Here is a 143,751-nt window from a genome sequence, read left to right as displayed (position 1 = left end):
ACTTGTGTTGGTTTCAAATGGTGAGGTCTTCTTACTTTGTTGATCTGACTGCCACCACATACTGTGTCATGGAAATGGAGATATTTCTCTAACAAAACTGCATTTGACTTACTGGTTTATGTTTAATTTGACCCGGAGCTGTTCAGACTTTGAGTCTTTTTTTAACTTAATACAGAAATATACAGTACCTAATGGGCATGTACATATTGTATGATGTCTTGTATTGTACCTCTTTGCATACATGTTGGATGGACCCTGGAGTATCATAAAGTAGTTTATCGGATTCTCTTTGAAGTAGGATTACACCCAATCATTTCTTTCTCTTTTGGCAACGCTGTTAACCCCAAAGTTCAGATCTAACGCTGCCGGATATTGTATTATGAATGGACAAGCCTATTAATATGAATACTGAACTAATTTACATCATATTTACAGCTTTTTTTCTTTTTTGATCATTAGTGCTAAGTCTCTGTAATTTAGTGCAAGGGCCTCTTGGCCTGAGATAAAAGGCACTATGAGTTGAATATTGATATGTTTGATCAAACCCTGAGAACTGCTCAGTTAGGACTGAAGACGTAGACAGAAATAGGATTTGTTGTCATGAGTCCTGTTTAGTTATTCATGCATTGTCCCCTCCATGATGTGAAAGTATATACGCACACACCACACACATACAGTATAGCACAGTAGATACAGAGCTCTCATGATATATATTGATATCATGAGAGGTTGATAAAAATACAAAGATATTTAGATTCCGTTCACAACGTGAGCAGTGCACAGTTGTGTAACTGAATATATTGTTTTATTTGATTATACTGCATGGTTTCTCTCTTTTTGTTTACACAATTGATTATACATTTTCGCTAATCTAATGAGAAATACAGAAGTGACCTGATAAGACATTTTAGACATGAAATGGATTGCGCCAACAGGTGACAGTATTCCTTTCTACACTAATTAACAACTTAAACCCTACTTATTCGACCAGGGTCCCCCAAGGATGTATACTTGGCCCCCCTCCTCTTTCTTCTCATTACACTAAACTAACTTAGTCGAAAATAGCTCATCGACAAGATTACAATGTTTCACAATGTCGATTTGCTATTTTCACGGAATGTTTGCCCCCAGAATAGGGGCACCACCGTTCATATGGTTAAAATATGCAGTATTCATTCGATGGGATTCATTAAGAGATGGTGGTTTGGCAAGCTGCCAGACATGTGCATCTTTCTTTTCTTTTTTCTTTTTATTTATTTTTTTGCTACAGAAGGTGTTCTACTGCAATGGTGGACCCCCAAAATAATCATATTTGAACTGGGGAGCACTAAGGGTTGAGGCATTACATTTCGTATAACACGGTTCTACATGCTGGACTGGGTTCTACATGCTGGGCTCACAACGCCTCGTGTTGCGAGGCGTTGTGAGCATGTAGATCTGCTATTTTCACAATTTCTGCCTATTTATTAACATTTAACAATTTGACCAATGTTTAATTTGTCATTTTAGAGGCAATAAAAAAAAGTCCTTAAATTGTCACTTTAGAAATGTGCAGATACCCTCCGTACTAGTATACACTTAAACTTTATGTTGGTTTGTTTACTGTTGATTGAGAAAACAGTGTTGCACATTAAGTTAAACATCTGGGGACCCCCCAAAATAATTTGGGGACCCCCCCTGGGTCCCGACCCACAGGTTGAGAACCACTGTTCTACTGTCTACATAATTAGACAGCTTAAGCATTGCTTCTCAACCTTTCCAGTGCAGTTGCACCATGGGACATCAAAGTGTTTGTAAATGTCATCCCTAAAGCTAGGTGTGAGTGGGCAAAAAGCTCTGCATTTTTAGACGCAGGCTTGTTCTTTGATGAGTTTAGCTGAACTTTAACCAAATGGCAAAATTGTAACGGCATGGGGCTGAAGTGCAGTGATTCTCAAACTTTTTAATTTCTTGGTCCACTCCACTGTTACTACTCTTGACTAGGGATGGGTATCGTTCACCTTTTAATCGATACGATACCTTTTTCGATACCTGGGAATCGATACGATACCTTTTTCGATACCACTTTCGATACTTTTTATTTATTATTATTATTATAATTATTATTTGCCTTTTTCTATGGGCTATTTTATAGACGTTGGATCATTATCATAATAATATACATTATAGGCTATTCTCGGCTATTTTCACAGTAACGAGTGTAGCCTAAAGCAGTCATTAAACTCTCAGTAGCCCAACTGTTACAGATGCGACCGGCAAGGGGTGCATTCAAAAGTATCGAAACAAGGTATCGTTCGTTTTTACGTGAACCGATACCGATAGTATCGTCATCATTGAATCGATACCTTTAAAAGTATCGCTGACGATACCCAACCCTACTCTTGACAGTGTAAAAACGGAACCAAGTGGATCCTTAATCAGATCAGCCAACACAGGGATGCTGACAGAACCCTCGCTAAAAACCTCCCAATTAGAAAAACAGACTCACTCCCTAAACCCATAGCACTACTGTAACACTCAATGACGATACATGAAGCTAGTTAGCATTTTTCTTTTTTCTTTTAGGTTTTTAGAAACTTTTTTTTTACTGATTAGCTGCATGGTCCACCTATGTTATTGTTTTCTAGATTGATATTCCTATGCATTTGTTATATTGTTGTTGATGTTCTGACATTATCTTGCTTATTATAGTGATAGTGTATTTTCTGCTTATTGTAAGTCGCTTTGGATTAAAAGCGTCTGCTAAATGCCTTGACTGTAAACTTATGGGCCCATTTGTTACAGACCCGCAAGAGTCCATTTGGAACCCCCTCAAGAAATCCCAAGGGTCTCTGGACCACACTTTGAGAACCACTGGTCTAGAGCAAGGTATGTCTGTATCTCTGTCCCCACAAAAGTAGACCAATCACAGCTCAGCTCACACTGCCACATGCACACAGTGAACCTGCAAGCTCATGTTGACACATCATTAGTGATGTGTAAGCTATTAGCCTATGCATTTCACTTCAGCTCAAAGGATGAAGTGAGAAGACTGAAAATTGTTTCCAATTCACATTTGCTTTTATAAGTAGGGAAGCCAGTTATCAGGCCTATAACTTTTATTTCAATTAGCTAACTGAATGGATGAGCAATGGATTAAATAGCAAGGGCTTACATGGCTGACATTTTCTGCAATAAGAGTACAATTAATGATCATTTCATTTTTAAAAGTAAATTCACTTGGCACAAGTAGCATAGTAACATGCATAGCAAGCATAGCCTACTATGTGACAATCAAACTGCTCATCCGTTATGAGGATTTTGTGACATTGTGCATTAGGAGTCTTGGATCCTCTGTAGTATATACAGTAGTATCTTCAACTCAATGGAGCTACTGTATATAGCCATGAGCGCATTTGAACTCGACGTGACCTAAATGTTTCACCACTTCCTCTCGTGCCCATCGTGGCGCTTGCCTCAGCAGTGGCAGACTAGTTGCTACCGTTTCATGGTAATTGGTCTCTCCTCCACTGGATCTGCTGAGATGCTTCCCAGACCAAAGGCACTTCCTTCCTTCACCACCACTGAATCCTGCTTGCGTTGTCTCTTCTTTTGGTCTGAATAGCCTGCAGTATAAGTATACACCTTACTATTGAGTGCTACAGTGGGAGTAGAGGGTGGAAGGTGAGGAATCGGAGTTGAACAGCAATTCTTTTCATTAGTGACAAGCCTTCTGTGGCCATTTATAGTTCGAGCGTTTCCCCCCGCGATTGATCCAAAAGAAAGAAATCAATTTTTATGTGATCGCTGGACCTTTTAAACAAACTGACTGCATGCGCTCGCTCCATGAGGTCAAGGATTGAGTGAGTGAAGTATGTTTTTTTCCTTGCTAGTCCTGCTATCAGATTGCCTATCTATCACTGGGGCATCATGTAATTGATACTGACTCAGGTGGAATGAAATGTGGAGCAGGTCAGTTTTTTTCCCCCCCTTTTAACTAAGGAGGCCTTAAAGGTTAATATAACGTTGCTGTCAAACAGAAATCTTGTATCTCTTGTATGTTTTTCCTTAATCACACTATTTTATACTTTGCTGTAAGACAGTGTCGTTCTCTTCCTTTCCTGAACGGCTTTGGACATACAAGGTTTCTGCCCTACAGTGATAATCTCACCAGAGAGAGAGAGAGGGCAGGGCTTGCCATTAGATCCATATTGAAACCAAAGAGGGAAACGTCTTTGTGTCAAGGACCCTGAATATTTGACTGCAGACCCCCATCTGAAAATGTTTTGTGCCAGGGAGAAGAGAAAACTATTCAACATTTTTCATACACTCTCTTCAAAGATTATTCAAAATTGCAGATGTACAAACTCACAGCGTGGCACAAAGTGCCTGTAATGGAATGGACCTGTAAGGGTCCATTCCGTTTGGACCTATGGTGGTCCCCAGACCTGACGTTGAGAAACAGTGGGTTAAGGCAAGGGCACTTCTCTAGAAGATTCCACATTTTTAACATATTGATTTAGAATAATTTGAAGGAAAAACAACACATTATCTCATATTGCAGAATAAATAAATACAACTCACAGTTATGTTTGTTTTTTGCAGATGCTTGAGAAAATGTTGCTGAATGAGCAGATCTATATTTTGCATGTGGGAACATAAATTACCTTCATTAGAGTAAACCTGTACATCTTGAATTGTTTGGAACAGTTGCTGTTCCGGTTGTGCTGACCATTTATTATTGCACGAATTGGTCATCAACATTCACATTTAAGAGTTAATTGCAAATTTAACCAGACGTTATGATTCTCAATGTCACTCATTTAGCCGGCCAAATGCATATGGGTTTTTAATTTTCCAGTATATGGGCTGAATTGATTAGCTTTCCAGTATTTACCTATTTGGAACAGGATGCACCTCTTCGGGCCTTTAATTGCACACGTGTTGCTCCTTCTACCCATCAACACCATCTGGTCCTGGTCCACACAAGACCCATCATCATTCCACAAACAGAAAAATAGATTCTCCTCCTTGGCAGGGATTTCAAAGTGCCATAAGCAGACTTTTTTTTTTTTTAACAGAAGGAATATGATTTTCAGCTATTAAGAAATGTATTAAAAGTACATTTATTAGAGTTTCATGAAGGGGCTACGCTGGGTCACGGCGAAGGGCCATGAGGGAGATTCCGCAGTAAAATCCTGAGGGTTTGTTTAACTCTGTGAGCAAACAAATGGAACCAAAGGTACCCTCGTGGATCCATTTTGTATACTTTAAGAGTTAAATGAATACTTAGGATTTTACAGTGTTGGGTGTGCAGATGTTGGCGCTGTATGTTGTACGATGCTGTGATCCTGTATGTTGGTCATGTTGCCACATCAGGCAGATGTTTCTCTGTGGTTTGAAAGGTGCCACGGACAGCTGTCTCGCTCACATTTCAAAGGAGGACGCATCATTTTCAGGATATGATTAGATCCCAACACATGGCAAGTAGTTGTTGATTTGGGGGAAGAGCAACAACAACAAAAGTTCAGTGAATACATTGGTGAGTGTCAACTTCCATACGTTTGATTGATTGAAGACTTTATTAGAAGTTTGCATAGGAAAAGGTACAGTTTCATGACGGTACAGTTCACTGGTACAAGGTCTACTAAAAGGAGATCCATGAAAAGACTAAGCTTATTTCCACTGGAAACCATTGAAGTATCTCATATATAAAACGTGAGCCGACTCTAACCCTCACACTAACCTTAACCTCCGTGGAGTGAGTCGCTAACCCTCCGGTCGAAATGATGGGCGTTCGCAAAAGCGAGATTTCCCCCAGCGATGTAATAATATGGAGAAGATGATGTCCTCTGTAAATGGCTCAAGTGGATGATGAGCCAGAGATGGGCCATGGGCCAGCCACGTACAGCTGGTTGAGTGTGTGTGTGTGTGTGTGTGTGTGTGTGTGTGTGTGTGTGTGTGTGTGTGTGTACTCGCTGTTAGAGCCAAAAGTAACCATTGACCATACTGTAGCAGAATCTGAGAAATAGACATTGTGAGGGCAATATTTCTGGTCCTTACATCAGAAATGGTTGTTTATTGTTAAAAATATGTATAATATATAAGAGTTGGGTTTGGGTTTAAGGTTAGGGTTAGGCATTTAGAGGTTAGTGTTGGGGTTGGAGTTATGCCTGATTCTACATATTTGCACAATGGTATCAATGTCATGCACCGCAGAAATCACATCTACAAGATCACTGTGTATGAATATAATGCGCACAGCGATGTGTTGTCAGCACACATCGGCACGCAACGAAGTATAACTTACCTAACCCTAACCATTATTAGGGTTAGGGTTAAAATGGTATGGCATTTATAAAATTGAAATGTGTATGTCTTCACACGTGTAGTAATACAAACGTGTGTGTGTGTGTGTGTGTGTGTGTGTGTGTGTGTGTGTGTGTGTGTGTGTGTGTGTGTGTGTGTGTGTCCATCCTGGAGCAGAGAGCTGTCTGTGTGAGTCCAGTGCTTATCAGAGTGGTCGTTGGCAGAGTGGACCCCCAGGCTGTCTGCTTGCACAGTGCTCGTTATGGAGCTGTCACTGTGAGGGTGGCAGCGGACCATGCCACCGTCCCCCAGTGCACTTCATACGTGTGTGTGCGTGTGCATGGGGTGTAGGGGGGAATGTAAAGGAATGCAAAGTCTATAGTTCAGTCTTATACTCATAGAAAACAATCTAATCTATAAACTCTCAATGCGTACACAAATAAAATAGCCTTGCCTTGAATTGTATTACCCCTAAGGCTTCAGTCATACAGTTGAGGCACCTCTCCCTATGGAAGTCAAATGGTTTTTTTTGCCTCTCGCATGCCTCGGCTTGGCTTAATGCAAGCTTGCCTTAAGCCAAGAGGCATGCTAGAGGCAAACAAAAAACAAAAAACATGTGACTTCCATAGGGAATAAATTGGACGCTGCCCTCCCCCCTCATCCCCCAATGAGAAGCACAGGAGAGGTGCCTCAACTTTGTGTCTGCGGCCTATGGATGCTCTTTAGACTAACGTATGTATATAATGTAATACAGTAGCTTGAATGAGGGCTATGATTCAGACTGTTATTTGCCACTTAGGCCGCATCATGGACGGTACGATCGGCGTTTCCCTGGTTCAAAACGTACCCCCTGCCGTGCCTCCCCGCTGAATATTAATCGTCTCTCCTCTGTGAAAGCCCTCCAGTCGTATAGCAGAGACATCTCCTTTAATCAAAACATAAATGAGACATGTAAAAATGATTGCACGAAGTGTCCCGTAAACTCTGGGGGATTGATGACTTCTAATTGAGATGAGAAATGCATAGATAGAGCCTTTTATCTTTTGCACTCCCAACATCTTATTCCTGTGATCAAGTACTTAATTTGTCATTACATGGAGACATGGGTGTTCCTCACTGAGGAATAGAACTGATTTGGTGTCAGAGACTTGGGAAACATTAACACGGTGTACGTAAGAGCAGGATCTTCAGTGTCTGACAGCAAATCCAATTCCAAAGTCTGCTTGCAGTGTTTAGTCTTTTTGCTGAATAATCAGTGTTTACACTCATTTTAGAAAATAGTGATAATCGTATCAGAGGTTCCGGGTAATTATACAATGCCGGCCAGTATTTAGACAGGTTTGAGACTTTATAAAGCACTTTGTGAAATCTGAATGTTTGTGTAGTTTATATAGGCTGCCGAATTCGCCTCCGCCAACGCAGGTAAATCCTCGGCTCATCCATGACGGTCGTACGTCATGTTATCTGCGACCGTCATGTTTCAGGTCTTGTCATGTTATCAGCGACCGATCATGTTTCAGTTACAGGGGAATGCTAGCAGTTTAGCAAGGGAATGACCCAAATGAAGATGACAGAGGCAGAGCAGGTGCAGTTTGTGAAGGGGGGGGGGGGGGGTAAACCACCGCTCAGTTCACACGGGTGTGATTTTTTTAAGATGTATGTACGTTTTAGTTTTTTTTTGGGGGGGGGGGTTCCTTCATTAATAGTTTTATTATCTAGTCTGACAGGAAATGGGGAGAGAGAGAAAACATAAAAGGTCGTCTAGATCGGCAGTCAAACCGGCGACACGCTGTCAGGCTGTATCAGTAACCTTCGTGCCCGGACCGCTACCCTTGCCGTCCGGGCCAAGAGAATCATTATTTGACCTAACATGCAACGGGAACTATCTGAGGTGTGCATGAATCGATCAAATATATTGGGACTTCCTTTTTCGCCACGTCACAGAATGGTGAGGGCAGGCAAGGTTCAAAACCAGGAAAGCAGTCCATCATACAAATCCAAATTGGGTGCATGCAGGCAGGTATCCACTTGTCAAAACCAGAGTCAAAACCACAGTTCAGAAACTGGCCAAACTGTAAAATACAGTGAGTATGAGTGCGAGTGATTTCAGACACAGCCAAAGCAGACAAGAAACGACTGACCATCACAACACCCAGCAAGCTAAAACCGCAAGGAAATGACATGGCAGGAGCAGAGGGCCAGATGCAGATTGTGACACAGCTCATGGGACCTCAAAGTGCTATATGGTCTCTGTCTCGCTGTTGAGTAATTGTAAAACACGAAGACGACGCCTATTTGTTGTGCCACTCAGAGCTGTCTCGTGGGCTACTTCTCCTGACAAGTTGGCTTTGAAGGGCCATAAAGTCATCCCCCAGGACTGTCCTATATTCCATATGAACCAGTGGATGAAGTGACAGGCTTATTTACACCAGGACACATATCCCCCAGACGCTGCCATCGCTCCTGACGCCACAACCGCGCTGGCACCCAAACGTATTTCACTGACAAACTGCAAAGAGATGGAGAGAAGTTGAGAAGGATAGAACACCAATATCAATTTACCAGTCAGAGTTAAATTAACACTCAAGATTGAACTGTGTACAAATAAGAGGATTATGCCTTTTTTTTTTACCTCCTGCTGTTCAATTATCCCACAACCTCGTAAAAACCTGATGTTCCGTCCCCGAGGAGGGATATCACTGAGCCCCTCGCAGCAGTTAAATCTGATTTAGGACGGACCCCAGCCACTGTGGTGGAGATTCACTCATAGGACCCACTCTGTCACCAGCCAGCCACACTCCCCAGCTGCCTATTAAAGACGGACCCATTACTTTAACAGCTCCTTGCTGCCACACCGTGTGCCACCTTCATCTGCCGTCACCAGGGGCGTCACAAGGGGTGGGGAAGTTGGACTGAGTTACTAGGGCCCAAGGTGGAGGGGCCTGGAATTATTTCATACTTTAGCTATTGAAAAATAGCTAAAAAAGTCGTGAAAATGTGTGCAAATCTTTGAATATTGTGTATTTTTAAGCGAACATTTGTAACTCAAATTTTCCTTCTGGGGGGTCCCTGGAACTAAATATTTTGAGGTGGGGGTCCGTAGCCAAATACATATAATTTTGGGGGTCCTTCACATGAAAAGTTTTGAGCACCACTGACATAAAAACATACTGTAGGTTTAAAAAAAAAAAAAAAACTTTGAAATATATTCAAAGAATTTTTACGATTTTCTAAAAATAGCAGATCTACAAGCTCGCTGTGAGCTTGTATATCTGCTATTTTTCAATAGTTAAAGCACAAAACAATGCATAATAATGAGCTTCCAGTTCCCCCTATGTGAAAATATTCATGGGGGGCCCACAGTGAATCCTTGTACCCAGGGCCCAGAATTTGGTGCCACACCCCTGGCCGTCACAGCCCCCTGGAAGTAAATAAACACAATCCAGCTCCACAATTTTACAGAAAGCAGCCTAGGCTGCAATAGAAAGGGGGAAAAACACACCAAATATTGCTTTCTTACTGCATGGGCCATTGATTTTGTGATGCACCGCTCGTAGATCTCATGATATCTCTGTGTTATAATTACGCTTATTAGGGAGGGAGGTGCCTAGTGGACTGTGCAGGGTAATGTGTGCAGATTAGTCTAATCACCCATGCGATTCCCAGTAGTGGTTTTTGTTTTATTTCTTATTTTTAGAGCTGCAGTCTGGAACTTAGTGTATACATTTTAGTTTTGACCAATCTGTATGTCTGTATGGTAGAGTATGGTAATACTTATATGGACATCTATGCTATAACTATAGGAATATACGTATTACGTAACTAGTACAGCCTGAATCGGTAGAGATGCTGTATTGGAATCAGAAGGTCCCTGCTTCGCCCAGTCTATCGAAGTGTCCCTGAGCGATAGACTTAACACCTAACCACTCCCTGGGTGCTGTATGAATAGCACCCACTGCTCATAATAATACTTAGGACACATACATACTTGGGTGTATGGAACATTACAGCCTCTGGGGGCTCAATAAGAATGGTTTTATTGATTATTACTGGAACTTAAAGGGATAGTTCACCCCAAACATATATTTTTTTCTAACAATTACTCACCCCACGGAGACTTGAATTCAAGGATATGTATTTGTTTTTGTCGCGTTCCTAAGACAATAAATTGATGACCAGCAGTGGTTATGGAGACACAAAGCGCCTCCTTTGTTCCCTATGGAGACACAAGGTCTCCTCAAATTATTGTCTTAGGAATGTGACAAAAGCTAAAAAATATCCATGAATTCAAGTCTGCAGGGGGTAATCGGTAGAAAGAAAGTATTTTGGATTATCCCTTTAAGCAACACTGTGTTAGGAGAACCAGCCATGGTCTGTTCGAACCGCTGCAGCTTCCTCGGCCAGGCAAACGATACAGGAGAATCGGAACTCCTGAACAGTTTCTATCTAGCAGCAATTAGACTGCTGAATAAGGGCTAAGCCTGTGGCCACTGCACAGACTGAACTGAACTGGGTGACAGATGGAACTGATCTGTTTCTTAAATGGACTCTCCTTTTTACATACAGAGACTGAGAGTTCATGATCTTTAAATTATTATGCACGTTGATCACTTACTGTGTTACGCGTATGCTTAATTTCATAAAGCAAGCGTCCGCAAACATGGCCAATGTGACCCTATCTGGGCGAACAGCAAACTTTGAGCGCTTTGTGCCAAGATGTAGGCCACGCTTCTGGATGCTTTGTCCAGGACCCTTTTTACCGGACAAAGCCAGATGTTGGAGCTTAGCTCCTTCTAGGAGCACCACTCAAAAAACCCAGTAGAGTTGACACATTAGACCAGACCTGGGCATTGTGCAGCCCGGGAGCCATATGCGGCCATTTGTTTCACTCTGACCGGTCTGTGTAGGGTTAATGGCAAATCATGCATTGACTAAAGCTGCATTGCTTTTATTTTGAAGTTTTTTATTAACGTACATATGGACGCAATGCGTACATCAGCACTTGATCATTGGAAGTTGTCTCAATAACAAGCAGGGGTCAGACTGGTCACAAGTCAAGACGACCTGCCTTACCTTACCCATAAAAAATGTCTGAAGTGGCTAAAAAAAGAAAAGTCGATGCCGAATGCCGGGTTTTCAACAAAAATTGGACGGCTAAGTATTTATTTACTGAAGTCGGAGGAAAAGCTGTGTGTTTAGTTTGCGGGGAGCACATCTTGCGGTATGAATAGCACCCACTGCTCATAATAATACTTAGGACACATACATACTTGGGTGTATGGAACATTACAGCCTCTGGGGGCTCAATAAGAATGGTTTTATTGATTATTACTGGTCGGAGGAAAAGCTGTGTGTTTAGTTTGCGGGGAGCACATCTTGCGGGGAGCACTGCCTTTTGGCCCGACCCTCCACAATATTTTCTGTTGTTCATGTGGCCTCATGGAAAAAATAATTGCCCACCCCTGCATTAGACTAATGCCTGACACTGCATCATCCGCCATTTCATTTTCCCCTCCTGCTCGGGATCACAGACAACAACCACGTCAACAACGACAAAATATAGGTTCTGTCTCTTCCGTCGATGCACACAGGCCAAGCGATTGAACACGGCGGCGGCGGCCCATCTGTCGGCGGCGCGGGCTTCCTTCTTAATGGATCATTGTAATTGGCCGAGTCAAGGAAGCGAGCACTGCGCCATGGCGTGCGTGGTGTAGTTACTGGGGGGAACTGGAGATTGATGGGAGACACTGGCAGCTGTGGGGGCTTGGTGGTGGCGGATGGCGCTGGATGCTGCCGCTCGCTATGGGCCCACGTCAGTCCCCTTCTCCACCCAGCAATCCTCCACTCCACGGGGACCCACGCTGCTGCTGGGCCAAATGACCACCTGGGAGTTCAGCGCGTAATGAAGCGCAGCCTTTTTACTCCTCTCTTCCAGGCACGTGCACACATAGACATCAAAGGGGGCTCTTGAGCCCCTGCCCTTTTATCCGTCTGTAAAAAGTACCCTTTCCAGACCATAAATGCAGTTTTCACTATGGTGAAAGAAATGCAAATGTCCTCTTTCCATGCCATACCTGAAGGCAGCGTTCAAGAGAATCGCCTTGTCCAAACTCTCCTGAACTTGAACGCAGCATCTTATGTTGAAAGAATTGCCCTCTCTGTGTATAAATCCATGCCATATACATCTCCAGTATTGACTTGATTATGCTTAGTTCAGTGTGGTATCAAGCACCGAAAATAGCCGACCTCCAAGCTCACAACGCGTCGCACTGCGTGCGCGTGAGGTCTGCTATTTTCAATATTTTCACCAAAAGGCCCTTTTAGAAATATCAGCCCCTGCCTCTCTAACATTCTCTGCACGTCCCTGCTCTATTCCTCGGGCCCACCGTGGCTTCCTCGTGCCAACAGCCCCCTCCTCCATCTCACATCTGGCCCATCGTGGCGCTGGGACAGATATCTGTGTGGCAACTCGGGGAGCAAGGGAATTGCCTTTGGTCGTGTGGCCCTATATACCACGGGGCCGTCTCACATGACCAGAGTGACAGAGTCTACATGCGTTGGAAACTCGTGCATTCTTATTTACCCCCAATGACAATCGGGCTATTAGTGGTGCGGTGCCTGTTGTCACTCGTCAGTCACCCATTACGAGATGTCCTTCGGAACTCATGGCCAGTTCACAGTGTCTACTCTACGCCTTTCTGTGATGGGATCTCTCTCTCTCTTCTCTCTCCCTCTCTCCCTCTCTCTCTCTCTTTCTCCTCTCTTTCTCCCTCTCTCTTTCTCTCTGCTGTCACCAGTGATGGAAGAAGTACCCACATTTTGTACTTAAGTAAAAGTATCAGTACCCTATTGTACAAAGCAGAAGGTCCCATTTCACACGTTGTGACGAGTTGTAGATCGGCTATTTTTAAGTACAGCAGCTGAGTAAATGTACTTAGTTACTTTACACCACTGGCTGTCACCTCAGATCCATTCATAACACGACACTTACACAACCACTCTTTGAGCTGCTCTCGTTCTGTGCGCCGTGCAGGCAGCTGAGACTTTGTTACTCCGATCCGAGGAGAACATTTAAATGATTGCCCCCCCCCCACCACATTATTCTTTGGTGGATGGACGATCCTGGTCTTAAGACGATGGCCTGGCACGATCATTTACCTTCCAGGGTCTCAACTCGCATCTCGTCACAAGCTGTCTCTTTCTGGGCCTCTCTCCTTCCTCTGTGTCTTGCCCCCCACCACCCCCGATCTATTAAGTGGATGGGTACAGTACCGCACCGGCAGTCTGCACCCGTGTCTGGAGTGGGCAGGCGTTAAGGGGGTGTTCAGACTGTCCGCATGTTATGAAGAAAAGGTGCTTTTTCTGCTGAGAAAGAAAGACATCGACATCCTCCACCCCTGACACCGTACGGGGCATATCACAACCTACGACTAGTTTGTTTTTTGAGCGGTGGTTACACCGTCTCCTATACGTGGCCGTGTGTGTATGCGTGTGTGTGTGTGTGCGTGCGTGTGTGTGTGTCTGTATGTAGCCTGCAGGCCTGCAGTACCTTTTATGACCACACATGTTAAGGGAGGGGCGCTGTTGTTCAGGCCAGGCCAGACCAGGCACACACACACACACGCACACACACACACACACACACACACACACACACACACACACACAGGGGGGAAGGGGGGGGGGGTAAACCACCGCTCAGTTCACACGGGTGTGATTTTTTCTTTTTAAATAGCAAATCTTCAAGCTCACGATATGTTGCATCGTGCACTTGTAGATCGCCTATTTTCAAAAAGCCAATTCATTATAGGATTCAAGTGGTAAAACCGATAATATTGAAGCTATACATATATTCCTGGGGACTCCCTGGAACCCCCTCAAGGACCTCTGGGTCCCCTTTGAGAACCACTCGTTTGGATGAAGCTAGTTTTGAAGCTTTATTTCAGCCTTAAGGAAGTCTTAATTTGAAGACTGTTGTGGAGGCTCGGGCCAGCTATCTCAAGAAAGACACTATCGTGGTTGGTCGGCTGATAAATAGCAGCCCACGTCATCTCTCAAAAAAGAGAAAGTAGGCCTATTCTCAACTTCTGAAAGCGCTCTGCTCTGCACTTACATACTGATGACAAACAGCATTTCGTGCTATGCAGTCCCCTATTGGTCATTTCTCCAAGGTTTTCGTGTAGAAAGGCAGTGGGTTTCTTTTCTTTAAAGGACAGTGAACATGCCTTGACGAGGGGGAGAGGATAGGAGAGTGTGATACTCCCTTGAGCTACTCAGTCAATGTGGTGATGAGGATGATGATGATGATTATTGCAATGATGAAACTGAGGATTATCGACCCATAAGCCTTTCTCGTTAGAGCCCCCCAGCACTCCCTTGTTTCAGTATAACTCTTAGTCCTAGCTTCCCTTATAGAAGCTCTAACATGGGGAACCACTCAAATTAGCTCAGGCCATTCAATGAGTGTCTCTCAACGCTAACAGCTCACGTCTCAGCAGCCGGGAATAAATCATTCCCATGAGCAGGAGCCATGGCAGTCCGGACTGTACATTCAACCAAGCCAAGATTTACGCCACACATCGAAGCACCGGCCCGGCAATCTGGACCCACTCCCACCTTGTCACCTTCAAATTGGTTATTGATCTTCGGATCGCAAAATGAATCACATGTTGCCAACACTGTTTAGATGCTAGGTTTAGAGTTAGCGCGGCTGGCGTTGCAGCTGATAACGCAGTCTGGAGGATGGATTATTGTTTAGGGATGGTGAGAAAAGAGAAACAGCGGAGGCCACGTGGAGGGTAATGGGAAAAGAAATTAGATTTAAGACTAATAGACTATACCTGGATATGAATAGGTGTCATCCTGTCGTCCGACTCAGCCTCATTACCTCGCGTCAAAACCAGCTGGGGAGAGTGTGGTGACAGTTGCTGGCGTGAAGCGCTTGAAGTTAGCCACTCGGCTGCAAGGAACTCTGGGAAATAGAGCTGCAATCCACAGGAATCTTTGTTTTGATATTGTTTTCATTAGATTGTGCACAAACCTGTTTATTTATGTGCAGAGATTACCTGTGGTGTCTATGATTATTAATATAATATTCGACTGCAAGGCTTTAGATGATAGGCCTATAAACAATTGTGTGCCATAAATGTGTGTTGATTTTCTGTTTGGGGAAAAACAGCCTAAAAATGTCCCAAACTGGTGCCCTGGGTTGAGTTTGCTAGAAATTGAGTTGTCATCATGGAAACAATTGGCCCCCTGAAGCTATTCAGTTACTTTGTGGAATATATATTTAGTATGCCTAAAGAGATTTTAGCAGTGAGAGATATACTGTCATGTCAATATGAGAACTTTTATCTATAGTGTTTTTTTTAAATGGAAGTGGATCAGTGGAAATACCATGTCTCATCTCTTGCCATATGCTCTACTTTATATATCTACTTTATATATAGCTTTTCGTTAATGGGGCTTCAATTCTTGCCCAATTAGGCACCAGTGTGGTGTGTGAAGTGTAGGCTACCTTCTTTCCTTGGAGGGCTTTCCACACAAATGGCAGAAGGGTCATTATCAGAATCTCTTTGTGAGGGAAAGTAGACTGCTGTAATTGAAGGTTTTTAAGAATGACAGTCACATAAGCTGTGGTATTTTTTTTGGAGCGGTGCGCTAGCACAAGCTCCCTGTACGTCGTTTTGTGTGTCCAGGCTAGTCTGAGAAATTGTCTTAGTCAGAACGGGATCTAGCTGCGCATGCGCGACTCACACACACACGCACACACACGCACGCACGCACACACACACACACACACACACACACACACACACACACACACACACACACACACACCACGTCGCGATAAAAACAAAGGTTAACGGCAGCGAGAGGGAGACGGGGGGAGAGGAGGGAGAGAGAGAGAGAATCGTATTTCAGAGAGAGAGAGAGAGAGAGAGAGAGAGCTGCAAGCTCACAACGCCTCGCGCAAGACGCACATCGAGGTGTTGTCTGCGTGAAGATCAGCTGTTGTGTGTGTGTGTGTGTGTAGTCCGTTAATAACAACTAACAAGCATGGTATGTTGGAGTCGACCCCCTCTGCTGTCTGCGTCTGCCCGTGATAGCCGCTAGAGTGGAGGCTCACGAAGCATGCAGCCACCGTAGCGAGCCACGGGCAATCAAGAATTGACACATGTCAATATATAAAATGGGTGAAAAAAGTCAGGGACTTTGAACAGTCTATCCAAAATATCTCTGTTCCATCTATTCAGCATGCAGCCACCGTAGCAAGCCACGGGCAATCAAGAATTGACACATGTCAATATATAAATAGGTGAATATATTTATATATTTTATATATTTACCTGGAACTGCTCAAATTCACTGCTCCACTTCGAACCGAGGTTTGATTTTTAGTTTCTTGTTAAATGTCAGCAAGCGAATACCTGAAATGCAAAACTGTTGGAGCATTGTTTTATTGTTCCATTTTGTAGGGAAAATGTCAAACTCTGTTCCATTCCCAGAAAAGCTGGACTGCCTCGTCACAGGCAGGTTCTGAATGACATAAATACTTTATTAAAGTCGAGAACATAATCGGATGCCAAGCTCCATTTGGCTAATTGGCTTTTGATGGATAACTCATAGTTGTTATTTTTTGATCCATGAGCAAATGCTCAATTATGGAGGCTGATTGCAAACACAAGGTAATTAGTGATTTCTAACTATGAGGCTGCACATATGACAAGGAGTGTGGAGGACTAGTCTGGTTTCCATTTCTCCACGAAACATATGTCTATCCATGGGTTTCAAATGTAGTCCTACACGGCCACGCTGAGGACCAACACAGGTGTGTCTGATTGCCATAGAACTAAATGTTCTACTCCATCAGAACACCTGTGTTTGTTCTCAACATGGCCGGTGTAGGACTACAAATGAAACCCATGAAATACTTGACTATTATCGGTGCTCATGTACCATATTTTTTCTTTAATTAAGATATCTTTGGGGGGCATTTCACAATTTTTTGGTGATGGAGACAGTGATCAGAGAGACAGAAAGGGTAGGAGGGAGAGAGAGTGGGGATGACAGGCATCAAAAACAACAAGCTTCGCCCTCAAGTTGGAATGGATTCAAACCAAGGGCCAGCTGTGGGAAGGACTGCCTTTATGAACTCCAGGTGAGCCACCCCATGCGTCATCAGTTTAAATAGAAAGTGACTGCTGCTGAATTAAGTTTGGGACCTTGGGACCATTGATCAGACAACTGTCCACATTTAGCAGCATTTAGCTGGAGCCAAGTGTACATTTCCCATCCTACTATTCTGACAGCAATTAAGCGTTCCAGAGGTGGTGCCAGAGTTTTGTACTTTTCCTGGTTTTCATGTGTCTAGGAGGTTGACAGTAGGGCTATTTCATTAGACCCCCTGGTGTGGTTGTTATGAGCAATTATATATTCCCTTTGCATTTTGGATTTCTTTCTCGAGGCTGCCACCTTGTGGGTCAAAAGTGCCGATCCAAAAACACAGAGTGACATCACTCTATCTGGAGATAATCATCCCCTCCCCTTTTACCATTCACCCAACACACATGGTTGTGGCTAACTTCAGCTGGGTCACCACCCACCATGACAACCAGGCATACTTAATGAACTGGCGGGTGTGGCCACATAAAAACCTATTTTTAACTCTTTCTGTACACTTTTTTTGGAAAATAATCTTCATCCTAGTATAATCATAATACCTGATAATCATGTTTTAGGGGGGGGGGGGGGGGGGGAAATCATGGCACTTCATTTTTAAGCCCTATTTAATACTTTGTCATACGATGGTAGCCGATCTAAAATGGTATAGGTTCGCCTTTTCCATTTTCATATGTATTCAAATGTGTTTATTTTGCAATTAAGAGCATTAATGGAGCACTGTTGAGAATCAGTGTCTGTTAGTGGTCTGTTGATCCTTTTGACTCCTGGCCCTTCCTCCCCTCCCCCAACAGCAACCTCCCCTCGCTATAGTCGATAGCAGTCAGCAGGTGAGTCTCTCTCCCTTGTCTACTGCGTGGCAGACACTTATTGGTGCTAATGTTCTCATAGCGTCCATTTCCAGGTGGGCTTCCGTAATTGATCTCTGGCGACTTGTTGCTCACCGGTCCTCCCTCAGTGCTCACTAGGGGTGTTGCACCGAATTCTGTGCCCTGGGTACTTTAACTATTGAAAAATAGCAGATATACAAGTTCACAGCGCGGCACGAGTGCTGCACTGCGAGCTTGTGTATCTGCTCATTTCGAAAAATCGTGAAAATTGTGCAAGTCTTTGAATATTTCAAATCCTTTTAAGATTTCTTTGAAAAATCTGTTTCTATGTCAGTGGTGCTCAAACCAAAATGATATGTATTTAGCCACGGACCCCCATCTCAAAATATTTAGTTCCAAGGACCCCCCAGAAGCAGAATTCGAGTTACAAATGTTCGCTTAAATACATATATTCAAAGATTTGCACACATTTTCAATACTTTACAAAAATAGCAGATCTACAAGCTCGCAGCGTGGCACTCGGTGCAGCGCTGTGAGCTAAAGTGTAAAATAATTCCAGGCCCCTCCACCTTGGGCCCTGGTAACTCAGTCTCACTCCCCCCCCCCTTGTAATGCCCCTGGTGCTCACTCACATGCCAGTCGCTGCCGGCCATTGTCAGGCCATGTGACGACCCTGCCTTTCTCGCACTGCATAAAGATGGACGATTATAGCCTTGCATAGCCAAATGAATCTGCCATTGCAAAAAAATTATTAGGTCTGGCCCCACTCAGTTATTCAAATGTTTCACGGCTCACAAGTCGCGGGAAACCAACCAGGGACTGAGTATGCAAAATTAGGGCGGGCTTTAGGTTGTGAGAAACCAACCAACCCAAATAACATGTATTCATTCTAGTAGGGCTGTACATCAATTTCTTATGTTTGTTTTATTTCACAATTGCTTTGGCAATATACATTTACTATACGTTTCCCATGCCAATAAACCCCATTTGAATTTAATTTCTTCTAAATTGAGAGAGAGGCAGAGAGAGAGAATGCATTCTCAACCCACAGCTCTAGTTTCCAAATCAAACCAAACTTGGCACAAACACTGTACTCTTTAACACACTGTAACATTGTACTCTGGGTCTGTACTCTGCCATGACAATAGTCACACCAGGACTCACATTAATTTAACTTTTAGTGGACATCATTTTGTATACTACCAGCAAGACGCCCTAAGAGTGAGAAGCGACCTCGCCCCAAAGGGGCTCTGAAACATCAGAGTTAAGAGCACAGTTAAGAGTTAAACTATTAATCTGGCTGGTCGAGTCATCATTGTGATGTCAGAACGGGTCAGTTATATCCATCCACAGCTCCATATATGGAGATGTCTTGGCTATATTTGGAGCGTGACATGAGGCGTGACGGACGGACCTGATCTGCAGGTTTTCATACTAAATGCGACCTATGGTCGCAATCAGGGTTACGAATGGATGAATTAACACTGTTTCCGGTCGCACAAATAACAGCAAAAAACTATTGTCTTTATTTTCTTTCATCCAGTTTATTTCTGGACTTCTCCATTACATTACAACACATTACTTTTCACACATAAGTTCAAATAGCCAGTATCTTATTGGTCACAGGGACAAAAATACAATGATAGCCTAACAAATAAACATTTGATCTAATTTAAGCATGACAGGCTGATTCACTGAACGTTCTCTGATTATCATATAAGCTTCATACAGAAAAGAATCTCCCCTTACGTTACACTGAAGACAGGAACATTAATTATTATTATCTTTTGACTATTGAAGAGATAGGTGAAACAAACAACTGGCAAGAGAGGAAAAGCCAGTGGTGGAAAGTAACAAAGCACTCAAGTACTGTACTACTTAATTTTTAATTTGGAGGTATTTTTGAGCGGTGGTCACACCGTCTCCATAGCGTGGCCGTGTGTGTAGGTATGTTTGTTTGTTTGTTTGTTTGTTTGTATGTGGGTGGGTGGGTCTGTCTGTCTGTATGTAGCCTCAAGCCTGTGCAGTACCTTTTCTGACCACACATGTTAAGGGAGGGGCGCTGTTTTCAGGCCAGGCCAGGCACACACACACACACGCGCGCACGCACACACACACACACACACACACACACACAGGGGGGAAGGGGGGGGGGGGGGGGGGGGGGGGGGAACCACCGCTCAGTTCACACGGGTGTGATTTTTACTTTACTGGAGTATTTCCAATTTCCAATACTTTTACTTCTACTCCACTACACCTCAGAGGCAAATATTGTACTTTCACTCCACTACAATTATTTGAAATCTTGAGTTACTAGTTACAAAACATGCATTAACCACTTTAGGTATATATTCGTCTATTTGAAAATAGCAGATCTACAAGCTCACAACATGTCACGATGCAACGCATTGTGAGCTTGTAGAGCTGCTATTTTCAAAAGATTTGTATACATATTGAACTTGTGAAATGGAACATTCTGCATAATCAGTACTTTTACTTTTGGAACTGTAAGTCTATTTTGATGGCGAAACGTTTGTACTTTTACTCAAGTACATTTTTAATAATGAACTTTACTTGTAACATAACATTTCTAAATTGTGGTATTAATACTTTTAATTAAGTAAGAAATTAATAAAAACAGTATTTCTTCCACCACTGGGAAAAGCTAATAGAAAACACAGTATCTAATACTTCCCTTGCCACAGAAAGACAGCAAATGGACAACTGACAACAACCTGACTTATGCTTACAAATTCAGGCCAAACTGCATTGGAAACAGTTATAGATTACTATATCTGGAAGCAATAATACGATTTTAATTGCATAAATAATGTTTTAAGGCAGCTTAGTAATTCAATATACCTCCCCTTTTACTATTTAACTTACTCTGTTTGCTTCTCAGCATGTCAATAAATACTATAATAAATAGACTTTTAATGGTATTCTCATAGCTTTTAAGTGCACCAATTTATGTTCATAGCCTACTCTTCATACACTACCGTGTATGTAAAAATAATGAATTCAATAAATACGAGTTAAGTGTGTCTGTGTGTTCATAATGATCTGAACACAGAGCGAATATCCCAACATTGCCACTGCAGTATACAGAGTTTCAACCTCTAGTGTAGACCCATATCACTGTTTGTTAACACAAAGCACCATGGTTTCACACACCACCTACAACACATACATGTGTAATGTAAAGCAAGACATTTGTAAACTCATTTTCACAGTACGCACATTTTGAACATCTGACATCCTTATATCTGAAACAAAGAGCATGCAGGGAACAGTAAAGTCTGATTTATCCTGGTTTAATATGCCGGCGTCTTGCACTGACAACAGCAGAGCTACAAGCAGCTCACAAGCTTGTGAGATGGTAGTCTAGATCTGCTGTATCTTCGACGCCGTGACGCTTAACCAAGAAATCAATCAGGCATAAGTACACAGACCTTCAACCGAGGACATTACATTCTATCGTAACTACAGTATTGCTGTAATATCAAAAATAGCTATTTGATATGACACGAAATGCATGTCTATGAATGCTTTGCATTTGACATGGATTGCACATATACCCAGTACTGTATCAGCTTTATATTATTGCACAAGTACCTACTGTACATAGTATATAGTATATCAGCACCCTTATTCTACCTCTAAGTGGTAATATACAGTAATGCACTAAAACATGTGATTATTACACAGTGGTTTGCCTCACACAGTGCCCAGCTATGTCTTGCTTATAAGGTAGCATGTTTTTTTTACACACAAACTATTGTGTTACAAAGAGAACACTGAAATGCACATTTCCCTTTTTCCTTCTATATAGCTATACTTCTTAATAGCTATATTTTAAAGTGCCTCGTCATTCAAACTTCATACTTGCTGTAAATGAAAACCTCTTTGGCCACCTAATAAAGTCATGGTAGTTCAAAAATATACACATATACTCTAGCGATACAACAAAGATGACAACACATTAATGTAATTACACAGTCCCATAGAGTCTACTCTACTCCACCATTATGGCACACACACAGGGTTATACAGATTGACCGTGATGATCACAGAGCCACTATTACCATCTAATTACATAAGTTTGAATGATAAATCTGACAACTAGATGCTTTATTTTCAGACTTTGTTGTCTAATACATGCTACTCTATGTATGTCCACTAGGGGGCGATGACACCAAGACGCGTTGCACATGCATCAGCAAAAATATTGTTCACCCACAATGTGGTATGGCGCAACTTGAATGCGCAATTTTTTTGGGCCCGGAACGGAAGAAATCTTCACTTGCGCGTGTTTATGGTTGCGCGCGAGGCTTATGCTTGAGCACAAGCATTAAGGCCTTTGCAGACAGGGTCCAATGTTTTGCACGAAAATAGAACGGACGATAGCATTTTAAAAACTAACACATGGTTCTTCTCTATGACCTCATGCACACCAAATCCGATGCGTTTTAATCATGCAGCAAACAAAGAAAATAAAATACAGACAATGATCTCTGTCTGCAAAGGCCTTTACTCTCTTGCGCCACACCACGTTTTTCTAGCGTTTCTTTTTTTTAGAAGTGCATACAAGTTAAAATATCTGGAAATGTTGTGGGCAAGGCACGGAGTCGCAGTGCCGCTGGTCACAGTGCTAAGAGCCAACTACAACGGTACTGCTGGCAGCAAAAAATAAAGAAACGCTTTCTGTGGAGTGGACACACACAACTGCCAAAAACCTTTCTGAAACGTCTGCGCATATAGCCACGTGTCTCGGTGTGATCGCCCCTTTACAGAGGAGTTCTCTGACTGTCACATCAGTACTAAAAAGCAGGCATGGCTTCAGTTTCCTAGTCGTAGTAGCAGGGCAGTCAGTCAGCTACTGTACCGCTTCTAGCAGCACCAGTGCTTGACCACAGATCACCCTGACCTCTACAATACATAACCTCTAACATTGAAAACCTTTGCATTTTTTTTACATTACAGGTACATTGACGACATATAAATAAACAACATTAAGTTCATTTGTTTTATGTACATAGTTGCTTATGATTTTTAAGGCTTCAGATGTGGGCCCATTTAGGCTATGAGTGTTTTAAAACGAGTATTGCACGAACAACACAGAAACATATGGTAATTAATTTCTGCACAGTGAAATCCTGAATATTAATTGAACGCTTTCAGAGTTAACCACTTTAACCTGGTGTGCCTATTTTGAGCATGTCTGATGTGAAAATCTACAAGTTCATGCGATGCGACACATTTGGTATAAAATAGGGCTAAAGTGAATCAATTAACCGCTTAGGCCCTATTTTATATGTAACACGGACGGTGAATATAGCCTTCCTAAAAGCTTGTAGATAGCCTATTTACATCTTTCCGGATATAATGACATGCCCAAAATGAGGACGCGAGAGTGAAAGTGCTTAACAAGACTCGCAGATATCGTGTACGAGTGCACCGTCCTTTCCCTCTCAGAATGACTTACTTCCCTGCTCTGAGAGGCTGGCTGGCTCCCTGCTGGCTGCCACTACCAGCGCCCGGCTTGGCCGCGCCGGCCGCTGCTGCACCGGCGGCGCTCCTATTGCACAGGTCCCTGATTTCCATCAGGCCCTCCTCCAGGGCCTTGACGAACACGGCCGAGCACGTCTCCGTGCTCTCCCGGAAGCTGGACACGCAGAAGAGGATGTGGTCCGCCTGCGGGTTGTAGCACGCCCCGTAGCCGTTGGGCACCACGGGGCCGTAGCAGCAGAACATCTCCACCGAGGTGGGGACCTGCGTGGAGAGGGAGGTGGGCAGGATGCCACATGAGTCATTTGGTTTCGGTTTGATCAGGTGGTTTCAACTGACCAGTTATTAGGGCCCAAGGTGGAGGGGCCTGGAATTATTTTATACTTTAGCTATTGAAAAATAGCAGATATACAAGCTCACAGCGCGGCACCGAGTGCCCGCGCTGCGAGCTTGTAGATCTGCTATTTTTTTAAACGACGTGAAAACGTGTGCAAATCTTTGAATATATGTATGTTTTAACTAAAGTTTTGCTTGTGGGGGGTCCCTGGAACTAAATGTTTTTGAGATGGGGGTCCGTGGCCAAATACATATCATTTTGGGGGTCCTTCACATGAGAAAGTTTGAGCACCACTGACATTTTTTTTTTTTTAACTTAGAAGGATTTGAAATATTCAAAGACTTGCAGAAAATGTTCACAATTTTGAATAGTTAAAGTACCCTGGGCCCAGAATTTGGTGCGACACCCCTGACCACCACCCTGACTAAGATTCAACCTGGGCACAACTTTTGTGTTGGGTGTGGGTATGGCTGTGGTGTGGGGGGAAACTTTAAATAGATTAAATAATGGCTAGTTTGTTGCACGATAATACAAGGATACTAATTTCAGGGTCACAGCCTGAAAAGGTTGAGAACCACTGGTCTAGGAGACTAGGACTCTCCTAGCCTCGGTACCCAGGCTTTTATTTAAATCAGGATTGGTATCGGACCCAAAAATCTGGCATCGTCGGCCTCTATTTTTAGTCCGTGGTGGCAAGGACCGATGTTATAAATGTATGAATGGAACAGAGCTTACTTGACTGGTAGAGAGGATGAACTGGTTGCTGGCCAGATATGTCTCATCACAAAATATATCTGGTTTCTCCATTTTTAATTCCTTGGCGATCTCCCGAAGCCCAAGTAGATGATTGTCAATGGCCATCCCCGTAATAGCCTGAAAAAAAATTGAAATCATTTTATTTTCCTAAGACACCCTTCTTTCTACCGAAGCAATGGAAATGAAGGACGTTGGGCGTTGTAGCCATTGTAGCCATTAACGATTTCCATTCATTTGCATTAATTTCTGCTAGCATTCTGGTTTAGCAAATAGAACATGCGTTCATTGTTAGCCTAATACTTACTGCGATAGTGAAACTTGTCTGGGCATTGATTGCATCCCATAGTTTTTTCATTTTTTCTGAATCCTGCAATAGAGACAGAGAAACAATTAACCACTTAACACCCAAGGAGCCAAACTCGTTCAGTGACGAGTTAAGGCCACTAGGTGTCACCATGCCAAAAGGAGTTATCTCGTCGAGAGACGAGACAACTAAGGGTTAACTGAACGCGCTGCTGCCTGCCCTCTGAATGACCCGAGTTCATTACATCACCCCGTAGCAGAGAGAGAGAGAGAGAGAGAGGGAGAAAATGGCGGAGGCTGGTTACATTGATTTCCATTCTACTCTGAAACATAAAAAGGGCTTTATCCAAAGGGCTTTATCTATGAATGAGGTGAAAAGAACGCCAGGGAAGCAGAGAGATTGTTTTCACGGCGACACTTTACCGCGATGGTCAGCCGCGGTTTGGATTTTAGTTTCGCGAGCTTTTGTAAACAAAGGGATCAATCGTCAGTGGACACCCACGTGCACACGCACAAAGCTTCCGAGGCTCTTCAAAATAAAGCGTGAGTGAACGGCGGCAGCAGCAACAGCTAGAAATGTTATAAACCTGAGCAGCCCATGTGTTAAAGGAGTAGTTCACCCCCAAAATGACTTTTTTCTATTGATTACTCATGCCATGGAGAGTAGAGTTAAATAATATTTTTTGGTTTTTGTCACATTCCTAAGACAAAAATTTGATTAGAGTAAATTTATGGGGACCCCACTTCGAAACGGGTCCCCATCCGGAACGAATGGGGGTACATTTATTGTTATCACATTTTTGTCTTAGGAATGCGACAAAAAACTAAAAATATTATTGAACTCTACTCTCCATGGCGTGACTAATCAATAGGGGTGAACTACTCCTTTAATCCTTAGTCTATAATCTGTCATATAACGGTGTTGTGGGGCGAAAATCGCCGACCTGCAAACTCACAACGCATCACAATAGGACGCTTTGCAAGAAACGTTTCACAACCCCTAAGGCCCTATCCCCAATTGTATTCCCACCCCCCAACTTATCTGATTGTGTCACCTCATCCCTGACCGCCAAAGCACTCACAATCATAAGTGACCCAGACTCACTTCACCAGCACTTTACCCCCCTTCCTTCTGGTAGTGCATAGGTATAGACTACACATACTACACAGAAAGGCCTCTTTTGGCAACCACACAAAAGCTCTAAATAAGTAACCAGTGTGATGTGTAGAGTGTCAATCCATGATTGTCTCTCTTGTGTGACCCTCTGTAGTGTTCCTGTGAATCCAGTAGTTTGGATGATGGATCTCATGTGTTTGTATGTACCTACTGTGGACAATAGTTTCTTCCTCGAGGACAAATAAACGATCGATTTGTCGATTGGTTTGTCTGTCTCATGTCTTTATGTCTGTCTGTCTATGAGCATGCTGTTTGCAGGTGCTTTATCTGCAGAGAGTTCATCAGTTTTTGGAGAGTTTTTTTTTAGCATTGACTTTGTCCGAGGGGAGGAGACCGGTGGCACCTGTTTCGTTTAAGCAGACATGATGAACAGTGATATGCGAGTGGTCCAGTAATTGGGGGACTTTAAGTGTGAAAAATGACTCACGGCGAGAGTGGCTTTCTCATCCGTCATAGCCTTCACAAAGGCCAGGGCCTCGGGAGTCGCAGAGCGGATGTTGTCCACCCGCCCCTGCTGGAAACGCCGGATGGAGGCGCTCTCGTACGTGGACACAAGCCTTCTATTGCATCTGAGAGCACACAGGGAAAAGAGAACACCACAAATCATTTCCAGTGGCATTTCTTTCCTGGATGAGCTATGTCAAAACTTAAAATTGGTGCCTTATGCACCAGTGGCATTTTAACCACTTAAAATCAGTATACTTTGTTGACCGGCATCCCCCAGGAGTTTATTCTCGTTCCCTTCCTTTTTGCTCTGTACACCACATGTACAATTTCAGAGCACAGCCCCAGGCCGTGCGAGGTTTGGTGAGAACATTAGGGGAGAAAGCAGGAGGTACGGTTTACCGGAGAGGAACTTTAATGTCTGAGATATTCATTCCCCTTGTGCTGACAGTCTACAGAGGCTGTGAAGACTGACCTGTAAAATGCAAGTTGTAGGGCAACTTGTATATACGCGTCCGGACTCATCTTCTGCTTTTTGATGAATTCTTTTCCATAGACTTTGAATTTGTGCACATCCATATCAAGATCTCTCACCAGCCTGGAGAAAGAAAAGATGTCGAGACTTTGGTTAGTGTACATGTCTTTCTGCTGGTGACACATCATGCTATGTAGTGGCTGCACATGTTGTCCATGCCTCTGGAGTCTGTCTGCCGAGGCTGCCAGCAACCCTTGGATGTGGGGGTTACACTTCCAGTTCAGTCTTCTTGGCGGAGGAAGCTCTGTCACACTCGACGACCTCGCCAGCTTAGAGGGGCTGCCTGTCCTGTTTTTTTAATGATAATAAACAACATAGAGATGTAATTGTCATACAGTTAATATTTTCAACTACTGTACCCCCTCCACCCTCAGGCTAAACTACAGTACAGCAACATGTCAAAGTAGTGACATGTTGCTACATAGAAGCATTTAAAGTGGTTATGTCATCCCCCGAAAATTATCATTATGATACTGTACATCACGGGGGGTTATGATAAAAAACAGTCTGAAAACGGACCCTTGAGGCTTGAGCCCCTGCCCTTTTATCCGTCTGTAAAAGGTGCCCTCTCCAGAGTAGACCATGAATGCAGTTCATACTAGTGAAAGAAATGCAAATGACCTCTTTCCATGTCATATACCCGAAGGCAGCATTCAAGAGAATTGCTTTGTCCAAACTCTCCTGTCCAAACTTGAATACAGCATCTTATGTTGAAAGAATTTCCCCCTCTGCGTAGAAATCAAGCATCAAAAATAGCCGACCTCCAAGCTCACAATGCATTGCGCTGCGGCACGTTGTGAGCTTGGAGGTCTGCTATTTTCGATATTTCTACCAAAAGGCCCTTTTAGAAATGTCAGCCCCTGCCTCTCTAACATTCTCTGCACGTCCCTGTTCCCCGTTCAGATATTTTAGTTGCATCAACATCGTATATGTGAACTAGTTTGTTTATGCTTATTCATTGTAATTATCAGAATTGCAAAATATCCAATTGCGGTGTTGAAGCATGGACTCTCGCCGTAAAAAAAAAAGTGCCCAAATATGCCACAATTGCTATAAATGCATGTCATTGTTTATTGCAGAAACATATTTATTGCGACCGAAGGTCGCATTATACCCTGAAAAACCTTGTCGCTTGTTTTCTTCCACCAAATTAGATACAAACGATCCTGTGACTCATGTGACAATGACGATCACTGTTTTCCTGTAATGAATTAGCCTCACGTAGCCAGGCTTACTCATCTGCAAAGAGAAAAGCCTGGTGACAATATTAGGCAGAGACCGTTCAACTTCCGCCGTGAGAATTTCACCAGAAGACTGCAACGCATGACGTAACGTCCGTTAAACGCAGCACTTCCGCCACTTCCGCTAGAACCAACCGGAAGTCATATTGTGGCCAGGGTGGTAATGAATAAGTCTTGAATGCAACATTCAATCAACACCAAATTGCTTGTTGAGTGGTTTAATAAATTGCACCTCCAAGTTTATTATTATAGAACATCAACTGCCTCTCTAATTCAGCTGTGCCTCAGTTTACAGTGACATCTGGAAGTGTCTGTTTAATTAGATTAACCATCTGGATTTTGATGAGTGTGACCTTTAAATAATAGTGGGCTTTGTTGCTATGGCATAGACTTAACTTGGAGAGTGTACAAATGGCACCAAATGGAACTTTACAGTGTATTTATCTAAACTGGTACGTAATATATAACTGTTGTGTGTTTGACATAATACTGTTGGTTGTGCTTACATGTACTTCATCAGATACTCTGAGCACTGGACCAGCACTATTCCCTCGAACGCCGAATGCTCGCACACCACCCCACATGTCCCATCCATTCCTACGACAAACTGAGAGAAGGCATCGGGTCATGTAATGGAACAAGGCCTCATACATGCACCGGTTATACCGTTTTATTACATCAGTGGTTCTCACCCCAGAGGGGTCCCCACATGACATCATGGGCCCAGATGACAGTGAACTGACAATATAAGGAGGAATTTAAAGAAGGCAATGTTTTTGACAGTCTAAAAAGCGAGGCGTTGTGAACTCCTACATTCTAACGTGCTTCTCGTTCCAAAGTGCTTCCAATATGATTATTTTGGGGGGTAACTGCCTGAAAGGGTTGAGAACCACTGCAGTATACGTGAACGTGAGGATTGTAATGTCACTGACTTGGCCCTGCAGCACAGTACCTGCATTGGCTTGTCGTACCAGCGGTTTGCCCCGTTCTTCTCGTGGCCCCCTCCATGGAGCATCAGCAGGGCCCGGTTGGTGTCGCCAAGCTCCATCCCACTAGGTTCATCAAGACACACCACGCACAGACAGCTCTCTATCAGCGCCAGAGACTCCTTGTTGATTGGATCTGCATGGACGAATTAGACTTGTTTAGCTCACTTAAAAACTGTCATGCTGGCGACCCTGTTTTGGACACATTACAGGCGAAGATTTAAAAACAATGTTTTCTAGATGGGCTATTTTCGCCATGCAACATTGTATAAGTATACAACTTAAAACATAGTTCACAAAACGTTTTCTTTTTCTATTGATTACTCACTCCATGGAGACTTGAATTCATGGATATATCTTTTGTTTTTGTCGCAATCCTATAAGCCAATAATTTGATGACCAGCAGTGGTACCCTATGGAGACAAAGAGTCTCCTTGAGCAAGTCTCCTCAAATTATTGGCTTAGGAATGTAACAAAAACTAAACAAATCCATGAATTCAAGTCTCCATGGGGTGAGTAATTGATAGAAAATAATACATGTAAAAACAACTAAATGTGGTGCTAGAAGAAATGCCATGGATTCATCTAAATCTGAAGGATTCATCCTTCAGGGAGCATGCAGTTCTGTAGCCCCTTACGTTTCTGAATTTACCTTTTTTTATATTTTGATGTCGGTCATGTCTTTTGGCTAGCTGGTAGTGTCTGTCACTGATAGATCAGAGGCAGGTACATAGCCAACCACACCGCGGGGATGCGGGACATGTGACGTAATGAGGAAGCGAGATACAGTTTGGAAAAAGCTGCTAAATTTTCACAGATAAATTAATGATACTTAACGGCATCGCCGATTAGCGCCGCTTCGCACACGTTTCCGCTCTCCGATTGCAGTTCTGGATATCTTTAAAGAATCTCAACAACATCTGAACGACGCTGTATTCGTCCGAGACCAGACAGTGGTAGTGTTGCGTATCAGAGAGACCCAACCAACAAGCAAGGGACCCTAAATACCGTCTTCCAAATACAAAAAAAGGTAATTTAAGGGTCCCGAGAGGGGCTAGCAGTTCTGTTGCAACATGAATTCCAAAGCAATCCAGCAAGTAGTTTTGGAGATATCGGGTCTGGGCCCAAGGTTTTTGACATACCACTGGCGGTGGGGGTACTGTAAATATAGTGGTGAAAAGCAGTGGGCTGTTTGAGGTCGGACCTTTCATGAGGACGTCTCTGGCTTGTGTCCATTCAGTTCTGCCATCTGAAGTCAGGAGACCGAAAGGAGGAAGTCTTTCCTCTGAGCTGTCTGCCATCTTCAGTATTTTCTCCAGCTGGGATAAGACATCCATCTCGTTGAGAGGCTTATTCTTCGTGGCCACGTCCAATACAAAGAACTATGGAGGAAAGCGGATCACGATAAATATTTTAACTGTTACACAATCATTAAATCATGTGTCATTTGGAAGATACACCACATAGACAATGTCCAGCTGTGTCCTTGTTTGTTAATTAGCTCCCTCGTGCCTTTAGATACGTGTTAATTGCTGCATTAGCACACTGGTTTGTGGCACACTGGCCTAGATATGTCAGCCATTGGCTGGATATCAATGATGAGCTCAAACTTGGCTCTCCTTTTCTGATCAATTAAACATGAAGACTCCAAGGGGCTCTCAGAAAAAGTGACAGATTAATCACTTGAACCCTATAGCGTTGTGTGCTGTCTAAACCTCAATGTGTCGTCATGGCATCAGGCGCAAACAAATCAGTCAGCTCCATGTACATCTAGAACAGGGGTTTTCAACTGATAGTGAACCAGGGACCACCACCCTTTATCCAGAACTTCACAAGGGACTGTGTTTCATACATGCATGTGCCTCTTATCTGTGGACATGGTTGTAGTTGTTAAGCTTTGAAGTACTTTTGGGATTGAAGCAAACGCCTCCTCAAAGGACCACTGAGTGATAATGATGATGATGTCTTTAATTCCTCTGTCCTCAAATACCAACTTACAACGTTTCTCAGACACCAAGTTGGACCTCTGACGTTACACGGAAGAACAAGTTTCTCCCCCAAAAAATAAAAGAATGAAAATATTTAAATGATGAAATCTTCACTTTCCTATAATACTCAGTGCACGACCAAGGGACCATGTACAATACCAGTCCCTTGTACAATACCAGTCCACGGACCATCAGTTGTAAATCCCTGCTCTAATGTACTGATGACACCAGGGATCTCCAAAGGGACAAGGACTGACAGATACAGAGTTCTCAATATCGGTTGGATCGGCGGTGCAACGTAGTTGTCGAACTCTAGATGTGAGGCCCGAACCTCTAGTTTACATACACACGTCCTCGATCCTGTGTCATGCATCTTTAATTTTTTTGGTCCACCATAATGGGTTCCAACTGCAATATTTTTCATTTTCATTTCATTTAATGACTCTCCTACTCACTTAACCCCTATTGATGACCGGCGTCACTCATAGATCTTTACTGGGCCTCTCTAGAAAACAGCCAACGTACAAGTTCACAACTCACACTGTGCAAGAGCTTGTATATCGTCTATTTTCCCAAAATGTTTGCCCCCAGAAATGGAAAGACTGGGGTCATGTGGTTAATAACTAATAGATGTCTCAAACCCTGCTTTATCACACCAAAAGAAAAATTATGATGTCCAGAAAGGGCATGAAAGGGCCATAGAGAATTCACCTTAATATTATATATTTTTTTCTGTCAGGCCGTAATCCTTTGTAATTTTGTATCAATCTCTTATTGAGAGTCATCTCCAACTTTCTCTTATCTGCTGGTCTGACAGCCTCCTGGTAAAACATGGAACCAGTCTGAACAACATGTCAAGATGTGTAAGATAACACAAAAAGGAGCTAATTTCTTCTGGCAGATGAATGAACCTCCAAACAATGTGCTCTTTGGTGCAAGGGTGACGAAATGAATAGCAAGAAAACCAAAAACGCCAAACAAGGCACTCTTGTGGAAATTATGAAAAAGCCTTTATTATAAATTGGCTTCGGCATGACAAGGTTAAAAGCATTGACGCTTTATGAAGCCTTTTGCCGCAACTCGTCTGTGTTTCTTACCTTACTGTGCTGTAGACAATTTATAATGAGGGCTTTTTCATATTTTCCACAAGAGTGCCTTATGGTCGCCTTTTTTTTGTTTGTTGCATTGTCATGATCTGTTCTAAGATTATCAGAGTGAAAGAAAGAGACCTTCAAGCAGGGACGTGCTGGGCCCCTGATTCAGCCCGGGAAAAAGAGTTGAAGAGGCCCTCATTGCACGCTATAGAGAGAGATCTCTCTCTATAGCGCTGCTGCTACTCAAAGATTTGCCATTTCAGATCATGACAAGTGACCAGTGGGCCAATTACATGAGTTATATTTCGTCATTGTCGGGTGGAAACCTTGTATGCCCAAAACCATTTTAAAAATGATTTAAACTAGTGAAAACAGCCGATCTACAAGCACACAACGCCTCGCATCGGCGTTGTGTGTGCTTGTAGATCTGCTGTTTTCACTACTTTTGTGCGACAGCCTTGTACGATGAAGCAGGGCTTTGCTTTGCAAAATAAATTACACATTTGAAACTTGGAGATACAGGGTTTCTGCCCCGACAGTGGCGATTTACTTTGTTGGCCGCCCAGCCCCCAAAATGGAACGACATTTTATTTTTTTCCTAACGGCCGGCCTGGACCGGCCGGGTATGAACCGGCCGTTCGGGAGTTGTCCCACTTTTCCCAATGGCCAGCACGTCCCTGCCTTCAAGCCAGGTTTCTTTATTGTTACATCCTGTGTACAGGCGCATAAGAGTAAAAAGACCTGAGTTCAACTTCTGACCTGACCTGATTTCTTTCTGTGACCAACAAGCATTTTGGTTCCTCCAGGACATGTTTTGGCAGATTAATTTTCTCTGCCGCCAACAGGGAGTCATTAGCGACTTTAAGCTAGATGATTTTCAGGACAGCAACGCCAGGCGGACTACGGCTGCTATGACGTAATCGCCGTAGCGATGAAAATGGTTAAGCAAAGCCTCGGCGGCGACGGGTTCCCACCCCTTTCACTGAACGCTTTGGTTCCCATGGCGACACGTACACGCAGCAGCGGAGTAGGCGCTACGTGGGAAGGGACCTTCTGCCGTAGTAGAGATGGCTGTGGCGACGGCAGGTTTATCTATCGAGCGCGGATCATTTCCGGTTACCGTTGTCATCTGCCGTTGCCGTAGCGTTGCTATCCTTCACCATCTGGGCAGTCACTTTTAAATGCTTCGAAATGCTTTATTCATTTATTTATTTTTATCTTTTTTTTACTTTATTTTACTGTGTTACATGAAAATATTTGAGATGATTATTCCACTTTAGCTCCTTGGAGTACTTGTTTGAATGTACAGTATGTTGTATGTTTCTGTGTTTCTTTGTTACAAACTGCTCGAGACAAATTTCCCCTGGTGGGATTAATCAAGTTGTTTTGAATTGAATCGAATTTGAATAACCAACCCTCAGGCTGCAGATGAAATGAACATAATTGTGCCTTTATATGTTATGGATCCCTGGGTACAAGGATTCACTGCATTATTTTGTGCTTTAACTATTTAAAAATAGCAGATCTACAAGCTCACAGCACGGCACCGAGTGCCGCGCTGCAAGCTTGTAGATCTGCTATGTTTGAAAAATAGTGAAAATATGTGCAAGTCTTTGAAGGTTTTTTGAAAAACCTAAGTTTCTATGTCAGTGGTGCTCAAACCCTTTCATGTCAAGGACCCCCAAAATTACATGTATTTGGCCGCAGACCCCCATCTCATGATATTTAGTTCCAGGGACCCGCCAGAAGCAAAATTTGAGTTACAAATATTCGCTTAAAAAATACACTCGGTGCCGCCCTGTGAGCTGAAAGTATAGAATAATTAAGGCCCTTCCACCTTGGGCCCTAGTAAATCAGTCCCACTTTCCCCACTCCCCTTGTGACGCCCCTGCCAGCCATTCTGTGAATATAGGTTCCTCGTGATCATCACGCAGTGAGCTGACCTGGTTCTTACGTGCCACGATGATGTGTTCTGGTTCAGAGGCTTGGTTCACCCGGACGTTGAGAATGTCCCTCCTCAGGCCTGGGTAGCGGTAGCAGGTGAAGAGGCGCTCGTACTGCTCCATGCACATGGGCGTCCCAGCCAGCTGACCCCGCGCATAGTCCACCGGCAGCTCCCTCCTTGTGGCAGACAATTAGGGACGGGACCATGATCGTTATTATCGTTTATCGCGATAAAGTACACTCGCAATAATCACATTGTGAAATTGTCCCTGTCATGCTTACACTGGGGTGAGGGGTCACACTAACAGAATCCCTTTTATGCCCATATATGGAGTTTCCTGATGTCATCAGTATTAATGATGCCCTGTTAGAGAGATCCCTGTGATGCCAGGGGGAACAAATCCCTTTTATGCCCATATATGGAGATCCCTGATGTCCACAGTCCTGATGTCCACATCACTGTGGCGCGAGGTCCCTTGTCGCCCTGAGGCGTCTTACTAGTTTCACTGATTTACCAGAAATAGTAGGTTTGCTATTTTTGGTGAACGTTGCCCCCAGAATAGGAATGCTGTGGGTTAACGAGAGTGGCATTTATTGTTTTAAGCATATTTTGTGGTCATTGTAGAATGATGGTCCCGTGATTGAGTAGGACCACTATTGGTTGACAAGTGGTATTGCAGAAAGCGTGCAATGGAATATATCCTCTGCCCAAATGAGCTTTCCATGTTAGCTCAGCAGTATCATCCTCGGTAGGACATGAAAGTTACGGAGGATTGCAGCTTTTAATGCTTAATTTATACTTTCTCATATGTTGTAGCACATGCCAAAACAGCTTAAATCAGGCTTAAGGATAATTTATACTTTGTTGAATATTGTTATCTGAGAAAACATCCTTAAGTATAAATAACGGGTAGGCCAAGTATGTACTCTATACAGTATTATCAGTTATGACACTTGACTTTAACAGACTTTATGACAGATGAACTTACGCATCAATGAGAGCCTTGTATTCCAACACTCCTATCACCAGGTGAGCAGCAAATCTGAAATCATTGAAAAGGACAAGGAGAGGAGAAGTCAGACTCCTTGTATAGGAATTGACTCATTTATACTGTACACTTTCTCTTCTTTCAGTGGAGCAGACAAGCAGTGGTAAGCACAGAGGCACAGTGGCATATTACAAGGATGAAAGGTGCGAGTTGTTTTGTGTGCATATGACTTACAGTGTGTGTGTGTGTGTGTGTGTGTGTGTGTGTGCTTGTGTGCGTGCGTGCATGTGTGTGTGCGTGCGCGAGCGAGTGGTGCTTGTGTAGATCGGAAAAAACAACAGAATGTCCTGTCAGATCTCCTGTTGTGTGTCATTTGTCTCGCTGTTATTACGTTCAAACCCCGGATCAATGCAAAGGATGGGGCCTCGCCGCAGCCACGCCCCCCCCTAAACGAGGCCTGCCTAGCGGTCTCAGCGGAGAGCTTGGTCCTGTCACTCTCAATCTAATAAGTGGCTCTGTCAGTATATTTACCAGCTGCTCAGGCTGCTCTGGAAATATTCACTTAGTGCGCCGCGATCTGACAGAAGCTAATGGCGAGTTACAGGCACAGACTGGGCTGCTGCCGTGTCTGGCAGGGCCGCGGCTCATTTAATAACAGGCAGAGATTTAAGCAAATATATGACGTTGACAGTCGCTGATATACGCTGCTTGTTTGTAAAAAATCTGATCTTAATCTGGGCTCATGCTTCCCCAAAGGAACATAAAACTCTCAGCAGCTGCAGAATTTATAGGATATACTGTACGTACAGTATATAGGCAATGTGGTGGTTGCGCAGATTTTCATTGACGGCGGTTAGAGCAGTGTTTCTCAAACCCACACGTACTTACAATACGTGAGCATGTGTCTGTGTTGTTAGCTTGTAGATCTGCTAGTTTCATTATTTTTGACATTTTTGAAAAGGGCAATTGGTAAGAACTGAAGGCCGATTCTACAAATGCCTTCTAAATCAGTAGTTCTCAAACTGATATAAAATGACAGCGTTTTGAATGCCTTATTGATAAATATTTTTTTGTTCTTTATCGCCTTGAGCTGAAACAGTTTGGGAACCCTTGGGTTAGAGGATGGTGTATGCACACAGTTTGGACCTTTCCAAACTGCAGCTTAAAGTGTGACGTTTGGCGGGTGCTTTTCCCCAGACCCACTTCTTACAGTACGGCGTGAGTGTGTAGGCCTGCAGTACGTGTAGCCTGAGTGGCTCCAGTGGGTCTCCTAGAAGCCTTGAACCCGCTCTACCTATGGAGTTGCTATGTAACTCGTCCTAATTGGATTCCAGAAAATGGCCTCCTCCTTATAGCATCCTCATTAGAGTCTCTGGTGCATGGTAGACAACCATCAGTCTCGCGTTTCTCATAAGCACTAAGCAGAGGTTGGTAGAGTAGCCAAAAGCTGTACTCAGGTAAAAGTAACAGAGTAAATGTAACTAATTACTACCCAACTCTGCTCATGAGAGGGGGATGAATGCCCTACACACTTCACCTATTAAATGGTATTGATTGATTGATTGATTGATTGATTGATTGATTGATTGATTGACAATTACGCAAGCAATGCTAAAAGATAACACAAAAAAGCCTTGATGGCTTGTTGCTATTGTGGTCCTATTCACCAAATGCAGGACACATACCTGATTGCGTCTTTCTCGGTTCTGAAGGTTTGTTTGGGAAAGACCATGACAGGACTGGAGTTGACTGGCAGTGCGAGTCTGTTGTTCAAATACATATCCTCAAGCCAGTAGTCATACAACTGAGACAGACAGGGGAAAACACAGTATAATAAGGAACAACAAAGTGGAAATAGCTGATCTACAAGCTCACAACACATCTTGCATCTTGACATATTTTGAGCTTGTAGATGTGCAAAAGTTTCCTTTTGGTACAATTTATGTATATTTTTGACTAAAAGTGACGGCAGGTTGAAAGTGGTTAATTAAGCCGCGAAAGTGGTGTTTGTTGAATGAATGTTCTTGGTTTTAGTGTGTGGTGGCTTTGTTTAACTTTTTTGGGTTGAACTTCTGTCTTTGAAAGATGAGACCCGCTGGACGGGCGATGGGGTGAAAAGTCATTACAGTGTATTGTGGCGTGGCGAAAAGGGTGGTGGGTGAGAGTTGATGGGAGCGTGGGAGAGTGATGGATATCCGTGAGCTATAGGAACTGTGGACTGACTGATCACCCAAGGAATGGAAATAGAATGAAGCAACAAACCTCAAGGACGAGGCTCCAATTGATCTTTTTGGAGCTGTGTGGAACACAAGCTACCCTATACGTGGCCGTGTGTGTAGGTATGTTTGTGGGTGGGTGGGTCTGTATGTAGCCTCAAGAATGTGGTGTAGTACCTTTTATGACCACACATGTTAAGGGAGGGGCGCTGTTTTCAACTGCAATACACACACACACACACACACACACACACACACACACACACACACACACACACAGCTCCACTTCGAACAGAGGTTCGATTTTTTACATTTTTATGGCATAGCTCTGAAAGAGACTCTATAGGAGTGTTTGTGTGTCTGACTCTGAAGCTAATTGCAGAAACTGCTGCATGGACCGATCAAGGACATCATTTCTTGTGCACTCTGTCACTGGGCTACCATGGAATCCCACAAGAGTCAAGAGTCTATAATCTAATCTATAATAACAAGAGGAAGTGACACCAACGTAATTTTCGCTATCTCGCAATTCCAGATTCGTCGCACCATGGGTGCCAAACTGCACCCGGACGTTCAGTAGATTGATTGCACTGGAGTCAGTGAAAGCCTGTGGAGCAACCTGGGAGCAGCTCATGAATAAACACTATTTCTGAACAATTGAGACCATTATAACATACTCAGCTCAGGAAAATAAAAGAAGGCATGTCACACATTTTGTTCTGCTGTGTTGATTTTCGATGTGTGCACTGTGTCATTTTATAGCAGTATCTAAAGAGCACAAAGTATGTTTCTAAAAGTGTCAAGTATCACGAGAATATCCTCCGTTTCCTGTCAGGAACCAAATCTAGACAGAAACGATAATTTTTTACTGTTATTATTATTATTTCATTATGTACTGTGCACATCGAAAAGCAAGTGATTGTAAAAATACCTTTGATATGTTTTCTTTTATATTTCTGAACATTATATGACAAAGGTCTCAGTCGTTCATAAATAGCGTTTCTTCCAGGTTTGTTCATCAGCTGATCTTGCCGGCTCCATTCACTGTCACGTATTTCCGGTGCGAGTTTTGGAACCCATGGGGAGCGTCATGGCCGGTCCCGGCGGTCACGTGGTTTCCCTTCCTTCTATTTTAACTTCCTTGTCTATAATAAGGAAGTGAATGGCGGGCGAATCAGGCTGAAACCTTACCCAAAGATGGAGTAGACTACTGTATAGATACGTCATTGACGTCTGGTGTCATAGACTGGCCACATGAAGTCAGAGATCCACATGAAGCCACACTTGTATTGCACCCAGCCTTGTTTTATAATGTTTAGAAACGGATCTCATGATATGCATAAAAATGTCCCATAGCCATACAAGCCTCTGCATGTGATATATTGTTGTGTTGTGGTATGAGCATAATCTATTATATGGTGAATATGGTTCTTACTTTTGTATGGGATGAAAGTGTTAATTGTAAACATGGACGCCTCCAGCATGTCTGTCTGTCCTCATTTAACATCTGCTGAGGTGCTTCTGTCTCTGGCAGACTCAATACAGATCACAGTTAACCACATGAACCCTAGTGTCCCTGTTCTGGGGGCCGGACATCTCAGAAATATACTGTAGCAGATCTAACAGGTCACAATGCATTGCGCTGCGAGGCGTTGTAGATTGGCTATTTTGGAGCAAAGACATTTGGTGTATAGAGAAGAAAGGAGTGTATAGCGGTTAGAGCATGTGCCTTTCATGCGGAAGGTCGTGCGTTCGAACCCTGCCTGAGGTCGACGTCAGGAGGCGCTGTCTGAAGCCCGTCCTGGTCAGGAGTGTCCGGACGTAGAAACAGAGGGACACTAAGTACACACACTCACAGGCACTACCATCACATCCACTACTAATGAGAACTCTTTTGTTACACAAAGTGGCCTCGAATTCCTAAATTAAACATTGCCCTGAATCCACTTGAAAAAGACTAAATGAATGTCCCATTTGGTATGATGCCGTCTGTTGACTGTTTAAAGCTGCAATACTAATGTAATAAGTAATATATTTGAACCAATCTGTCTGATTGAGTTGGTTAATTGCGACCGTAGGTTGCATTTAAAAACCTTCAGATCCTGTGCGTGCGTGCGTGACCCCTGCATGTGATTGTGCCTTGTGGCACAGCTAGGGGCCCTTGGTAAAAAAGGTTCCTGGGCACTGGTCCCATCGGTGTCACATGAGCGTGACACCTCATCCCAGCTCAGCAGACGGTTATAGCTGACAACAATTTAAATGTTGTAAATACGATGTTTCTGCCCGACAGCAACGACATGAGAGTTAAGCTGCACTATGTTCTACCCTGGATTTGAACCCGGGTTCCTGATGACATTGTTACCATTGAGCTAATAGAGATTCATGCTTGCTCAAAGGATACATTGAATCAGTTCAAAGTCAGAAACCTTTTGCAAGAAAACAAAATACAACCACCCACCCCAATTGTATAACTTAACTTAGTGGATACAATTACATTTTATTCATTAGAACATGTCTAGTTGTAGATTTAAGCTCAATTCAAACTCCCGCTCATAACTGTTCTTCAAGCCAACAATGATGTTATATATCAAGCATTACCCAGTTGGTCGTCTTGTCCCTTTTCTCCAGAAGCCTCTTCTGCAAAGCTTCCCCGACGCCCCCGGGGGCCCCGAACCTCTCCACTATCACCTTGGTTTTGGTGAACTGCTCCTCCTTCACCAGGTGTTGCACACATTTCAGATACGTGTCCAAAGTCTGTTTCAGCGGTGGCACTGGGACCTTGGGCAAGACCTGGGATTATAAAAAATATACACAGGATGTTAAGCAGGGATGGATTTTAAGACTTAAGGAGGCCACTGCGGGACAGTTATCTTTTAGGGCCCCAATCCCACTGCACGCGAGCACGCTACTCTAGTTGTAAGGTAGGTCAAGACATGTCATAGGAGTCTGTAATCTTTACATATTTGTTTGCATGCAAAAAAGATAAAAGGCTACTTGTCAGCTCTTTTAGTCACATAGTTATAGGAGGGAATTTGTACTGTCGGCTGCCTGGGGGTTCATGGGAACGGGCCCCTTCGGCCCGCTCCATAATCCATCCATGATGTGAAGTGTGTTTCCCTGTTTCTTATCGTTTATTCCTTCTATAATGAGTGAATGTCAACCCTTTTCATTTCAAGAACCCCCCAGTTTGATACTCCCATTTGATTAAATGTTTCTCTGTGGGACCTCAATCTACACTTGTGTAGATTGAGGTGTATAAATGGAACGAAATGGACCACATTTATTTAATGCTTGTATTATTAAAAGGAGCATTAATAATGAATCATTCAGAACTGTTTGAGATAGATTTGAGAATAACTCCCACAGTCTTGTGGTAAACCTACTTGAAAATATTCTTCTGTTGAAGGTAAGAAAATATAAATTGTTCAGTTCTGTCTGACAATTAACAAATTACATGCTGTTAGTTTCTCAGGCTGGTTAATTGACCAGTACAGTATGTTGAAATTGTAATAAATAGTTGTGGGATTTGCATATGCAATTCACTCTATGAATATCTCTTTATATAACTGTTCAACTTTATTTAATCAAATTATTACAATTTGCATACATAAAAAAGATATATCGCCTTGTAAAAGTGATTTGACAATGTACATATGCCCATCAAGCATCTCTGTCTGTCGGTCAGTATAACAGACATGTGATGTGCACACAGTATAGTGAGTGAGCAGCAGCCAGCCAACATCAGGCGCTCAACTCCAGCTGTTGCCAAGTTAGCGAGATAGCTATATATATATATATATATATATATATTTTTTTTTTTTTTTTTATACAGTATTTTTTTTTTTGCAGTTTAATTTCTGAACTTGCTACTCTTTTTGCGAAAGAATTATATCCAGCTATTCAGTCACTGTAATAATAGTACAAATGCCCTAATAATAATAACCACGACTCACTGTCTGATGTCCTTTATATGACCCGTCGAGGTAAGCAACTATGGTGTTATTATGTAGGCTACAACAGGCTAAAATTAAAGAAAGTTGAGTTTACATGGCACAGCTTGCTATTCGAAAGATGAGTTCTCAGCAGCTCAAATCAGGTTAAACTTGATTCACGTTTGTGTCACTGAATGTAAGAAGTTGTTGTGGTTTAATTGCGTAATTCCCCGCGTCCAATGTCTGATCAACTAAGCAACTCATCAAACTAGTGAAACACTTTCACTTTCATACTTCACTCTCCCGGCCTCTGGAAGGCTGTCTGTCCAGGATAGGCATTGTGGACCGCAGGTGCACTGAGCGGAAAGTAACGTGGAAGGAAAGCCTCTATAGTTGATTGGAGTTCAGCCTTTTCAACAATATGTTGAAGCCTTTGAAATAGAATCACAATAAAAATAATTAAGAACTATAGGATATCGGAAAATGTAAATCCATGGAATCCATGCCATCTCTACAATACAGATAGATATGCCGTGCAAATAAACGCATGACAGTAGGCTATGCTTTTGCAAGCGTGCACGCTCATGCACAATTTGGAGGGCTGAGCAAGCACGAGGAAAACTTAATTAATTGCTTACCTGAACAGTGGCTGTGCATGGGGCTGTCTTTACAACTCAAGAGGTCAAAGGGATGTTAAAGATCACATCTTGTCAGGGGTCCACGCCGCGATGTCCCATCATATAACTCCTCTAGTACGAGCAAAGGAATGCATAACATCCACACCGGAACATACTGTAAGCCTCGGCTTTAAACGAGCACTTTGGAGAGATGCTGAAGGTGTTCGCCTCATCCCAGCCCCTTGAGGCAACAAACTCCTCCCATCGCCATCCATTCGTGGAACATATTATTTGACAGCTTGTTTTATTTCCCTGCCCACCTCGGAACGCACGGCAAAGCTTTGACAACCAAAGTATAGGCTACAGATCTAATCTGTGTGGGGTTATGTGGCTAGACTGGAAGTCGAGCATTCTTCTTTGGAAGTCGAGCCAATGTTCTTGGAATTATTAATCAGATATTTTTGTTTCGGTGTGAAGACAACTATAAAGAAGAATGACTTTATTTCTCAAGAACTCTGTCGGTGCAATTAGGCTATAGGCCTGCTGCGGAATTCACTTGTGTGCCTTTTACGCACAAAGCGCAGAGCGATAGCGCACGCGAGGAACATCTCTTTTTAGTAGCATATGAGGCAGACAAGTGAGACGACAACAACACACTGGCCCGCCTAACTATCTAATACACCTTTGTTTTAATTGTCGAGAGATCTCTAGAATGTTATGGGCTTGGCTTGTCCGTCTTTTTCAAACTGCCATCATCTTTAAAGGTTTTTAGCCACAGTGTCTGAGAGGAGAGAAGGAGTCCCGCACAATGTCCCGCACACTGTCTTCACTTATAACTTTACTCAGCAACGTTTTCGGTTGAAGACAGTGTGCGGGACTCCTTCTCTCCTCTCAGTATCTATTACACTGTTCCAATGCACCTGTCCTAGTAGGTGTGCAATAGGACCTCTCTTCTTAGCCACAGTGTCTGAAACTCCCTTCACCTATAGGCCTATACATGTTCATCATAACCTGTCAGGCGCGCGCGAGTGCGTGCGTGCGTGCGTGCGTGCGTGTGTGTGTGTGTGTGTGTGTGTGTGTGTGTGTGTGTGTGTGTGTGTGTGTGTGTGTGTGTGTGTGTGTGTGTGTGTGTGTGTGTGTGTTGTAGGTTTCTTCACGGCTGTCGCATCAAAATAGTCAGCCTACTTGTTATACTCAAGTCTACATCTGTAGGTTATGTGTGTGTATATCGTGGTTACATATTGTGGGATTTTTATCGTGTTCAAAAGCCCATGTTTATAAACCTGCTATTAAAACCCTGGCAATTTAGCCTGCACAAACATGCATTTTTAACAATTAGGCCTATGGTAAAGACAAATCCACAACCTTTTTTTTTTTATTGAAAATGTACTCATTTTACTTGTAATTTGTAGGCTATAATTGATCTTGAATTGAGAAGGAAAATATCATCATCATCATCATCACACGGATCAAAACAGGTTTATTCAAACAATTGTTCATGGATAGAGCGACTTCATTACGTTTCACAACAAAATCTTTGAACTGACAAAAGCACCCACGCACGCACGCACGCTCTCACACACATACATATCACGCACACAAATATGCAGAGATCCACGAGTACTTTAATGATTTACAATGTAAATATCCACATATGTACAAAACTCTTTTGATACATTTCATTTCAAACAACAAAAATACAAGATAAAAAATTATCAAACTAAAATAAAATCAAGATCAAGCCGTTAATCTAAGTTATAATTAAACTCATATAGACTATACAAATATAGGCTTTTGTGGAAACTGTGCTGTTGATAGTTGGTCCCGTATTTATATTTTCAATATAATCTTGTAAGTACATTTATCTATTTATAACTTCATACAATACTCTGATACACACGATGATAATAAACCCCTCACAATTTTTTTTTCACGTTTATGACAAACGTTACATACAGACTCAACACAATGAAATTACAATCAATCACACAAACAAACAATCAATCAGACAAACAAACAAACAAACAAACAAACAAACAAACAAACAAACAAACAAGAAAACTTTGGAAAGGGGTCACACACAATCATGATTTGGCGATTGGGTGTTTATATTGCACATACTTACATGTTGTAAACGACTAGACCATTTTGTACTATTTAACCCATTAAAACCAGGAAAGCATATATCTGTGTCATTCTAGATTTGTGCGTTGGCTTCTCAAAACTCGCAGACGTACAAGCTCGCGGCGCGTGACGCGCTGCGAGCTTGTACATCTGCAATTTTTCAATAAGATTTTGGGGGGGAAATCTTTAAAGTGTGAGAACATAGCCTACTGCTTTAGAACTCGTTTGTAGAATCGGCCGCGGGTCTTCTATAGTGGGTCAAAAACGGAATGTGTTGTGCATGGCTGAATGTCAGAGTTCATGTGCACTCCGGACCGGAAGATTCCTCTGACAGGGACCGTTGTGCTCTGAAGGGCTCGACGCCGTTCTCGTCGACCGGGAGGCAGTTTCCCGCGGAGCTTATGAAGCCCTTCTTCTTCCCTCTCCTCTCCTCCATCCTGATGGTGTCGTACAGCCCCTGCGGAGCCTCGTCCAGCAGGTTGTCTCTCTCCGAGTAGGACGGCTTCATTTGGCACACGTTGCGCAGCAGCAGCAGGGCCGGCGCGTAAAGCACGTTGACGAGACCCATGCCCAGGTTGAGCTGCACGAAGCCGAGGTTGTGCACTATCTGGCCGGCGACGATGGGGCCCATGGCGTACGCCACGGAGTAGGAGATGTCGGCGATGGCGTACACGCTGCCGTACACGGAGACGTGGCGCACGTCGACCAGGAAGGCGAGCGTCGGCAGGAGCGCGGTGTCCACGAGCGCGATGCCGAAGCAGATGCCACACAGCGGGGCGATGAGCTGCGCGAACGTCTTGCACGCCGGGACCGTGCAGGAGCTGGCCCCGATTATGACCATGCCCAGGGCCCCGTAGAACCACTGCAAGTCTGGGTGCTTTGCTGCCAGTTTGACGGTTATGTAAACACCTAGGACGTGTGGGAAGAAGGCGGGGAGCCAGGTGAGCCCCATCTCCCACTTGGTGGAGTGCATGGTGCTCTCCATGTAGTTGGCGATGGTGGGCTCCAGAAAGGCCAGGGGGATGTTGCACACTGTCAGAGCCCCGGCCACCACGGCGATATACGGGTCGATCATTAGCCGGTATATCGGGGTCCCCACCGGCATGTTCTCTCTAGTCCTGTTGGAGAACGGCTTGATCACGGTCAGGAACAGAATGCCGTCGACCAGGCATATCAAGGCGAGCACGATGAACGGCACTCGCTTGCCCGCGAACTCGTACAGGATCCCCCCGAAGGGTGGAGCCACCAGGCTGCCGAAGGAGATGAACGCCAGCGCGATGCCCAGGGCTGTGCTTCTCTCCGACTCCTCCGTGTATTTGTCGGCTATCATCGCGATTCCAGACGTGTCCGCGAAAGCCGACCCCAGACCCTGTAAACTTCGGGCGACGAAAAGCGTCCCGTAGTTCTCCGCAAAAGCAAATATGCAGGTGCTCACGAACATGACAGTAAGTCCTATTAAAAGTGGAAGGTCATATCCAACGCGGTCTATAAAAGTTCCCGACAGGGGGTTGACCAAAAGCTGGACGATAGCCTTTGACGCAAAAAGTACTCCTATTTGGACGTCTAAATTGTCCTTGTTGCTTTTAGCTTGGCTTGTGCTGTTGTTGTTGATTGAAGAATTGGGATGAATGACTATGTGGACGTGCTCTGCCTGCTCGCTCTCCAGATCTGCGAGATAATCTGGAATAATTGGCACGATCACCATGTAGAGCATATTGTCCAGGAGAAGAGCCACGCAGACGATCACTAAGATAATGCGTCTTTGCTGGTGAGGGTCCTTCATCGCGGTGCCCAATTGTTTAGTTCTTTCTCCCATCTCGGACAGTTTCACGGCGGCTGACTTGGCCAGCCCGGAGGATCCCCCTGCTGAATTCATCATGTGCTTTTTTATTTTTGGTAAACGTTTGCGATGCAAATCTGGAACTTGTGCTTCCCCCCGTCTACAACTGTTCTTTCAGAACCACAGACTGAAATGCATGTTCTCTACATTCATGTGATGGTTCTCCCTTCCCGTCACCTGGTCAGAGCGAAAGATCAGCCGCGGCGGTGGAACTTTTCCCCCGTTTGAGGGGCTGCTGCTTCATCGGTGGTAGATTCTCTTAAGGCTCGACTTGTCGTCGCTTCATTCCCGTTGTTGTCTCATCATCTGGCTGAGAAGTGAAGTGATGGTGAAATCGTAGACTTTTCGTAGACAATGTGCAGACTGTGGCTTTTTTGGGGGGAGCTGCTAATAATCCTGGACTGAAAAGTTTGTTTTGAGCGATTGTGCGAGCGGCTTGGCGCACTCAGGACACCCCGGGCCTGTGGTTCCAGTGCGCATATCTCCTGTCACCTGCGGTGCGCTTTGCTTTCAGCTCTGAGACCACGGGTGGCTTCGTTGCCATTGGAACGCATTAACGTGCAGGTTTTCGTGGTGTATTTTGTGGTCCTTTTTTCTTTTCCGCCGTGGGACTGAGTCTGTGACGCATCACCAGCTTGCCCCCAAGTGGATCCTTTGCCAGTTGCGTCCCTTATGCTAATTTCCAAACATGGAAAAGCCTGTCAGCCAATGAGAGCGTGTGAGCATCATCACCACAATACAACCCTTCGCCCTCCGCCTATACCAGTGCTGTTCACCGGTTGACTCTTGACTTTAAAAAGGCAAACTTATTATGTTTTGCGCTTGCTTAGGTATCATGCGTGTATACAAGTGCCCTGGTGGTCTGGTGCAGTGGTTCTCAAACTTTAAGATTCCAAGGACCCCTTAACTCTGACAGTGTAAAAATAGAACCAAATGAACCCCATTTTAGGGGTAGCAGTGGCTCCGTAGATGTAGTGGCAGGCTTTGTGTTGAGGTGTCCCTAAAAAGGCTCCGAGTTCCTTTGCGCATATGGAATCACTATAGAGAATCGCAGCAAATATCACTTATTGTAATAGCCTTCATACATTGTTTGAAATTGTGAAGCTGTTTACTTTCTATTGCCAATATCCTTACTAGACCTTTATTTCGTTTATTTGACACCCCGGCGACCCCGCACACAAATTTGTGTGGCGAAAACGATACGGCGAAAACGATACAATTATGTGGATCTCGTGATCCCATTCCACATGTCGTATAACTCAAGTCAAGTGTGGATCTTGACTTAATGGGTCAGGTTTCAGATCCCACTTCTGTGGCCTACAGACAGACAGACAGACAGACAGACAGACAGACAGACAGACAGACAGACAGACAGACAGACAGACAGACAGACAGACAGACAGGGATGCACGAGCAACCGAGTTTGAATTTACATTCAGCACCACGCGGCGGTGGACAGCTCCCGCTGAGAGACCAGAGGTTCATTTATACTCCGCAATATGACGGTGTCGCTTGCAATGCAAAGAACAGATCTACAAGGGAACAACGAGACGCCTTACTAGCTTGTAGATCTGTAACTTTTTCCCAGCAGGCAATAGAGATATACATTAAGCACATTCAACAATGAAACGAAAAGGTGGTGAAAAGAGAAAAGAAAACACAAAAAATTGCATATCAGTAAACTTGTGTTTACTGTTCAATCCTACGCCCAATGCAGTGGTTCTTAAACTTTTTCATGTCAAGGACCCCCCAAATTGACACTTATTAGCCGGCGGACCCCCATTTGAAAAGATATGCCAATGCCAATTAAAGACCCCCATAAGAGAAGATTTATTTTACAGCTATAGCAGTGATTCCCAACCATTTTAATTTCAAGGACCCCCCGTTTGACATGCATTATTAGGCTACGGACCCCATTTAATGGCCTTTCTATCTCTGGGACCCCAATTTATATTGTAAAAATCAATGTTAATTTAACTCAGAGAGAGTTAAAGTCTGACCCATAAGGGTCCATTTGGTTTCTAACTATAATTTAGCTGGGAACCCTATGGAACTCCCTCTAGGACCCCTGGGGGTCCCCGGGCGGACCAGACAGTCCCACTTTGAGAACCACTGACCTAATCTGCAACATGTCCAAACGCAGAACAGACAGCTCGTGAGGCCCCTTTTTATTTAGGCTATAAAACAAGGTTGTGGCGACATCTTGTGTTGAAACCTTGCAAATACACCCCTGCCGTTGAGATCTCTCTAGGGCTTGATGTGACGTGTGTGGGTCGTCAAACTGCAAGCAGTACTTTGACTACAGGCCTACAGCATGTGGTGGAAAAAAATACAAAAATGTTTTACTTGAGTAAAAGTATCAATACTGCAATGTAGAAATACTCAAGTCGGCTAGGCCTAAAAGTCCGGAATTAAAAATGTACAAAAGTATTGACATCAAAATGTAAGTAGGCCTACTCATCATGCAGAATTTAACTTTTCAAATGTATACAAATCTTTTTTTGCTACCCGGACCACCAGGCAGTAACACTATAGGCTACATCAATACGTTCCTTTAATTAGTATTGTCTTGTTGTGTGCCTCATGACATAAGTCGGGAACGGAATCCACAAGCCTATTCTTTTCGTTTGATTTGCAACAACTCGAGTAAAGACCCAAAAGACAAGACCGTGTGCTTGGATTGGATACACGGAACCGAGATGAGTCACATTCAGCACCACGCAACGGTGGACAGCTCCCGCCAAGAGTTGTCCCCTTTGCTTACATTTGAATTCAGTTGTTGTACTACATTATAGTAGACACTAGGGTAAATAAAGTAAGTCATTATACATTTATATATATAATATTCTTTATTGTATTATATATTTTTTCATATTCCCCAAAAAATATATAAAAAAACAAAACAAAAAACAACAACATTATTGACAACTTTTAGTTAGTTACTTTGCAGATTTAGATAATTAATACAACATGCAATATACTATTTGAAATATATCCAATCTACAAGCTCAGGTATTAGATCTCTCTGCTATTTTAGTCTGTCAATTTGTGAAAATGTTTAGTAGCCTATACTTTTAATTTGGTACCAAGTATTTAATTCAAGCTTTATTTCAGACTCAAGGGAGTACAATATCACAATCAAAAACACAACATAATACAAATAAAATAAAAAACAGAAAAGGAAATATAGTATAAGTATATTTTGAAGACAATACTTATGTACTTACAGTCAAGGCAAATTTTGAATACAGGCGCCTTACTTGTAATAACAGAGTATATTTATATTTTGGTGTTGCTACTTAAGTAACAAACATTAAAACTGTATGCCTTTGAAGTTATGAGCTTGATCAAAATAAACCTCTGTGTCTGTGCATCCATGTGGGACTGCAGCGGCAGCACGTGACTTTACATCGTTGAATTGACATGACACAGATGTCTTTATATGACACGTGTTTTGTTTGTGACCAGTGATGGAAGAAGTACTCACGTGTTTTACTTAAAGTAAAAGTATGCAATGTAGCCTAGATATACTCTGTTACAAGAAGAAGCCCCATATTCCAAATGTGCTTGAGTAAAAGTACAAAACTATCAGCATCAAAATATGCTTAAAGTACCAAAAGTTTACTCATGATGCAGAATGTATTTAAACATTTTGCATTATGTATGTAAACCTTGCTATTTTCAAATGGGCAAAAATCAATATAGGGCTGAAGTGTAGTGTGTTTTGTAATAATAATCAAAATCTACAAAGTAACTAGTAAGTAAGTTCTCGTATAATTGTAGTGAGGTATAAGTGCAACAATTTCCTCTAAGATGTCGTGGGGTAGAAGTAAAAAATATTGAAAATTGTAAATACTGAATCAAAATTACTTAAATAGCATATAGTACTTGAGTACATGTACTTAGTTACTTTACACCACTGTTTGTGACCATGTATCAAATGCAGAATGTCATATTTAGCCTATTAATACTACATCTATGTGCATGGGACAGAATAGTACAGTCAGAATCACTTTAACTTCACCTTGTGGTTGGCAGACTAATGTTATCCTTTCTATCAACAGCCGTTGTAATTGAATTAGACCACTAGTCCACACAAACAGTATTCCTTAGATTGCATGAGGACATTCTTAGTCTGAAGTCTGTGTTAATCTGTCAGATTGGACAGAAGTTCAGCATGTCCCTGGGAACGCCGCAGAAACCACAGGGGAGATGCATTAACTACTTCAGTCCTGTTTAACACTACATTGTGTGACAATACACAATTGGTGTTCACCTACTGTAGGTTTATACATCCGCTAATATGAATGCAACATACATGCAACATACAGTATAGAGACAGTGGTTATACAGGTGGGCATGGACGGGTGACCTAAATTTTTTATTTTAAATGTAAATGATAAAACATGCTTTGGGAAATGGTCTGAGATCATGTCAAGTGTGATTTGAACAAGTTACATCATTATCAGACCCACATTTACCCTAAAACTTGTTTATGTCATAATGACTGGGTAGTTTTGTGGCAATTGAAATATTAGGGCTTAAATGTCAAATCTTCAAGCATGTTCAACCCCATTACATTATTTTAAATTCTTAAATTATTCTTCTTTTTGTTAAATTTGGAAAAAGATTGTTACCATATGAGTTGCATTCTTATGGGTGCCCACTCTTCCGATTACCAAATAAACAACATAAAATATTTGAGACTGCGGCAGACTGGTTTTAGATTATGTACAGTTTATCTGTTCCTACTTAACCCTTTCTGCTACCCTCACCACAATTTTCTTCCAAATTAAATCTGTCTTTCGTTTTGTCCTAAACTGATATAAAAGTATGATATGCATATAGTTCTTGTGTCCCTCTTCAACTTAAAGGGGCATTTCACTTTAAAACTAATTTTAACATCTACTGCCGCTTTTGTGCGCACCTCAAAGTTACCATTCAACTTCAAACTTCATGTTAACCATGTTAGAAAACATGTCAAAACACACGTTCCTGCTTCTGGTGACTAATGCGTGATTTCTTCTTTTCTTGTGGGTGTTTTATGGGTGAGTATAGACGTTAAAATGACCCAGAAGTGAAATATCCCATTTAAGTGTAAATGGATGTAAAAAATAAATAAATAACATGAGCACATAATCATTATAGTTTACATTTGGTCGTGATGCTGGAGTTCAAGAGATAACATTGTCAGTGGCGTAACGCGCCCCCGCCAGGCACTAGTGCGAGATTTTGACCAAGACTGGCGACTAATTTCAATGATCCAACTAACAGCCAAAACACATCTATGCGATGCATCACTACATCCAGTGCCGGTACTAGAAATGTTCTGTAGGAAACTGTAGCCAGCATATTACATTTATTACTTAACTCACCTGCTAAACGGTGGGCATTTCAAAACAAGGGTGTTTCTTTATTGGATACAATGCGATCATTCAGTCAATACACCTTTATTTTGAAATCGTAGTCTACTACTGGAAATAGAACAACTGCTTTTGTATATCTGCCGCCCATTGTTTTTTTTTTTCTTCTTCTTCTTCTTCTTCCTTCATTAATGGGGCCCCTGCGTGTCTAGGCCCCGGTACAGCGCACTGGCTGCACATACAGTACCATATTTACGCCTGTGGACATTGTTATGTCATTCCTCTGCAATCAGTAAACAGGTCAATTCTAGGACTAACCCACAATGCAAGTGCTTCTGACTCCCTGATCAGGACAAGCTGATGGAGACAAACAGTCAGAGGATTTCACTGCACTTTGGAGTCATGCCAGAGTGCAGTCACACTGGGGTTACTGTGACACAGACTTAAGAGCCTAGGCGCTCTCTCTCTCTCTCTCTCTCTCTCTCTCTCTCTCTCACACACACACACACAAACACACACGCGCACACGCACAGAGACAGGATTATTAGAGTTCACAGTGTAGTACAGACGTCACAGTGCAGGACCTAATAGGTTTTATTCTGCTTGAGAGAATCATGCAACTGCATGCTATGTATAGCCTAATGCAAACCAGAGCTAAACGTAAAAAAGGAAAACGCTTGCACTTGACTACTGCAGGTAGTTCCTGGAAGAAGGCTACCGAGATTTGTTATGCAATTGATTATTTGATCCGCCAAAGGTCAACTGCTTTAGATTAAAGTTATCTTTAATTAATTAAAGTTATCAAAAAGTAGAGCACTCTCATCCAATATGTTAAACAGGTGTATAGATAATAATAATTGTTCCAATAAATGTTCCAAAAAATAACATTTAAGCAATGTTATATGTGTAGATTGTGTACACTGTCATGCCATTCAAAGGTAAATCAAAGAATGGGAACACAGAGTAATTTATTGCAAGTGGTCAACATAGGCAAAATGAACATAATTCAGGGCACATTCGGGCATTGGAAAGCATGGGGTAATTGCTCTTAAAGCACAATCATGTTGAAGTCAAACTCTGATGCATCTGATTGTAGTTCATCAAACACCTTGTGGTTGAGACACATGCAATATGTTATTATGTAGGCTTGAACAAATTCAAATGCATGACAGCAGCTGTCATGTATGTGTCACACTGTGTCTGAGTCGTCTGGTCTAATGTTCTGAAGTTACATCTTTATACAGGTGATAATGAAACCTATAGTGTCCCTATTCTGGAATGAACATTCAACGGAAAATAGCAGATTTACAAGCTCAACCTGATGCGTTGTGAGCTTGTAGATCGGTTATTTTCGGTTAAGAGAAAGAGGAGAAAAAGGATATATAGCCTTGGGGGACCTCGGTCAACAAGGTTTATGGAGATACTGAATTTTATCGTAGGTATTCCACTGCGCTTTGACCACCTGGTGCGTTGTCCAAGTCATCTATCAGCATTTATACGAGGAAAGGGTCACACTCAGAAAAAGTCCATTTGCTTAGTTGAATAGTTCTTGTCACATATATCACAAAATATTTCTGACCGTCCAGACTTCATCAGTGTGTGTACAAGTGGTAATATTCATTATTTGCACACACTTATCAAGGTCGGCTGGACGAAAATGTTTCGTAAAATGGCATAAACTATAAGCTATTAAACAAAACAAAAAGAAATATTCTGAGTGCGACCCTTTCCTTATTTAAATACAGGTGTTAATGGACCATTCATTCAGGTGGTCTGAATAAGATTTGACTTGATAACACCGTACCAAAAAACTATTCTTCCAATGTGGAACCTATTGCAATATGAGTGCATTGTTATTTTAGCAAGAATGTCATAAAGAAATTCCTTTTATCTTCCTTTTAATTTAATCACTGGTTCAACAATCTTCTCTCCGGTAAGGAAATTCCACAACCCTGGTCGGTAGAACTCGTTTCCAAAGGAGTAGAGAAGAGCATTAAAGATGGGGTTCATCTTTGCAATAACTGGAAGCACCTATAGGGGGAACAGAACAGTAACATGCTTTCAGAATTTCTGCCATAATTTGATCTCAATACCAACTGATAGTAATGCGATTTCCCTTCCTTTCCCACTACATTACAGTTTCTCCAAGCAGAGTATCTCACCATTCTTAGCTTTGGAGATATGAACGTGACGTTGTCAAAGCAAGCGTAGACGCACAGGACGATGTAGGGACCCCAGCACATAAACAAAACCCTCAGAGGCACGCTGGTGTTAAACTGGAATAAAGTTCAAGGTAATAGTTTCACTTTACAGTAGATATTGCAAATGAACAGCATTCATAAACAAATGTAAACCAGTGAAACACTTAATGGTTACCCTGTAGTTGTGCAACTTCTTAAAGTGCCTGTAGATGGCTTCATAAGAGGACTTCAGAGTGATGGTAGGGAACAGCAGGTAGACTACCACCAGACTTGTCAGGTAGTTTGAGTAGTTGCTGTGGATTAGATACAAACAAGTGGCCTCAGTTGTGTTCTGATGAAAAGGACATGTTTTACTCAGTTATCTATATATATTAGCACTGGGATGCATGGCATTTTCATTGAGTAGATATAATACTGCTCAGGATTTGGATCTGAATTTGGCTGTGTGTACCACACCTGTCATTTTTGGTGTAGTCAAGCGTGCAGCAGACCCTCATGGGTTCAAAGTCATAGACGCCATATCCATAGAGAGGAAGCGCAGCCCAGAAGATAGCCAGCCCCCAGATGACGGCACAGATGAGCACAGCGGTGCTCCAAAAGAACTTCTGTCCTACAGGATGGCAACATGAAGAGCGGCGTGACTTGAAAGACATGATGTGTTTTAGTCTGTGTCTAATTCTGAGGGTCTTCCGGGCAATAAGTTAACCATTTAAAGGGGCCACACCATGCTTTTAAAAATATATATTTTATATAAATAAAATAAGGTTTTATACTGGTTTTAGCCTAAATAACCACTCAGATATTGAAATGTCATGTTCTGTCTGTCTCTAATTCCAAGCCATTGCAGAAGCAATACCAAAATGTCCTTTGTTGGCAACGGGGCGCTGTCTTTTGGCTAAAATTGGAACGATACAGAGAAGATACCATGGCACCATGCTAATCTTCTCTGTATTTTTCCAATTTTAGCACCACTTTACCTCATGGTTCCACCTCATATATATAAATATATATAGTCACAATAGAATATAGCCTCCCAAAAAGTACCGCCCCCTGTGACATAGAATGGGGCCGATTTCAAAAGAGTACCGTTCAGACACGCCAATTCAGAAAATCACTGAAATAAAAGGCAAGGCTTAGAGTTAATTAATTGGGTTTTTTGGGGGGGCTGGAAGAGACACTGGGAAAAGCAAAAAACAAGAAATAAATTATAAATGTTTAAACCTTGCTAAAAAAAATAGAATAAAATAGAAGATCTAGAAGCTCATACACAATAGCCTGGCGTTGCTCATACTAATTCCTCACTGCGTGTTGGATATTACACAACACCACCACTACCGCCAGGGGGTGGTTTTGTGCAGTCTGGTTTATTAACCAGGCTACATACACAATACATCGCATTGCGAGGTGTTGTGAGCTTGCAAATCCTCCATCTTTGATTTTTTTTTCTTTAAAAAAAAAATATAATTCTTACTTTTCACCTTTAATGACAAGTCCAACATAGAGAAGCCAGGCTGGAAGTATTTAAGCAGGCATTGTTATACAATGGTACACTCACTGGTGCAATACTGGTGGTATCTATCCCAGGCAACAGTAGACATGAAAGCGATGGAGGCCAGGATAGAGACCATTCCCTGGAAGCCATGCTTGGTGCACCCGTCCTGTCCATAGGGCCACCCTCTGGGAGGACATGGATAAACATCTCATACTGTTTTTGCATAATACGCATAATAGAGAAAGACCTCATAATAGTCACTATTGAATGAACATGATTATTGTGAGCACGTGTGCATTTATATAAGACTGACCTATGTACATGTAAAATAGTGTTCTTACGCACTTTGTCTTGTTATGACGTATGGGCCTACTCAGATCTACTATTAGTAGCACATAACATATAATGTGGCAGTGCCTATTGCCTAAGTGATATGCGCCCGGACCAGTAGGCCAGTGGGCACCCCTGTACTGATTGATTTCACTGGCAAAATAATGATCCTTCTATAAATGTCAATACCGCAACTTTCATCCCTGTTAGACGTTTTATAAAAGATTAGAGTCTTAAATTCAAAGAGTCAGTGTGTTATTTTGATACCTGAGATAGCTGGCATAAGCAGCTATCAGGGCATTTATGCTCAGGCTCATGTCAGCCAGAGCCAGGTTGAACACTAGGAAGTTATTTGGCGTTCGCAGTTCCTTCACTCGGAGGAAAGCCAGTACTGATGCTAGATTGAGGAAGAATCCCAGCACGCCTGAAAGCCAATAAAAAGCAAACAAAACATTTAATAACAATCTTCAAAACATTTACAACTGAAACATACTGTGTTTTTCTCACATTAAAGCACAAGAAAATGTATTTAAATGCCACTTCTGTCCATTGAAAAGAACTCTAAATCATATACTCCAAAAGTGATTGCAATGATTTTTAAACTACAATAAAGACGGCACATGATTATGCCTTTTGACATTTATTTTTATTATGTTGATGTTGTAATTGATGCTATAATCATTCTTCAATGTCTTATTACCTTAGCTTTATCATTATTGTTATATTGATGTTGTACAGTATTGCAGACAGTACCACACTTGCATTTCACTGCTTGAGTTTTGGATTCTTGAAACTACTATAAAGATCTAGTGTCCAATCTGGTGCACCGTCAGCTTCAAATAACTTTATTGTCAACGAGAGGGTGTCCTACCCAACACCATAGGGCATGGGTCTTCAATAGGGGGTCCGGGACCCCTAGGGGGTCCTCAGAGTTACTACAGGGGGTCCTTCAAATCTTAGATAGAAACTTCTTTCTCCTTTTTTATGTTAACCACTTGAACCCTAGCGTCCATATTCGGAGAACTTTAGCCAAAAATAGCAGATCTACAAGCTCACAACGCCTCGCGCTGTGAGGTGTTGTGAGCTTTGTGAGCTCGGCGTTGTGAGCTCGGCAAAGAGGTTTGGTGTAGAGGGGAAAAAAGAGCACACTAAGTACAGAGTGAAAGGTCAAGTTTTTAAAGTATTGATGGTTCAAGTTGTTAAATATCTGAAAACACAAATTGACATGAATCCAAAATACACTGATGATTGTGCTGTCAAACGATGAAACTATATGGAATCTGGGGGTCCCTGCTTCATCTCTCTCTCAGCTAAGTGGTCCCTGGCCTGAAAACGTTGAAGACCCCTGCTTTAGTGCACCCTCTCATAGCACATTCTAAGTGCGTTGAGGGGAGGGGGGTGGGGGGACAGTGTCACCAACAGAGCAAAGTGTGTATTCAGACATGTGGCAATTACCTCTATCAAGGGATATAAAACCTACGGTACCTTTAAAAAACGGTTTCAGCATTTAAAATGTGGACATTAGAAACTTGATGCTTTTAATTCAATTAAGCCTATCTGAAACACGATTAAGACACCCAAATCCTGCTGTGGCTGGGTTACTGTACATCAATCGATGTTGAATCAACTTTCCCTCAAATAATGTAATTTTGATTGATTGATTGATTGAAGGATAACACAAAAAGCCATTAGTTCCATTGTGGTACTATTAATGCAAGGGTGTATAAATAATGACAATAAAAAAAGTAGTATTGTAAACCCAAAATAAAATACACTGTTCCCTATGATCAAATGTACTACATTCAGCTAAGGTGAAGATAGCGTACACTGGCCCATTTTATCTGATAATGAACATGAGTAGTAACTATGAACATTTTGATCCCATAGCCTATACATTTAACCCACTGTAATTTCATAACAGATGTTTATGTAATGGTTTGTTAGTTTAGAAAAAATACTAAACTATCCAACTGGCTTGGTAGATTAAATAGATTAAGTAGATTTCTTTGTCTCTGATTTTTTGATGAAAAACAATGTCTGTTTCTTCCAAAACTTCCATATGGAATCTATCCAAAACCACAAATTTAAACGGAAGATGAGTTTAGAGTGAAATGTATCAGGCATTGGGTAAATTAAGTTAGTGTTTGACTGCGGAGGTTGGGTGATCTAACTTACCTCCAAGAAGAAGAGCTGTGCCGAATGAAAACATATCAAATTCATCAAATCCCTCTGGTAATGCCATTTTTGCCAATTTTAGGGTGCACCAAAAGAGAAGTCCTTGTATTTGACAGAGTGCCACAGATTGCTACTATAGACCCCTTTATAAAGGCTCTTTCACGTGAAAAAGTATAAAGACACTAATCTTTGTAAACCCAAATCCGGCAAAGAATGCACTGAGATCTTATACTTTCCCCCCACAGTTTCATAGGGTTCACTTGCACCAATGGTTTGCGCATTTGCTGCGATTCGCGGTGCGTTTACAGACACAAAGGCAGATTGCTGAAGTGACACTGCTAAAACAAATGGGTTCTATTAGGTCGTAAGAAATTCCAAACCTAGGCCCATTCTGTAATAATGTAGAAACTAATGTAGCCTACTCTGAAGCATCTGTGTCATTTTAGATTTTAACCACTTTACCATATTTTACACTTTTATACTTTAACTCAAATCTTTGCTCTTGGGGGGGTCCTTGGAACAAAATTTTTTGGAAATACATATAATTATGGGGGTCCTTGACATGAAAAAGTTCGCAAACCACCTAAACATACATTTCTGTTTTTCACAGAGACATTTGTAGAATGGGGTCCTCAATGAATGTAGAAGGCATTCTTGTCTGAGGAAATAACATTATCTAAGAAAGGGGTTCAGGTTATGTGACATATCATTATCTAAGTTTATGTGGGAGCCAGTGGAAGCTGAGCTCCCATAAGGAGGGGTCTGAGCTCCCACCATGGAACACATTGTACATCTGTGTGGACTGGAGGGCACTAATACATTACAGCCCTTATTGAATCACTATTAATCTACTTGATACAATTATGTGTGTGTGTGTGTGTGTGTGTGTGTGCGTGAGTGAGTGAAAGTGGTGCACACACCACATAATGAGCAGTGAGTGAAGTCTCTCTCTCTCTCACACACACACACACACGCACGCACGCACGCACGCACGCACGCACGCACGCACGCACGCACGCACGCACGCACGCACGCATGTACGTACGCACACACACACACACACACACACACACACACGCACACACACACACAAGCACGCATGCACACACACAAGCACTTGTGTTTCCCAAGAATATCTGTATCTGTCTGACCGTGGGTCTGATGTATGTTTTCTGGAGATTGCATGCATCTGTTCCATGATTGGCCAAACCAAACTGTCGGTTTCACACATTGGCATCACATCACGTCACATTTGTATATAAAGTGACAGCAAATGCAATTGAACAGAAAGTACATATGCAAAAGAATATGATGTATATGAAGAATGGCAGTAATGTTGGGATGGAGGAGGAGAAAAAGGTTATCTTTATCAAATTCAAAGAGAGCAGAAAAGGTAAAGAGTGGGAAGTAGGAGAGAGGACTTGCAACGTCCCGACATACATGGTCCCGAGTAGGCCTGCACAGGGATGTGCAGAGAATGTTAGAGAGGCAGGGGCTGACATTTTTAAAAGGGCCTTTTGCTGAAAATATCGAAAATAGCAGACCTCCAAGCTCACAACGCGCCACACTGCAACGTGTTGTGAGCTTGGAGGTCGGCTATTTTCAGTTCTTGATACCACACTGAACCAAGCATAATCAAGTCAATACTGGAGATGTGGCGTATGGCATGGATTTCTACACAGAGAGTGCAATTATTTCAACATAAGACCCTGCATTCAAGTTCAGGAACGGTTGGACAAGAAAATTCTCTTGAATGCTGCCTTCAGGTATGGCTTGGAAAGAAGGCATTTGCATTTCTTTCACCACAGTAAAAACTGCATTCATGGTCTGGAGAGGGCACTTTTTACAGACGGATAAAAGGGCAGGGGCTCAAGCCCCCTTTGATGTTTATGTGTGCACGTGCCTGGGCCTGCACCCAAAGGTGCAAGTCTAGTTTATTTATGAAGTGGCGAGGCACATTCAGTGATTGTAGAGGCACATTCAGTGATGTTTTCTCTTATGTTAAAAAAAGAAAACCCCAAAAGAAAGGTGACATTTGACACTTACACCAGCCTGAACCTTTTAAAAAGTAACATTTGGCCAGATTCTGATTGCATCACTAATCTGCACACAGATTACCACAAACTAATTAACTATGCTGTAATGATGTGTCACAATAGCCTTTTCTCAGGCTGGCCTAGCCCAGACAGCACATGTAGTTAAAACAACGTTCTATCCACTTATATGCCTCCATTATTTCAAATAAACAAGCTGTTGACAACAATGCCATTTTCAAATAAACTATGTTCTGGTTGCATTTTTATTTAGACTGACTTTGGTACTTGTAGCAGTGAAATAGATGGTGATGATGACATTTTACAAAAGAAAGCTGTAAAATAGATTTAGATTTACTAAAAACTACAAAAATATGACTCAAAGTCTGAAACTAAATGACATTTTATTCAAAAGACTATGACTAAACTGAATCAAAAATTGCTGTCAAAATGTACACTGGTTTGGTGCCTTGGATGGTTTGTCTCCACTGTGTGTGAATGTGAGTATGCAGTGCTTTGATAAAGCCTTAGAAACGCAGACCGTTTATTACAAGTGCCTTTCCAGAGCCGACCGTGCATAGTAGCATTGTAAGGAACTTAAGTATGTGAACTTTGGCCAGGGTGCTGCTTTCTCAACGCAAACGATCCATAAAGAATTCTGTTAATCTCACTGTACCGGCTGAGCATGTTGAAATAAAGACAGCTCTGAGTCAACACATCGCCTCATATAGCATTTTAATGACAAATAATTACAATCATATGATTATTTCTATCAAACTACACCACCATCACACCACCATCTTTCTAAAGACATTTTTACAATAGCATGCCCTCCACCAGAAATAAAAAGTCTGGTATAATTGCCATTTGTTTGTTTATTTGTAAACTATTGATTACAGAAATCCAGTAGCCTACTTTGAATTGTACAAGAATTTGACAGTTGCAAAAAGGCTTATGTCACAAAAGCCACATAATAGACCACGCATAACTGATATACTGAGGAAGACTATGGCTATTATTCACGTTTTAACACATATGTGTGATGCTTATGGAATCGTTAATCCATAGGTTTACCACGTTTCTTTTGTCACATGTTTCATTACCACATCATAATCTGCTGATTTCGCAATATAACCTACAGTAAGCTACCTTAGTTTGAAATGGCTCACAAGTAGCCTATAGGCTTGGGGGGGACAAAAACAGAAACAGTTTTCCATGTTTTATTCCCAGCCCTTTTTTGGTTTAGTTTTGAGGCTTTAAAAAAATCTGTAAACATCTTGTGAAACCAAATAACATATCTTTTCAACAATGTTTTGAGGTGTGTTCAGAACAGATAAAGGGGAGAATAACAAAACACTGGCATATATTGGACTCTCAACGGTGTATTTCAGGAATGACCTCTTGTGGTATTTAAGATCATTCATTCTTCATATACCTCCCTCTAAACCGGGGGTCTTCAATGTTTTCAGGCCAAGGACCCCTTAGTTGAGAGAGAGATGAAGCAGGGACCCCCTAGCCTAGTAAACTAGACTCCTCCTGCCTTCTGATTACGAGGCTAGGGACCCCCCACAACCTTATCATAGATTCCATATAGTTTCATCACTGTAATTTGGATTCATGTTAATGTGGGTTTTCAGATATTTAACCACTTGAATCACCAACACTTAATAAAATTAACCTTTTACTCTGTACTTAGTCTGCTCTTTTTCCCCTCTACACCAAATCTCTTTGCCGAAAATAGCCGATCTACAAGCTCACAACGCCTCGCAGCGCAAGGCTCTAAAGTCTAAACAAATACCAGCCCAAACACCTTAACACCTATTTCTGATGGCAATCTCAGTTGTTGTAGTTGTAGCCATCTAGTCAATGTCATAATACTTGTAACAATTGTAAACATCCTCACGCAGGAAAAAGTAATGATATATATCATATATCATATACTGTAACACTAAGTCAGTTATTTATCTAATCACTTGGCCTTTCAGTAAGGCATAATGTTGGAATTAAAGACGAGCAGATAATTCAAAACTTGCAAAACTTGAAGCAAAATCGATGTATGTATAGGCATAGAGAAGGTGTTACGGTACTCCCCCGGAAAGGAGGTAATCTGAATAATTTTTCCAGGAGGGAACATTATTGGAGCCAATGCCCAAAAACGTTGTATCCTCATAAACTGAATAATATTAACTATGACTTGAAATGTTTTCTGCTTTTCTTTTTTGGATTTTAGAACTGATGTTGTAACTCTCTACATAATCATTTTTCAACTGTAAAGTATGATTTTAAATGCATGTCTTTGCCATTAGATTATCTTATTGGCTGTACTGACATACAGAAACGAGCAACTGTGGAGGAAAGGGAGACAGGGGCCATCGGAGAAACAGATCCTGAGAAGAAAGTGGTGATGGATCGGTCACACCCTGAGGAAACCGGCAGCTAGTACCACACACCAGGCCCTGACTTGGAAGCCTTGGGGGAAGCAGAAGAGAGGGCCGTCTAAGAACACTTGGAGATGACGAGACAGCGAGGCGGAGCTGAAGAGATAGGGAACCGGCTGGGGAGAGGCAGGAAAGATGATGACCTATATGGGAGCGATGACCACTGGGAGCGATGGGCCTAAGTGAGTGAGTGAGTGTACACTGACGCTGTACCGGTTTAAAAAGACCCTTTGATTGTCTCGACTCTCGACCCTAACAGACATGATAGGATTATCTGACCTCAGTCAGGTCGGTCACTGTTGGTGTGGCCTATATAAGCTGTGGCGTAAAGTAACTAAGTACACAGTACTCAAGTAGGTACTGTAGCCTCTCTGAGGTGTTTTCAATTTCTCATTTTCAATTTTAAAAGTGCCATTTGTTGATCCAACAGGCCGACACGTCAATCAGATAAATCACAGCATAGGCCTATGGAGCCAGTGTGCAACCTCTGTTCCTCCTTTTTTTCGTTTTTTTTTTACTAACATATAACACACACACACACACACACACACACACACACACACACACACACACACACACACACACACACACACACACACACACACACACACACACACACACACACACACACACACACACACACACACACACTCTCTGCTCCCATCTTGTGGCCATTGGTGTATCACCAAATGTTTACTACATTACTACATGTTCAGATACACTATCAAGCCAAGGCTACTGTTGGGAGTAATGTTTCATGGAACCATCAAATGCAATCAAAAGGTCTACACTGCAATATTTAATTTAAACAGGCCTGACCTTTCCTAATTTAGTTTAACACCTCCATTTAGGCTCTTAGCCTGCAGTAAAAAAGGGGGCAAAAGTGAGAAAAAATATAAATAAAAAACTATAAAAGCTATCTCCTAATAGCATAGAAAAGGATAAGGTAACCTATATACATTTCTGATGCAAATTCACTTTAATATAAGTTTTTGTTAAGATATGTGCCCAATTGAACCAAACCACGTGCAACATGGGTAATAGGCTATGAACTCATCAAGGCTATAGTCTACTTTTCATAATATTATCCTATATATTATTTTTATTTGAATGTTTTCATATCTTGTGCTTTGTAATTGACAAACCAATGAACTATTCAAAAGTGTGTTACATTTACAATAATGAAAATGAAACTATGCAGCCTATCAGCTTCAAGCAATAATCGTGTGAATGAAAATAACCCATGAGTCCCCTCTTCACTAATCCTCTGCCCGTCCTTTATCTCTGGATCTGCCACGGTCAGAGTAGTAGAGCTCTGAGCCGAACACTGCCATGCATCTGATGCTTGACTGAACGCAGTAGCAGTGGATTAGGTTATCTGTAGGTTTAGTTTGATAGTGTAGTGGTATACCACTGGCAAGAGAAAACATGAATGGAACACTTACAGTAGTTTTTTGTTTGGCATTGCTTTGCCTTCCGAGGCTGTACAGTTCATGTCCAGTACAGTGCACCTGCTATTTCCACAAATTAAACGACGGATCTAAGGCAAGGTAAGAAATGGGCATATTCTTTTTATTTTATTTTCATTGGCTATATATTTTGTTGTTATTGTTTATTGTCAGACATTCCTGTGTTAATATGGAATTTGCGTTATACTTATTGTAGTGCATTGAAATGCATGGCAGCTCTCTCTTCAATCACCATGCCTAAGGGATTAACTTGCAGTTTCCCTTTAATCTCCTTTGCTTGTTACTGTGGTAAAGTATACTAGTTTTTCCCTCCTGAAATGTACAGCATCTAGTGGTGAAATAGGTTAAATTTTTTTCTTATTTCTTTTTTCTTTTTACACATAATTATATTTTTGGATCTACCCCATATCAAAATATATGGGCTTGCTATAAATGGGCAGAAAGTGATTTTCATTTTTCAAAACAAGTGTTAAATTGCGCTATTATTGTGATAGCAATCGTTTGTTCAGTAACGGGGGTCTCCCTGTCTCTCCAGCTTTTTAGTAGACCAAAAAATGCATTTTCAGGTCAGGATACCAAGTGATGACACAACGAAATGTAAATTAAAACTGGAACACTATAAAACTGAAGCTGATAATGTGGATTGGCTGGTTATGGGAATTGGGTGAAATTGGCAACACACCTCAAAATGTATTTTCTGTTTATTAAAGAGATGGAGAGACCACTATGAACAAACACTTAGAGCAATGATTATCTGATAGAGCTTCAACCTTTTCACACAAAAAAAACATACCCTACCTACCTTTAAATATAGCCTATATATATTGGGCTCTATTTTCGTCCATGCCGAATAATTTTAGATTTTTTTTACTATTTTTTACAAACTTTTTTGAATATTTCAAATAGCTGATCTACATGCTCGATGTAGATCGGCCATTTTAAGAATTTAAATATGTTTTTCAAAATCGTAAAAATGTCCATAAGAAGTTTAGGGATGGACATGGATGAAAGCATAGCAGAATGTCTTCTTTCCTACCAGAATGTCCTCTAAATACTTCATTTCATTGTAGGAGTGTGCTTTGCAACGATCCAGAGATCACCGTGGTCCCTCCAAACTTTCCCACGGACACATCAAAACTACGCATCGAGAAGACGGCCATCACCAGGATTTCAAGAGACAACTTCCACTACCTGAACGACTTGGAGTTTTTGTGGATGTCCTTCAACTCGCTTAACTCGCTGAACGCGGCCAGTTTCCGAGGTTTGCACAGTTTGGATGAGTTGAGGCTGGAGGGCAACGCCCTCACGTCCTTTCCCTGGGAATCTCTGCCTGACATGCCCAACCTGAGGCTCCTCGACCTGCACAACAACAAGATCTCCTCCATCCCCGCCCAAGCGACCGCCTACATCAGGAACATCACCTATCTGGACTTATCGAGCAATGCTTTGGCAACCGTTCCCTCGGAGGTCCTCACAATGTGGCTGAGTGTGAAGCCGCCCCAGGACACAGATTCATCCAAACTGATTCTCGGTAATGCCTGAGTTTGACTGATTGAAACCTTTATTTATTCTCGAAAAGAGCATTGAGGTTCACCCGCATTTGCAATGCTGACGAGATTACATACACAAAAATCAACAAAACAGAATAAAACATCATAGAGAATTATTAAGTTAAAAACAACTGAGTTAGAGAGATTTAAGAGCATGTTATTAAATTGTCCATAGGATATTGGAGCATTCATTTTTAGCGTGAGTTGTAGAGTGTTCCTTGAGATGGGAGCATCAAAGCAGAAAGCTGATTTACCTAGTTCAGACTGAACCGATGGAGTTAAATACTTGGTAGTGCACCATGTTTCACACCGAAAATAGCAGATCTACAAGGTCACAATGTTGCGTCACAGCCTTGAGTCTTACGAGCGACATAATAGGCCACCGGAAAGTATTCGTTTTAAGCTCCCTTGCATATAGCCAGTGGGTTATGTAATGTAGGCTATGACACGTTGACACCATCAGCATTTAGAATGGGGATTAGTCTTATTATAGTATAATTGCATCCAATCTATCAAGTTGTCACACCATCTATTTTGACCTATAGCCATCGGTGCTTTGTTTTTTGCCTGTTAAGCCCTTATTAGGGACATTAAAGCGGGTCATTGTATTTTTCCCTTAACATAAATGACACTTGTCCCCCATGCTTGGTGTCCCCTGCAGGTCTCCATGACAATCCGTGGCTGTGTGACTGCAGGCTGTACGACCTGGTCCAGTTCCAGAAGTCCCCCTCGTCCTCTGTAGCTCTGGTTGACACCAGGCTGAGGTGCGCAGACCCAGAGGTCCTCTCTGGGGTGCTCTTCCCACAGGTTGCGCTGCAGAGGTGCCAGGGGCCCCGTGTCCACACTGCCGTGGCCCGCGTCCGGAGCTCCTTGGGCAACAATGTTCTCCTGCGATGCGGCACCATTGGGGTCCCCGTTCCGGAGCTCTCTTGGTCCCGTGCTGATGGCAAGAAAATGAACGGCACCGGTGAGTTAGTTTAAACTCATTCCAGACAGGCATGGCTGTTTGACTGTGAATATAGATCAAAGGTTTATTCTCATCATTCGTGGACCATTCCTCAAAACCTCATTTACCTTTTTTCTGTTTTACAGTTCAGGAAGAGATTTCAAAGGACGGAATAATTTGGTCCATCCTCAGCGTGCCCGCTGTCTCCTACCATGACTCTGGAAAATATGTGTGCAAAGCCACAAACCTTGTGGGAACGGCAGACGGCGTGATTTCCTTGGTCATTACTGACTATAGACCAGGGGAGACGGGTGGCGCAGCCAGGAGACCCAGGGGAAAGAAAGCTGGCGGCATTGAGAGGGCAGCATACCAAGAAAAACCTATGGCCAGATTTATACCTCCACCAACCACCACCGATGCCCAGCCCATCATCGAACCTCTCAACCGCAATGGCGATTCTGACGATGGTGCGGAGGGGAAGACCGGCACGCCTAAAATGGAGGTGGTGAAGGAAGCTCTCAACATTGCGGCCAATGCTTCGTCCTTACAGGCGGCTCCCGAGAGAAGGATAGTGCGATCTGTGAAGGTAATCGGCGACACTGACCACACGGTCTCTCTAAACTGGCGTGCCCCTCAGGCCACCAACACCACTGAATTCAGTGTCCTGTATGCCGTATTTGGTGAAAGGGACATGCGGCGGATCATCGTGGATGCAGGAAAGAACCGGATCACCGTCGACGGCCTCGTGCCGAAGACAAAGTACATTGCCTGCGTCTGCGTCAAGGGCCTCATCCCGAAAAAGGAGCAGTGTGTAATTTTCTCCACAGACGAGGCAGCCAGTGCCAGCGGCACTCAGAAGCTCATCAACGTGGTGGTGATAACCGTGGCGTGCGTAATCGCCGTCCCGCTGACACTGATTGTCTGCTGTGGGGCCCTAAAGAAACGCTGCCAAAAGCTGCTAGGGAAGCAGCCCAAAGACATCCAGGACTCCTATGTCACGTTTGAAACCCTTACCCCGGGGGCCAAAGGCAAAGCAGCGGGGGAGGGGGAGTATCTCGCCAGAATGAATCAGTCTGAATCCAACAGGCTGCTCTCTGCAAGGTCGAGCGTGGACTCAGAGGCCACGGCCCGGACTGAGGGGCCCCCAAGCGAATACTTCTGCTGATACCAAATGTATGCCTCGGCTATTAGAGGGTGCACTTTGATTTGCTTTTTGTATGGTTCCTGTGAGGCTAAAACTACTGTGCTCAGAAGATTTACTCTGACTCCACTTGACCACTTCAGTTATTTTGAAAATAGCTGATCTAAAAGCTCACAGCACATCGCAGCATGACGTGTCGTGAGCTTGTAGATTGGCCTTTTTAATGACAAAATTGTTAAATTTTTTTATTTTTATATTCCTGTAAGGACATGCTTAAAATCGGGATGCCAGTATTAAAGGAGTAGTTAAAAACAAAACAAAACGTATTTTCTATTGATTACACACTCCATGAAGCCTTGAGTTCATGGAGATGTATTTGTTTTTGTCACATTCCCAAGCCAGTCATTTGATAGCTTAGGAATGCAACAAAAACAAAAGAATCTCCATGAATTCTAGGCTTCATGGGGAGGGTTGAATTGATAGAAAATAAGTTATTGTTTGACTTTAAAGTTGTTAATGAACATGCATAATAATAAGCCTCCGTTAGGCTCATACGTATGAAGTTCATAACGTTATTATCCGTTAATGTCCACCCTAGTGGGAACACAGGCCGCCTTGTTGATGTGGTGAACTGTACAAAAAGGGAAATGTACCCGTCTATGTAATATGATTTCACAAAGTTTAAAGTATGAAAACGTTATTGTATTTGTCATGCACTTTCAAAAAGGGGGTGTCGTGCAAAGGGATACTTTCTGAAATGTTGTCCCTAAGTTGTCCTCCTGAGATGTACCCTAAGCACGCTGTCACAATCTTTCATTACATGAATATTTGTAGAAAAGATGAGGAAGCAATTATATCTTTAGACAGCATGTTTTATTTCTCCGCCAGGACGGACAGCCAAAGGCCAGAGACTATGTTTTTGCTCCTGTCCGTCCGTGTGTACAGTATGTCTGTGAACAGCTAATCTCTGGCACCTATTTAGATCGGTGTGAAACACAGTCTCAGTACTTAACTCTCCATGTAAGCCAGAACCATTTCTGCATGACAAATCATATTCCATTCCAATTGGCTATAACTGCCATCCAAACTGCGGCAACCCGGCCTGGCGGAGACTTGCGCTCAGAGGAGTGTACTTTTCTAGTCTATGTGTAAAAGCATCTAATATGCAGTATCTTAATGTGCCAGGTTTTTTGTTGGACTCAAATCCTAAAATACCATATATTTTATAATGTATATATATTTATAATCCAAGATACATCTGTGATTGTATGAATGTATGAAAAATAAATATTTTTTTATACTATGTGTGGCAGTAGATAATTCCCTTCACACGTCTACAGACACATGGAATACAACACAACTTTTAATTGGCAATTTTTAGGACACAAAAGAAAGAGAAAACATAATTGTAAAATGCATATGAAGATAAGCATCGTTATGAATAGAAAATATTCCTATACAGACCAATGCATTTTAAATGTAAGTCAAAGGGCTCTGTGCATGACTGTAGTCCCAGGTTTCCAGAAGGTGGCATACACGTTTCCTTTTCCATGGTTCCATTTGATAGCTCTGTTTGTTTGATTTTAACTGAAAACACATGCACACGCACATGCACACGTACCCACGCACGCGCACGCACGCGCCTTCATGCGTTAGATAGCAGGCCTACTGTATAATACACATTTAGAGTAAAGAGTACTGTATATTAGCCTTGTAAACCGCCAACCTCCGTAATGGATTTCCGGAAGATGGGGGCCGCTCTCCATTCCGACATGCTGCTATTCAGACATTGACTTCTAATTTGTGATGGAGACAGAGATGCAAGGAAATAAAAGGGTTTGATTGATTGAAGACTTTATTAGAAGTTTGCATAGGAAAAGGTAGTTTCATGACAGTACAGTTCACTGGTACAAGGTCAACTAAAAGGACAATGTATATAATATATATACAGCTGTAAATCACAATTCAAAATAAATGGTATTTACAATAGAAAGGTCGGGGGGAGGTAAGGATAAGCTTTGTTTTCTTTTACCAGTTTCGAGTTGCAGCCGCCTGTAAGTAGTTTTTCAGAGCGGTTTTAAAGGAAGGTAGGGATTTACACTCCTTTAAGGCCTTCTGTAGGGCGTTCCACATTTTAGCTGCCTCTGTGATGCAATGGTACCAACCAAGGACGGGTGAATTAGTGTAGTCCTCACTTGGCTCTGAGAGGCTGTTAACAAATGAGCTGTGATCTGACTGGACTAAACCCCAACAAGCCTGTCTGAGAGTTGGAAGTACCAGAGCCATAAGCCTCCATGGCCATTAGCCTGATTTATACTTCATTGTACGAAGGTGGTGCACACTGAAAATTCAGTGACCATGATACTGACAATGATACTGACCAAGATACAGACATGATAGTGACAATGATACTGACCATGATAATGACATGATACTGATCAGGACACTGACCATGACACTGACAATGATACTTACATGATACTGACCAGGATACTTACATGATACTGACCAGGATATTGACATGATACTGACCATGATACTTACATGATACTGACCAGGTTACTGACCTAGTTACTGACATGATACTGACCATGATACTTACATGATATTGACCATGATACTGACCAATATCATGTACTGTACATATCATACTACTATACTATCATACAAAACCAATATGCTACACTACACTACAATAAAATACAATACTGTAACCAAAAGGTATGTCATGCTATACATAATAGTATAGGATAACTAAAATAAAGAAAGTAATATCTTGTTAAACAAAGGGGGAATCATACAGTTATGTCATAAAAAAAATTAGGCTTCATCATCAGAATTTCTTTCTAAAAAGTCATATGCTAATTGTATTTTCTTCACGCTATAAAAAATAGTATGTCATTAATAAAAGCCACAACACACTATACTGGAAAGTAACAAAGAAATTGCATTACACTTCAAAAGCATATATATTTTTGAATTTATTAATGACCACGTCATTTTACAGCTAGCTGATTGGATGACTGGACTGGAGGAATTAATGCAACAGAGCAGATTTGCATTTTATACACATCGATACAATGTTCCAACTGTAGTCATAACACAATGCAGTTCATTGCTAAAAATAGACATTTCCTGTAAGTCTCACATGTCACTTGATGTCTTTAAGAACTGCGTCAAGGAAGATTAGGGTAGATAATAGGCTTTATTCTACCTGAACGCAGAGGTATGTCCTGTTCAACAAGGCCTACTTCACTTATGTCTCCAGGAATATGGCCACCTTTTGTGTCGCATTAGCTACATTGTCACATTACATTATTGTTTTGGCCTTATTCCAGCTTATAACTCCTGGATCATCAAATTGTCTGACTGGCTGCTCCTGCTCAAATGACAACTTTGGAAGGTAAGCCCTAAATGTATTATGTAGGCCTGCCAAGTTATAGACCTTATACGGAATAACCACGGTTAAGTGTCACTCTAATTGATTAACTTGCCTTCACACATGGATGTTTTACACATTTAAAGATGTAATATGACCTTGTTTTGTTTTTAACATTCATAGCCTACAAAGTATGACATGTTGTCCTTATGTTCTAGGTCCTTACTTTGCATGGAAACCACCCTGGGGAGTATCCCAGGAAGCATCTCGAATAATTTCACAAAGATCCGGATCGAAAATTCACATCTCACTGAATTACCCCATGGATCTTTCTCTAAAAGTAGTGCCTTGGAGTCTCTGTGGCTCAATTTCAACAACATCACCCTGATGAATATCAAAAGCCTCGAGGGTTTGGGGAATCTCACTGAATTAAGGTTGCAGGGGAACAAATTAAGCTCAGTGCCATGGACAGCTTTCCAGGACACGCCAAAACTAAAGATTTTAGATCTGAAGCACAATCGTCTCGACGCGCTCCCAGAACACGCTCTGAGACATCTCTCACGTCTGACCTACTTGGATTTATCCTCCAACGAGCTCAGTGTCATATCAAAGGACGTCTTCGTTAATTGGCCTCTTTACCAGGCGGCGGAGAAAACATGGGGGAAAGAGGGAATAGTCTCCAATGTTGTGCTGGCACTGCATGACAACCCGTGGCTCTGTGACTGCCGCCTCAAAGGTTTTGTCGAATTCATCAGGACAGTCAGCCCTCCTATAATCCTGATGAACTCCTATTTGACTTGCTCGGGTCCCAGCTCCAGAGCAGGGAGGTTCTTCCACGAGGTGCAGCTGAAAACGTGCACAAAGCCAGAGGCCTCCGCCCCGCAGACCAACATCACCTCGTCCCTGGGAGCCAACATAACGCTCACATGTTCAGTCAAGGCCAGACCTGACCCCGCCATTCAATGGATGTACAGTCTGAAGATTATAAGAGGATTTACGGGTAAGATTATATTATTTTAAAACTTTACCATCCATTAAACTGCCACCGTCCTGTGAGGGTAGCACTTACTATGATATTATTATCTACAACCTGTGGGCTGCAGCATGTGTTTGCGAGCATCTGTCTGTGAAAATATTTGGAAACGATAGCCTTCAACTGATTCTTTTGTTTATAAGCACAAATTGTGTGCCAGACGAATTTGTGTGCCAGACATAGACATCTGACACGTGCGCATGGATTATGTATGACCAAAGTACAGCCAAGGTCACAATAGCAAATTGATTTGCTTTCTTTTATCCCTATTTTATATTCCAAATGCGACTAGATGTGAGCTTGTAGATCTGCTATTTTCTTTTTATTTATTGGAAAGTTCACCTTGCCCAGAATAGGGAGCCAGGGTTAATATGGTCAATGCATTATTGTGACAGTGTTTCTCCACAGTGTTTTTGGTGTGTCATAATGTTCTATCTCCCTTCAGTCACGGAGACACGCGTGGATGACGAGACCATCAGCTCCCAGCTGACGATCCCCTCACTCCACCTGGCGGACCGGGGCCTGTACACCTGCACGGCCAACAACTTCATCGGCAACTCCTCTGTGACCGTCATGGTCGACGTGGGGCCCTTCAATTCCTCAGGCCCCATGCCTCCGCCGTTCCCGATGGTGCCGGACGACGAGAATGTCTACATTGACATCCGCATCGCCAAGCAGACGGTCTACGGCATCACCCTCGAGTGGTACGCGGTGACACAGAACCCTGCCGAGACCTGGTACACCGTTCACTTTGGCAAGTACGACTCGCCCAAGAAGGACATGGTCTACATCGGCCCCGGCATCAACACCTACTCCGTCGCTGACCTGTTGCCCCTCACCAAATACAAGGTGTGCGTGTCTCTCAAGAACCAGCCGCCCCGCGAGGGCCAGTGCATCGTCTTCGTGACGGGCAGTGACATCAGCGAGATGGAGCACAGGGAGAGGCTCATCCACATCATCGTGATCGTGTGCGCCATGGTGCTGGCCGTGCCGGCCGGCATGTACGCCTGCACCACAGAGGTCAAGTTTGACTGCGTCAAGCGCTGCACGGACAAGTGGAAGAGCCGCAGGCGGCACCGTGACGAGGACCTGCAGCCGACCGAGAGACAGGGGACCTTCGACAGCCTGCAGGCCGCCAGCACAGAGAGCCTGTGTGGGACTGGTGGGGAGTCGTTGGAGGTGCAGACACTGACGCGGAGGTTGGAGGAGGATAGAAGCAAAGGAGGCACTGCAGCCGGGTTGTATTAGCTGCTGTGTGAACAAGAGGTGACCAAAGAAACTGTTCAACAGCCTTAAAGGAACACCACCTTTTCAGCCTCATATATCTCCAATATACAATCAGTCACTAATGCTCACTACACTGCAGATGCTACCATTTCTGTCTATTCACTCTGTCACTCAGAAGTTGGGGTTTCAAACTAGATTTCTAACATTTTCTTTAAATTTTTTATTGATGCAACAATTAATGTTCCAGTCAAGCTGTACCGTAGATTACATTAGCGTACATTAGTGTCAAATCCCGGCTGATGATGTCATCGGCAGGTACAGTATTCTGCCTGTGGGACAGAGCGGGTAGACATAATGGTACAGTCCACAGTGAGGAGGATTAGTGAAGACCCATATATGCAGATAAGTTTGAAAAAAGGTGAAGTGATCCTTTAAGTGAGAGGAGCTGGAGATGCTGCGTGTGTGTGTGTGCGTGCGTGCGTGCGCGCGTGTGCGCGCGCGCGCGCATGTGTGTGTCTGTGTGGAGTTTATAAAGACTTAAATGCCTTTCTTCCTTGTTAAATATCCTAAAGAGGGAATGTGTTAGAAGAAGTCAAATGTTTGTTGTAAAATGTCTTGATACTTCTTTGGGTTACATTCTTTTTTTTTCTTCTTGATAACGAATGTGAGGTGATGCACTCACAAATCCAAAATGAATTGATTATGTAATGCTTTCATACCATGTGACTTACTCTCTCCAGGTGTATTAATTGTATGCACTGTCTGACAGTTCATTTAAGGAAATGTTATACAGCAGCAAAAAGCTTTGTTCCACCAAGTTCATTCTCAAACAGGGATTAATTTACCGTAGTAGTTCATTGTCTTACTCCTTACAGATATCGGTATCTTGTATTAGTGTGGAACGATATGGATTAAGGGGGAGATAAAAGATGAATGCTGAGACAGAGACTCCAATTTTTCAGCACAATCACTCAGAGGATTTGTTACATAAGCGTGCGTTTATACATGCTAAGGAGATTAGAGCGCTTTCCTATCTGAATCCTGTCTTAACCAGGGAGCATGTCATGATATTTCCATTTAAAGGCTGCTTTCCAGCAAACTGTATTGATCATACTGTGTGGATGAGAGAAATACATATTGTGTTGCACTTTAATGCATCTTTCTCTAATTTATTAAACTCAACACTTTTTATAGAATGTAGAATACAACTAGAAAAGTGTGATTCTTTGAAGCACAGGTCTCCACCAGACCAGGTTGCCTACACAGGTCCCGTAAACCGTGGAAGGAAGTCATAGTCATTTGGAACGGAACCTGGAAAGTCTAAGTGATTTGTCTTGATGACAAGAGCCCAAAGATGTGTACTGATTTGTGTTAGTTTTTGACCAAATCTGTTGAAGAGAACGTGTGAGAGTGTGAGAAATGGGTGAAAACTAGGGCTGGGATGCGATAAAAAATTTTAATCTAATTAATTACAGCCTCTGTGATTAATTAATCGCATTTTAATCGCACATCGATATTTGACCTGAGAAGCATTTTCTTTTAAAGTAAAACACATTTTGTTGTACGAGTGAATCAACGAGTGAGTTTTTTAAATCTAAATTTCTCATCCACTGGGCCAAGCAAAGCGCTCTGATCAGCTACTTCTCCCTTTGCGTTTGTTGTCTCTTCTTGGTTGGTGCATCGCTATGATCGGTATGCCCGAAACTGAAGGTTCTGTGGTGCAAAAACTAAGTGCGATTAAAATGCGTTAATTTTTTTAATCGCGTTCATTTTCTGTAATTAATTAATCGCAATTAATCAGTTAAAGTCCCAGCCTTAGTGAAAACATTCCAATATATGGGCATACGTCAAGGATCTCCATAATATGGGCATAAAAGGGACATGGTCTGACAGATACAGAAATTTCTATTATATACAGTTGGCATAAAAGGGATGCAGGTAGACAGAAACAGACATCTCCATATATGGTCACAAAGGGAAACAGACAGACTGGTACAATGGGTACCCTTACAAAGCCCCTGTCACTGTGACTCAGGCATACTATATATTGGTTAGATTGGTGGTGCAACATGGTGTGAGGGCTGCGTAGCCTGAAATCTATATATGAGGCCCGCTGCCCGAACCTATACTTATTAGTATATTTCCTACTCAAAAGCACCAAAAGATACCTGTAGTGAGAAACGGTATAGTTGTCTAAAGATCAGACTTTCAGCGCATAGGTCACATGTTCAAATCCCAGGCCTCCTACATATCATTGCTGTTGCACTTTGACCTTTTCAAGGTTTAAATACAAAATAATACTTAAAAGCACCAGTAAATCTTTGCAGGTAGAGATGGTGTAGTCATCTAAAGCTCAGACTCTCAGTGCAGAGGTTGAATGTTCAAATCCCAGTGCTAAAGTTCATTGCTGCAATATTTTTTAAATATCACACCTTGAATACAAAAGAAGTACTTAAAAGAGCATACCCGCAGTGAGAGCTGGTATAGTGGTCTAAATATCAGACTCTCAGTGCAGAGGTTATATGTTCAAACTAGGTCTCCTTCATTGCTGTAGAGCTTTGACATTTTTTCACGGTTAAATTAAAGAATTACTCAAAAGCACTAGGAACTGCCTCCACTGAGAGATGGCCTAGTGGTCTGAAGATCAGACACTTAGAGGTCCCATGTTCAAATCCCAGTCCTTGACAGATCATTGCTGTATTATTTGGACCTTTTCAAGGTTAAAATATAAAAAGAATTACTCAAAAGCACCAATAAGTATCTGCTATGAGAGATGGTATAGTGGTTAAAGATTGGACTCTCAGCTCAGAGGTTCCATGATCAAATCCCAGTCCATCTACTGTTCATTCCTGAAGTGCTTTGACCTTTTCAAGCCTAAAATAGAAGAAAACAATTCAAAAGCACCAGGAGATACCTGTTGAGGGCCCAAAGGTGCCTTGGCTCAATGGTATGGTTGCTTGATTGGTTGTCCCTGCTTCAGGCAGGTTTCAGACAGGTTCAAGTCCCATGCCCAAGGTACATGGAGGACCATCGTGGAGGGGTGTCCCTCCCCCTGTTTCCTGAGAGCTAAAGGTGGGGGGTTATATCTCAAAGAACTCTGTCCAACAAACATTTTACAGAAAATAAATCTTACCAACATGCCTTGAGACTACTGGAAGAAGTTAAGAAAATTGAGACAATTTTAGCCTTAAAAAGGTCAATGTACTCCAGAGATGGACTGTAGGTTGAGTGGGATTTGAACATGGAACCTTTTAACTGAGACTCTGAGTGTTAGACCATTAGGCCATCGCTCACTGTAGACATGTTTTGGTGCTTTTGAGTATTTATGTTGTATTTTAACCTTGAAAAGATCTAAGTAATAGAGCAGCAGTTAGTAGGGTGACTGGGTTTTGAACACAGAACCTCTACACCTTAAGTCTGATCTTTAGACCACTACACCATCTCCAACCTAAAAAATATCAGGTGCTTTTGAGTAATTATTTGATACTTTACCCATGAAAATGTCAAAGTAAAACAGCAATGTAGGAGGATTGAGATTTGTACACGGAACATCAGCAATGAGAGTCTGATCTTTAGACCACCACTCCATCTCTCACTAACTTTTGAAGCTCTTGAGTTATTCTTTTGTATTTGAACCTTGAAAAGGTCCAAGTAAAAGAGCAGTGACCAATGGGAGAACTGGGATTTGAACATGGCTGCTCTGAACTGAGAGACCAATCATCATTCCACTAGACCATATGCAGGGTTGGCAAAGCACCAGGAGATACCTGTTTAAGGCCCAAAGGTGCCTTGGCTCAATGGTGTGGTGCGCTTGATCGTTTGTCCCGGTCCTCGGTTTCAGACAGGTTCAAGGCCCATGCCCAAGGTACACGGAAGACCATCGGGAGGGGTGTCTCTCCCCCTGTTTCCTGAGAAGTAAAGGTGTGGGGTTATGTCTGAAAGAACCCTGTCCAGGTATACTTTTACTTTAACTAGTATTGTAAATGGTGAAATTCAACTGACTTTTAGTTCAGAATTTTAGCCTTGAAAAAGTTTAAATAATCCAGCATCAAACTGGGGGGAAGACTGGGAATTGAACATGGTACCTCTGGTCTGAGAGACTGCTTCTTAAACCACTACACCATCTCCCACTACCAATAGTTTTGGTGCTTCTGGTGTCCCTTCCCTGTTTCCTGAGAAGTAAAGGTGTGGGGTTATGTCTGAAAGAACTCTGTCCAGCTATACTTTTACAGGATTAACTAGTATTGTAAACGGTGAAATTCAACTGACTTTATTTAGTTCAGAATTTTAGCCTTGAGAGGTCAAAATACTCCAGCAATGAACTGTAAGAGGACTGGGAATTGAACATGAAACCTCTGATCTGAGAGTCTGATCATTAGACCACTACAGCATCTCTCACTACATTTAATTTCTGGTGCTTCTGGTATCCCTCCCCCTGTTTCCTGAGAAGTAAAGGTGTAAGTTTATATCTGAAAGAACTCTGTCCAGCTATACTTTTACAGGAAGAATTTTTAAATGGTGAAATTCACCTGACTTTTCTGGATTCAAAGAATTGACAGTCACCTGAATTCACCAATGGGCCTCCAGCATGGGACTTGAACCTCCGATCTGTCTGTAGCAGAAGCAACAGTTTAAGTGCACCACACCATTGTAGTCCAGTAAAAATAAAGCTGAGGTTGGAAAAAATTGTGTTATTTAGTTTTTCAACTGATTCTGACAGGAAATTAGGTCTACTAGCCAGGATAAAAAATCTACCATAATCTGCTCACTGCAAATACCCACAGTGGCCAAATCAAGTTGGGCTCCCATCGACTTTCTATACAGGAGGAAAATACCCAGAAAAAAATCTGCTTTAAGTAGGATGTGAGGGGTCTAACTAGGGGTTTGTCATGATGCTGAATCCATTGCAAGCATTTGTTTTGCACAAAACACATTCATTGGCCCCAGAAAACGCCCACAAAACTGATGAAAAGTGATGACTCATCACTTTTCATCACTAAACCATCATTTTCTTGGGCCATTTTTAGCCCAAGGAATGTTTTTGTGCAAAACAAATGCGTGCAACGGATTCAGCATCATGACAAACCCCTAGTTAGACCCCTCACATCCTATTTAAAGCAGATTTTTTTCTGGGTATTTTCCTCCTGTATAGAAAGTCGATGGGAGCCCAACTTGATTTGGCCACTGTGGGTATTTGCAGTGAGCAGATTATGGTAGATTTTTTATCCTGGCTAGTAGACCTAATTTCCTGTCAGAATCAGTTGAGAAACTAAATAACACAATTTTTTCCAACCTGAGTGGATTTTTTTCCTAGAATTACTAGACTATTGAGCCATGGCACCTTTGCACCCTCAGTAAGTATCTCCTGGTGCTTTTGATAAACAATAGGTGCACTGGTATTTGATCATAGAACCTCTGAAGAGGCAAGAGTCTGATCTTCATACCACTACACTATCTCTCACAGCATATATTTTCTGGTGTTTTGTTTTGAATTTTAGGAGGAAATGGCACAGCCCCAGATAAGCTTTGCACCTACGTTTTCCTCCATTCATCCTCGGTGGAAAACGTAGGTGGGGCTGTGTCATTTCCTCAGGAGGAGGACATTTTGGTGGATTTTTCCAACAAGTCAGTTGTTTTAAGAGAGAGAGAGAGAGAGAGAGAGAGAGAGAGAGAGAGAGAGAGAGAGAGAGAGAGAGAGAGAGAGAGAGAATGAACAAAGTAAATATAGAATTAGAATAAAAAAATCGAACCTCTGTTCGAAGTGGAGCTGTGTGTGTGTGTGTGTGTGTGTGTGTGTGTGTGTGTGTGTGTGTGTGTGTGTGGGTGTCTGGCCTGGCCTGAACAACAGCGCCCTCGTGTGGTCACAAAAGGTCCTGTAGGCTACAGACAGACAGACAGACAGACAGACAGACAGACAGACAGACACACAGACACGGCCACACACACGGCCACGTATAGGGAGCTTGTGTTCCACACAGCTCCAAAAAGTAAATATAAGCCTATAACTAGAAGTAGGCTAATTATAGATCTCGAACATGTATCTCAACAGTAGCCTACTAAGAGACAGGTTCAAGTGGCTCAGTGATGGATTAATGATCAAATGCAGTCACTGCATGTCACTTTTTTTCAAGAGATAAATTATTGATAAATAAACAAAACAGTCAAAAATTTCACTGGCAGGCTCAATAGGTTGAGGTGCTATGCATAAAATCCTGAGGATGGTAGTTCAAACCCCACCTTGTTCTTTGTGGGGAAGCTTTCCATTGCAGAATAATAACTCAAAAGATCATAAAGCAAAAGAATCATCCTGGTAAATTGGAACCATGGGTAAATTATGATATATAATATTGTTCGAAATCAGTCACAAGTTCACAACCACCTGGTTCATATCTCATTTGAATTAACTATCTTGGCTGCATGGGTGTGCGTGCATGCATGCGTGCTTGCGTGCGTGCGTGCGTGATTGATTGATTGTTAGATAGATATAGATAGGCTGTATGTGTAATTGTTATTGTTATCATCTAGTCGATTATTTATTATTAATTATTTATTTAGAAAACAATTGGAAACTGGGCCATGCAGGTCTGACTTTGAAAATTAACGCAGCTGCTGTTCTTGTTCGTCAATCATTGCGCCGCCGCTGCGCCCGAGCGTCAGATTCTAAGTCCCAGCTGACCCAAAATCTAACTTTTTAAACATCGGGTTTACGACTCCCCAAAGGGGGTCTGGGGGTCAACCCCCCCAAGAACATCTTAAGACAGCTTCTTAGAGCACAATTACCTCAAATAAATCTACTTTGTTGCTTTAATTACAGAGTTAGACCAAACTGTATCCCAAGCGCTGGCTCCGTTCGGCGCGACCCCATCTGTAGGTCAGACACTATACATTTTTTTGGGTCTCTTAATTTTATGTTCCCTACAGTTTGTTTTTAATGATTATTACCCTTATTATATTATTAGGCTATAGACGACTACATAACATATCTTTTGAGTCCGTTTTATCAACACAATGCAGCTCTACGTTTTACCCAGAGTAAAATAACTGTATTCACTCAATCTTTAGGTACTTTTACTTTACCAGAGTATTTTCTTTTTTCTCAGCTTGTAGATCCTCTATTTTCAAACATTAGTTTTGATAGCCTACTGCCTACTAATTATTCCAATAAATACTTTTGTACTTTTACTCAAGTAGGGTAGTGGCGGAAAAGCCCCCCCTGGTGGCAACCTATTTGATTTCAGCACATTCCTGGCATCCTTCGCTCTTGTCTTCATGGATACAACATTTCATTGTCTCACCTAATCCAGGTCATAATTTTCTTGCTTAAACACATCAGAAGTCAGTCTGCAAAGGAAAGGTTCAGGTAGGATTGAACCTACATTCTCCAGAGCATGTAGTCAGCTGTCTCTGCACACCCAGCCATGCATCTGCTACTTGACATTCAGTTTCATTTTGATTTAAGCAACAACAAACAAAGAGAGATTAATGAAAAAAATGTTTAACAGTATTGTGTGCTTGTCTAGATATTTGAATGTTTATGAACCACAATGGAAACAAGCTTTTCTGTCATTATCGTTTTGACTTTTGTCAACGACTCCCCCACAGGTACAATCTCAACGGTTTCCATTGTGAAATATTTTATAAATGGTGAAATCCAACTGCCTTTTATTTACAGGCAAGTACTCCAGCAATAAAGTGTATGAAAACTGGCATCTGAAATGAGAGTCTGCCCTTTATACCACTGCAACATCTCTCAATGCAGGCATGCTCTAGTGGTTTTAATTAATTATTTTATATTTTGGGGTGCCCGGTGGCCTACTGGTCAGGGTGCATACCATATCGGATTGTTGCCATTTCGGCATCAATGCCTGTGGCGTTGCCGGTTCGATTCCTGATCGGGATGACCTTTGTCGCATGTCTCTGTCAGTTCGCTGTACTATAAAATAAAGGCACAAAAGCCCCCCAAAAAATAATAAAAAAAGAAAAAAAAATATTTTAACTTAGATCAAAGTACTGCAGAAATGTAGAGAACTGAGACTTGATCATGGAATCTCTACACTGAGAGTCTGATACTTAGACCACTACACCATCTCTCACTGCAAGTATTTCACAGTGCTTTTGAGAATTATTTTGTATTTTAACCTTGAAAAGGTCAAAGAGAAACAGCAATGATATGTAGGAGGCCTGGGATTCGAATATGAGACCTCTGTACGAGAGTCTGATCTTCAGACAACTACACCAGCTCTATGCAGAAGTTTGCTGATGCTTTTGAGTACTTCTTTTGTATTTCATCCTTGAAAATGTCAAAGTAGACTAACATAGGAGAACTGAGATTAGAACATCTCTACTGAGAGGCGACCATTAGAGAACTAATCCACCACTCAGTCACATTCAACAGAGGTCTCTTAATAAATGGTGCATTTATATAGCGCTTTTATCCAAGGCACTTTACATTCACCCATTGACACACACATTCATACACCGATGGCGGAGGTAACCATGCAAGGCACACTCCTGCTCACCAGGAGCAACTAGGGGTTCAGAGTCTTGCTCAAGGACTCTTCGACATTAACTCAGGGGGAGCCCAGATTTGAACTGGGAACCTTTCAGCAACCCTTCGTACTCTAATGTCAGTTTCTCTACCCGTGAGCTATGCCGCCCCACTTTTGAAGTGTTTTCTTTTGTATATTAGCCTTCAGTTAAAGATACATTTAAATATACCACCAGCATTTAACTAGAGGAAACTGGGATTTTAAAAAGGGATTTGAATACAACACAATAATTAATATATCTGTATTTATTTCATTAAAAAAATCAAAATGGTCTAAAAGTAGGCCAAGTTGTCTCACTTGAAAGGTAGGCCTAAACTAAGTTTATCTTTCTTAATTATCAAGATCATTTTGGGTTTTAAAGGCACAATGCAGTACATTACCATTAAAATCATAGACTTCCCATTATGGCAAAAACCATTCACATGACCGTGTCAGAGTTCAGGTTCAGGTCTTGTGGGGATCGCAGAGGACCTTGGAGCAGTGGGTCGACCCACGAGTCCAGCAAAAAGACAAAACAACACTGTCTGGACAATAATTAAAAACCATAACCTTTATTGCTATTGTGGTATTGCTCTCCTGGATTTTCTGCTCCAGCTTCATTTTGAGCTCTGACACCAAGGCCGAGGACCTTGGAGCAGTGGGTCGACCCACAAGTCCAGCAAAAAGACAAAACAACACTGTCTGGACAATAATTAAAAACCATAACCTTTATTGCTATTGTGGTATTGCTCTCCTGGATTTTCTGCTCCAGCTTCATTTTGAGCTCTGACACCAAGGCCGAACTCATTCAGGCTTTCAGACGTGGGCCTCACCTCCTTAACACTGTCAGTGCAACGAGGGCCCTATTTTGTGCTGCGTCTTATGCCTAATGAGACTGATCTTATTTGGCATGTGTTTGTATTTTCAAAATACAAGCATAAAAGCCACTCCTTTAGCAACCTACCCACCCAAATGTAGTGATGTCTCTTGCCTCTGCAGGTGGCTCGCTCTGATCTGCAGCCTTCCACAACATGACCTGCAGATGATGCTTTTTTACCCAGGAATTGCCATTGAGAATGACGCTACGATGCTATCAAATGCCACTGCAAGTACAATACAAAAATGTATTTGCCAAAATTTAGACACAAATTATATTATAGTAAATGTACTACCCATTGATGGGGACCCGGGTCCCCATCTGGAGTCAAAGGGCGTAAATCTATTGTAATCAAAGTATTGTCTATAGGAATGCGACAAAAAACTAAAAATATTATTGAACTCAAGTCTCCATGGCTCCATGGTAAAAAATAGAAAAAATGTAATTTTTGGAGTAAACTACTCCTTTAACCACGGAAGTCTGAACCCTGCTCATTGGGAGCAGGTAGGGGTTGAGAGCCACTCAGCCACCCTATCATTTTCAAATCAGCCTCATTGTACGCTATAACAGGCAGATTCACATTTTGGCCAATAACTCTTGAACTGTATACTGTAGGTCATATAATCAACATAATCTTTTACCTGGATTCCGGGCATTTCTTCCTTGGTAGGGATGCGTGTGCAAAGATGGCCCTAAACGGATGCCGCGTTCATGTATTTTGTATAAAACGGGCAACTTCTGAAAACGTTGCAAGCCAATCTTAGCCAATCAGGATGGAATATGAAAAATCTGTCTATAGAGATAATGTGTACCAATTTGCGTGATGTTAGGACAGAATTTGTAAGAGTAATATAAAGAAAAGATGTTTTGCAAAAATCATTCACAGAGAAAAACAGATGAGTTATTTTGTAATTTTCTTTTTACCAATTACCCAAATGCCCCCACCCTCCTGTTAAAAAATGCAGAAACGATAGAAAGCAATAAATGTTTTTTTTTTTCATCTTATTTGTCATTAAAAAAAAATAATAATAACCTTTGTTAAAAGAACAAAGTTGACCTTTAAAGCAGAATACCGCTTTAATCATTGTTGAAATATTTGTGAGCTTCTGCTGAAAAGGTACTTAACCCTGAATATATATTTGATCAAATATTTATTCAAAATCAACTTAATCAAGACAATATTACAAAGACAATACAACAATGTCACTTAAAAGCGACAGGCAAGTGTAATATATTGTACGATATTTGAGTTATCGAAGGATAAGAGACATCCATAATTTATTATAAAAACTTGAAACTATGATGTGTCTACTTTTACAGGTGTTGAACAACGAGACATACAGTACCTTGCCATCAGCACACTACTATTATTCATTTGGCTCTAATGTCTGACACAAGAACATACAGTAGCAACTAGCAAGTATGGAAATTCTAGTTTTATGTCTTACAATTGGAGTTATTCTTAATTACTCTGGATCTGGAATACCTCTAGACCTGTACATTTTTTATTTATACTCATAGCAAGGTATATTTCATCGGAACAGCAAGTCCACATGTAAATGGACCAAATAAATGTATAATGGAAAGATGATAAAACAAACAGAATACTGTACATTCAAAATGAAAAAGTCCCACATCATATAAAACCATCTCTATTGTACAACAAAAATGACCATACATAAACACAAATAAAAGCAAATTAAACGCTTATGAAAGCCTACAGTGGCACATGATCATCATATAAAAAGCAACTCATCAGCTTGCGTGCAGCTGATATAACAGTAAAATATTACTACATAGGTCCTTTAGCACTTTGTATTGAGCAGTGGCATTGGTCCTGACTTTACTGTTGAGCTGCGTGATCCACCAAAGATGATCCACCAAACCAACAAAACAGCTGAAAACCAAAAACTGGACAGCTGACATTATTTTAGGATTTCTGTTCTTAAAGCATTTCAAGCTCTTGAGCATTTCCCTTTTCAAGAAATAATACATTATCTTCATCACTTATTTATTTTGTCCTGATTTGTGAAAAGGAACCGATATGTAAGTGTCAGTAATGCTCTACCAGAGCAACATACAGTACAGCACACTACTCCACGGGGTGATCCTCCTCAAGATGGCAGTGTGGTAAATCATCTAGACAGCTGCCGCAGCACACTCATGTTCTTTCTCCTTCTCTTGACTGGCATATATTTGCTCGACAGTGTATCTCTCCAGCAATAGGCGTCGCTGATCTATAACCACTGGATCACCTGCTCGCATTCTAACACATCTGAACTAATTAAATGAATTCTAATGTTCTGCTTCTATGTAATGTAAAATTAGCTGTCATAACTGATAGAGGGTTTGTCAAAATTCACGTTTGACAGTAACGTTCTCCATTTTAAAGGCAGGCAAAAACCATTCACATGACAGAGTGTCAGAGTTCAGGTTCAGGTCTTGTGGGGATCGCAGAGGACCTTGGAGCAGTGGGTCGACCCACGAGTCCAGCAAAAAGACAAAACAACTCTGGCTGGACAATAATTAAAAACCATAACCTTTGTTGCTCTCGTGGATTTTCTGCTCCAGCTTAATTTTGAGCTCTGACACCAAGGCCGAGCTCATCCCTCCCATCTCTTTTCTGCGTGTTGACCTGGACCTCTTGGAGGCCCTGGACGCCAGCGCTCCAGAGATTGTGGGCACGGCCCCAGATAATGCGGGCATAGAGCCAGCGATCGAGGGCAGAGAGGCGGGGATCGTGTGCGTAGACCCAGAGATCGTGTGCACAGACCTGGGCCGCTCGCTGGGCTTGTGGTGACACGGGGGAGGAGGTGGGAGGCAGGGGGCGATGGGAGGCTGCGGTCTGGGCCGGGACCCGCTTTTGTTACTGTTACGGCTGGTACGGCTGGGGCTGCCATTCGGTTCGCTGACGAGGAACTTCTCCCCTGGGTTGTTGTTGGCCTTGAAGGGGGGCATCTTTAAGTTCCACGATTGGGCGTCCGTGGGGCGGCGCCTCTTGATGATGCGGCGCGACGGCCCAATCCTGTTTGACTTTGTGTTGCGTAAGTATATAGCCGTAGAGATCAAGACAGTCACTCCTACCAAAACACTAACGATAGCAGTGATCATGCCTAGAGCTTTCATGGGATGGGACCTACTTTTCATTAAAAAGGCCGCCATAGGCCCCTTGAAGGGAGTCTGTGAAAGAGCACAAATAGAAGAGTTTTAATCATGTCCAACGGACTGACTTTCAAGCGTCTAGATACCTTTTGTCCAAGCATGCAAGCTGGCTGAGCAAAGCACTGGCAGAGGAGGCCCAGACAACATATCTACTATGCTAACATAGTGAAATCGACACAGTGGAGTTAGAATCAAATGAACACTGAGGATTTTACTGCCATACCATTACAGTAGATGACATGCTTCCACACTCACATACAACCATCCATTCTGGTGGGAAGATCTAATCTAATGCAAAGCTAAGAACTACAACAGTATGCACAATGCTACTTGACTGGGAATGCGTCTGGCAGTGCGTTGCGTTAGTATTTCTATTTGACATGCATGAATGAACTATATGCTGGAGTAGTGTTGCCCTGCAATGAGTTAAGTGCAGAGAGATTTATTTTTCATATAAGACTGGTGCAAAATGCAGGCATAAATCCCTTGAAGAAGCTTGCATCTTCAGCCCCGATTTATACTTTGTTGTAACATGGTGTTGACTGTGACAAAGATAGACGATGTACAAGCTCACAAAGGGTTGTATCTGCGACGCACAGTGGTGTAAAAAGTACTCAAATGTTTTACTTAATTAAGTAAAGTTTTCAATACGGAAATGTAGAAATACTCTGTTACACATAAACGTCTGGAATTGAACATTTACTTGAGTAAAAGACAAAAGTACAAGAATATTGGTATCAAAATGAAATCAAAGTACAAAAGGTAGAAAGTACTCATTTGCACAATGTCCCATTTCACAAGTTTTAAAAAGTACAAAATGTATAAAAATCTTTTGAAAATAGCAGATCTACAAGCTCACTTGTGAGCTTGTAGTTCGGCATAAACGTATATAGGGCTGAAGTAGTTAATGTATGTTTTGTAATAATAATCAAAATCTACAAAGTAACTAGTAAATAAAGTTTTAATTGTAGTGAAGTAAAATATCTTATTCTGAGATGTAACGGAGTAGAACATTCGGAAATACTCCAGTAAAGTAAAAATGCCACAAAATTGTGCTTAAATACAGCACTTGAAATAACGTACTTAGTTACTTTACACCACTGGCGACGAAGTGTGAGCTTGTACTGTAGATTGGCTATTTTTGGCATGCCACCACACACACTGTTGTGCGACAGAGCATAAATTAGACACGAGTCTCTTCAGGTAAACAGTCGACACTTTGATCAAAAATCTTATCATAGTTTGGATTGATAACGATGGCTCTGTTGTCATGATTGATGATGCCATGATTGATCATTAAGTTAATTCCCCGATCTCAAATGATGATTTAATGTTGTTGTGCATGCCAAGTAATAGAAAAAGAATATCTTATAAACGTCTTATTGTATTAGATTTCTTTCCAAATTGTGCTCCGGTATTCTTTTACAGACAATAAACATCCAGTAGAAAAATAAATATCTTCTTTTTGTAATGAGAAAATGAATGTCTTTTTCAAGGACAAGCGATAGAACGAATTCCTCATTTGGCCCTGCGCACCACTTTAATGTAACTACTCTCAGGGTGGATTCTGGACTTTTTCACTGCGTTACAGTAAAGGATGGTGGATATGACTACTGTTAATAAAATGACAGAGGTGACAGTGCTGAGAAAAATCCAAAAAACGGTCAGGGGTTGCTTGCTGAGGCCCTTGAAGTAGTTTATAATTCGAGCTTTGATCTGAAAGCACAATTCACAACAACACAAGAGACAACAGCAAAAATAATACTGAGAGTCACCTCAACAAGAATGAACGCTTAAAGAAATGGAACACCACATGCAAACAACATCACACATGAAAATGGCTTAGCGTGAATACAAATTAAAAACAGAATGGCAGTGGAACTAATGATAAATGAAGTGAAAGTGATGCAATGCTTATCAGTTTAGCAGGGGCATTAGCCTATGACATGTTATTGCCTACAATACAGGCTTGGCAAAGCTGGCACTGGCAAAGCATGCAAAGTTAGCATTGACTCAGGAGCTGGAAGTAGCCGGCTCTTACCGCCTCAGTGATGTCGATGTTGACCACAGCTGTTGTGCTGAAGGACGGGGACCCTCGGTCCCGGGCCTGGACCACCAGAGACCACCTGCAGTCCTTCTTCTTGGTGATGTTCTGCATAATCTCTATGGACTTGATGTAAGGCTTCAGGTTGATCTCCCCTGTGTCAGCGTTCATGTCAAATATGTTATCGGGGTCTGCCGTCATGATGGAATACTGGATGATGTTGTTGGGAGACTCCGCGTCCTCATCTACTGCCTGGTAAAACGAAGGAAAGCAGGTTGGGTATCACTGATCTGGTCAAAGCTCATTTGATTGAATAAACACGTTACTAAACCTACATGATATGCGGTCGTCACGCACTGACATTTTGTACCTAACGCACTGTGTTGTCTTTTTTGTGCTTTTATTTTTCTTTTCTTTTTTTAGCACCTTACTTACATCCATAGTTATATCATGCACAGTATACAGTACACCTGCTGCTATGCCATAAGCATATCATGTATATATTATATAAGTATATCGTGTATACATCTGCTGCTATGCTCACGCACCTTTATATTTTATCTCAGGTACCATATGTGATTATGTGTAAATATTTAGTTTGTTTTTCCTTCCTTGATCTGCTTTCCCTGCTTGCCCTATGGAAATAACGATACGATGTGAACTATGCACGAAAATACATTTCATCCACTTCTTTACTTCTGTAAACCTGTGATGTGACAATAAAGCTATAAAGCAATAAATACGTAGATAATGACAGCACTTTCATTCAACACTGAGTCACACTTTGTGAGCTTGTGGATCGGAATTTTCAGCCAATACATTTGGTGTAGAACGAGAAAAAGGAAGGGGCCAAGTATACACCGCCGGGAGACCTAGGTCAACGAAGCATCTATGGTTTAAGTAGTTAAATGCTCCTAGGTTCCGGGGGAACATACCTCAATTCTGACAGGTGTACCAATGACCATTGTCCTGTCCAGGAACTTTTGCTCAAACTCTGGCGAGTGGTCGTTCTGGTCCAGGACGGTGACAAAGACCTCGGCCAAGCTGTACTTGCCGTCCGCGTCCTCGGCCTTGACGTAGAAGTTGTACTTGGACCTGACCTCCGCGTCAAGGGTGGCCCAAGGCTGGGTGTAGATGATGCCCAACGAGGCGTCGATAGAGAACCTGCCGACCAACATTGGGAATGAATTTAACGCATGAACCGTGGCGTCCCTATCAGGGGCTATAACCTTCAGCGGAAATACACTGGAAATATTTTCGTCAAAGATATTTGGTGTAGAGGGAAAAGGGAGGGTACCATGTATAAAGACCTGGGGGGGACTCTGGTCAACCAAGTATTGGTGGGTGTAATCTGATTTGGTTTTGTAGACCTATATTAATACCGCAGGGGAAATTCAGTTTAGTCAGATAGTCTCAGAGCCACTGGCAACAGACTGCTAAAAAGCTTCTTGTCCCGTACAATCAGGCACGCGAAAGAACTAAAATAAACCAGGACAAAAGGAAACGCTAACCTCCTCCCCAATTCCTGACACCTCTTCTCCCTCCTTTCCTTTTTTTCACTCTAATACTGTTTCTCCCTGATTTGCTGTAGAAGATACAGTGAAGTTGTTTTCATAAAGTTAGGTGCCAGCTACTGAAAGAATGCTGGGTATATATATGATCAATAAAAATAAATAATGTGCTGATGATCTCTTTTTTTGCTATTTTTTGCTCTCTCTTTCTTTTTCTTCTTTTTCTTAAACGTTTTATTATTATTATTATTATTGTTATTATTATCTATTACCTATGCTACTGCATTGCCTGAACTCAGACAGGTACTCTTGTGTATGCGTGCATGCGTGTGTGTGCGCACACGCATGCGTGCGTCCAGGGCTAAGAATATAAATAGTTCAAAAGTTAATTTATTTTTATTCAAAGCCATAAAGATTTGTCAGACATTGCAAAATGACTGGCAAGTGCAGCAGGCCTAAAGACGTATATTTTGTTTGTCGCTGCAGCTACAGCCCTTATTCATCCAATTTCTCTCATCTCTTTTCCACATCTTCACTGTGAAAATTAACAAGTTGCCTCCGAACCGATAACTTTCACACGTTCCACCCAACTCCCTGCCTGGAGAGACGCGGTATAAATTTGCACGTTCTGTTTGCTGTGTGCCACCCATGCGTTCCAAAGCTCCCTTCTCCCTGGCTCCAGCTGTCACAGTGCATGTTAATTGGCTCTCCCTGTGTGAGTCAGACCAGGGAATCTATTTTTTACCCTCCAATCCAATTAGGAGATTAGCCAGTATCTGGCTGCCATCTTAGAGTATAAGCTGTTTGTGGAGCAGAGGGAGAGTGTTGTTGCTGGGGCCGGCACTACTATACTGGTCTGCTCTCCTGTTTACTTTCTCCATCAGAGAGAGAGAGAGAGAGAGAGAGAGAGAGAGAGAGAGAGAGCACCAGAGAGGGTTAAAGGTTGTTGACATGGGAGCCAGAAGATTGCTCTATTTCCATGGACTTGTGTCCTAGGGATAGACCGATTATCGAAACGGGCGATTATCGAATTCGATATTCATACAATTTACTAATATAGAAAAATATCGAAAAAAAGGTTGGGGGAAAAAAAACGGAAAAAATATTACCGCAAATTTAGAAGGCATATTATACAAACAGCACAATCCATGAAAATGCAAATTTGCAGTGGATTTGCACATTTTAAAATAGCAGATCTACAAGCTCAAAATGTGTCGCACTGTGACGCGTTTTGAGCTTGTACTGTAGATCGGCTATTTTTGCTATGTTTAACTGTATAATAATATGCAATGTGGCAGTCTGGAGTGAGTGAAAATATAGTGGCCTCTCTATCATCAAAGTTGCTCCACGGTGAAAAAAAAGGTATAAATGAATTAACCACTTAACCAACATTTAAAATTGGGGGATTTATATATATTTTTTACTTAAAATGCATATCGGTTCTTAATATCGGTTATCGGCCTCTTTTGATCACAACAAATCGATATCGAAATTGAACATGAAAATCCCATATCAGTCGACCCCTAATGTGTCCTACCATATAAATCCATTGACCAAGTCAGCCTGTGAGGGTTAGATTTGTTGAGGGGCATGAGGTGGGAATCCATGCCTCCCCATATCAGTCGACCCCTAATGTGTCCTAGCATATAAATCCATTGACCAAGTCAGCCTGTCAGGGTTAGATTTGTTGAGGGGCATGAGGTGGGAATCCATGCCTCTGCGTTTGTTATCCCCACCCTCTCTCTGGCCAATTCAAAATGTTATTATTACCATGAGGATATGTTTTATAATACCTGCTTCTGGTCAGACTAGGTTAAATGTTTGCATTTTCTATTGGGAAATGTTGAATGTCTGATTTAATGTGTATGTTTTATAATATCACAACTTAATAATCTAATTAAAAAATGTGTCATGTGTCAATGACATTAAACCTTGCCTCCTTATTTTGGACACATTTTCGAAAGTTGTCCAAAATGTATAAAAATGTGTGAAACATTATTTTTTCCAATTATAAAGTTAGTTAAAGCAACATTGTTATATATATCTACAAGCTCACAGCATGTCACGATGCGTTGTGAGTTTGTAGATCTGCTATTTCCACTATTTTAGAATGGCCAGTTATTTGTCATCTCTGCCCTGTGTACTTTGTGTTTACAAAGCCTAAAGTAAGACTGTGGTCCATTGCAGGGTTTTACAATGTAGGGTGCTACTCACAAATCTGATCCGGTTCCATAAATTGTGTATTTGACATCACCCCAAGGCCCTGAATCTGGATCATTTGCCTGAGGAGAAAAACAGACGCAGAGATTGGTTAAAGGTGCTATATATCACCTAATATTGATAAAATTAAAAAATTATGCTATATAGAACCATTAGAGGTCCCGAAAACTAAAATTAAGAACCAATAGAGAACTTAACACATCCTAGCAGTGCTATATAGTATACTGCACTGTGTATAGCGCCTCAACCATCCCAAACAACCAGAGAAGAACCACCAATGTGTTGTGTGTAGAGGTCTGAACCTGTGACGGTTCCTGAACCAACTGCTGTCCATTTAGATGATTGAAGTTAGCCGAATTTAAGCTCATGTACAATGGGGTCGGCCGCGGGGGTTTAACCCAGCAGGGTCTGTCTACAGCAGAGAGTCTGTCTCTGGGGGAAATGAAACAGTAGGGCATGAGATACAGGGCCATATGATTAACCTTGACCTTTGTTACCTTTCAATACTATAGCTTACAAAGCCACATGGCGTTAAGTACCATACACACAATATGCAGTCTATCAGAACAATAACGCTGCCTGTCACGCTGAGCTTTGATCCCCGCGCCGGGAAAACCACCTGCTTTCTGCTAATGAACGCCACACTAGCAATATGCATTTATTAACAGATTGCTGCTTATATAATCATTGTTCGGCAGGGTCAAAAGCGAGAGTTTAATCTCCATCGAGTCCCCACTCACTGTCACAGACACAACATTGGAGCCTCCGGGGGAGTTCTCTGGGATCCGGGCGATGTAATACTCCGACGTGAATTTGGGGACGTTGTCGTTTCTGTCCAGGAGATTAATGACTATGTCAGCTGTCGCACTGAACCTCTCGGGCGTGTCAATCTCCACCGCCAGCAGCTGCCAAAACACAGATGCGTTCCAAAATAAATAATAAATACCCATTGTGGGCTATTGCAATTTTTTTTAAACAAGAGATGAATAGGCATAGGTCTGTATTGATGATAATGACACTCCTTTGTCTGCAGGGATTCAGACAGAAAATCTGACCTTGAAAGACAGGGTTGGCCCCTTCTCGTAGTCGATGCCAGACGTGTCCTCTACGATGATGGTGACCTGTGCTTCGTTGAGGACAGTCTGGGGGACCACCCTGAGGACCCTCCATGGACCCACCAGCTTCAGCTTGAACTTAGCGTTTGCTCCCTGCACAGGAAGAACACACAGAACAAAGGCTGATGAACATGCGTTATGATCAGGTTATTCTACCCTAAATCCTAATGCCTTTGTCAAATGTTTTACCACTTCAACACTACTATAATTTGTTAACCAGGGTCCCCCAGGAGACAATGTTATTAGGAGAACCCCCCCCCCCAATAGTTTTAATCTAAAATGGTATTACATAACTCGACATACTGTATGTAAGAACTAGGCTGATAAGCAGATGTTTATGTAATGTTGCACATACGGATGTTGATGTTGCTGAACCTGATTTGATCGATGTGGCGCGAATGTTACATCGAGATAATTGATTTGTATTATGTAAACCCATATTAAAGCACCAGCTGTATGCTGTGTCGATGATATTGTTTTCGGATTGCTCACATACTGTAAGTGTTGCTGAGGCCTGATTGCTATTGTTTTGGTACAGCCTGTCTTGTATGATGGCGGTTCAGCTTGTCCTTGTAGCAGCTAGTACCAGTAAGACTCCCTAATCGGAGATAAGCGACCATCAGGTCGGATACACAAACTTTAGAAGGCAATCGTAGCCAATCAGGAGGGAATATGGGAAATGGGACAGATCCATGGGACAGATCCATGTTGATGACATGACTTTAGATATACTGTGTACCGCTTTGTGTGATTTTAGGGCAAAATCTGTAGGAGCAGTGTAGAAAAATGTATTTAGAAAAAATCTGCCTCATGGTGGCGCTAGAAGAGGGCCATGTGAGAAATCAGGGCTCGAGGTTGTGGTTTGGCAGCCAAGGAGTGTGTGCAAAGTTTGGCATGGATAGGGCCAATGGTGGTGGAGATAACAGTAGGGCCAAAATGATATAACTATACTTATTGTACTTCTCCCTTTGATATTATGTACGATAAACCACATCCATCAGACTATCCCCACCTTGAATATTGTCTCCGACTCCTCTTGCCTCATCAATTACTGATTGATCCAGAATTCCACCACAAGAGATGTAGGGCCCTATTTTCATCAATGCCTTACCCCTATCTCACAACATGTCAAAGTAGATTGGCCATTTGAAGTTGATGTTTTTCAAAATAGTAAAAAAGAAGTTTAGGGATAAGTTTTAAGGCATGGATGAAAATATAGCAGATCAGTCTATGACCGCCGGATCTCCACTGTGCTGTGGGTGAGTGTCTGTCTGTCTGTCTGTCTGTGAGTGAGTGCAGAGTGAGTCGCGGACATCACTACCATTGATGATTGATCATGCATCATGCACGCTCGCATGCATGCATGCCGTGATTACTTTTAGGCGGAGCAAATACATATTCGTTATTATGATGATGATCGGCTTGGCTCTTCTTCTTTTCCTTTTTCTTCTTTTTTTCCTCTCTAATAAGTTGTGCGCGTCATGGTAGCAGCGGCACTGTGTGTGTGTGTGTGTGTGTTTGTGTGTGTGTGTGAGTTTGAGTGTGTGAGTTTGAGTGTGTGAGTGTGTGAGTGAGTGAGTGAGTGAGTGAGTGAGTGAGTGAGTGAGTGAGTGAGTGAGTGAGTGAGTGAGTGAGTGAGTGGGTGGGTGAGTGAGTGAGTGAGTGTGCACGCACACACACGCACTGCATAAAAGCTGCAAAGTGACCTATTCCAGTGTACTTGTCCTTGTTCAACACCTGACCTGACCGGTCTACTAAACTACATGACCTAGCACAGGAATCCTTCTCCTACCTGATCGGAGTCGTTGACAGTGATCTTGAAGCCTCGGAGGATCTCCCCTGCGGGCGGGTGTTCGTACATGGTGACCTCGAACAGATTTTGTGGGCCGTTTTCCCCGTAGAAGGTTGGAGGGTGATTGTTGAGGTCGACCACTCGAACTGTCACCACTTCCATGGCATAGTCCCCCAAGTGGTCGCCAGGCCCTACCTCTGACGCCTGGGGTTAAGGGTATAGACAGACAGAAACAGGGTTCCATTTGTAAGGAATAACATTTTCTTAACCACCAGACCTGAGCTGAGCTTGTAGATCTGCTATTTTTCTATTTACTTTTCTCTTTTCTCCCCCAAATGTTGATGCCAAGGTTAATGTAATTAACACTAGTAAGATGCCTCAGGGCGACAAGCGACCTCGCCCTAAAGGTCTCCTAAGAGGTCGCGACATCAGGGATCTCCATATATGGGCATAAAAGGGATTTGTTCCCCCTGGCATCACAGGGATCTCTCTAACAGGGCATCATTAATTGATGACATCAGGGAACTCCATATATGGGCATAAAAGGGATTTGTTAGTGTGACATCACAGTGAAGCCAGAGCGTGATTTCAGAGCGGAAAACCCATTCTGGTAGAGTGGTTCCCCTGAGGGTGAGGTCGCGCCACAGTGATGTGGACATCAGGGCGTGTGGACATCAGGGATCTCCATATATGGGCAGAAAAGGGATTTGTTCCCCTGGCATCACAGGGATCTCCATATCTCCATATATGGGCATAAAAGGGATCTGTTCCCCCTGGCATCACAGGGATCTCTCTAACAGGGCATCATTAATATTTATGACATCAGGGAACTCCATATATGGGCATAAAAGGGATTCTGTTAGTGTGACATCACAGTGAAGCCAGAGCGTGATATCAGAGCGGCAAACCCATTCTGGTAGAGTGGTTCCCCTGACATCACAGTGACATCAGAGCATGATGACATCATGATGACACATTTTTACGGTCTATGGGCAAACCCATAGACCGTAAAAATACGGTCTACACGCGTACAAGCTGTGACGTTTCTCATGGTAAACTGTGACCTTCGGTCGCAATAACCTACATGGTTTGTTAAATTGTTAAGTTGAATATCAAATAAATCAGACTACAATAAATCAGTCTGTATTGTATTTAATGTATTTAATTCAGTCTGACCCCATGCAGGGATAAAACCACCGCCTATACAAATGAATAAACGGGAGGGGGGATATCAGAGGCAGAGGCATGGATCCTCCAATCCCCCCAGCCACTCCCAACTGTGGACAGATAGACATGCATACAAACAGTCAATAATGACATCTCAGCATCCAACTAACTGAGGCCATGGCTACACAGAGCTGGATATTTCATATATCCCGGTTTTTCAGATATCCACATAGAAAAATATCTAGGTCCACACGGAGCTGGATATTTCATATATCCCGGTTTTTCAGATATCCACATAGAAAAATATCTAGGTCCACACGGAGCTGGATATTTCATATATCCCGGTTTTTCAGATATTATCCACATAGAAAAATATCTAGGTCCACACGACAAAGATATCTAGATCTAACAAGCACACACACAGTAAAGTCTTATCCGGGTTCCCTGTCTACACGGATCCAGTGAATCGGATATCGGATATCTCTCTCACTTATCTCTCACTTATTTATCCGGTTTCAAAAATATCCAGCTTCGCGGGCGAAATATCCAGCTTCATGTGGCTGCAAGCCCAAACAGCATAAAAAAGGTCTAGCTTCAGAAATATCCAGCTCCGTGTAGCCATAAAGACACAAAGAGAAATAATTGTCGCACCTTGACGTTAATCTCGTACAACTCATTTTTCAACTGGGATGGGTGTGTTGTCAGGGTGATGCAACCGCTCGTGCTGTTAATGTCAAAGACGCCATCACTACCTGAAAACGAGAAAGGAAAGGTGTTGTAGAGAAAAAATAGTTAACACAATTTAGGTTTGGGTTTAGTTTATTAGCACATTGTAATATAAAATAAAAACAATACGCATCAAAAGGAAACAAGTTATTGTGCTAGAAAATGAAGAAGCCAATAGGCTTATTTGGAATCCTTTTCTTAATGGAAGATGTCATTGAATAAATAACATCGACAAGTTAAATAAGAACAATACAAAAGAATACAAGCTTAGAAGGGAAACAGCATTGCGATAAAATAAACAAGAACACAAAAGAGAATGTTATTATTATTCTGCTATTGTTATTATTGCTTACCATTTATGAGAGAGTAATAGATTGGGTTGGGATTGCCCTGATCTCCGTCTCTGGCAGTCACTGTAAATATCTCAGAGCCCTGAAAGTACAAAGTAAAATATCCTTTAGAACAGGGGTCTTCAACGTTTTCGGGCCAAGGACCCCTTAGCTGAGAGAGAGATAAAGCAGGGACCCCCTCTACATATTGTATAAAATTGTGTTGCAGATTAAAACTTTTTCATACATTTCTGAGACAGCTTAGACTTGTTTGACAGCAATATCATCAGTGTAGGTTGTTGGTTTAATGTGTATTTCTAGACATTGAACGACTTGAATCGCCAATACTTAGACTGCTTTTCTTTTCACTCTACACCAAACCTCTTTGCCAAGAATAGCAGATCTACAAGCTCACAACGCGCGTTGTGAGCTTGTAGATCGGCTATTCTTGGCTAATGTTCCACACGGAATAGGGATACTAGGGTTCAAGTTTGTGTAGAAAAAAAAGAAAAATCTTATCACACAAAGATTTGGTGGACCCCCTGTGGTAACTCTGAGGACCCCCTAGGGGTCCCGGACCCCCTGTTGAAGACCCCTGCTTTAGAATATATTCAAATGCTGATGCATTGGCAAAAAGCAAGAGCACACAACTAAACTGCACTCCCAAAAAAGAAAGAATAGTATTTTTATATAATCTCTGTACAAGAACAGAGATGACATAAACGTAGCCAAAGTGAACCCATTAAGACCTGAGTCCGATTTACAAATGTCTAAATCAGTCAATCAATCAAAAATAAACTGTTTTCTGATAAACTTATATTGCTATTATCAGTGGTGCTCAAACTTTTGCATTTCAAGGACCCACAAAATTCTATGTATTTGGTTGCAGACCCCCACACAAAAATCAAAATATCTTGTTCCAGGGACCCCCAGAAGCAGAGTTTTTTTTCTTTTTTAAATGGCTCATAGTGCAGCACAAAGTGATGCGCTAGCAACTCGCATCTGCTATTTTTGAATAAAGTGTAATATAATGGTTAAAGTGGTTCAAATGTTTTGAATTGGTTAAAGACTTACGGGGACAGAGACTTCGTAAATATATCCAAAGTAAGGCGTGCCAACGAAGGAAGGGGGCGTGTCCTGGGCATCGATGACATTGATGGTTATGGTGGCAGTGGAGGTCATCACCTGATGGTTGCCATTGTACCTCCCTCCTCCATCCTGGTGAAAGAACAACATGAAATCTGTTAAATTCAGATTACATTTTTTCTTAAATATCAATGAATCGACACAAAAACTTCTAATGGACCAATCCCCAATCACATACACACCCATTGTAACTGTTACAATGGGTGTGTATGTGATTGGGGATTGGTCCATTGTTTGGGTTTTTTGTTTGGGTTTTTTAAGATGTTTTGGGGTCTTTTTTGCCTTTAATTGATAGTGTACAGTGGATTTGGACTGGAAACAGGGAGAGAGAGAGAGATGGGGAGAGACATGCAGCAAAGACGATTACTCTTTACAATAAATCAATTAGTTTTGTTTGAAACTGTGGCACCCCTAAATATGACATAAGATTAAAATGGCCAAGTGAATGTGATCAATGGGAGAGGGACTATATTGGGGTGTCTTTCAAGGACGCTCACACAAGGCACATAGCTGCTGGTGAATACACATGTGAAATTGGCGCCGCAAAGTGTTATCTCTATCTGTTACGTCATGCAGCCACCATTATATAATTTCTGCCCATACCAAGGCTATAGTTAGATTATTTTTGGAGCCCGTTGCAATATTTACATCTTATTATAATCCAGTTATTGTGTGCAATGCATGGCTGTACACGGTTTCAATCATGGCACTAATCCATTCGAAATTTAAGTTTGAGATGTTTTAATTAGCCTCAAATTAACATATTTTAATGTCGGTTTTCATAGTTAACGCAATACGGTCGCAGTAAATTATACAATTTCACCCATGTCTCCAGTCCAGTCCAAACCAATGTCACGCAATGCTGATAAACCACTGATGGCTTTTTTTTAGAGACATCATGTCTAGGTTTGATTACTAAGTTGTAATACCATTACACCACATTTCAAATTGGGGATATTAAACTCATTATTCACATTTCTCCCTAATCTAGCATGACATACCGGTATTAGACATATCATATTATTTGAAATGTTTAAATCTAGTTATATGACTGCTAAAGATGGAAGCTCAGCCTGGCCATGCTAATCGTGTTAAAATTAGAAGGGGTGAGCGTTGGGTGCATGGAGTTCATTCTGAGGTTCTGTATGAAGGAAGATGCTACTCAATGATGGAGATCTCCCCATGATGGAAAAAGTAACAAAAGCAAACAGTACTCATTGTGTAAAATGTCCCCATTTCACAAGTTCAAAATGTATCAAATGTCTGAAAAATAAATACATATAGGGCTGAAGTGGTTTTGTAATAGTCATAAAAATCTACAAAGTAACTGCTACTAAAGTTTTCATCTAGCCTAGTTGTAGTGGAGTAAAAGTACAATATGTTCCTCTGAGATGTTGTGGAATAGAAGTAAAAGTATTGAAGATTGTAAAGTAAAGTAAAAGAACCTCAAAATTGTACTTACAGTAAGCACAGTACTTGTACTTACTACTTAGTTACTTTTCACTGCAATCTGCTCAACTTAAAGTGACTCATCTGGACCTGATGATGATGACGACCCACACGAGCCCTCTAATAATAGAGCTACCAGATGCCTCACTAAACTGTGTGAAAAGATGAAGCTGTGGACATGAACCTGTCTGTTCTCATCTCCTTAATGCTATGAAGCTATACATAGAAAAATGTCCTAAGCGCTTTAATTTAGTGTAAATAAAAATAAATATTCATGAGTCCATTACACTTTTTTCATAGTGAGCCTCTTCTTCTTGGCATAAGTGGGAAAATGTATATGGAATAGACATTTAATTGCTGAGTAGCTTTAGATGAATAACATGTCACATTAAATAGTAAAAAAACCTTTGGAGTCTCATATGGCACAGAAACGGATCATTTTGTATTTTAAAAACAAGATGCCAGACCCCAGAGACCATTTAACATAATTATGTAAACAACTTTAAAATACCTGATTGCTACTTTATGTTAAGCTTGCAAACCGTATTATGGACCAATATTTATATAAAATATATATTTTGAAAAGCATGGTGTGGCCCCTTTAAAACGTCACATTTTATACAAAAACCTCTCTCCATCTGATCAAAATAATTATAATGGTGTGTAAAAAAAAGTGCCACGGACAAGGCCAAGTCTTGCCACGGACACACTTGACCGACCACCGTGTACGGACAGACATATACAGTAGATGACCCCTGCACAGGGCCAGCCCATGTAAAGGGATGATGACCCCTTGACTCGCTCACCTTGGCAACCACTGTCACGAAGTGTGTGGGCGTGTCCTCGTAGTCCAGAGTCTCCCCCGGTTTGATTCTGAGGACCCCACTGTGACCGTCGATGGTGAATTTGATGTCCGGCGTGCTCTGTTGATGTAATCGGTCAAAATGGTCAAGGGTGAGCGGAGTAATAGTGTTGCCTATACTTGCAGGTGTGTTTATACTGTATGTATTTGAGCACAGTGCTTAACCACTTAAGGCATACATGGGCCACATGCGGCCCCCACCTTCACTTAAACTTCACTGGAATACCGATATATTATTGATTTCAGCTGTTACAATACCAAACATGACCTGCTTTAATTCCTTCAGTCTATATTAGTAGCTTTATGACTAGTATTAAAATGTGTTTTTTTTATGTCCAATGTATTTATTTGTATTTAAGTTCATAAAGTTAACATGAGTATATAACTAAATTTGTTTGAAATTAATTCAAAATGTAACATTTCAGGATTCCAATAAAAAATAACAAAACATAATTCAGGATTCCAATTCAAAAGAAGCAAAAATAGCCGATTTACATGCGTTTTGAGCTTGTAGATCTTGTAGATCATCAAAGTTGCCCACCCCTGACTTAAGGTATTTTGGGCATGTCACAAAACAAGTAAATTACTAATCTAGCAGATCTACAACCTCAGAGTGGTTTCTATTTTCACTATCTGTCATACAACAAACGATTAAGTGGTTAACAATCAATCTAACCCTAATAATCGTAATCCTATATATCCTAACCACCTGTATTTTATTTCTGTCACTTTCTTTCATTTTCATTTTCTGTACATTTCTGGTCTTGCATGAGAATATAGCAGCATCGCAATGTAAACAATGACATATGCTGAACTGTCAAGCATGTCCAAGCTTCTGCTAAGCCATCAATGCCTTCATCAAATGTGATTGAAATTTAATCCACTAAAGTAACATTAACGCCTTTTTTCCACACTATACTCCGCTCATCAAATTAATCCACCTCCATCAATTAACACAGGAGAGTGGCACATTATGATGTGAGTGGAACCTTTGGGTTTTTACCACCACTGTAAACCAAACATGGCTGATATTGGCTAACACAGTGTTTCTCAAATAGGAGAACTACTCTAGCTTGTAGATCTGCTATTTTTGGCAAAAGTTCTCAGAATATGGATGCTAGGATTCAAGTAGTTGAAGACCCCTGTACTAAAGCCAAAATGTTTTTTTTAAGCACTGGGCTAATGGATGTATTTGACAATAATGGGACTATGTTATTACTAGTGACTAGTGTTACCTGTAGGGCGTATGAAACACTGCCTCCAGAACCTATGTCTTTATCCACTGCTTGGACCCTGTAGATGCTGCTTCCTGGAGTGGTGTCCTGTTAAGGAATACATAGAATCAAAGGGAATGTGCAAACATTAAAAGGATATCCCTGACTAATAAGACAAATATGCCTTAATCTATCTATAAATGCGACAAATCTCTGTCTGTTTGTTTGTTTGTTTGTTTGTTTGTAATCCGCGTATCTCGAGAACCGTTCGTCCCACCGGCTTCAGATTCGGCACGCGCGTTCCCCGCCGCCGCGCGGAGTGCAGTGCCGGGCCTCGACCCGACCCGACTCGCGGTTTTCCGAAACCGGCGCGAAACGTTCGGAATCTCCTTATGCGGAGCTGATTGTTGACATCAGGCTGTTCCGGAGGAAATCGGCGCAAGCGCTGAGTCATTGTGACATCACTTCATAAAAGGCTCTGACATCACGTACGCCACATGAGTCAACACAAAATCTCTGTGAATGTGTATGTATGTATGTAATCCGCGTATCTCGAGAACCCTTCTTCCCACCGGCACGCGCGTTCTCCAGATATGGGCATAAAGTCTGACATCAGAGTTTTCCGCAACCGGTACTGTGTGTGCAGAGATCTTCATATATGGGCATAAGTGGACAAAGACAAACAGATGGTCAAAACGGGTCCTATGACAACAGGTATATTAGTGCAGTGCTCGGCCTCGACCCGACCCGATACACGATTTTCTGGAACCAGCACGAAAGGTTCGGATTCTGATGTCTGACATAAGGATTTTCTGGAACTGGCACTGTGTCTGCATAGATCTCCATATATGGGCATAAAATGGATGCAGACAGACAAATACAGATATCTCCATATATGGGCATAAATGGACACAGGCAAACAGATGGTCAAAGATCTCCATATATGGGCATAAAGTGGACGCAGACAGACAGATACAGATATCTCCATATATGGGCATAAATGGACACAGGCAAACAGATGGTCAAAACGGGTCCTATGACAACAGGTATAATGGGGTTTGCATTAAGTTTGTCTCCTCCTCCATCTGTTTGTCTGTGTCCCTTTATTCCCATTATGGAGATCTCTGTATCTGTCTGTGCCTCCGACTGTGTTGCAGACACAGTGCCGGTTCCCCCTTTAATGCAAACCCCATTATACCTGTTGTCATAGGACCCGTTTTGACCATCTGTTTGAAAAAGCGACAGAAATCTCATATATGGGCATAAAATGGACGCAGATAAACATATATCTCCATATATGGCATATATGGGCATACAATGGATGCAGAATCACAAAGATCTCCATATACGGGCATAAAAGGGACACAGACAGACAGATACAGAGATCTCCATATATGGGCATAAAATGGACGCAGATAGACAGATATCTCCATATATGGGCATATATGGGCATAAAATGGACCCAGAACTATAACTGCAGTGATCTCCATATATGGACATAAAATGGACACCGACAGACAGACAGATACAGATATCTCCATATATGGGCATAAATGGACACAGGCAGACAAATGGTCAAAACGGGTCCTATGAAAACACGTATAATGGGGTTTGCATTAAAGGGCGGGGCATTCATTCCCTATTTACATTGTTCCGAGTTGGCCAGGTCGCCGACTAGACGCTGGGCCGCCCGAAGGGCGGCCCAGCTTCTAGTACATTATAATTGCCCTTAATAAATTATAATAGGGACAACTCCCGTTGCAAGTTGATGATGTGATGATGTAATTTGTCCATGTGTGGACCAGCCCCCCTGGACACTGCTCCAACAGATTTTGACCAAAAATCACGCAAAGCGGTACACAGTATCTCTAAAGTCATGTCATCAACATGGATCTGTCCCATTTTCCACATTACCTCCTGATAGGCTACCATTGCCTTCTAAAGTTTGCTGGATTGCTCAGTTTTCCACAAATCATGAACACCACATGCCTTTTCTTTGAATTAGCCACGCACATTCCCTCAACACATAGCCATACATGCCACTTAAAATCTTCACATCTACCTGCACATGGGCCTCTTCTAGCAACACCATGAGGTTGCTTTTTGCACACTCTTATCTCCGGCACCGTTGGCCCTATCCATGCCAAACCTTGCACACACACTCCTTGCAGACAACATTATGCGACCTGACGGTCGCTTATCTCCCGATTAGGGAGTCTTACTTGTTCTAGTATTTATAATATTGCTTTGATGCTCATATTAACCTTAGTATGTATTAAGATTTTGTATTAGCATATATGCATTCCATAGGGCTATACTGTACCACACATGGACATATGACATCATCAACTTGTGATCTGAGAGGTCCTTATGGAGTGAAAGATATATTTTTTAAATGTTAGCTATAGAGGGCAATTATAATGCATTAAGGCATATTTGTCTTATTAGCTAGGGATCCTTTTAAATACACATGATCGTCCAAGTTGCATGACACTGTACAGTAGAAAGCATGGTGGAAGAAGTACTCAGATTTAGTAATTATAGTAGATAAAAGTACCAGTACCACAATGTACAAATACCTATGTTATGTTACAAATGCATGTAAAAGTATTCGTCTTAAAATATAGTACTGAACGTAGAAAGTAAAGTATAATGTATAAAAATGCTTTGAAAATAGCAGATCAACAAGCTCACGTGTCACTTGGGGACGTGTCATGAGCTTTTATCTACTATTTTGCTACAGATCTGTAATTGGAATGTAGGGCTAGCTCTTCATGTTATGTCACACATATCTTGTTTGTCCGTGGCAAAAATATATATATTTTTTTTACAAAAATGTCCACCACAAGCCAGCATGGTGATGACCCCTGCGCTCTAATGAGGCAGGCAGCAGAGATGGATTATGTATAAGATATTACAGAGACACACTTTGTCATCCCACAGTGTTTATATCAATAAAAAGACAGTGTGAACCAGTGCTGTCTGGTAGTTCAGTTTACATGATGTTATATTATTGCCATAATTTACCTCTGGGACATCAATGATGAGAGGTAAGTTTAGAAATTCAGGCTGCTCGTCGTTGGCGTCTGTCACAAACACTCTCACTGTCTCGACAACCTGAAGGAAATGACAAAAAGGAGGAAAAGGACATTTCACCCATGCACTATATACAGTATGTGAATCTGTAACATATACTGTAGATGTCAAAATATGAAAACTCACTTTATTGCGACCATCCGATATGCTCACTATTGCTGCAATTTCACCTTGTTTCTACAAAGAAAAAAGAGGGTATGTTTCTTTCAACATCAAGGCTAACAGATGGTTAAGTTCCATATTATGCAGTACACCCTCAGTGTTCATTTAGCTTAGAGTGTGTACAAATGGAACCAAATTATGGTCCATTTGGTTCCATTTGTACACTCTCTAAGCTAAATGAACACTATTTTTGCTGCGTACGTAGCTCTGGTCCATACAGAGGAGCCACAGAGGGATTCTCCTCTTAACGCTATGGACCAGAGCTACTGTGTACCAGGCTTCTTAACACATATGGTGCCAACCCCGAGTTTCCCGAGTTTGTATTGGTACTAGTGCTGTGCCAACCCTGAGTTTCCCGAGTTTGGGCCGTTTTTGAAAAAAAAAAAAAAAAAAAAAAAAAATTCAATTTTTTTTTTTTCAAATTTTTTTTTTGGACCTCCAGAAATGTATTAGGCATGATCGCGATCGCGAAATTGCATGTTTAACCCCCATACCAACCGATTCTTTCAAACATGCCAGCCATGTGTGTTTACATCTGAAGAAAACATAATGGCTGATAAATCATGAATGCCTGAACGGATTTCCAAGCGGATTTTTTTGTTTGAAAGCTGTGAACAGCATCTACACACGTGGTGCATCATCTAGGCATGGGCGTGCACTTTTTACACACTTGCACAATTACATGGAAGTCTATGGTAACCATGGCAACGCGAGACATTGAAGAGAAAAAATCATTGCAACATAAGTGTTAAAATGAACAACCTCTGCATTGAACGTACCTCTCTGTCGAGCTCCTGCACTAGAGTCACGTTTCCTGACTTGGGGTCCACTTGGAAGTATTCTCTGGACCCCTTTTCAAAAGACATTCCATATCGCACCGCATCCCCCTCTGGATCTGTGCCATTCAGAATGTATACCTGTGTTCCTGCATTGGAAAGACACGACAGAGAGAGAGAGAGAAACTAAACAATTCAAATTCAAATATCCCAGAGTGTAAACAGAGCTGTTACCTTTAAACGCATTTTAAATCTGAGGCTTTTTTTGTATGCTATTTAAATCTTTTTGATGAAAAAAGGACTGTAAAAGATTGCTGCTATTTGTTTAAAAAGCTTTATACCCTGTATTCATATAACATGTATAACAAGACAATGTAACATAGCTCTGTTTACACAATGCTGTACCCCCTCCAACTATAATTTATGTTCCCCATTTTCAACTGTTTATATTATATTTTGAGTTTTGACACTTGCTTTTGCAATTTAAAGGTATGTTTTCTCATGCCAATAAAGCTCCTTTGAAATTAAAATTTGTGTGTCTATGTGCAGAGTTGAAATACTTTCATCATATCTTTTTTTTTATTTTATATCAACAAATAGATTTGGCCATCTGGTCAAGCATGTTGTTGTATTCTTCTGTATACTGTATTCCTAAGACCTGCATGCAGGTGACAGGTATTAAAATGGCCAGCATGGGTCTCAATACTAATGTGATCCTTCCATTACACCTTTGCACTCTGAATGCACACATTACTGAAGAGACAGTTTACATTGATTATTACAATCCTTGTCTAACTCACCGACTGGTGTGTCCTCTGAGATGCTGAACAAAGCCATATTCCCGTTTGTGCTGCTTGGTTCATTGTCATAGAAATAAGGAGCGTAGTCCGTTTGCCCTTTTAGGAAACAAATATCTTGATTGAGCAAGAACAACATAAATTCTTTCAATGACCACCATGTTTTTGACAAATAAGAGTTTGTGAGACTGCACCATAACCATAATAAATGTAATAATACACATTGTACATTTAACTGACAGGCATATACATTGGATTTTATTTTTAGTGTGAACTTGGATGCAATCTAGTGATAATTTATCACACTCACTTGCTGGAAGGACGGGTACGGAAAGGAAAGGAAACAGAGAAGGGTTGTTAAATGTTGGGATTCTTTGACATAAATTCAACAGTATCACACTAGAAAACACATTGAACATGCAAAGCACCGGCCGCATGAACTCTCTCTTAAGCAGTTCATGCCCTCTGCGTAGAGGAGAGGATTAGCCAGATATATTATGAAGCCAATAAACAGGCGAGAGGAACTCTTGTTATAACCACACAAAACGATGGAGAAAAAAAAAGGAGACCAGAGCCTACCCGAGGTCAAGTGAACAGAGATGACCAACAGCAAAATATGTATTTTCTTTTCCTTCTTCATCCTGGTGGAGAGGTAAGGCTTGGCTGGCTCATGTGGAAGGCTTTGGGGAAGGTGTGGCGAGTGGCGAGCTCTCCTGGAAGGTGGCTGAGCTCAGCGAGAGGCTCAGTGGAAGGGGCTGGAGCAGCTTCTCAGACACTAATCCAGTGACGCACCGCTCCACTCCTCAGACATCTTCCAGTGCGTTCACTCACATGATGACTCAAAACCACACACGCGCTGCCTGACGCCGATGATGAGAGAGATGGATGCCTGAGTTTCTCACGTCGCACGGTGTTATCACACCTCAACATATGATGTGGGAAACAAGCCTGCTATGGAGAAGGTCATGCCTTTCCGGCATTACAGATAAATCAGATGCTTTGATTTACTTTTATAACATAGTCAGACTATACGACGCTGTTGCCAGGCAGCGTATACGGTGCCATATACAGGGCGGAGGGTCTTTTTTTCTCCCAGTGGTTTTAATCCAATGGTATCTTAGATCAGTGATTCTCAACCCTTTCAATTTCAAGGACCCTCAGTTTGATATGCTTAGGCCACGCCACAGACCCCTATTTGATACAATTTGATTTCTGAGACCTCCAATCTACACTATTAAATACTATGCCGCCTCCAAAATGTGGAATGACCTATCAAAAAGACATGAAGGTTCTCGAATCCCTATCCAAACTGAAAACTAATTCCTGTGCTCAAATTACGAGAGCATAGTTTAACATATTGATAGTACTGTAGAACAAGGGTCTTCAACAGGGGGTCCGGGACCCCTAGGGGGTCCTCAGAGTTACTACAGTTGATCCTCCAAATCTTTGTGTGATAGAAGATTTTTTTCTCCAATATTAACCACTTAAACCCTATCGTCCATATTCTGAGAACATTAGCCAAAAATAGCAGATCTACAAGCTCACAAGCTTGTGAGCTTGTAGATCGGCTATTTTCGGAAAAGAGGTTTCGTGTAGAGGGGAAAAAGTACAGAGTGAAAGGTCAAGTTTATTAAGTATTGACGATTCAAGTGGTTAAATATCTGGAAACACAAATTTAGATGAACCCAAAATACACTGATGATTGTGCTGTCAAACGATGAAACTAAATATGGTATCTATGGGATGTGGGGGGTCCCTGCTTCATCTCTACCTCGACTAAGGGGTCCTTTGCCTTTGTTTTACTGATGAATTAAGTACAATGGACCACAATGCAAACAAGCCCTTGGGGCTTTTTGTGTTATCCTTTTAGCATAACCTTTGACTGTACTGTTAATAATTGTGTTAATAAAGTATTCAATCAATCAATCAATCAAAACAATCCTCAGCGCTAATTTAATTCTGAAGTTATACAAATGGAACCAAATGGGCCCAGAAGGCCTATTTGTAAACAATCTCAGCTTTTGGCTCCTAGTCCTACAACTATCAGTCATTTAGCTGAGGACCCCCTGGAACACCCTCAAGGACTCCTGGGGGTCCGCGGACCATGTTGACCTCATACCTATATAGGGACAGTTCTGGAGGAGAATCAAGCAACCTTTGAACCTCAGTCTCAAGTTCATGACCCACGCTGGAGTGGACCAGTGTGTTTGTGACCTTGTCACTTAATGACCTTAAGAAAGTAAAGACACACATGTGGTTATGATAAGCTCCTCAGACACGTGTCAACACTGTGAAATCCTGAGTGTCGTATGTATCACTCAGAAGGTGTACAAATGCATCTGAAAGGAAAGAAGTTCCCCACAAGTAACAATTTATTTTCACCATAATGTCACCAGCTAGAAGTTAAGCTAATGATAGAATGTACAATATAACCAGTGGTGTAAAGTAACTAAATAGGGTACATTTACTCAGGTACTGTACTAATGGTGTGGTGTTTTTACTTTACTGGGGTATTTACAATTTGCAGTACTTTTAAATGTAATTACATTTCCGAGGGAAATATTGTACTTTTACTCCAATACAAGTATTTGAAAGCTTTAGTTAGTTACTTTGTTTGATTATTATTCAAAACATACAGTAACCACTTCAGCCATTTGAAAATAGCCGATCTACAAGCTCACAATGTGACGCCAACTTTCACTTGTAAACAGAGTATTTCTACATTGCAGTATTGATAGTTTTACTTGAGTAAAACATTTGAGTACTTTATCCACCACTGAGTATACAGTAACAATGACTATTCAGATCATACGTTTCAATCTCTCTCCACCTATAGGCTACATCTAGACAGATATAATTCTGCACGAAATCTAATCTAACAACAAAAATCTAACGGAGGGTCTGTGGCCAAATAAGTGTCAATTTAGGAGTCCTTGACATGAAATGATTTGAGAACCTAATGTGTACTAATACACAAATCTACTAAACTGGTTCATAGCCTACTAGTAAGACGCCTAAGGGCGAGGTCGCGGCCGTCTGGCCAGTGATGTATATCGGACCAGTTAACCATGGCGATCCCTGGTACCCATATATGGAGATCCATGTACTGTATATGGAGATGTGCTGTGAGACCCCAAACATGCTTACTCAGTTATTTGTTATGTGAAAGTCCTAAAACGTCTATGACATCTGACATCATAAATTCAATCCCTTTTATGCCCATATTTATGGAGATCCCTATCTGTACAACCAGCCACACAGATATGGGCTGTCTTCCTCCATATATGGGCATTCCCATATGAAGTCCTGTTAGATATGGGCTTAATGTTGATGACATCAGGGATCTCCATATATGGGCATGAAGGGGATTCTGTTAGTGTGGTTCCCCTGAAATCACAGTGATGTCAGAGCGTGATGTCAGAGCGGAAAACCCATAGACTGTAAAAAAGCATACACGGACAGACGTCCGGACGGACAGAGACATGTGCATTTCTCATACTAAACTGTGACCTTTGGTCGCAATCAAGCCAAGGCAGACAGCCCTACATTGTTGAAAAGCAGTCTGGCGGGTATGCATTTTTTAGCTTGATTTTGGGGTTAGATAACAATAGTAGTCTAAAAATCATTGGCTGCTGTAAATTAAGTAAAAAGAGAATCCTTTGTGGTTTAAAAGCATGCAGCGCATGTAGTGCAGAGCACATTTTGCTTCTCAGGTTCAGCGAGGTGTATGCAATGCATGTTCATTAATATGTTCCTTTACTCATGTTGAGGTGCCTATTCACAGCTTTACAAATAGCATGTGACATTCAGTTTCACACCCATATGAGCCACAGACGAGCAGCCAATGAACGGAAACTTTAAAAATACACACCGAAATGTTCCCGGGAGCTGGGGGCCTGGCCTGATGTGAACCAACTCTGTGTGGCATGTCTTGGATTAAGTGCTTATTGGAACAGAGAGCAGGGTTGGGAGGTAGCAGTTTACATTGAGTTACGCAGTTAAATAACACAATAAATGTAACCTTAATCAGTTAACAAAAACACATAGTTAGTTTAGTTATTATAATGATGAATTACGAAACATATTGATGATAAAATCTTTATACTTAAATATAGTACAAATATTGTAAAATCAAAAACAATTTAATAGTTAAGTTACCTGTTGTGGATTACATTTCAAAACTAATCTTCCCGCAATGTTGTGTAAGGGGGGGCCTAACAACAGCAAGGAAATGGGTCATCTGAAATCTGACAAACACATGCACTTACAAACACGCACGCACGCGCGCACACACACACACACACACACACACACACACACACACACAGTACATAAGAGACAGACAGAGGCAACCAGCCAAGCAGTTAAGATAATTGGACCCCAAACCCAATATTGGCCATCAATCTGAGAATGCCTCAGACAACATATTCATCCTCAGTAATGGAAAATCTGTGTGCAGTGCTCAGTCAGGCTTTGCCCCGATCTCCTCCATTATTGCCCCTCTTTATCCCTCCCATCTGCATGAATTTATGTATGCATTATATAATCATCAGCTATCATGATACAGAACAAGCCCTTAACGCTGTACATGATCGAATTGATTTAAACACTTGACAAGCTGCTGTGCACCTCACATGTGTATTTAGATTTACTTTAACGACGCACCTGTACATTTACAGATGTTTGCATCTGTTGCATTCGCCCTGGTTTTGAGATTTAATTTTAGAGCATCCAGATGGTGGACAAGAGGATTACCATGCTAATGCTTTGTCATCTGCCTCTGCACACAGACTGTCTATGGGGAAATGCATGATGCGGTTACCAGACCCCCTGCTATACCTCGCCGCCCCACTAGAGACACAGATGCCTCAGCGCTGGCGCTGTTCACCTAAAATAGCAGATCTACAAGCTCACAAAGCATGATGATGCCTTGTGAACTTGTAGGTCTGCTATTTTTGAGGAGCGAAACGATGCTGTCACGCAACTATTGTATAGTATAGTAGTAATAACTCAAGCTTTATGGAAAGGAACAATAGGCCTAAATGTGTGTGTGTGTGTTAAGGACTCACATGGGGGCTTTAAGGACAGGATAGGACAGGACAGGACAGCACAGGAGTTTAATCTGTAAACAAACCAATATCTTTCTAAACAAACTAATCTTTGTATTTGATAGAAATGTTTTCTCTCTTCTGGAAACCTTTTACATTTTCTATCCATACATTTCAAGTCCTACCTGGAATTTGAACCCAGCGTCCCGGATGGTAGCATCAAAATGTTTTTTTTTTTTTTTTTGCCTTTATTGGATAGGACAGTAGACTGACAGGAAATGGGGTCGTCTGCCAGGGATCCATGCCTAAGTGGTATGCGCCTGGGCCCTGGACCAGTAGGCCAGCGGGCCATTTTTTTGCATTTGTTTTCTGTTTTATAATACGGACTCCAGGAAGACCAGCTGGGCGCTATGGCACCAGCTAATGAGGTCGAATACAATTTAACATTATATAAGTTCATGAAATCACAAGTCAAAATGTATGAATTTAATGCATAATTAATATTTTGGTTATTAAGTGGCTATCCACAGATGACAAATTGGTTGTCTTTGGCTGTCGGCTTTGTCATGTCAGCCTGACAAGCCAATCCTAGTTAACATTTTAAACACCAGGGTACAAAAAAGTTAATTTTAAATTATTTGGTCCTAATTGTTCGGACAAGAGGTCTGATTGGAAATAAAACTGATCGACAGTGACATGGATTTGTACCAGCAGTAAACCACATCTGGTCATAAAGCCACAAGACTGTCACACAAAAATGGCATTGTAGTCCTACAAAATAAAAGCAAGAGGGACTGCTACGTGGCAACAGAGTGAAAAATAAATTAGCACTGTATTTAGCATGTACTTCAACCAGACACTAGTACCTAGAGAATGCAACAGTATGAAGATTTCATGTAAATTTACTCACCCAGTGTTGGCCAGCTACCATACTACTGGTGTACTCTTTATGCTGTAATATTAAGGGTGAGCGATAAAATAGCAGCCAGGAGAATGAGACTCGCCAAAGACACCAGGAGCTGCCAGCCAGGAAACTGGTGCTGTGGGAACCAACACATGGGCACCGGTCACAAGGACGTCCCACACTAACATACGTGGATCGTAATCAAGAAAGACGCAGGAGCGCAAAGCACCAACGAGCTGGCAGGATGTATGGAGAACCGGGATGACTGGAAGCAACGATGGAGGGCTCGTCTGAGGACGACCTAGAGAGACTCTTTATCAAAATACAACAGCCTGACAAGACCTGAGAAACATTTAAAATGTCTTTATTGGATCCCATAAACTGAAACAATGTGCACAAAATGGCATTCTCTGATGCAAAAAAGTTAAATCTCAATGTATATTAAGAAAATAAGTGTTGCTGTATATTTTAATAAGTGTGAGAGCTAGAGAAGCATCCCCAGATCTATATGACATACTTATGGTTAGGAGCTTAGATGTCCTGAACTTCTTTACCCCAATCAGAAATGGGTTACAACTGTGCATTCAAAATAAATAGAAAACATAAGGAACAATATAAACAAGTCAGGGTCAGAGGAGACAGATTCACCTCCAGCAAACCTGGGATGCATCAAACATAACTTTCAGAATCAAGATAACAGCATCTCTCCCTATAACCATATCAATATACAACGATTTGTCTTGATGTATCTGATTTATAATTTGTCATACGCTAACGCTGGTATCACATACCAAACATAGCTGTAGCTGATCTATAAACTATTTTCAAAATGTTATATTTTTTGAAAATCTTCATCGTATGGCAAATTGTAAATTAAACATTAGACTGATAAATTGCAATATGCACTAAAAAATGCAATAACACAGCATATTATGTTTATTTACCAGTCGGATAGCGTTTTAAAACTAAAACAAGGTAGACTTCTGGTTATGCTGCTTGTGTACTCAGTGGAAGTGGAAGGGGACTTGAAGTGGAACAGGTGACATCTATTTCTTCCTGCCACCGCCGCCTGCCAGAATCATCACCAGCCTCATGAAGATGTTCAAAGTGTCCATGTAAATACCCATGCACCTGTATGGAAAGACAAGATACAAATAAATGAAAGATACATCCATCCATCCCCCATCCCATGTGTCAGAGATCAGATTAGATACTAGTTACTAGTACTGTATTAAAGGAAAATGTAATCTCACGTCTTAAAATATTTGTATGACCAAGTCCTAATGTGCGATTTGTGTATGAAAGGATCCCCCACTTCCACAATCCACACACATAAAAATACGTTTTACTCTTTGTACAGACACAAGATGTAACAATAAATTGAGCCTTTGTTTCTATATGAAATATACCAGACCATTAGAATTTTATGGAGGATGCTTCTGAATGATATTGCTAGTTCGACCACTTCAAATGCCCTAATCTTAAAATAGTAACCAAAAATGCTTGTAGATCTGCAATTTCCGCTGTGCAACATGCTTCCATAGAAGACATGCTGGCTTCTACGGAATCTGAATTACTGAAATCAGTTGTGGCGACTGAGAACTTTAATTCATGCGTATATAGTAATAAAAAAATGTGCAAAGTGCTTTCTGGCATCACGTACGCATTGATGGGGTCATATTTCTGGACACCATAGAGGGGGTAGGTCTCTGCTCTCTTGATGATCTTCTGTGTGTCGTACAGGAGGAAAGCGCTGAACAGCAGCAGACCACCGTAGATGGCAATGGAGTAGAGGCCAGCTCCAAACGCCGAGGTGGGGGGCAGGAACATCGATCCTGGATGGGACATGAAATACATGGGGATGAGAACTGACCAAACAATTCACCCTTTGTTATCCTTCTGATTGGTCCCTGACTGACCAAACTGCAGGCTCTTTTTGCCTTGTCCCGCCTTGGTTCCGCCTTTTTTATGTTGAATTTGCTGTAACATAATCTTTGGAGAAATAAAAACATTTAAAAACATGCCCAGTCACTATTGTAATGGAGGATATGTGAAGGACTGTATAGGGGACTAGTTCAATGTGGGTTTAGCTCTATTCGCCCCCGGGGCGTCGGTCACAACACACAGACAGGAGAGTGAAGAGGGTATATGTGGCTTTACTGAGTCTTTAGGCACAGGTAGGTATGGTACAGGCATGGGTTTGCTGGTAACTGGTGGTACAGCACTGAGTGCGATAATGACATGTGTGTGTGTGGTTCTGCAGTAAACAGACAGGAAACAATAACCAGTATGAGTATAAATACCATTACAAATATATCACAATATATCACATTACTCATTACTGCAATAATAGATTGTATGCAATATAGTAGGCATATACTATACACTGAGGTACACATGTTATCATACTATATATAAAGTTAGGCATGAATATCACTGATTTACAATGAGTCCATTATACCTTCACCATAGACAATAGTAATCAATAAACCTTTCCATACAAGATGCTCAATAAGATCAGATATAACCAATAACTCATATAAAGTATTCACTGCAGTCTGAAGCTGCTCTAAAGTGGCTAAATAACCTTAATTGGACATCAAAGGGCCGACCGCAACTGCGTGACGGCACGTAATGGCGGCGCCCATGAAACACATATGGCCAAACTGACCGCAGACCTGACGTGCTGAATAAGGTGCTAAACAAGTGTTTCACCTGTAGTAAACATTATATGTGTGCACGCTAGTCCCAAACACACTGCTACACGTTACATGACAATATAGAAATACACTAGACATGTGCTTAGGGCACGCATTGTAAACTCTGACATGAAAGGGATGAGGAAATCAATCAGTGTCAATCAAACCAGCGTCGGAGCTAAACAAACACAGAGAAAAACACCCGTAACACTAGTAAGCATGGTAAAAGAATACAGCATACATTACTGAGCTAAATAATACACTTACAATCGTCATGGACGCACACGGGCACATCAGTAGGACTGTACAATAATGAACTGGTAGACGAGCGAATGTATGTGGCTTTCATTCACCGCTACTGGCATGAAATGATGAGAGAGAACCATAATGCATTGTGTCTTAAGGTGGCGCAGGTGAATAGCGCTCACCGTTCTTAAGGTGGTAATGATTAAGGTGGTCAGTTGGGAACTAAAGGACAATAATAAATAGTCAACTTAGATCAGGCTTGGAACCTTTCTAACAACTATACTGCACCTGAGAGGCTCCTTTTTACTGAAACCAAGTTTACAATGAGAATTGAATACACCGAATAACAATAAAAAGCAACTGAATTTCTGTGGTAGTGGATGGAGAGAAAGGACTTTTGTCCCACCTAGACACAGCAACCAATAGGTGCGAAGAGGGGCGGGACAATGGGCGGGACTTGACAAAGGGTGAATTAATAATCGACCCTGAAAACTGACAAAATCAAATGTTTCATCCACAAATCATCCATGTGTAACTAACAATTAGGAACACTGAGGATTTCACGGTGTACATTATGGTTTCAGGCTGTTCAAAAGGAAGATAAACAGAGTTCAGATTCAATTCAAAGGGCGGTGTTGGAAATTAATTCTGAAATGTAATAACACTAACCCAGTGTCTCCCAAACATTTTTGCCCATGACCCAAAAGAGAAATTAGACATTTGCCCCGGTACACCCAAACTAGTGAATACAGCAGATCTACAAGCTCACAGCGCGAGGGCCACCACACTGTGAGCTTGTAGATTGGCTATTTTCACTATTTCTTAAACATATGTTTTCAAATTCATGGAATTTCTTATTAGATCATCTATAAACAAAACCTTAGCTTTTTGGGGAATGTACAGTATTTTGAAAATATTTTGAAATAATAATAATTTAAAAATAAATAAATAAAATAATAATAAGGGACCCATAAAAATGTGTCCGTGACCGACAAATGGGTCCCGAGCCACTATTTGGGAAACGGTGCACTAACCAATGGAGGAGGCGAAGACCACTCCGAAACCAACAGCCAGTGGCCCACCCATGTAGAGGAACTTCTCACTAGGGGCACACATGGCCACCGTAGAAAGGCCACCCACGATGCCCGCTGTGTACCAAGCGGCCCTCAGCATCAGGGGTCCTCCCAGAAGAGTGAGGGGGGCGATGACGGCACCCATTACACCTTTTATCAAAGCAGTGGAAAAACAAACAAATGGGTCATTCAAAACAACACTCAAAGTGCATCTCTCATCTGTTGTGGCCTTCAGTAGCAGTAGGCAGCCACTGCCATCTAGTGTTCAAATGAAGTAAAACCAAGGACAATGTAACATGGTCAAAATCACATGCCATTTTGACCAATTATCTCAATAGTGATATTGTGGGGATGAGAGCTTCCACAAAATATTTACACAATGGGACTTTTGATAAAAATGAATAATGGTTAATGTAGCATTTAAAAGTAGTAACAAGTATATCCAAAATCTCAGTCTCATAATATTATACAGGACTGATTAATAAATGTAGTAAAATATCTAAATTACCTGCATGCAACATCCAGGCAAGATGTTTAGGCATCGGACTCTGCTCATATGAAATGGACCTGACCAACATGCCAGCTCCAATCATGGCGGCAAACGTAGCTCCAATTGCCTGAGTTATAAAAAAAAGGATTAGATAAAGATTATTGTAATCAAACACTATGTATAAAATACAGCAATTCAGAAATGAATAACCCATAAATATCAAGTCAGGTTATTTCCACCTGTCACCACTGTTAGCGCACAGTTGATTGCATACATTCTGTTATTCAGTAGCTTCTTCTATGTCAAGTCCAAATTAAAAAACAAAAACAACTAACCACAGAATGTTGTTAAAACAATCTTAGCTTTAAAATGAAAATGTAATGTTTCTTTCTTTTGGTGTGTGGAAAAAAAGGGGAGTGGAAGTGAGTGAGGCGTTTCTATGGAGATTGATATTTTTAGTTGCGCATAAAAGATCTGGTGTATCCCAGTATGGGGAAAAGTGACAGATAACCGACAATATGCTTATGTGAGTGAAATGTCACCAATTTTTCTTCATTATTAAACATCTATCACTTCGGAATGGATCAAATTAAATGGAGCCACAGCAATGTTCTCCTCACTTTGTAGCAGCTCTCACTCTGGTCAACAACTACCAGAAATGCAGGACAACCAGCTGAGTCTGAGACTACTCGGAGTCGGAGTGTGTTTAAAATATTTAACTAAAAAGCTTGTAGATCTGCTATATTCACTGAAGACATTTGTTGAAGAGAGAAAAAGTGGACCAAGTATAGAGCCCTGAGGGACCCTGGTTAACTACAGTTAGTTAACAAGTGGCTAACCAATAAGTGATTAAAAGCATATTCCAGTCGTTTTGTTTTGTGGCCAACCGTTGACATCAATGTGTTCTGGTGAGGATTCTGTAAGAACTAAATCAGACTCTAAAGGGCCTCATACTGTACATTAACCCTGTGAACCCCAGCATCCCTATGTATTCAGTGAGTGAAGGATTTACCAGCCAAGAGCCCCTCATCATCAGACCCATGAGTGCTGGGGTCCTGCTCACTGCAACAGCTGACATGGCCGTCATTCCAATGCTGCCGGCAAAATACATGTAGGTGGAATGGATTCTGTCCTTGACGTACTGGGGCCAGATCCTGTACAGAGAAGACAGAACAAGTGTCCTTGAAATGAACAGGAAATCAAACTCTTACAACACAGTCAAATCCAGAGTGTGTTACTGTTAATTCATCCTTTTTTAACTCTGAGCGTAAACATGGAACCAAACGGGCGGTTCCATTTTGCTCACTCTCAAAATAAAAAGAATACTGTTAAATTAACATTGTCACATTAAAAGTGTACAGGCGTAAAAGAGTGAGTGAAATTATTTTTCATACAAGCTCCCAGTGTTTTGCAGTTACAGAATATTAAATATTATAGAAAGAAAGTCAGATAACAGGACAACAATATCGAATTATACACGAGGTGCATGCTCTGTATGATATATTTTATCCATTTGTACCAATCCAAGCCTGAAAACTGGGCTTGGAGGGATTGGTTTAACACTTACATTGCTTTCTCAATGGCACCGATTTCATTCGACATGCCCAGTCCATAGTAACACAGAGCACCAAGGCCTACGGCAGCACCACCAGCCAGGATCATTCTGCCCATGCTGTCAACTGTGAATAAACAGAGGGGGAAATATTCACACACCAAGCAATACAGTACTTTTTTTTTTTTTTTTTTAAAGATTTGTTTTTGGGCTTTTTATGCCTTTATTTGACAGGACAGTAGACCGACAGGAAATGGGGAGAGAGATGGGGAATGACATGTGGCAAAGGTCGACCGGATCAGGAATCGAACCGGCGACGCCAGCAGGCATCATAGCCTAATATGTGGTATGCGCCTTGACCACCAGGCCAGCGGGCGCCCCAATACAGTACTTTTCAATGAGTTTTTGAGCGGTGGTCACACCGTCTCCATAGCGTGGCCGTGTGTGTAGGTATGTATGTTTGTTTGTTTGTATGTATGTATGTGGGTGGGTCTGTATGTAGCCTCAAGCCTGTGGTGTAGTACCTTTTATGAACACACATGTTAAGGGAGGGGCGCTGTTCTCAGGCCAGGCACACACACACACGCACACACACACACACACACACAGGGGGAGGGGGGTTGGTGGGTAAACCACCGCTCAGTTCACACGGGTGTGATTTTTATACACAGGCTTGGTTGAATGCTCATTTCTGTTTGGTCAGTCACGGCATTCAGTCTGTTATTTCTTGATGGCAGGCCGGCCGCTAAAGTAGGAAAAACAGGCCGGAGACAGAGACTGCAGACCTGAATCATTGTCAGTGTTTCGTTTTACAATAAAGAATGTTTTTTAAAACATTCGAGGCAAGAAATACATTAGCCAGGAGTAGAAACAAGTGTTCATGTTTACTTTTAATGGCAGTATCTGTGGCTGGCTCGAACGCTGCTTCTTTCAGCTGGTCTTTGGTGGTCCTCCCCCGACGGAAGCCAAATCTGGCCTTTGTGGAATAACCCTGGAGAAGGAACAAGTCAGATCTATTACATTACATTACATGTCATATGAGAACACGATCGCCATGATTATCAACCCCTTCTATCCACCAAGGATTAACCCATTAAGACAGGGGTCTTCAATATTTTCAGGCCAAGGACCCCTTAGTTGAGAGAGAGATGAAGCAAGGACCCCCACAACCTTTTCATAGATTCCGTATAGTTTCATTGTTTGACAGCACAATCATCATTGTATTTTGGATTCATGTCAATTTGTGTTTTCAAATATCTAACCACTTGAACGGTCAATACTTAATAAACTTAATCTTTCACTCTGTACTTACTGTAAACTGCTCTTTTCCCCCTCTACACCAAACCACTTTGCCGATAACAGCCGATCTACAAGCTGCGAGGCGTTGTGAGCTTGTAGATCTGACCATTTGGCTAAAGTTCTCAGAATATGGACGCTAGTGTTCAAGTGGTTAATATAAAAAAGGAGATTTGGAGGACCCCCAGTAACTCTGAGGAGCCCCTAGGGGTCCCGGACCCCCTGTTTAGTTCTCAAACTATGTATTTAGCCCCATTTGGAAATGTTTTGTGCCGTGAACTTCCCAGAAGGGAAAATGGATCTAATCATAAAAAGCTATTTTTGAAGAATAGCCAACGCTAAATTCGAAAATGATACAGACGCTTTCCCGGTTTAACGGATTAAAGCAACACATTTGAGCACCAGATTACACTGAAATCCACAGGAAACATTGTGTGTGCCTGTGAATTAACAACTTCAGTTGAGTTGATTCACAGGCACACACCATGTTTTGCATGCATAATTCAACTTTGTTTATGACAGTGAATGCCTGCCGTTTGTTCCAAGAAAGGTGTTACTAGCTGCTGTATGTGTTTAGCAGACATTTGTATTATATTTTGACACTTGGTTTAGCAATGCAAACGTTATGTTTTCTCATGCCAGTAAAGCTTCTTTGAATAAAAAAAAAAGAAAAGAAAAGCAAACGGAATTAAAATCATATCATCTGTAGATCACGGTCAGCCTTTTCAGCTACATGTTAGTGTTATGGGTTATATAATGAGGCATCTATACTGTAGGTACACGACCACTCCATTATGGATGGGACGATAAGCGATATTATCGTTTACCGTGATAAAAAACACTCACGATAATCGTATCGCGGAGTTTAAAATTATCGTCCTCCGTCATGCACTAGGATCAATTCACCTTTTATTTGCCGAGCTGCATATCCTAATATCCGGTACCACTTAAACGCTCTACAATTGGTAAAAGGTACTTATAATATACGTACTTAAACTTAATACAGCCTTTTTCACTCTCTATCAATTAAATGTCTTTGCCAAAAAATAGCCGATCTACAAAGCTCTGTAGATCTGCAATTATTTGGCAAATATTCCACCACAGGATAATGGATTTTGATTATCGCGATAATATCGTAAATGGCGATTTCTTTCGTTACAATAATCGTGATATGAAATGTTCATATCATCCCATCCCTACACTCCATATACAAATACATGGCACATTCCTAGGCTTTGTTATTCCTGTTTTGAGTTCAATAATCACAGGAAAAAGCAAGGTCTTATGCACACCTCAGAGACAGGTGTGTACTGCGTAGACAGGGAGTTCAATAATCAGCAATTGCTTATCAAAGTCCTTAACTAATAAATTAATAATCTGAAAAATCTAATCATGAAGACAAAGAGCTCACCACCCACCTCCTCAAAGATGAAAATAGATCCTATAACCTCTCAATTGACTATTAAGTGGTTTCCCTACCCTTATTTGGCTCGATTCTCATGGACAAATGTGGACAAAAGTGTGACAACTACTGATTTGACAAGGCATTTGTAGAATTGGCTTGAGGTCTTCATTTTAAGCCAAAGGGGTGCAGGCCACCTTGGACAGTTCTGGAAGCACCACCGATGAAGTGGGTGTATTCTCTGAGCAGCTTATATAATGACTCAGATAACATGTGTGCTCACAAAATAAGTTTAAACTTTAAACATGTCTTTGTTAAAGCATAGCAGCAGTCAAACACATTGTTGTTTGTTTGACTTCTGCTTTGTATTAAAAGTTTAAATGCAATACATTTAAAACGTGTTGCATGTGAGGATGTTCCCTTCATTTGATTCTGCATGTTCGAGAATCTGCCCCCGTCATTATAATCCAGTTGAGCGCATGTCAATCCTATTGTGTGTGAACCATGACTCAGATGTTACTGTATATTAGGGATGGGACGATACGCGATATTATCGTTTATCGTGATAAAAAACACTCACAATAATCGTATCGTGGAGATTTAATTTATCGTGATATCGTCCTCCACATAAACCCTCTATAATTGGTAAAAGGCACTTATAATATACGTACTTGATAGTCGTTTTTTTCCACTCTCTATCTAATGTCTTTGCCCAAAAATAGCTGATCTACAAGCTCACAACGCGACGCGACACGTTGTGAGCTTGTAGATCTGCTATTTTTTTTTGGCAAATGTTCCGCCCCAGGATAATGGATTTTGATTATTACGATAATATCGTAAATCGCGATTTCTTTTGTCACAATAATCGTGATATGAAATGTTCATATGGTCCCATCCCTACTGTATATTACCTGATGAGGCTTTAGCAGGGGTGGACAAGCCTTCAGGGTGGAACTTCTCAGGGCAGGGGACAGGGTGCCACCGTGAGTCAGCATGGGACGCAGCCCAGCCACCCCGGGGAGACTCCTCAGGCATGTCAGCCTCGCCACCAACATGGTCAATGATCAGCGTGTTCTATATCACTCTGTCAATAAAGAAATAAGCACAATGAATGCGTCAAAAGATTTTTTGAGGCATTCGTTTTACTTTACTGGAGTATTTTCCAATTTATCCAGTAGGCCTACTTTTACTTCTACTTTAAGTCCACTACATCTCAGAGACAAATATTGTGTATAGCCTATATATTTGTAGGCCTATTATTATTATTTTTACACCACTAAAATTATTAGAGAACTTTAGTTATTTTGTAGATTTGGATTATTAAGCACTTCAGGCCTATTTAACTTTGGCTATATGAGTATTTCTACATACATTGCAGCACTTTTATTTAAGTAAAACAATGTGGGGTACTTTTACCACCACTGGTCAAAACAATACATAACAATGATAACATCATACAATTGCATAATAATAAATACATGATTACATCTCTATTAGATACATATTTTAGCTCGTTAAACAGTAATAGTAAACCAGGTTATTCAATGTAGCCTTACACATGTATTGGAGAACACTGTGTAACGCCTAGCCTTAACCTTAACAGTAAGCTAGCTAGCTGGCTATTATTAATTTATTCTTTGGACAGCGACTTCAGAATGGCGTATATAAAACACATCAACTGTTAAATACAACACAATACTGTATATTGCACATTTGCTCATTTCAACACGATAAAAATGCTAAAATAAGAGCCCGTGTTGTTACATACCAAGAGAGCTGTTTCACCTTTTACGACAGTGCGTTGCTAACTAACTGACGCAATTGTTTTGCAACCTTCCTGAAAATTCTTCTGTCCCATACATTGTACGTCATCATTAAGGCACAGACGATGGGTGTTGTAGTTCATTGAGACTGCTGAAAACTACAGTTTCAGAGAGGTCGTCACTCGTCAGTGCAGTGAGTGAGAGATGTATTTGACTTTTGAATAAGTTACTTAAAATGTAACTTGGTGCTCAGACTGCTCACTCACTAAGCTTCAACTTACATTAGGCCTACTGTAAGATATTATTATTATTGTTGTTGTTGTTGTTGTTGTTATTGTTGTCGTCAGCTTTTTATATCATTTTGTAATCAATAAAAATTAAATACTATTAACACATTTCTTGGCTAGCAAATTAGTTCACAGGCAGCTGTTTGGTTTTTATTCAGAGCAAAAAACTTTAGTCAATGAACAATTTTGGCCACTAGGTGGTGTTCTTTTCCCTTCTTTACATCTTCACAACGTCCATACATGGCTTTTTAATCACTTTAAAACGTAAATAAATGAAAGATATTTGTTTAATGTCCAGGCGGCAACCTATATCTGGGCAATGTCTGCAAGTTTTGTCATTTTCCCTGAAGTTTCATATAGGAGTAATAGGACAGGACAACTTCATATACAAAGGAGTTAGTTGTCACTGTCAATGTGCCTCATGTCAAGACTTTTTTGGGGGGGACCACAGCCACAGCACGGTTTTGAATGATCCATGCGGTGTCCTTGCCATTCAGTTTAGACAGATTGGAGAACAAGCGCACAGGGGAGAGTAGCCCGTATGATCACTTCATGTTATGATAGCTAGCCCCCCACAGAGAACTTTAGAACATGTTTTCGTCTAAGTTTTCACCGGGGCAATGCATGGTAAACATTTCTTTTGGATTTGATCTTTTGATTCTTTTGTCTTAAAAGTGAAATAGCCGGCCATAGGCATAATACTGCGAAGTATTAACGACATGGAATTAACTTTCACCTGGAGACCTGCGCTGAGGAAAGCCTGACCACTTGTATGGATATCATGTGGGATGGATGGATGCTTCTTCACAGAATGGTGTGTACAGCTTTATTGCATGGATAGCAATAGAATAGCATAGGGCTGCTGTATCAGTATTTTGTTTATGAGAAGATATTTAATTTGCAATACACTTTGTTGTTGTTTATTATTATTATTATTATTATTTTGAGAGAGAGAGAGAGAGTAGCTACAATCCTTACTTTAGTAAGTCAAATTAGCTGTATAGTGCTTCAAAATATATGGGCTCCACTTTATAACCTAATGTCAAAATGTGGCTTGTGGCATGCATGCAGAGACTGTAGGCCAGTGGTGGGGGAAAGTAGCCTACTCTTATTATTAAAAAGAATTAAAGGACTATGTAAAAGTACACAAGTATTGGCAACAAAATATATTTACAGTAGCCTACCAAAAGTAAAAGTACTCATCATGTAGAACGGTCCATTTCACAATAATATTCTTGGATTAGTGATGCATTAATGTCTTCATCACTTGTTCACTAATGTTGCTGCTGGTACCATCATTATTTTATGCTGGGTAGCTTATTTTAACGATAGGCTACATCATCATTTATCACTTCACGTATGTTTTGTCATATTAATCTACATTTGCTAAGTAACTATAACTAGTATGGTACCGTAAAAATATAAAATAGGCTATTAAAAAATCATAATTCTATTTAAGTACAGTACTTAAGTACACCACTGCTGCAGGCTATATCTACTGATGTCTGACATCTCTGAATGTCCCACTCAGTACAGTTCTGTCTGTCTGTCTGTCTGTCTGTCTGTCTGTCTGTCTGTCTGTCTGTCTGTCTGTCTGTCTGTCTGTACTTGAGAGTAACATTACCGGCATCAAAATGTACTTAAAGTCTCAAAAGTAAAAGTACTCAGTATTCATAAAGTACTAGTCAAGTTTCATCAATCTTTTGAAAAGAGCATATTTACAAATGTCTGACATGTATATGGGTCTGAACAGAAGTGCTTAATGTAGGCCTATCTTTTGTAATAATAATCCAAATCTATAAAGTAGCTATGGCAACTAAAGTTTTCAAATAAACGTAGTGGAGTAAAAGTACAATATTTGGATCCTGGATGTAGTGGAGTAGAAGTAAACGTATTGAAAATTGGAAATACTAAAGTAAAAATATGCCAACCCTGTACTACTCGAGTAAATGTACTTAGTTACTTTACACCACTGTCTGTCTGTCTGTATGGGTCTCATTGATTACAGTTGAAATACTTAACTGCCCCAGATGGGGTACACGACAGGACGTGCTCCGTGGGTGCATGTTTCTCAGTTTCCACTATAATAGTACAGTATTTTATCACACCTACCACTCTGCAAGAAGAAGTGTATAATTAGAATGCCACGTTAATGTCGATTTGCCAGCACGCATCAGTCAATTGGAAAGCAAACTTTGCAAGTTTGTGGTACATGAGGTATGGATATAGCAGGCCACATTCTTTGTGTAGTTTGGAATTTGCAGACAAACAGAGAAGGAGTGGTGAATGGTGCCAATAAGAATTGATGCGCCGAGTTGCATACCAGCATGATGCTGTGCTGACAGCTTAGCCTACCATAGCCTATACTTGTAGCCTGTTGTTCTCAAATATTTTCATGTCATGGAGCCCAAAATGTATAAGTATATTTAACCTCGGAACCACATTTAAAAAGAATTCGCGCCAGGGACTCCCATAAGAAAAAAACTTCTGTAATAGAGGGTATGTGCGTGACATTATCATCATACCCGGAAGTTATGCAGGAACGCCTACTGAGTGTCAAAAGAAATAATACTTTCTGGCCTTGACAGCCCATACATCCAAACAGAAAAGCCCTATCTGATTGCATTAAACAACAAAACTCACTTTGCCACTCGATTTGCCAGCCGATTTGCCATTCACTTTATTCATGCGCATATAGCCTCTATTTTCTTTCAAAAATAGCCAATCTACAAGGGCAGAACCCATTGCACCGCAAGCGATAGTCGCTGGGGACCCCCTAGAACCCCCTCAAGGACCCCACCCTACTTTGAGAACCACAGGTCTACAATACACAATGAATGAAAGTGGCTTTTGGCTGGCTCGCCTGCTGGCTGGCTTGTGTCGAATTTGCCTTCACAACACTGACAATAAAGGGGTGGCAGATATTAAAAGCATTTATAACAAGATGATAAATGGTACAGTCAGCAGTATAATGGCGGTCTGGTTATGAGCAGATGATCAAACGTGTCATATGCCTCAGTGGTTTGTGAATATTTTAAAATGTCAGCTTATGGCCATTTCAACACAGCTTGAGAGTTTGGTACAACAAGCTGAGATAATTGGAGCACTGTAAAATCCTGAGCGTTAACAAATGTAACCAAATGGATCCATTTCTTTACACTTTCAGAGTTACAAATGGATACATTGACTCTGGTAATTTTACTGTGTGTAAGATTACATGTACAAGGAGATGACGCATCACTAGGCTTGTATTGATGATTAATTGTCGATGCTGACATTATTTGTTTGCCTTCAAATCACATTTGATTAGACCAATTACTGCTATTTTAAAAACCACATTTCACTTTCACATATTCTTTATTGATTATTACTTCTAGGCAACTTTGCTATTTCACTTGTAAGAGACCACACCTCTGCTCAAGTTGAACAAAATGCATCAAACAAAAAGTGATGTGTATGTGTACAGTATGTAATGATGAGGAGCCAGAGGTAGGGTGAGACTCAGGGTGCGGGTAGTCTCAGGAGCAACGGCACGGTACTGTAGCTCTGCTCAGAAGCAGCTGACTGACACCTCGACTCCGACACTTCCCTGCCCTGGGTTCCTGGAGGATGGAGAAAAACAAGGTTAGGAGAGCAATAACTGGAAAACGATTAAGTGGTTAGGGTTAGGGAGGGAGGGAGGGCGTTTGAAACTTACGATTGCAGATACAAACAGGTAAGGGAGACAATCACAGGTGCTTGCAATGTGGATTGGCCAGGAAACAGTGAGGCAGGTGTATGATAAGGTGATAGTGAACGGAGAGTGGCAAGGATGAGATACGTTAAATAACATTATAGAAGCAAAAAAGCAGGGAAAACCTCAGGTAGATGCTTGCAAGAATGTAATATTTTCCAGACACCAGATATGATTGAATACTTTATTAGTCAGAAATGTAAACAGCACGTGGTACAGTCAGACAGGGCTAAAAGGACAACACAAAAAAGTCCTGGGGAATTGTTCCCACTGTGGTTCTATGTATTCAATTAATCAACATAGCATAAAAATAACACAATATTACATGTCATCAACAAATACAAAACACTATTATGTAAAGAGGAGAAAAAGGAAAAACAAATGAAAAATGAATGACACCCTATTTCTATGGGAAATTGCATTTAGCTCCCCTCCTTTTTCAGGCCAGTTTTGAAAGAAACCAGTGATTGACATTTTTTAAAGGACCTACACCATGAATTTTCACTTTTTCTATTTTAAAACCTTTTTTTGGGGTCCCACTGGCACCTTCTATCCTCACAAAGTCCTATTTCTGACCGTTGTGTCTTTCTCTGGTTTTGGGCAGACAGAGATGAAAGGCTTTCCACGGGTTCTCAGAACAGTGCTGTTCTGAGAGTTGACGAGAGTGACGTCACTCTCGGATTCCCGTTTTTTTTTTCAGTCAAAAAAAAAAAAACTATTTTTTTTCAAAACTTTTTTTTTTCAAAACTTTTTTTTCTTCAAAAAAATGCAATGCAGAGTCAAAATTTTTTTTTTATTCAAAAACATTTTTTTTTTCAAACATTTTTTTTTCAAAACTTAAAAAAAAAATTTTTCAAAAATTTTTTTTTTCAAAAACTTCTTTTTTTCAAAAAACTTTTTTTTTTCAAAAACTTTTTTTTTCAAAAACTTTTTTTTTTCAAAAAACTTTTTTTTCAAAAACTTTTTTTTCAAAAAACTTTTTTTTCAAAAACTTATTTTTTTCAAAAACTTTTTTTTCAAAACTTTTTTTTTTCAAAAACTTTTTTAAATTTTTTTTTTTTTTTCTGGAAAAACCCCACTAGATGCGCCCCTGAGCAAACAGAGGCCGTTTTGGTATTGCAGCTGGAGAGCCTCATTATAGTAGAGCTAGAACAAACAAAAATAATGGTCAGAGTGTTTTTTGAGGGTTAAAACCTGTCTAGACTCAATTTTGAGCATATATTTATACAAAAAATATAGTTTTAAAAGCATGGTGTAGGCCCTTTAAGGGATGGTGTCAAGGCATTCCACATTTTGATGGCAGAGTAGCAGAATGAGAATTACATTTTCTCGTGTTTGTTCTATATTTGTCTATTTGTGAAATGTCTCCAACCAAAAGGATTCCCTGGTACAGATTTCCCCTGGTACAGTATGTATAGTGTCCTACTTAAGGTACTGTAAGTGATATTGTATTGGTAAAACAAACTAACAGTGTTTTGTTAAAAAAAAAAGTAAAAAAAAATAATCAGGTGGGTTGCACATTTCATCCAATCAGGAGAGAGGACCCCACAAAGCTCATGTATCAGCCTGTGTTCCATGCGGTCTCAGTTGTGACTGATCATTTATTAGTTTCATCCTTTCCAATTTCACTTGTTTATCCTATACAAGGTTCTCTCCACTTGATTGGATGAAATCGGTATCCCGACCTGAAGAAAATACTTTCGGTTTACTAAAGAGGTGGAGAGACGAGGAGTTATTCAACAAATACTACAGTACTATATAGCAACTGTTGCGCTGCCCGTTGGGCAGAATAGTCACCGTTGACGACCAGTTTTGCAATACCCGTCTGTCTGTCTGTGTCCCTTTCATGACCATACATTATATGGAGGAGGAGATCTCTTATCTCTGTCTGTCTGGCTCTCTTTTATGCCCATATACTGTACTGTATGCTGTTCCGTGTCAGACAGACAGACAGACAGACAGACAGACAGACAGACAGACAGACAGACAGACAGACAGACAGACAGATATTCTGTAAATTAATAATTAGTTGGGAATATGGAGCTATTTAACATTTGTTTTACTTTTAACCCATTAAAACTGGGAAAGCATCTGTGTAATTTTAGATTTCATGTATTCATTGGAGGATGCTTTTTCTTTCTTTCTTATTACATGGATGAGAAACAAACGTTTCGGCTATCAGCCTTCTTCAGTGTATCGGAAGGCTGATAGCCGAAACGTTTGTTTCTCATCCATGTAATAATAAAGAAAGAAAAAGCAACTCTTGCCACTGTGTGCGATCCATCCTCCAATGAATACATGTTGATCTAAAGGGAGATTTCAGCACTGGCTATTCAAAAATAGCAGATCTACAAGCTCACGTTGCATTTTTGAACAAATCTTGAAAGTGTGATAGAATTACTGATTTAGAAGGCATCAAACTAAACAAAACATCACTTATACGGCACCTTTCAGTCTCAGGGTCGTACATGACTAGAGAAACATCCCAGAGGTTTTAGTCACTGACCCTTTGACGAGGGAATGACCCCGGGAGTTTGTGTGTGTGCACTGATCTGTGCCCAGGAGGGGCTTTCTTTGGAGCCTCAGCTGTGTAAGAGACCTTTCTTTGTGGTTGTGGCATGCGGCAGTGTGGTGCAAGACAGAGTGGAGGTTTCCCCTCGGCGAAAGCGCACCTCAGTGGACGGGGCTATAGCACACACCCTTTGATTACACACCATTCCACGTTGACAGCGTTCTACGCTGACAGAACCCAGAGTCTTGGAACTCTCTAGAGTGTGAGAATGGACACTTGCTTAACCGTGGCGACCCTGGCGTCCCAGTTTCTTGGGGTGTGTCGTTATAGACAAAGAAAAAGGAACATATAAAAGAAAAGCAAAGAAGGTTTCAAAAATAATGTGTGTGGTTATCATGTGGTTAAGTGGTCTTACACTCTGGATTTTGCAGTGCTGCACCCAGTCAGTCAGAGCCCTAAACCTGCCCGATTCCCGTTGGGAGAATTTCACATGCAGTGTCCAACCAAGGCCCTGTGTTTAGACTGCTGTCTCTCCTGGCTCTGACCACGGAGCTCGCAGCTGGCCCAGGGCAGACAGAGGTTGCAACAGGATGTGAGAATTGCAACCGAACAGGAACCCTGAAGGGTCCCACCAGGCCCATCATCATCAATGTACACAAAACTACCAGACATGTATTTTGGTCTGGGGCAGCCCGTGAGCGTTCGTTCCCCAAACACAGCGACTTGTTTCTCGATTGCATGTTGACATCATCATCGGCATCAGCATGTATGCAGCTGTTTATGTCCTGAGTCTTAACAACTTTCAACCCTAACCCTTTCACCTTTGTAGAGTAGGCGCTACATAGGTGAAAATATGTGATTAATAAAATGTGATTCAGTTCAGTATGCATTTATTTTGTACCTATGAAATAGCTAATTGAATGTGTTTGCTTATTTATTTGATTCTCAGATGGACAGTTTAACCGAATCTGTTTTTCAAAATCAATAAGAAAATGTTGCACTTATTGACAAAACATCGGTCAAAACATCAATAATCGTTGGTCTAGGACGGAGCGTCTGTGGTTTGCTGGTCTGGTATAGGACTTGTTTGATGTGAAACACATCACACACCTACCTTTCTATTAGGGAGTGGGAAGCTTTTAGTCTGCAAGCTGCACTTTCTGCTGATTAATAGCAGCAGTCACACTAATGGCTTGGCCTTGTGGCAGGACCTGTAATCATTTAACAGTGATCCATATGCAATCACCAGCAGCACCCTCCACATTCCACTGGTAGCACCCGAAGGATCCCATAAACACATGTTTTCATCAACACAGATGTGGGGACATTGGATAAAAGCTAACTAGAAGGCTGGTTGTTTTGTCCTGCGTTGCTGTAACTTTCATTTGATTCCAGCTTTAGCAGTTTGGGGGGGCAAATATATTATGATAACGACACCTTCCTAATGACCTCAGTGTGAGACTGCTTTTTGTTGGACAGCCATGCAGTGTTTCACCGGTTGGTGGACGAGATGGTTTTGGAAGAAATACATGGATTGCTTTTATTACTTTGTAACTCGTTACATTGTTTAACACTGTGGCAATCTTGTTTTGTCCATCTCTGTATCAGTGCTCTGTATCAAAGCTTTTAGAGTTGATTTCCAAACATTTTCATGTCAAGGACCCCCTTGACATGATATGTATTTGGCAGCAGGCCCCTATTTGAAAGAACTTTACGCCAGGGAAAATGTCAACATTTGTCAACATTTTCGATCAGCCATTTTCCAATAAATAAATAAAACTGTTCCTCCTTTTGCTGGAGACCCCTTGGAACCCACTCAAATACACATGGGGGTCCCCGGAACAGTGTTTTAGAGGTCAAGGACTCCAGCCAGTTCCATCTGGTATACCAGTTATAGTGTCAGTACTTGACCCATAGTATTATAAGTCACTCTCCTGTCTACTGTTTTCTGCTCAGGCCTGGCATTTTGCCATACATGTACTTGGATGTAGTTGGATCATTTCCTGAGCCTGTGTCTCTCTGCGTGAATTGATTAGAATCAAAACCAAGAGTCCATAATTGCAGATCCATTGCACCACAGTGGTAGGCTTCTGCTTAAATCCCAGGATTAGTGGAAGGATCATAGCCACGTTACTATTCTCTCAAAGGTAACCCAATAGTAATCCTTCAGGACTGAGTGTGCAGGATATCCACAGCCATCATTAAGTCTATCCTCAGGTAGAGGCTTATTATCCTACACACTTGCATAAGTATTATGTTCTTCTGAATGCCCTGCAGACTTGTAGCACCACACTTTAAGGCTTATAGTGACAAATAGGTTTCTCCCCCCTCAACGTCTGTGTACTTATTATGGTGTCTCCCCTTCATTGCTGCATTGTTTTCGTGCAGGGTGATAGGTAACCAACCAGTGATGGAAGAAGAACTCAGATTCTTTACTTAGGTAAAAGCACCAATACTGTACCACAATTTGTAAAGTCTTGCATTCAAGAGAACAAAGGTACTGGCATCAAAATGTATTCACACATGTATTCTCAATATGCAGAAGGTTCTCATACTATTGATGCATTGTAACTAGTATTGCAATAATGTCTCCATCAGTTTATTGTTGCAGCTGGTAAAGGTGGGACTGATTTTACTGCACTTTATGTGCTGCTGGATAATTTAACCTAATACCAAATCATAATTTATCAGTTATGTATGTTTTTTTGTAACCCCTTAATACTATATTAGAGAGGATCATAGACATTTTAACATAATATAACTCTATCTAATATAAGTATAAGGAATAGAAAGATTTAAATAAAGTACCCCACAATTGCACTTACCAATTACTTTTCAGCACTGAGTTTACATTTATGCAGGAGCAGCAGTCCTTCAGAGTAATACCCAGATGTGATCTCTCACTGTAGGCCAGTCATGAAGCTGATGGCCTCTGTTAGGCAGATCTCCTCTCAGAAGTAGCTGTCTGCTATATGGCTTGAAAGTCCACCCACATCAGTGGGTGGTTTCTCACTTAGATCCAGACCAAGAGGAGTTAAAAATCAAACAAACAAACAAAGAAACACAAGATTTGTAGAATTGCGTTTTATTCACAAATGAACATTTTGGTCTTACTACTTCAAAGACAAGACTCAAGTATAAACAGGGTTTGTGTCTGGGTGTACCAGGTTTCAGCACATGCATGGTGGGTGGGCATGTTCCATTCCCTGGGTCTCTTAAAGATGAGATTAGACTCCAGTAAAGCCCTGGATACTTTCTTTTCTTACTTTGTTAAGATGTGTTTTCGTCCCACAGTGAATCGCACCATCTTTTGGCTTTGCCAAGCACTCTCTACACCATTGTCATGGAAGTTTGCATGTAGGAGGAGAGTTTGAGGTGCAGAGGGCAGAAAAAAAGGCTTAGCATGCAGGACTTTTCAGGGACCCCTTTATTGTGGTATAAGCTGACTAAGCATCTATGGGTTGCAGACAGGTTTTATAGCATAATGCAACAATAGGCTTTTAACTTCCCCATTAATATGAGCAGCTAGAAGAAATTTCCACAAGTGCTTTGACAGAAGGAATTGAGACCAAGAGTGCGATGCATGCTCGCAGTCTTGTTCAACTGTGCAAAAATGTGTGACTGACAGTTTAATGTTCATTTCATTTACAGGATGAAGCATTGTCTTACGATGGGGAATACAAATAACTCAAGGGCTCTTTAAGAAGGCAACTGGAGTCGTGGAAGATTGGCAGAACCTATTAAAAACAGTCTATAAAAGCGTATCCAGGCACCGCTACATCCAAGAATGAGGATCAAATACACAATATCCATTGTCTTCGTTGTGGCACTTGTTATCATTGAGAAGGAAAACAACATTATCTCGAGGTAAGCCCATTTCAGTGATCAATGGAGCGCTGTTGTGTTTTCCAACAGTTGCACAGAGGCCTGTCTGTTGCATTTATCTCTCTCAAGCTTTACGACAGTTAACTTATCGTGATGTTTGGCATTTATTTAGCAAACACAAAAAATGCTTTCAAAAGCCATGCAAACTAATAGACCTACTGTTGTTTTCACTTAGTGATTTGACGAACCCTAAATTCATAATAACATTCAGTGGAAGCAGATCTACAAGCTCACAATATGGTGCATTACGTAACGCTGTGAGCTTGTAGATCTGCTATTATCGGCAACGAGATTAGGTGCTAAGGATAGATCCCTGGGGGACCCCAGTTAACAAAGAATATAATATTTAAGACAGCCAATTTAAAATGATGTTTGGCATTTTTTTAACACAAAAAATGCTTTCAATTGCCATGCTGAGTAATAGACCTATTTGCTCTCTCTTAGCATTTTGACAAAAAAACTAAACTAAACAAAACCAAAAAACATAACATAACACAGCTTCAACCGTCTGTTTTCAGGGTGTCAGATAAGTTGGCATTGAAGCAGACCCCCCAGACCCCTCTCCAGACCAGAGGCTCCTCCGTCGTTCTGCTGAAGCACAATGGTTCCTTCACCACCCTCAACAAGCTGGACCCTGCCTTCATGCTGATGAAGCGTCGCCTCGTCAACTACACTGAGCCCAAGGAGGCGGCGTCCGCGTCTGGCGGCCGGAAGCACATCCTCCTCCTGGCCACCACCAGGACCGGATCCTCCTTCGTGGGCGAGTTCTTCAACCAGCAGGGGGACAACATGTTCTACCTGTTCGAGCCTCTCTGGCACGTGGAGAGGATGCTGACGCTGGAGGGCGGCGGGACCAACGCCTCGGCGGCCGCGCCGGCATACCGCGACGTCCTCCGCCAGCTGTTGCTGTGCGACTTCTCCATGCTGGAGAGCTTCGTGGAGCCGTTCCCCGAGGACCACGTCACCGCCGCCCTGTTCCGCAGGGAGTCCAGCAGCTCCCTCTGCGAGGAGTCCGTCTGCAGCCCCTTCGTCAAGGGGGTGTTTGAGCGCTACCACTGCCGGACGCGGCGCTGCGGGCCCCTCAACCTGACCATGGCCGAGGAGTCCTGTCTCCAGAAGGAGCACAGGGCCATCAAGTCGGTGAGAGTGCGCCAGCTGGAGACCCTGCGGCCGCTGGCCGAGGACCCCCGCCTGGACGTCAAGTTCATCCAGCTGGTCCGCGACCCCAGGGCCGTGCTGGCCTCGCGCATGGTGGCCTTCGCGGAAAAGTACAAGAACTGGAAGCAGTGGGCGGCGGACGGGGAGGTCCCCATCGACGACGACGAGGTGAGGAAGCTGAAGGGGAACTGCGACAACATCAGGATGTCAGCCGAGGTGGGCCTGAGGCAGCCGCGGTGGCTGCGGCGGCGGTACATGCTGGTGCGCTACGAGGACATCGCCCGCTTCCCCATGAGGAAGGCGGCGGAGATGTACAGGTTCTCCGGGATCCCGTTCACGCGCCAAGTGAGGCTGTGGATCCTCAGGAACACGCAGGCCTCCAAAGAGGCCAGTGGCGTGTACTCCACGCAAAAGAACTCGTCGGAGCAGGTGGAGAAGTGGAGGTTCGGCATACCTTTCAAAATCGCACAGGTCGTGCAGAGGGTCTGCGGGCCGACGTTGAAGCTGTTTGGGTACAAATTTGTGCACAGCGAAAAAATGCTCACAGACAAGTCTGTTAGTTTGATAGAAGAAAAAGTGTTTAAGTTTACATAAGACTTTGACAAACATGAACTTTGAACCTTTGACAGAGGCAAAGTCAACAGCCATGGATAATTTGGATGGATCGATATTTATTAGGACTTGGATATCTGAGATACAGTAAAGTATAAAATATTTTATGATGATGCGCTATTTAAAGTTTATTACATTACTAACAAATGAACAAAAGTTGATATTGAATGTAATATGTTCATATTGCATTTAATGATAAAAACAGGGATTATTTACCACTCCAAATTAAATTATCTGGGGCTTGTATTGTAAGTCTGTGCAGAATTTAATTTAGACGCCTTAGCAAATATGGCATAATAGAGAAAGCTCTGTCCTTGAGAACAGTGAGTAGCTGTTTCAAATGCTCCAAAAAGAAGAGAGAGGAAAAAAGTCAGGTAGCTTCTAAAGGTGACTTGCTGAACTTGCACAGTACTTCTATTAATTTACTTTTTGTCAAACAAGTCAAGGGCTAGCAACAGAAGCTGCTTTTATACCAAAGAAACTTGAAGTGAAATGTAATCGGTAGGTTACTGAATGAGTTGCCTTGTACAGCAACACACGTTGCAGGAAAAGGAATTGCCAGCGCTTTGCCATGTCATTTACAGTGCCTAACATTAACCACTTGAACCCTTATTCAAAGTCTCTCAAAAATAGCCTATCTAATCTATCATCTACAAGCTCACAACGCCTCGCATTGTGAGCTTGCGGATCGGCTATTTTTGAAAATGATCTGAACGTAATTTTTTTTAAATTAAATTGTTCGCCTATAATGAATGCCCAAAATAGGGGCGCCAGGGTGAAAGTGGTTAAGAAGGGATGTTGTTTCATGCTAATTTATTTTTTTCCCTCTGTTTGCTGAAAGGTCATTATGGCTCCAGCTCTGAATGTGCTGCACAAATGTCCCCCCCCCCCAACCCTTACCCCACACACACACACAGTGGGCACTTCTCTTTTGCACATGTATACTGTACTTTGCTGAAAACGTGTTGTGCTTTTTAATTGGCCCAAAAGTTGTTTGAAGTTGTTCTCGTGACAGATGCCGGTTACCCGTTATGTAAAAACAGATGTTTACGGTGGTACTAGTACTGTACTGCAGACATTCCAACTGCAGCTGGTATGCAGGATGGTGTGAAGTTTGTCGGCAGGTCTCTGTCTATTGACACAAGTCTCATGGCTAGTGATTAGAAGGGGCCCCGATACCCTGGCCTGTGAGGCTGTTTGTCCATATGCCTCAAACATGTCAGCTGTTTTTTTGTTTGTTCGTCTGTGTATATGTTTTTTTTATTTAATTTTTTGTCTTGTTTGGTCACAATAAATGTCCTCTTGGTTACAAAATATGTGAATTTTTGTAAGGACACAATTTGGTTCATATTTGTATTTTAACCACTTAAACCCTATATACTTAGTTGACCACATGGTCTGCTAGAATTTCTCTCTACACCAAATCTGTGCTGAAATTTGCTGGGGAAAAGAAAGACAGAAAAATACAATCACTGAATGTTTGACCCAGAATAGGGACGCTAGGGTTCAAGTGGTTAATAGTTGCGATGAGACCAAATGTCTTTAATTCACTTCGAAAAACATACCCTTTTTGTACTGTACTATTACTGTACGATCGCTGTTGGCTAACAGTGATTAAGAAACAGCAGCGTAAGCTCAAGCTAATGTGGAACAGCTTGTAAAAATAGGTATTTTTTATTGTTGGTCCATATACTGTATGGGTTCATTGGGTTGATCTTCAATGCTTTGCTGCTTAATTATAGAGGAGGATGTGAATGAGTTGCCTTGTATACAGTAGTAACGCTCTCAATGCAGGGCAAAGGAAAGGGCCAGTGTGCCTTTTTGAAGCCACAGATGCAACATTGACAGAATTGATAAAGAAATGTCTATTGTTTATTTTGTTGTTGGCTATGAATTTCCTTCACGCAAGTGGTTTTCAACCAGTGGTTCGGGGACCACCAGTGGTCCTTGAGGGGGTACCAGGTGGTCCCCAGCTAAATGATGGAGAGTTGGTAACCAATTGGACCCTTATAGATCTTTAACTCTTGAGAGTGTAAAATGAAAAAATTAACCCTGTAAGGGTCCATTTGGTTTCATTTTACGCTCTCAAGAGTTACATTATTGTTAAACACCTGCATTACTTAATTTACAAGTCTACACAATTAGAGAATGTGAAAGAATTGTTATTTTGATTGACCTGTTGTCTCTCCTACGGCACCAAATAAATACAGCATGGAATTGTGGACAAAATCCTATCCGACTATTACAAAAATATTCTGAGTTTTGGGTCTGGGAGGCTACATCTCATCAATGGTGGTCTGTGGCTCAAATGCTGAATAAATAATGGACCTTAATTGGTATGAAAAAGGTTGAAAACCACTGCTCCACGCACGACATGAGCAAATGCACTGTATACATACATACAGTAGGGGCCTATACATTTGTTTTTGACTGGAGCAGCTTGTCTTCTAGGAAGAGAGAGCAGGAAGGATTTATGCCGTATGGAGGCTGCAGCCTGGTTTCCAGTATGTTTACCACTGTGAAGGAAGGACCTATTTAAGTATCCGAACCCAGCAATTACCCCGACTTTACATATAGTGTGGTCAGAACCACCTGACCCCACCCGCTCACTGACTGAGCACTACAGTCCTAGCTATGTTTACCTCTCTCTCTCTCCCTCTCTCTCCCTGTCTCTCTCTCTCTCCCGCCCCTCTCTCCCACTCTCTCTGTCACACACACACACTCTCTCTATCTCTCTCTCTTTCTTACTAGCACACATTCCCGCTTGCACGCACGCACGCACGCACGCACGCACGCACGCACGCACGCACGCACGCACGCACGCACGCACGCACACACACACACACACACACACACACACACACACACACACACACACACACACACACACACACACACACACACACACACACACACACACACTGTATACTGTACTCTCTCTGTTTTGAAAAGTCTGTCTCTCCGTTGCTCCCTCTCATTCACATACTGTACCAGTATACTCACTCACTCTATTTCTCTGTCTGTCTGTCTGTCTCTCTCTCTATCTCTCTTTCTGCCTCTCTCTCTATCAAATAGACGCACGCACGCACACACACGCACGTACGCACACAGGTTTTGGTGGTGCTCTCTTTTCCCCCTACGCTTTCTCTTTTTCGCCCGGACCACCTCAGTGCGTTTATGTTTTTACACACATGACACATTCATTCATGTCAGCAGTCAGAAGCTACATATCCTTTGATCTGGTTTTTAGAACAAACCAGGTATTTCTGGTTGTCTCTAGTCGGTCGCTACAATGGCCTCAGTTGGTCTCAGATGATACACATCATTCACCACACCACACCACTGCCGCGCTGCAGTCTGAGTCATGCGCGCCAAAAAACCTAATGAGGAGAAGCAGGGCATTCATAAACTCTTATATTGGACTGGCTTTATGTGGGACGTGCGGAGGGTGGAGTCACTGTATGGTCGGGGCAAATATAGAATAGAATAACCACTTTCCACTGATTTAAGGCCCTTTCCCCTGATCCTGAAGTGAAACGAGGGCATTTAGGTAACCCCGCCCGCCTGCCCTGTTATATGGTGCCCTGCCACATCAATCATGACGGGTTTTAGAAATATGCAAAACAGCCGTTAAGAGAGATCAGATTAACGCCATTCTCTGCAGCGTTTGGGGTACACAGGGGTGTCACAAGGGGGAGAGAAGTGGGACTGAGTTACTAGGGCCCAAGATGGAGGGGCCTTAATTATTTATACTTTAGCTATTGAATCTACAATAGCTTGTAGATCTGCTATTTTTGAAAGGTCGTGAGAATGTGTGCAAATCTTTGAATGTATGTATTTTTTAAGCGAACATTTGTAACTCAAATTTTGCTTCTGGGGGTCCCTGGGACTAAATACTTTGAGATGGTGGTCTGTGGCCAAATACATATAATTTTGGGGGTCCTTCACATGAAAAGGTTTGAGCACCACTGACATAGAAACATAGATTTTTCAAAAATAGCAGATCTACAAGCTCAAAGCGTGGCACAAAATAATGCGTAAGGGTGCCCTCACACCAAAATATACCTATGAGAGTGGAATCTGCATTCCGCCAATGCATTTCAATGATAAGGGAGCATTTTTTGCAGAAATCCTCTGCTGGCATGAAACCGCTTCACTCTCATTGAAATGCATTGGCGGAACGCGGATTCCACTCTCATAGGTATTTTGGTGTGAGGGCACCCTAATAATGCGTTCCCAGTCTAAATGGGTTAAACCCCCTCCCCCTACGAAGAACATTCATGGGGGGCCCGCAGTGAATCCTTGTACCCAGGGCCCAGAATTTGGTGTGACACGCCTGGGGGTACAGACTGGTTTAAGAGCCATATATAAAAAAAATCATGCTGTTGCATGCGATAATCACATGTGGGGGGTTGATGGGGGAGGATGGGACATAATTCAAACATGCTCAGTGCCTGATCTTGCACTGTAGAATGCAATTCATAATAACACAGCCTCTAGCAAACTGTAATAAGAGCATAATTTAAAATACACACTGTCTGTAACATCATCGACACACAAAACAATTCAGCAGAATCCTGCAAGCAATGTTTATTGTTGATCGGTGATGAGGAGTCAGCTATGTTTTGTAGGCACCATAACCATTACTATACGTCATTGATCGGGGTCCCCTGGGGGTCTGTACTTGGTACGCTCCTTTTTGGAGCTGTGTGGAGCTCCCTATACGTAGCCGTGTGTGTGGGTATGTCTCCGTGTCTGTCTGTAGCCTGCAGTAACCTTTTCTGACCACACATGTTAAGGGAGGGGCGCTGTTGCACACACACACACACACACACACACACACACACACACACACACACACACACAGCTCCACTTCGAACAGAGGTTCGATTTTTTTCCTTCTACACTAATGTCTTTGCGACAGTTATTATGATGCAGGTTGTAGATCTGCTATTTTGGCCAAATGTTCGCCTGTTATGACATGCCCAGAAATGGGATTAAAAAATGTCCAAGAACTAAATATCTATTTTTTTATAGATACTAACGTACCGATTTGATTTAGCTGTTCGCTCATTTGTTAGTCAGTTAATTCAATTAGACTGTGTGGATACTGTATAGAAAAGTTGCATTAGCTTCATGTGCTCACAGGGGTGTCGCACCAAATTCTGGGCCCTGGGTACAAGGACCTCCGGACTCCGATCTCAAAATATTTAGTTCCAGGGACCCCCCAGAAGCAAGTTACAAATGTTTGATTAAGGAATACATATATAAGATTTTTCAAAAATAGCAGATCTACAAGCTCGCAGCGCGGCACCTGTGAGCTTGTATATCTGCTATTTTTCAATAGCTAAAGTATAACATAATTAAGGCCCCTCCACCTTGGGCCCTAGTAACTCAGTCCCACTCCCCCCCTCCCCCCTGTTCTCATGAAGTGTAGAACTGTCGCATGTCTTGAGTTTTCTCCCTGAGCACTGTGTATGGAGGCCCGCTAAAACTGGGACACTGTAAGCTTAGCATGGTGGGATGAATTTTGTTTTTCCCTAAAATATCAAATAAAACGCCGGCCAATAAAAAACCTGTTTTTAATTATCATTTTATGACACTGGATGAAGCGTCTCGCAAGCTACTGTCTTGCTGTTACCATATTAAAAGGCAGGCGAATTTGATTCTGTGCCTGAACAGGAAATGGCAACCTGCGGATTTATGGCGGCTGGTGATTGTAAGGTTGCTGTTCTGCACAGACAGCCGACCGTGCCAAGGTTTGGATGGAAGATCAAAGATCAGTGCTGTGTTTTTTATTTGCTGTGTCACAGCAGTACAGCTACTCAGCGGTGTAAAGTATAACTAAAGTAGTAATTATGAGGTATTTTTTACTTTCTTCAGTACTGTATGTACATCAACTTCCAATACTTTTACTTCTACCCACTTCATCTCAGAGGAAGGCTCGTGCACACATAGACATCAAAGGGGGCTTGAGCCCCTTCCCTTTTATCCTTCTCTAAAAAAGTTCCCTCCCCAGAGTCCAGACCATGAATGCAGTTTTTACTATGATGAAAGAAATGCAAATGTCCTCTTTCCATGTCATAGCTGACAGACAGCATTCAAGAGAGTTGCCTTGTCCAAACTCTCCTGAACTTGAACGCAGCATCCTATGTTGAAAGAATTGTCCTCTCTGCGTAGAAACCAAGCATTGGGAAATAGCCGACCTCCAAGCTCACAACGCGTCACCACAAGGCCCTTTTAGAAATTTCAGCCCCTGCCTCTCTAACATTCTCTGCACGTCCCTGCTCCGCTGTTTACTTAAATACACACTGAGTAAAAGTACTTGCAGGTTACTTTCTCTGCGGACAGTATCAGTGCACAGCCAGAGAAACCAGGGTAAGAAAAGTTGTGGTGACTGAGATCAGATGCTGCAGCTTCTCTATTAGAGAGCATGCAGCGATGTCATCGCACAGCACCCTGTGTACTGTACCTACTAATTACATCATTTATAATAATAATTAAGAAGTAGAAAGTGTGGTTGCCGTGACACGAGTCACATTTTGCAAATAAATTTCGTCTTATCATTTGAATTCTCCCCGTTCAAGTCAATGGGGAAAACTAATTCACTAATACATTAATGGCCATATATGGAGATTTCTGTGGCATCAATATTAAGTCCATATCTTGGAATGCCCATATATGAACATACTGTGTCCGTCTCATGTGGTCTATGATGTCACTACATCTCCATATTTGGGAAAAGTTTAATTTTTAATTAAAGTCAATAGAGGAATTGACGAATAAATGTACAGTATAAACTAGTAAGACGCCTCAGGGCGACAAGCGACTTTGGGCGAGGTCGTGCCATGTCTTGGCCGTGTGGCCAGTGATGTATATCGGACCAGTTCCCCATATATGGATATGAAGTCCTGTTAGATATGGGCTTAATATTGATGATCAGGGATCTCCATATATGGGCATAGAGTGGTTCCCATGACATCACAACATACAGTCCCTTTTATGCCCATACATGGAGATCACTGTCTGAACCAGCCACACCACTGTGATGTCACCTGTTTATGCCCATATATGGAGATCCCTGCTCTGAGTATCTGACATCACTGTGATGTCACCTGTGATGTCACAGTGATTGGGGAACCACAGTGTCAGGTATTAGGCGTATACATATGGTCAAGCTGTGCCGGTTCTGACAGTAAACTGCGACCTACGGTCGCAATTAAACTATGTAACGTATCTCTTAGCAAAATGCAAGGAATCGATTCCCAATGAAGCCGGTTGATTTGACATATATGGCCCAAGTGCCACCAAAACTGTGGGAGGAGTAGCGGGCAAAAGTTTATCTATGGGGGAAAGAAAGATGGAAAGATGGATGGATGGAATAAAGTCGGACAAGTACTATAGTAGACTGAGTAGTGAAAATAGACGATCTACAAGATCAGCTATTTTCACTAGTTTGGGTCTAATTTCTCTTTTGGGTTTCGAGCTAAAACGTTTGGGAACCACTGAAATAAGGAATTTGCGGTGTGGCTTGGTGCTTCCCGGAGGGTGGACCCTACTGAGGTTGGTGACCCCATATGGCCTTTCTTCTGGCAGCACCCGTTTATGCCACAATTACCTCTTACACAAAAGACATCCCTAAATGCAATTGGCATGAAGATTGAGGATGGATCGTAACGATTTGAGTGTCCCCATAACCTTACTTCAAGGTTTCAAGGTTCAAGGTTGTACTTTATTGTTACATCTTTTGTACAGGTACATAAGAGTAAAACTTATTTTTGTTTGGCTTCCTTCACTGTATATAGCGGCACCTCAAGTCCAGACAAAATCTTTAAAATATCAAAATAACTTTGGTTGCGTGTAAGGAGGAGCCTCCCTTATGTCTGAAAACCCCCTCCCACCTAAAAAACAACAAAAACAAACAAAAAACAACAACAAAAAAGAGATCCAATTTGAGAATACTTGACAGCGGTCATAGAACATAATAAAAACCTTGGAAAGAGACTAAAAGCATGGCCATGATTACACCAACAGAAATAAAGTTCACAGAGGTGGTTGTTCGGACTGGATTTAGATTCTGCTAAGCAAGTGAAAAATGCCAGAGATGTGGCTTCTGAATGTGGGCAGTGGTGCTACAGTATACTTTTGTGACCATTGCAGACACCACAGTATGTGTAAAGAAACTAAATCAATTATTATGATGTCTGTGCTAGCTTTTTGGAGAAAATATTTTAAGCATACAGACAGAAGTGATAGATATTTACCTTTGCCACAAAGACAATCTGAATACACTGTACAATTACATGGTCTATAGCGCAGGGGTCTTCAACATTTTCAGGCCAAGGACCCCTTAGCAGAGAGAGAGAGAGATGAAGCAGGGACCCCCTCTACATATTGTATAAATGTGTGAATGAGATTCACATCGATTTCATAGATAGATTCATAGACTTGTTTGACACTTAACCACTTCAAATCATAAATCGTCAATACTTAGCAAACTTGACCTTTCATTATTTACTTGGTCTGCTCTTTTTTACCTCTACACCAAACCTATTTGCCAAAAATAGCCGATCTACAAGCTCTCAACGCCTCGCACTGTGAGGCGTTGAGAGCTTGTAGATCTGCTATTTTTGGCTGAAGTATAGGGATGAATATAGGGATGCGAGGGTTCAATTGTTCATTTAAAATAATTATCCTATCACAGAAGGATTTGGTGCCCCCCCTGTAGTAAGAGAAGACCCCTGCTATAGCACATTTGCCAATTGAAAATGAAAGTATTATGAATGAATAGCAAATACAACTCAAAAAGCACATCTGCAGTATTTACTAATAGATCTTAGTCTTTAAGCCCGATACATACTCTGACGCACGATGGGGACACAAACAAATAGCAGACCTACAAGCTCACACTAAAGTCACACATCTGTGCCGTGGTGTGATCTTTTACTGTACTGTAGGTCTGTTATTTTCGGTCCAGTGTCCAGTTTAGTTTAGTCCTGCAGAGGTAAAGG

The 143,751-nt window shown here is 41.8% G+C and overlaps 8 protein-coding genes across 8 annotated transcripts; 3 read left to right on the top strand and 5 right to left on the bottom strand.

Moving 5' to 3' along the window:
* Positions 1–23,780: 23,780 nt before the first annotated feature.
* chatb (choline O-acetyltransferase b) lies at positions 23,781–42,088 on the bottom strand (the record flags this gene model as incomplete). Its single annotated transcript, XM_080747292.1, has 13 exons — positions 23,781–24,071; positions 24,880–25,017; positions 25,205–25,267; positions 26,808–26,949; positions 27,300–27,647; positions 29,107–29,207; positions 29,553–29,722; positions 30,791–30,968; positions 34,612–34,789; positions 35,602–35,655; positions 37,287–37,405; positions 40,416–40,607; positions 42,044–42,088. The coding sequence occupies 13 exons, from the start codon at positions 42,086–42,088 to the stop codon at positions 23,781–23,783; spliced, it is 2,019 nt and encodes a 672-aa protein (XP_080603418.1).
* A 2,700-nt stretch (positions 42,089–44,788) lies between these two features.
* Positions 44,789–46,366, bottom strand: slc18a3b (solute carrier family 18 member 3b; the record flags this gene model as incomplete). The annotated part of the gene is made up of 1 exon (XM_080747113.1): positions 44,789–46,366. The coding sequence occupies one exon, from the start codon at positions 46,364–46,366 to the stop codon at positions 44,789–44,791; it is 1,578 nt and encodes a 525-aa protein (XP_080603239.1).
* A 7,214-nt stretch (positions 46,367–53,580) lies between these two features.
* On the bottom strand, positions 53,581–57,958 carry rgrb (retinal G protein coupled receptor b; the record flags this gene model as incomplete). The annotated part of the gene is made up of 7 exons (XM_080747291.1): positions 53,581–53,724; positions 53,856–53,969; positions 54,070–54,187; positions 54,351–54,504; positions 55,450–55,571; positions 55,984–56,140; positions 57,892–57,958. 7 exons carry the CDS (start codon positions 57,956–57,958, stop codon positions 53,581–53,583), a joined length of 876 nt encoding a protein of 291 aa, XP_080603417.1.
* A 5,832-nt stretch (positions 57,959–63,790) lies between these two features.
* Positions 63,791–67,492, top strand: lrit1b (leucine-rich repeat, immunoglobulin-like and transmembrane domains 1b; the record flags this gene model as incomplete). Its single annotated transcript, XM_080747290.1, has 4 exons — positions 63,791–63,912; positions 64,902–65,362; positions 66,043–66,348; positions 66,474–67,492. The coding sequence occupies 4 exons, from the start codon at positions 63,791–63,793 to the stop codon at positions 67,490–67,492; spliced, it is 1,908 nt and encodes a 635-aa protein (XP_080603416.1).
* A 260-nt stretch (positions 67,493–67,752) lies between these two features.
* Positions 67,753–73,128, top strand: LOC308302969 (leucine-rich repeat, immunoglobulin-like domain and transmembrane domain-containing protein 2; the record flags this gene model as incomplete). Its single annotated transcript, XM_080747288.1, has 4 exons — positions 67,753–67,758; positions 70,807–70,871; positions 71,066–71,847; positions 72,326–73,128. The coding sequence occupies 4 exons, from the start codon at positions 67,753–67,755 to the stop codon at positions 73,126–73,128; spliced, it is 1,656 nt and encodes a 551-aa protein (XP_080603414.1).
* An 11,910-nt stretch (positions 73,129–85,038) lies between these two features.
* On the bottom strand, positions 85,039–106,891 carry LOC308302968 (cadherin-related family member 1a; the record flags this gene model as incomplete). The annotated part of the gene is made up of 18 exons (XM_080747287.1): positions 85,039–85,692; positions 87,716–87,970; positions 88,654–88,882; positions 91,444–91,511; positions 92,190–92,354; positions 92,505–92,657; positions 94,357–94,560; positions 96,175–96,275; positions 96,603–96,681; positions 97,653–97,796; positions 99,980–100,096; positions 101,271–101,357; positions 104,277–104,366; positions 104,472–104,522; positions 105,287–105,432; positions 106,084–106,179; positions 106,391–106,393; positions 106,873–106,891. 18 exons carry the CDS (start codon positions 106,889–106,891, stop codon positions 85,039–85,041), a joined length of 2,661 nt encoding a protein of 886 aa, XP_080603413.1.
* Positions 106,892–112,380: 5,489 nt separating this feature from the next.
* ghitm (growth hormone inducible transmembrane protein) lies at positions 112,381–122,610 on the bottom strand. The gene is made up of 9 exons (XM_080747754.1): positions 122,559–122,610; positions 121,702–121,874; positions 118,981–119,083; positions 118,108–118,219; positions 117,553–117,694; positions 116,559–116,667; positions 116,012–116,200; positions 113,696–113,867; positions 112,381–113,163 (listed from the first exon to the last, which is right to left on the bottom strand). Exons 2-9 carry the CDS (start codon positions 121,843–121,845, stop codon positions 113,079–113,081), a joined length of 1,056 nt encoding a protein of 351 aa, XP_080603880.1. The 5' UTR covers positions 121,846–121,874; positions 122,559–122,610; the 3' UTR covers positions 112,381–113,078.
* A 9,561-nt stretch (positions 122,611–132,171) lies between these two features.
* Positions 132,172–134,818, top strand: LOC308303722 (carbohydrate sulfotransferase 3-like). The gene is made up of 2 exons (XM_080748206.1): positions 132,172–132,952; positions 133,489–134,818. The coding sequence occupies exons 1-2, from the start codon at positions 132,873–132,875 to the stop codon at positions 134,720–134,722; spliced, it is 1,314 nt and encodes a 437-aa protein (XP_080604332.1). The 5' UTR covers positions 132,172–132,872; the 3' UTR covers positions 134,723–134,818.
* The last annotated feature ends 8,933 nt before the right edge of the window (positions 134,819–143,751 follow it).

This window comes from Nannobrachium achirus (assembly GCF_963921795.1).
Source record: "Nannobrachium achirus genome assembly, chromosome: 18".
In the NCBI taxonomy this organism is placed as follows: domain Eukaryota; kingdom Metazoa; phylum Chordata; class Actinopteri; order Myctophiformes; family Myctophidae; genus Nannobrachium; species Nannobrachium achirus.
The sequence above is the reverse complement of the archived record's forward strand: the minus strand, read 5'-3'. Positions and strand labels throughout refer to the sequence as shown.

Coding starts and splice junctions, on each gene's coding strand:
- ghitm (XM_080747754.1), bottom strand. CDS start 121,845: ATGTTGGTGGCGAGGCTGACATGCCTGAGGAGTCTCCCCGGGGTGGCT. Junction 116,201..116,558: donor TGCCTGGATGTTGCATGCAG/GTAATTTAGATA, acceptor CTTTGATAAAAG/GTGTAATGGGTGCCGTCATC. Junction 113,868..116,011: donor GGTCTTCGCCTCCTCCATTG/GTTAGTGCACCG, acceptor TGTCCCATCCAG/GATCGATGTTCCTGCCCCCC.
- LOC308303722 (XM_080748206.1), top strand. CDS start 132,873: ATGAGGATCAAATACACAATATCCATTGTCTTCGTTGTGGCACTTGTT. Junction 132,953..133,488: donor GAAAACAACATTATCTCGAG/GTAAGCCCATTT, acceptor GTCTGTTTTCAG/GGTGTCAGATAAGTTGGCAT.